At 45.0% G+C, this 144,179-nt stretch overlaps 1 protein-coding gene across 1 annotated transcript; it reads left to right on the forward strand.

The window, feature by feature from the left end:
• The first annotated feature begins 6,377 nt into the window (after window positions 1-6,377).
• Window positions 6,378-73,520, forward strand: LOC136573458 (vomeronasal type-2 receptor 26-like). The gene is made up of 5 exons (XM_066574748.1): window positions 6,378-6,759; window positions 7,151-7,431; window positions 43,830-44,849; window positions 44,982-45,105; window positions 72,616-73,520. Exons 1-5 carry the CDS (start codon window positions 6,378-6,380, stop codon window positions 73,518-73,520), a joined length of 2,712 nt encoding a protein of 903 aa, XP_066430845.1.
• Window positions 73,521-144,179: the final 70,659 nt, after the last annotated feature.

Below are 144,179 nucleotides of genomic sequence, written 5' to 3' on the forward strand. Positions count from 1 at the left end.
TGGCAATCCACAGCTTTTGCGCATGCGTCCGCCATTTTGGCGACGGGCGTGTGCGCAGAAGCTGGGGTAAGGTCCGCGGATAAATCCGGGGGCCTTATGTATGTACTTTCATTCACCCTGATGGATATGATCCGTGAGGGGAGATGAAACGTAAGCTTTTTAAACTTTTTTTAAACCTTTTAAAACTTTTTTAAACTTTTTTTTTAATGACTTTTTCACACTTTTTTTAAACTTTACATGATCACTGTCATCCATTGGATAACCGTGATCATGTCCCCGGTGACATCCCTCTGCTCCTGGCTACACATGGCAGCCAGGAGCAGAGGGATTTTGAATTTCCTGGGGCTCAAGCTCCTCTGTGCACGCGCCCGATGTTGACATCGGGCGCGAATGCGCAGACGGGGACTTCGGGTCCCGGAACACAGGGGACATCGGTGGACCTGAGGTGAGTATTTTCACCTCCCCTCATGGATCGGATTCTTGAGGGGAGGTGAAACTTGTACTTTTTTTTTACTTTTTCAAACTTTTTCATGATCGCCGCTATCCATTGGATAGCGCCGATCGCAATACCGGGGGGGGGGGGGGGCGCAGCCTGGGATGACAGCTCCATGCTGTCGGCTACCTCTGCGCACCGACAGCATGGAGCTGTCACATCCAGTGCCCACGTGGCTTTATTCTCTGGAGGACACATGTTTTTACGTCCTCAGAGAATAAAGCCCACTTGGGCAGGAAGTAAAAAGGCAATGGGCTGGTCACTAAGGGGTTAATGTTCAGCTTGCTTCTATAAATGAACAAATAATTTACAATAACTTGGTTATATCAGCTTCAAACTTCTGGTCACATGATGTGTGATCTGGCTGCTGGTGCTCCATATGTTCATCATTGCCTCTACTGGAGCATGAGTGTTCTGCACTCTAGCAGGCCACACGATTCACTCTATGATATCACTTATTACTTTGGGAATGAATATACCTAAGATTGTATATAATGCCAGCTTTACTCATCTGTACATTTATACGATTACAGATACGGGTTTCAGAAATTCCTACAACCATACGTTTTTGTCTATGCCATTTATAATATTAACCAGAATCCTGACATATTACCCAATATTACACTGGGATACCATCTTTATGACACATGCTCAGATGCACAATTGGCAATACGCTATGTTTTACATCTTCTGTCCGGCCCTGATAAGATGATACCTAATTACTCGTATACAGGCCGTGGCCAGCTGGCCGGTGTAGTCGGAGATCAGTACTCATCTACCACTATTCCAGCAGCACAAGTCCTTGGCCTATATGGATATCCTCAGGTATTACATACCCTTCACGGGTTTGAGAAAATAGACATTTAGAGATCTTTGAACACATTGTAAGATATTTCTTTATTAACCCCTTAGTGACTGGCCTATTTTGCACCTTAAAGGGGTTCTGTCACTAAAAAAGAAAAATGCTATACTTATCTATTTCTTCCCATTAGTTTACTTAGCAGATCTTCACCTTACCTATCTTCTCCTGTCTCCGGCAGTCCTGGGGGTCACTTCACCTCCAGCTGCCTGATTCTTCTCCTTTCTGTGAGGTTACGTCCATTTGGTTGGCAGTCTTCCAATGTACTTGACGTCACAGCTCACAGGCCAGCAGGAGGACTGCCTATCTTTTTCAGAGATTGTTCATGCGAGCTGTCTCTGAAATAGATTACAATTCCTTCCTAGGCAGTGAAGCTACAGGGATGTGACCTTCACTGACCCAACCGGAAGGTATTTGTGATAACCAGCGCTCATAACAAGCTGATCCCAGCCTGCAGTGAGCTGACCTATGGCACTGAAGAAGCGCAACCAGGAGAAGATGTGATAAGGAGACTGACAGGGAAGGAGTAGGTAAGTTTATATAAAATATTTTTTTTAATGACAAGACCCCTTTAATGACCAAGCTACTTTCCTAGTTTTTTTCATCATTGTATAGATAGATCCATAACTCTATTTTTTTCGTTGACACTGCGAGTTGACAGCCTGCTCTTTGATGAGCAAGTTGTTCTTTTAATGGCACTTCTTTGGAATACATATAATGTTTTGTAAAGCATTTAATAATTTTTGCGGTGGAATGTAAAAATGTTTTTGTGTTGTTGGCATTCATCATTCATTGAAAAACCCCAAACAACATATTATTCTCTGCATCAGCACAATTATGATGATATCGATCTATGTTGCTTTTTATGTCATAACTAGAGATGAGCGAGCACACTCATCTGAGCTTGATGCTCGTTCGAGCATTAGCGTACTCGAGATGCTCGTTACTCCAGACGAACACCAAGCGGTACTCAAGTCAATGGTATTTCCTTCCCTGCATGTTTAGCGCCATTTTCTAGCCAATAGACATGCGGGGAAGGCATTACCACTTCCTGCTGGGACCTGCCAGCCCTATCCCACCCCACAGCAGTGAGTGGCTGGTGAGACCAGGTGACCGAGTACTTAAAGCGGTCCCGCCCACGGCTCGCCTCAGACACACGCTGGCAGAGGTAAGGGAAAGTGCTGCTGCTGATTCAGGGATAGTGTTAGCATAGGTCCTGTGTTCAAGTACCCCAACGGACCTTCTTAGGGCTACATCTGACTGTGTGCATTACTGTTGTGGCTGGCTTAGAACAGTAGTGCACCATTTTTTTTTTTTCATCTCGGGCTGTGCAGGCCATTTCATCTATAGCGTTTTCAGTCTGCAGTCTATTATGCAGCGTATAGGGAAAGAGCTGCTGCTTATATAGGGAAAGTGTTAGAGTAGGATACTGTCTTCAAAAACACCAAAGCTCCTTCATTGGGCTACATCTGACCGTGTGCATTTTAGTTGTGCCTGCGGGGAGTAGTAGTGTATCAATTTTTGTCTTGCGCATCTAGGCCTGTTCCCAGCCTTTCAGTAATAGTTTTCTCAGGCTGCAGTGCCGTACAACCAGCTCTCAACGTAAAACTGCACTCAAATAATTCCTAGCCTGCTGTGAAAGACTTCATTTACAACATTCTCTGTCTGCAGTGCATTATACAGAGGTCTCACCGCTAAACAGTACTGTAATATTACCTGGACCACTGCAAAGTATTTCAGCTCTGCCACTGTGCAGAGCGTCTCACAATACCCTTTCCTTGGTGGCGTTGAAATAGCTGCAGAGACCAGCACGATCCACTGGCTTTATAGTCTTCTCCCACTCTACACAGCCTCATTATCTATAAGTCTATGCGAGCGGTAAATTACCCCTAGTGATCAGCGCAAGACAGCGGGTTAATTTTTTCCAGTCACAGCATAGAGACTCCGCTATCTACAAGTCTCTGTGTGCAGGGAATTAAGCCACAGTTGTCAGTGCTGTACAGTGGGGTAATTTATTTGGGCCCTTCTCTATTCTTAATCCGCCATGTTGAGGAGTAGGGGTAAGGGTCGAGGACGTGGTGTCCAAGTGAAGGTGTGGGCACAGGCTGAGTTCCTGGTCATGGTGAATCGCAGCCGACTGCTGCGGGATTAGGAGAGAGGCAAGTTTCTGGGCTCCCCAGCTTCATATCACAATTTATGGGTCCGTATGGTAGACCTTTATTACAAACAGAGCAGTGCGAGCAGGTCCTGTCGTGGATGGCAGAAAACGTGTCCAGCAATGTATCGACCACCCAGTCTTCTACTCAGTCCACTACTAGGGACTGCAACTCTGAATCCTCTGGCTGCTGCTCCTCCTTCCACCCAGCCTCCTCACTCCATGAAAATGACATATTCCGATGAGCAGGCAGACTCCCAGGAACTGTTCTCGGGTCCCTTCCATAAGTGGGAAAAAACTGGTTCCTCTCTCACCTGAGGAGTTTGTCGTGACCGATGCCGGAGTCCGGTCCATGAGGCTAGGACTTCCAGCAACTGTCTCAAGAGCTTTTTGTGGATGAGCATGATGGGACACAGTTGTCTGTCAGTGAGGTAGTAGTAAGATAGTAAGTCCGAGGGAGGAGCACACTGAGGATTCAAAGGAAGAGCAGCTGGACAATGAGGTGACTGACCCCACCTTGTTTGCTAAGCCTACTGAGGAGAGGTCTTCAGAGGGGGAGGCAAGTGCAGTAGCAGGACAGGTAGGATGAGGCAGTGTAGTGGCCAGGGGTAGAGGCAGGGCCAGAGCGAAGAATCCCCCAACTGTTTCCCAAAGCACCCCCTCACGGCAAGCCTCTGTGCAGAGGGCTAGGTGTTCAAAGGTGTGGATGTTCTTTAGTGAGAGCACGGGCGACCGCCGAACAGTGGTGTGCAACCTGTGTCGCACCAAGATCAGCCGGGGAGCCACTACTACCAGCCTCCCCACCACCATCATGCGCAGGGATATGATTGACAAGCACACCACAAGGTGGGACGAAGGACATTCACCGCCTCCGTGTCACACCAATGCCTCTTTCCCTGTGCCCCAACCTGCCACACAGATCCAATCCCCCTCCCAGGACACAGGCTTGAGCGTCTCCTGGCCTGCACCTACACCCTCACCTCCACCGTCCTCCACTCCATCCAGCAATGTCTCTCAGCACAGCGTTCAGCTGTTGCTACCACAAGCGTTGGAGCAAAAGCGAAAAAATACGCTGCCACCAACCCACATGCACAAGTTTTAAACGTACACATTGCCAAATTAATCAGCCTCGAGATGGTGCCATACAGGCTAGTGAAAACAAAGGCTTTCAAAAACATGATGGCGTCGGCGGTCCCGCTCTACTCGGTCCCCAGTCGCTACTATTTTCCCGGTGTGCCGTCCCAGCCCTACATCAGCACGTCTCCCGCAACATAAATCGTGCCCTCACCAACTCGGTTACTGGGAATGTCCACTTAACCATGGACACATGGACAAGTACTTGCGGCAGGGCCACTATATCTCCCTGACGGCTCATTGGGTGAACTTGGTGGAGGCTGGGACCGAGTCAGAGCCTGGGACCGCTCACGTCTTACCCACACCCAGAATAGCGGGTCCTACCTCGGTGCTGGTATCTGTGGAGTTTTATGCAACCTTCTCCAAACCCTCCTCCTCTTCTGCCACCTTTACCTTTCAATTAAGAAGTGTAAGCACGTCGCCAGCAGTCGTTAGCTCGCGGTTCGGCAGCACATCGGAGGGCAAGCGTCAGCAAGCCGTGCTGAAACTAATCAGCTTAGGTGACAAGAGGCACACAGCCCCCGAGCTGCTGCAGGATCAGACAGAGCAGACCGACCTCTGGTTTTCGCTGCTGTGCCTCCAACCGGGCATGGTTGTTGCGTGTGACAACGGCCATAACCTGGTGGCGGCTCTGCAGTTCAGCAGCCTCACACGCGTGCCATGCGTGCCCACGGTTTCAATTTGGCGGTTCAGCAGTTTCTGAAAAATTACCCACTTGTCTACCTGCTCGGCAAGGTGAGCCACGTCTGTGCACATTTTCGCAAGTCCACAGCGGACGCTGCCACCCTGAGGACCTTGCAACGTTGGTTTCAGCTGCCAGAGCACCGACTGCTGTGCGGCATGCCCACATGCTGGAATTCTACGCTGCACATGTTGACCAGGCTGTACGAGCAGGGTAGAGCAATAGTGAACTACCAGATGCAACATGGGCGGCGGAGTGGTAGTCATCCTGCGCAAGGAGTGGTCATGGATGCTAAGCATAAAGGCGCACTCTTTGCGGTTGGAACAGGAAACGGGGGATGACAGTATGTCGCTTGATAGTCAGACAAGCCTCATGTCTATATCTCAGCACGTTTTGGAGGAGAGGGAGGAGCAGGAGGAGGAGGGGGAAGAAACAACTGGCCACACTGCAGAGGGTACCCATGCTGCTTGCCTCTCATCTGTTCAGCGTGTATGGGCTGTAGAGGAGGATCTTGAAAGTCATCTTCCTAGTGAGGACAGTGACGTGTTGCGTACTGGTACCCTGGCACACATGGCTGACTTCATGTTAGGCTGCCTTTCTCGTGACCCTCACGTTTGACGCATTCTGGCCAACACGGATTACTGGGTGTACACCCTTCTCGACCCACGGTATCAGGAGATAGCCAAGCTGGAACAAGCATCCAAACTCTCACAAACCAAATTAAATCTCGAGAACCTAACGGCTCTTAGGACAGATTTAAGACACTGTCTGGATTCCATATTTAATAAAAAACAGCTTCACCTAAAATACACAATCTTTGCACAAGGAAACAGAGGGAGCAAATACATGTCCTCTATCATTAAAAAAGTTAGAACAAAAAACTTAATCAAGTCGATAAAAACTGAAAACGGTCTTTCGGTATTCTTATCATCTGATATAGCAAAGGAGCTCCAGATCTTTTACTCCAACCTTTACAATCTAAAAGCCAACCCCCTCCCTTCTTGGGCACGGAGATCCCACTTCGACGATAGTCCAGTTTTTGCATCAGATAAACATGCCCAAACTAAATTCCTCTGAAACATTCTCTCTGACCGCCCCGGTCACCCAGCCCGTAATTCAGAATTTGATAGCCTCATGCCCTCCAAATAAAAGACCGGGCAGAGATGGCCTAACCATACACTATTACAAGACCTTCCAAACCACCCTGATACCCAGACTCACCGATCTCTTTAACGATCTGTTGAAGGGAGCATCCCTCCCAAAACAGTCCCAAGAAGCCCACATTACCTTGATCCATAAAGAGAACAAAGATCCAGAAATGTGTGGCAGCTATCGCCCGATATCCCTGATTAATTTGGACATGAAACTCTGGGCCAAACTCCTCGCGGAGAGGTTAGGTGTTTTCATGCCATACCTGATTGGAGAAGAACAGGCAGGTTTCTCCAGGGGAAGGGAGGGGGGAGATAACTGCCTCAGACTCTTACACGCCACCCGATATGCCCAATCATACAAAATACCCTTGGCCCTAGTAGGCACTGATGCCGAAAAGGCCTTCGACAGGGTAGATTGGAGCTATATGGAGGGAGTGCTGCGCCATTTTAACTTCCCAAGAGAGTTTATTGCAGCTATCTTCTCTCTCTATACATATCCTTAGGCACGACTTAAAATAAATGAGGTGCTCTCCCTTCGACATAAGAAATGGTACGCGCCAGGGCTGCCCCCTTTCACCAGCACTCTTCATATTGGCCCTAGAGCCTCTTCTACTAAAAGTTAAACAGAACCCAGCCATAAGCGGCTTAAACTTCGGAGACAATTCCATCTCCACAGCAGCATTTGCTGATGATATAGTGTTCCTAATCACTAATCCAGAGGAAAGCCTACCGAGACTCACGGAACATCTTGAAGAGTTCGGCTTGGTCTCCAACTTCAAGATTAACTTCTCAAAATCTATAATACTAAATATCTCCATTCCCTCGGCCCGCTACGAATCTCTTAGTGTAAATTCACCCTTTACATGTTCAAACACATCACTGGACTATTTAGGTATTAAGCTAACAAAGAAAGCGGAGGACCTCTACAGTGCTAACTTCGTCCCCCAAATTGGTCAAGTAAAGAACTTATTAAGGTCTTATGACGTTCCCTTTGCCTCTTGGTTCGGCAGAAAAAACATCATTAAATCATATATCTTACCAATCATACTTTACAAGATATGTATGCTCCCCATCTATTTACCAAAAAGCTTTTTCAAGTGTCTACGCATTGCCTTCTCGGGTTTCGTGTGGAAACGGAGGAGACCGAGACTGGCCTATAGCTTGTTGATAAGGAGAGGTACCGAGGGGGGCATCAACCTCCCTAATCTATACGATTTCTACCAAGCCTCATAATTAGGTTACTGGATAAGTCTTGTTCAACCTTCTAGAGACAAACTCCCCTGAATCCTTGCAGAGGGAAGCGACGGAGATTCCTTGATTGATGACTTGTGGCTCCCCTCAAGTAACCGCCTCAAAAACCAGAATTTTAATCCTCTGCTCAGAGGCCCATGTGAGATGTGGGACGAACTTAGGCCCAACCTCGCTCCGGACCCCTCACCCATTCTCCTATTGCGCTCTATATGTAGATTACTTGGCCAACCATTTGACCCATGCTCTACCTCGGTCGGGAGGAAGTTCGGATCTATGACAATATGAAACTTACAGTCCCTAGCCCACCTCCCCCCAGAATCTATTGTTCAGACGATGGGTTTCGCTGAAAATCTCTCCTTCCTACATAAAGCACAAATTAAAAACACCTTCGGGCATTTTCTCAATTTACACAAATCCACCAGACCTTCCTCGTCCTTTAAACAAGCCCTACTAGAGAACAAACACAGTCTGAGAAAAATTTCATTCCTCCGCAAAAATTTCATCACCCCGTCTACAAATACAAACCGGCATTCCTTACCTCATGGGAGAAAGAGCTGGGCATTACACTCTCCTCAAACGAGTCCAACCTGATACTGAAAACTTCTTTTGGCCTGTCGCCCTGCATCTTAGCTCAAGAATCTCATTACAAATTATTAGCCATATGGTACAGGACACCATAATGGCTATTTGACCACAAACTGGCCCCACAGAACATCTGCTGGAGATGCAAGGGCGATACTGGCTCTTACTTACATATTTGGTGGACATGCCCGGCCCTGACCCCCTTCTGGAGGGATGTAGAGAGGATCCTACAAAAAATCTCCCCCACCTTTGCTCTTACCCCAGAGGTAGTCCTTCTATGGAGGCCCTCTAAGTCCTTCCACCCGCTGAAGAACAAATTACTAGCATCCCTAATAGATACAGTCAAAGCATGAATCCCCCTCGTCTGGCAACAAACCACACCACCTACCTTGAAGCAATGGAAGGAAAGGGTCGACCTCCTCTATAACCTAGAAGAGTTAGACAGCTGTTCCAAAAATACCTACAACAAATTTCTGCAGATTTGGTTCCCATGGAAAACCATAAGTGCCTCTGACGTGTGGAATCAGTGAGTGGAAGTCTCCCCCCCCCCTTGCCCCAGGACAATGAGCCCCTCCCCCCCCCTTTTTTTGGCATCCATCCAGGTGCATAAGGACACCCCCCTATTCTTGTCCCCTACTTCCCCCCCACTCCCCCCCCCCCTATCCTTCTGACTTTCTCCCCTTATTATGTCTACTGCTGTACGGATTGTTGTTTCTTAACGTTTGATGTATGTTATTACAGGGTCTCTTTCCAATGTAATACATAAAATGTAAGGTTCCACGAGTCCCATTTTTAATGTAATTCCAGTTAACAACTATGTGATTTTGTGACCTACACCTAAGAGCGTTTACTGTATCCAAAACTAATCTGTTTATGTGCATGCTCTTTTGATGTGGGATTGTGAACAACTTTGTATTGCAAAACCTTGAATAAAACTGATTTAAAAAAAAAAAAAAATTAAATAAAAGCTCCTTCTTACAGCTACCTCTGACCGTCTGAAATTTACTGGGTGTCTGGTGGGAGTTGTAGTGCATCACTATTGCACGGCTAGACCTGTTTGCAGCCTTCCGTATTCTTTGTTTCTGCCTGGAGTTAGCGTTACAATACCGCTGTCAGCCTCCAACTGTACGCCAATAATTCCATAATTATTTACACCGCTCTGTGTCTGCCGTCAACTTCACGCACAGCGTACGGCCACAGCCACTGATAGGGGGAAAGTCATGTTATATAGCCAGTATTCTTTTTCAAATAATTTTAAATAAAAGCTCCTTCGTTGGGCTACCTCTGACCGTCTGAAATTTACTGGGTGTCTGGTGGGAGTTGCAGTGCATCAGTATTGCACAGCTAGGACTGTTTGCAGCCTTCCGTATGCTTTGTTTCTGCCCGGAGTTAACGTTACAATACCGCTGTCAGCCTCCAACTGTACGCAAATAATTCCACAATTATTTACACCACTCTGTGTCTGCTCTATTCGTAATCCACCATGCTAGGGGTAGGGCTAGAGGACGTGGACGTGGACGCGGGCGAGGACACGGAGGTCCAAGTGAGGGTGTGGGCACAGGCTGAGTTCTGGGTCCAGGTGAATCGCAGCCGGCTGCTGCGGGATTAGGAGAGAGGCAAGTTTCTGGGGTCCCCAGCTTCATATCACAATTTATGGGTCCACGTGGTAGACCTTTATTACAAAGAGAGCAGTGTGAGCAGGTCCTGTCGTGAATGGCAGAAAATACATCCAGCAATGTATCGACCACCCAGTCTTCTACGCCGTCCACTGCTGCAACTCTGAATCCTCTGGCTGCTGCTCCTCCTTCCTCCCAGCCACCTTACTCCATAAAAATGACACATTCTGATGAGCAGACAGACTCCCAGGAACTGTTCTCGGGCCCCTGCCTTGATTGGGAAAAAATGGTTCCTCTGTCACCTGAGGAGTTTGTCGTGACCAATGCCCAACCTTTGGAAAGTTCCCGGGGTCCGGGGGATGAGGCTGGGGACTTCCGGCAACTGTCTCAAGAGCTTTCAGTGGGTGAGGAGGACGATGATGATGAGACACAGTTGTCTATCAGTGAGGTAGTAGTAAGGGCAGTAAGTCCGAGGGAGGAGCGCACAGAGGATTCGGAGGAAGAGCCGCTGGACGATCAGGTGACTGACCCCACCTGGTTCGCTAAGCCAACTGAGGACAGGTCTTCAGAGGGGGAGGCAAGTGCAGCAGCAGGACAGGTTGAAAGAGGCAGTGGGGTGGCCAGGGGTAGAGGCAGGGCCAGAGCGAAGAATCCCCCAACTGTTTCCCAAAGCACCCCCTTGCGCCAAGTCACCGTGCAGAGGGCTAGGTGTTCAAAGGTGCAGATGTTTTTCAGTGAGAGCGCGGACGACCGACGAACAGTGGTGTGCAACCTGTGTCGCGCCAAGATCAGCCGGGAAACCACCACTACCAGCCTCACCACCACCAGCATGCGCAGGCATTTGATGGCCAAGCACCCCACAAGGTGGGACGAAGGCCGTTCACTGCCTCCGGGTCGCACCACTGCCTCTCCCCCTGTGTCCCACCCTGCCACTCAGATCCAACCCCCCTCTCAAGACACAGGCACGAGCGCCTCCCGGCCTGCACCAACACTCTCACCTCTGCTGTCCTCGACCCCATCCAGCAATGTCTCTCAGTGCAGCGTCCAGCTATCGCTGGCACAAGCCTTGGAACGCAAGCGCAAATACGCCACCACACACCCGCACGCTCAAGCTTTAAACGTGCACATTGCCAAATTGATCAGCCAGGAGATGCTGCTGTTCAGGCTTGAAGAAACGGAGGCTTTCAAAAACATGATGGTGGAGGCGGTCCCACGCTACTCGGTCCACAGTTGCCACTATTTTTCCCAGTGTGCCGTCCCAGCCCTACAGCAGCACGTCTGCCGCAACATCAATCGTGCCCTCACCAACGCGGTTACTGGGAAGGTTCACTTAACCACAGACACGTGGATAAGTACTGGTGAGCAGGGCCACTATATCTCCCTGACGGCACATTGGGTGAATTTAGTGGAGGCTGGGACCGAGTCAGAGCCTGGGACAGCACACGTCCTACCCACACCCAGAATAGCGGGTCCTTCCTCGGTTCGGGTATCTGCGGCGGTCTATGCCACCTCCTCTAAACCCTCCCCCTCCTCCTACGCAACCTCTACCTCTCAATTAAGAAATCTGAGCAGCACGTCGCCAGCAGGAGGAGTCGCGCGGCAGCACAGAGGTGGGCAACCGTCAGCAGGCCGTGCTGAAACTCCTCAGCCTAGTTGACAGGAGGCACACGGCCCCCAAACTGTTGCAGGATCTCACAGAGCAGACCGACCTCTGGCTTTCGCCGCTAAGCCTCGAACCGGGCATGGTCGTGTGTGACAATGGCCGTAACCTGGTGGCGGCTCTGCAGCTCGCCAGCCTCACACACGTGCCATGCCTGGCCCACGCCTTCAATTTGGTGGTTCAGCAGTTTCTGAAAAACTACCCACACCTGTCAGACCTCCTCGGCAAGGTGCGCCAGGTCTGCACACATTTCCGCAAGTCCACCACGGATGCTGCCACCCTGCGGACCCTGCAGCATCGGTTTAATCTGCCAGATTACCGACTGCTGTGCGACGTGCCCAGACGGTGGAATTCTATGCTGCACATGTTGGCCAGGCTGTATGAGCAGCATAGAGCAATAGTGGAATACGAACTCCAACATGGGCGGCATACTGGGAGTCAGCCTCCTCAATTCTTTACCGAGGAGTGGGTCTGGATGGCAGACATCTGCCAGGTCCTTGGAAACTTTGAGAAGTCTACCCAGATGGTGAGCAGCGATGCTGCAATCATTATCGTCACCATTCCTCTGCTATGCCTGCTGAGAGGTTCGCTGCAAAGCATAAAGGCTGACACATTGCGGTCGGAACAGGAGACGGGGGAAGAGAGTATGTCGCTTGGTAGTCAGAGCACCCTCATGTCTATATCTCAGCGTGTTTTTGAGGGGGAGGAGGGGGAGGAGGAGGAGGAGGGGGAGAGACAGCTGGGCCCTCTGCAGAGGGTACCCATGCTGCTTGCCTCTCATCTGTTCAGCGTGTATGGCATGTGGAGGAGGATCCTGAAAGTCATCTTCCTAGTAAGGAAAGCGATGTGTTGCGTACTGGTACCCTCGCACACATGGCTGACTTCATGTTAGGCTGCCTTTCTCGTGACCCTCGCGTTAGACGCATTTTGGCCACTACGGATTACTGGGTGTACACCCTTCTCAACCCACGGTATAAGGAGAACCTTTCCACTCTCATTCCTAAAGAGGAAAGGGGTTTGAGAGTGATGCAATACCACAGGGCCCTGGTGGACAAAATGATGGTAAACTTCCCATCTGACAGCGGTAGTGACAGAATGCGCAGTTCCGAGGGCCAAGTAGCAGGGTAGGCGCGGAGATCAGGCAGCATGTTCAGTACAGGCAGGGGAACACTCTCCAAGGCCTTTGCCAGCTTTATGGCTCCCCAGCAAGACTGTGTCACCACTCGCCAGTAAAGGCTGAGTCGGTGGGAGCACTGTAAAAAGATGGTGAGGGAGCATGTAGCCGATCGTACCACCGTCCTGCGTGATGCCTCTGCTCCATACAACTACTGGGTTTCAAAGCTGGACACGTGGCACGAACTTGCGCTGTATGCCCTGGAGGTGCTTGCTTGCCCTGCCGCTAGCGTCTTGTCAGAGAGCGTGTTTAGTGCAGCTGGGGGAATCATCACGGATAAGCGTACCCCCCTGTCAACTGACAGTGCCGACATGCTTACACTCATAAAGATGAACAAAGCCTGCATTTCCCCAGACTTCTCTTCTCCACCAGCGGAGAGCAGCGGAACCTAAAGATTATTTTTGCTGCAACTGCGGATGCAAGCATTCTTCTCTATCACTGGAAAAAAAAAGGGACATTTACCTTTGTCAATCTGTGTATGATATTAGTCCTCATCCTCCTGCTCCTCCTCCTGAAACATGTCATCACGCTGAACTGCCAATTTTTCTACTGCCCAAAAGGCTGTGCTTACAATTTTTTTACAATTTTTCATAGTTTCAAAAGCATTGATACTTTAACATGAACCAATTTTTTTAACAGGCCTGCCTCCAGGCTCTGTTGCAAATTAAGCAACAGCGAGCTGTATTTTTCAATAAATATTTATGGGTTTCACCTGCCCTCTCGGTTGAGCAATGTTTCAGGGGTACATATGTACTCTTGCAACACTAATTTTTCAGGCCCTCATCTATACTCTTATCTAACTAATTTTTCCGGCCTTCGCCTACACTCATTGTACCCCAATGTTTCAGGGGTTCGCCTATACTCTTTTGACAGAAATCTTACTGGGGTCTGCCTATACTGCTGCTACATACATGTTACAGGGGTCTGCGTATACTTCTGCTACAAAAATGTTACTGGGCTCTGCCTATACTTTTCCCACGTTAATATTACAGGGGTCTGCCTATACTTCAGCTACAGAAATGTTACAGGGGTCTGTCTATACTGCTGCTACACAAATGTTACCGGGGTCTGCCTATACTGCTGCTACAGAAATGTTACTGGGCTCTGTCTATACTGTTACTACAGAATTATTACTGGGGTCTGTCTATACTGTTACTATTGAAATGTTACTAATACTGGGCTCTGCCTATACTGCTGCTACTGAAATGTTACAGGGGTCTGCCTATACTCTTGCTACTGAAATGTTACAGGGGTCTGCCTATACTGCTGCAACACAAATGTTACAGGGGTCTGCCTATACTGTTACTACAGAAATTTCACTGCGGTCTGTCTATACTGTTACCACTGAAATGTTACAAATACTGGGCTCTGCCTATAGTTCTGCTACTGAAATGTTACAGTGATCTGTCTATACTGTTACTACATAAATGTTACTGGGGTCTTCCGATACTGTTACTACAGAAATGTTACTAATACTGGGGTCTGTGTATACTGCTGCTACTGAAATGTTACAGGGGTCGGCCTATCCTGCTGCTACATAAATGTTACAGGGGTCTGCCTATACTGCTCCTACATAAATGTTACTGGGGTCTGTCTATACTGTTACTACAGAAATGTTACTTGGGGTCTGTCTATACTGTTACTACAGAAATGTTACTGGGGTCTGCTTATACTGCTGCTACAGAAATGTTACTGGGGTCTGCGTATACTTCTGCTACTAAAATGTTACTGGGGTCTGCCCATACTTCTGCCACGTAAATGTTACAGGGTTCTGCCTATACTTCTGCTAATGAAATGTTACTGGGGTCTGTCTATGCTGTTACTACAGAAATTTTACAGGGGTCTCCCTAGACTTCTGCAACATAACTGTTACTGGGGTCAGCTTATACCTTTGCTACAGGAATATTACAGGGGTCTGTGTATACTATGGGTGCACTAAGTCTTCCCATCACGGTGTTCTACCTATCTGGCCCCAAAAAAACCACTGACTGACTAGGGCATTGATTGTGGGCCGAGGCCAACATGTATTTTCTCTCACGTTACCACAGCTATCCGGGGCACTGCAGTGGGATTTCTTTATGTACCTTCTCTGGGTTCCTGGGACCCACCCATGCTGTGGCTGCACACAGACTTCCCATAGCGGAGTTGTACCTGCCTGGCACTTTAAGAAAAACCCAGACTGACTAGGACATGGAGTGTGGCCCGAAGCCAACATGTATTTTCTCTCACATTACCACAGCTATTTGGGGCACTGCATTGGGACAAACAAGAGGAGCGATTCAGTGCTAATGAGACGTTCACAGCTACGCTAGCATCGGAGTCCACTCTATGCCCGCGATTGCTGAGGGTTTGTGCAGAGGCCCATGTCCTCGTCGCAGTGAAAGTCTGCCATGCTTGGGCACTCTGAATTTCTTTATGTGTACTGTCTTTAAGTTCCTTGGACCCACCCATGCTGTGAGTGCACACAGACTTTCCCTAGAGGTGTTTTACCTGTCTGTCCCCAAAACACTGACAGACTTGGGTAGGGTGCAGAGTGCAGATGGTTTACCCCTTGCGTTGTCGATGAAGTATCCGACACCCAAACAGAATGAGTAGTGTGTGGACACATAAATTCCCCATTGCTATGTCACTCGCAGCACCTTGGGCCACACAAGGTGTTTGCTGGGACCGAGCCAGACCCTGGCCCCGCTCACATACTTCCCACACACAGTATTGCTGCATTGTGGAGATGTGTAGAAGTGCTGGGCTGGCACCTGAGTCACCTTTATGACCACGTTTGCGGCTCCTGACGGTAATGGCACAGGATTGGAATGAAGATCGAACGTCAATTTTTCATCGATTCTCAACAGCATTGTGGTCTATCGCCCCCCTTTTAAAGAGGGTCGCTACCTGGCCCTGCCAACCCTCTGCAGTGTGTGCCTCCGGTTCCTCCTCATCGCAGACGCACTTATAAATAGACATGAGGGCGGTGTGGCTATGAAGCGAGCATGTGGCATGAGGGCAGCTGAGGGCTGCGCAGGGACACTTTTGTGTGCGCTGCGGACGCAGGGTCATGCCGTGGGTTAGGCAGCATGTAACCCAGGAGAAGAGGCAGTGATTGTGCTTGGTTGGAGGTAGTTTGGTGCTTAGCTAAGGTGTGCCTTGCTAATGAGGGTTTGTCCGAAGTAAAAATTGTTAGGGGGGGCACACTCTTGCTGCTATTGTGGCTTAATAGTGAGACCTGGGAGCTTGAGATGCAGCCCTACATGATGCCCCTGGCCTGCCCTATCCGTTTCTGTGGCGCTTCCATCACTTTCGTAGGTTTTCCAGATTTTCACAAGTGAAAACCTAAGCGGAGCATCGGTCATATACAAAAATGCTCGAGTCGCCCATTGACATCAATGGAGTTCTTTACTCAAAACGAACTCTCGAGCATCGCGGAAAGTTCGACTCGAGCAACGAGCACCCGACCATTTTGGTGCTCGCTCATCTCTAATCACTAGTTATTATTAGGAAATTATAGTACCAGTGTTTCTGGGGGCACAATGCTACATGGTAAATGCATTATGATTAGAGATGAGCGAACGTACTCGGATAAGCACTACTCGTCCGAGTAATGTGCTTTATCCGAGTATCTCGCCGCTCATCCTGAAAGATTCGGGGCGCTCCGCTGCTGACAGGTGAGTCGCAGCGGGGAACGGGGCAGAGCGGGCGGGAGAGAAGGAGAGAAAGATCTCCCCCTCCGTTCCGCCCCGCTCTCCCCTGCAGCTCCCCGCTCCACAGCGCGTCCCGAATCTTTCAGGACGAGCGGGGAGGTACTCGGATAAAGCACATTACTCGGACGAGTAGTGCTTATCCGAGTACGTTCGGTCATCTCTAATTATGATCCCCACACATCACACACACATCATCTTGATTACCACAAAAGGCAAACATAGCTTGGCTCCTCCCACAGCAGTGACATCACCACAGGTCATTCAACCCACCGGATATCTGTGGTGGTGGTAGGTCAGTGTGTTCTGTCAGGATTGCTGAGTTGTGTCTGAGATTATAATGGCTTAGTTGTATTGTCATTTTGTTATTTTTGCCTTCCACTTTTCAAGAGCCCTAACTGTGTTGTTCTTCTGTCGGTCAGGCTCTGTGTTTTATATATGCTGTAGGACCTTCGATGATGACACCACTGGGTGGAGCGATGACGTTACCAGTGGTGGAGCATAATAATCACTCACACACATACATACAGACAAGTGCTCATTAGTAGTTACATTATGATAATTCTTGACCTAGAACTGCCGAGCTTGGGCCCCCCTGTAGAACCACCAAGGGCAAACATTTGATCCAATGTTATTTTTTGCAGTATGTTATTGTTACATTACTGCAGTTTTACCAGAACTTTTTTGTGTTTTATGTTTTTACTAGAGATGAGCGAACGTACTCGTCCGAGCTTGATGCTCGGGCGAATATTAGGGTGTTCGGGATGTTCGTTATTCGTAACGAACACCACACGATGTTCGGATGTTCGGGTTACTTTAACTTTCTTCCCTGAGAAATCATTTCTATATGCGCTCAATGGGGCCGGCGGCAGCAGCGCCAACCCCATTGAGAACATATAGAAGACAAATCCTTCTTCTCTGCCACAGCTGTAACAGCTGTGACAGAGAAGAACGATGTTTGCCCATTGAATTCAATGGAACCGGCAATACAGCCGGCTCCACTGAATGCAATGGGCTGCCGGCGATCGCGGGATGAATTGTCGGAAAGGGGTTAAATATATAAGCCCTTTCCTGCAATTCATCCAGAAATGTGTAAAAATAAAAAATATATATATACTCACCTGGTGCCGACAGACGGAGTTCAGCGCGGCAGGCTGCAGTTCTCCTGAACTGCTCTGAACAGCTGTGAGTAGTATTCAGCAGCCGGGGATTTAAAATCCCCGCCTGCTGAATAAGAAGCTCTCCTGCCCCTGAGCCAATCAGAGGCAGCCCTCACTCACCCATTCATGAATTCATGAATGGGTGTGAGTGAGGGCTGGCCTCTGATTGGTCAGGCTGTGACCATTCAGAGGCATCTTATTCAGCAGGCGGGGATTTTAAATCCCCGGCTGCTGAATACTATGCACAGCTGTTCAGAGCAGTTCAGGAGAACTGCAGCCTGCCGCGCTGAACTCCGTCTGTCGGCACCAGGTGAGTATATATATATTTTTTATTTTTACACATTTCTGGATGAATTGCAGGAAAGGGCTTATATATTTAACCCCTTTCCGACAATTCATCCCGCGATCGCCGGCAGCCCATTGCATTCAGTGGAGTCGGCTGTATTGACGGCTCCATTGAATTCAATGGGCTAACATCGTTCTTCTCTGCCACAGCTGTTACAGCTGTGGCAGAGGAGAACTTGCTGTGTCGTTCCCATCATTTTCTTGAATTGCCAAGATTTTCACACATGAAAACCTTAGCGAGCATCGGCGAAATACAAAAATGTTCCGGTCGCCCATTGACTTCAATGGGGTTCGTTATTCGAAACGAACACCCGAACATCGCGGGAAGTTCGTTTCGAATAACGCGAACCCGAACATTTTGGTGTTCGCTCATCTTTAGTTTTTACATCATATTTACTGCTGTTATAATGACTGTCAGTGTCAGGTTTTATTTTCACCCGCATCAATTCGGATGTATGGGTGCATGGTACTTAGGAGTAAGACATTCTTGTTTTGTTTACTTTGGTATACAGTGAGTGATATATCATCTTTTTTAGCAGTACTATACAATACAATGCTTCCTTTACCTTATTTATGACTACAGGTACTTTACTACGAGCTCTATTCATAATGATAACTATACTTACATAGTAACATAGTATGTAAGGCTGAATGAAGACCATGTCCATCTAGCTCAGTCTGTTTAACCTCCTTGTTGATCCAGAGGAAGTCAAAAAAGCTCAAGAGGCAGAAGCCAATTAGCCCTTCAGGGGAAAATCTCCTTCCCAACTCCCTCATGGCAGTCAGAATAATCCCTGGATCAATCTCTAATAGCTCCTACCAGTCTGTATACCCATATGAACAACCCGCTGGTCCAGTTTGTTAGTTAATACTAAGTCCAGAGTGGCCCTACCTCTAGTTGGCTCCCGCATAAGTTAAATAAAGTAGTTATCCCTATCAGGATTTTGTTATTTTTTTTCTCCCTGTATTTCTACCTGTATTCCACATGTTCATCTCCTGCCAAATCCAAGACTATTCTTCATATGTTCCAGGTTCTGTGTCAGTTTATTTTGTATGTCCCTTGCCTTATTCTTTAGATTGTCTGTGTCTGCCCATTTCTGTCCAGTCTGTGCATCATTCCTGTTTCTGTAGTAGTTAGTTCTGTTCTGTGTTTTGTGTACACTGTCCCTGTTTCCTGTCAGGGATTTTTGATTGAAACAAGACTTTATTATAGTCAGTCGTAACACAGAAGCATACATTATATTGTGCTGCAGTAGAGTTTGCATTCAGTCAAATCAATATCCACTTGTACATACATGCACACTATGTAGTGTTTGTGTGACCGACAGGGAACACTCTCATCCTCCACTGTAGGTCACACAAAGCACCACTACTCTATTACAAATTTGGCAGGAGCATTCTTTTGGTGTCATACAAACAAGAAATTTGGTAAGGACATTCTTTAGGTCCTAAATAGGATAAGTAAAGGGGTCATAACTCAAAAATTCAATGCTAAGAGCAAAAGTTTTGGCGTTCCTATGTAATGTGCCTAATCTAATTCTCTAATTTCCGGATGTTGTACAAACATGAAATTTGGCAGGAGCATTCTTTAGGTCCTAAATAAGAAAAGTAAACGGGTCACAACTCGATTATTCAATGCTAATTGCAAAAGTAAGTGCACCCCTATGTAATGTAACTTCCCGATGTCGTAGAGGTGTGAAATTTGGTACAAGCATTCTTTAGGCCCTATATACAAAAAGTAAAGGGATCACAACTTGATTATTGAATGCTAATTGCAGAAATAAGTGCAACCCTATGTAATATGACTTCCTGGCATCCAACTAGTGTGAAATTTGGCATGAGCATTCTTTAGGTCCTAAATAGGAAACGTAAAGGAGTCACAACTTGATTATTCAATGCTAAGTGCAAAAGTATTGGCACCCCTGTGTAATGTACCTAATCTAATTCTCTAACTTCCCAGTGTTGTACAAACATACAATTTGGCACAACCATTCTTTAGGTCCTGAATAGCAAAAATAAACAGGTCACAGCTCAATTATTCAATGTTAATAGCAAAAGTAAGTGCACCCCTATGTAATGTAACTTCCAGGTGTAGACAAGTGGGAAGTTTTGCACAAGCAAACTTTAGGTCCTAAATAAGAAAAGTAACAGGGTCATAGCTCATTAATTCAATGCTAATTGCAAAAGTATGTGCACCCCTATGTAACTTCCCAGTGTTGTAGAAGCATAACATTTGGTTGAACCAATCCTTAGGCCCTATATACGAAATGTAAAGGGGTCGCAACTCGATTATTCAATGCTAATTGCAAAAGTAAGTGCACCCCTATGTAATGTAAGTTCTGGTTGCCGTACAAGCGTAGAATTTGGCACAAGCATTCTTGAGGTTCTAGATGGGATAAGTAAGGTCCTAAATAGTAAAAGGAAAGGGGACCCAACTTGATTATTCAATGCTAAGTGCAAAAGCATTGGCACCACTGTGTAATGTTATTTCCTGCTATTGTACAAACATGAAATCTGGCCTGACCTTTCTCTATACCAAATATATCTATATCTACCAAAAATCCACAAAGATCAAAAGAATCCTCTGGGCAGGCCTACAATTTTATATATAAATTAAATTACTAGCAATCTGTCACAATACATTGATGTTCTTTTACAAAAATATGTTATCAGTTAAGATTCATATCTCAAGGATACCCCCAGCCTTACTAATCTACTGAAAGCAGTTCCATGGCAGTCATCATACTATTGGGCCACATTAGACATTAAATCTTTATATTCGAACATCCCACATGAAAAAGGCCTCCCTGTTATCCACTCTATTCTGCAGCAAGATCCCACTATACCTACAAACAGAGACACTTCATTCTGAATAGTATTGAATTTATCTTAAAAAAACAATTTTTTCATTTCACTCAAATTCTTACGTAAAAAAATGTACCACAATGGGGACTAAATTCACACCAAGTTCCGCTAAACTGTATATTGGATTTTATGAGAATGAACACATCACTTATAATCACAAATGGCCAGAAAATATAAAGTTTTACAAGAGATACAGAGATGACTTAAGCTTCATATGGAATGGTACTGAAGAGGATTTTAACCTCTTTACTACTCATCTCAATACAAATGTTTTTAATCTTTTTTTTTTTTTTATCCGGGGAAAAACTTTATTAACCTTAGCTTCATAACCACATAGAACATTGGCCCATCCATCAGCAAGCCCCCTATGTTGCAAAAATCATTCCGTCCAAATCTTTGATCAGATTCAGACAGGCATGGACCCTTAAGAACATTTTGGCACCTAGTAACCTAGAGAACAACCCAAAAACCTCAAACGTTTGCAATCATTTTTTTATCCAAAAATCTGGAAAGTTTCAGGCGTAAGAATTCAAAATGTAAATGCTATTTGAACATGGAGAATAAGAAAATGGACTTTGTAAGCTCTGTCTCAAAAGAAACCTTTAAAATTTGCTCACACATTGATTGTAGAAGGAATGTAACGAAGGTCTAGAAACAATCTACTCAACTGTTTTTTTTGTTGTTTTTTTTAAATAAAGCAACACTTTCTTCTAAATATCCAAGCATGTGCACAATTTTCTAAAGAGGTTGTGGCACTCAATCAGCATCTTTTTCTTCTCTACCCATATGATGTGCATGCAAGTGTGATATGATGCTTACCACTGAGATCAATGGGAAACACTTGCAATCCTTAGACGCCCGTGAAACATCTGCTTGAGAATCGCAATTTCCAAGAAGTGATGCAAGACATTTTTTAATCAAAGTTTCTCAACTTGATATTTTGCTCGTTCGTGTTAATGTAGCCTCAGTTGAATAACTTGAGACAAATAAGGTTTCCTGTTGTCCTTCAATTCTATGTCCATGTCCTTGTTGTGTGTATTACACAGCCCCAGCGCCCACCAACGGCCCCCTAACACCTGCTCAAGCACATTATATAGTAAGCAGTAGGTGGGTCCTTTACATGAGATCTATATATATAAAGACGAAAACCCTCACTGACTGACTGACTCGCCAAAAGTTCTCCAACTTTCCGATGGCGTAGAAACATGAATTTTGGCACAAGCATAGATTATCTCCAAAATAGGAAAAGTAATTGGGTCACAACTCGATTATTCAATTCTAGCGCAAAAGAATTGGCGTTGAAATTTAACGTACATAATCTAAATCACTCACTTCCCAATGTCATAGAAACTTAAAATTTGGTACGCACATTGAATATGTCATAAGTAGGAAAAGCTAATGGGTCCCAATTTGATTATTCAATTCTATACGCAAAAGAATTAGCATCCAAATTTTACGTACGGAATCTAATTCTCTCACTTCCCGGTGTCATAGAAACTGGAAATTTGGCACGAGCATTGATTATGTCATAAATAGGAAAAGTTAATGAGTCCCAACTCGATTATTCAATTCTATGCGCAAAATAATTAGCGTCCAAATTTTACGTGCGGAATGTAATTTCTTCACTTTCCGGTGTCATAGAAACGTGAAATTTGGCACGAGCATTGATTATGTCATAAATAGGAAAAGCTAATGGGTCCCAACTCGATTATTCAATTCTATGCGCAAAAGATTTAGCGGCCAAATTTTACTTACGGAATGTAATTTTCTCACTTTCCGGTGTCATAGAAACGTGAAATTTGGCACGAGCGTTGTTTATGTCATAAATAAGAAAAGGTAATGGGTCCCAACTCCATTATTCAATTCTTTGCGCAAAGAATTAACGTCCAAATTTTAAATGCGGAATGTAATTATCTCACTTTCCAGTGTCATAGAAACGGGAAATTTGGCACGAGCATTGATTATGTCATAAATAGGAAAAGTTTATAGGTTCCAACTTGATTATTCAATTCTAGCACAAAAGAATTGGCGTTGAAATTTTACGTGCAGAATGTTATTTTTTTCACTTTCCGGTGTCATAGAAACGGGAAATTTGGCATGAGCATTGATTATGTCATAAATAGGAAACACTAATGGGTCCCAACTCGATTATTCAATTCTATGCGCAAAATAATTAGCGTCCAAATTTTACGTGCGGAATGTAATTTCTTCACTTTCCGGTGTCATAGAAACTTAAAATTTGGCACGCGCATTGATTATGTCATAAATAAAAAAAGCTAATAGGTCCCAACTTGATTATTCAATTGTATGCGCAAAAGAATTAGCGTCCAAATTTTACGTACGGAATCTAATTCTCTCACTTCCCAGTGTCATAGAAACTCGAAATTTGGCACGAGCATTGATTATGTCATAAATAGGAAAAGCTACTGGGTCCCAACTCAATTATTATTTAATTCTATGCGCAAAAGAAATAGTGTCCAAATTTTACGTACGGAATCTAATTTTCTCACTTTCCGGTGTCATAGAAACGTGAAATTTGGCACGAGCATTTATTATGTCATAAATAAAAAAAAAGCTAATGGGTGCCAACTCCATTATTCAATTCTATGCGCAAAAGAATTAGCGTCCAAATTTTACGTATGGAATGCAATTTTCTCACTTTCCGGTGTCATAGAAACGTGAAATTTGGCACGAGCATTGATTATGTCATAAATAGGAAGCTAATGGGTCCCAACTCCATTATTCAATTCTATGCGCAAAAGAATTAGCGTCCAAATTTTACGTGCGGAATGTAATTTTCTCACTTTCTGGTGTCATAGAAACGGGAAATTTGGCATGAGCATTGATTATGTCATTAATAGGAAAAGCTAATGGGTCCCAACTCCATTATTCAATTCTATGCGCAAAATAATTAGCGTCCAAATTTTACGTGCGGAATGTAATTTTCTCACTTTCCGGTGTCATAGAAACGGGAAATTTGGCACGAGCATTGATTATGTCACAAATAGGAAAATCTAATGGGTCCCAACTCCATTATTCAATTGTATGCGCAAAAGAATTAGTGTCCAAATTTTACGTACATAATCTAAATCTCTCACTTCCCAATGTCATAGAAACATGAAATTTGGCACGAGCATTGATTATGTCATAAATAGGAAAAGTTAATGAGTCCCAACTCGATTATTCAATTCTATGCGCAAAAGAATTAGCGTCCAAATTTTACGTGCGGAATGTATTTTCTTCACTTTCCGGTGTCATAGAAACGTGAAATTTGGCACGAGCATTGATTATGTCATAAATAGGAAAAGGTAATGGGTCCCAACTAGAGATGAGCGAACGCGTTCGTCCGAGCTTGATATTCGTGCGAATATTAGGGTGTTCGGGATGTTCGTTATTCGTAACGAACACCATGCGGTGTTCTGGTTACTTTCACTTCCTTCCCTGAGACGTTAGCGCGCTTTTCTGGCCAATTGAAAGACAGGGAAGGCATTACAACTTCCCCCTGCAACGTTTAAGCCCTATACCACCCCCCTGCTGTGAGTGGCTGGCGAGATCAGGTGTTCGCCTAATATAAAAGTCGGCCCCTCCCGCGGCTCGCCTCAGATGCGGTGTGAGTTAGATGAGGGACAGTGCTGTTTATACCGGAGCTGCTGTAGGGAAAGAATTGGTAGTTAGTGTAGGCTTCAAGACCCCCCAAAGGTCCTTATTAGGGCCACTGATAGCTGTGTGTTGGCTGCTGTTAGCAGTGGGATTTTTTTTTTCTCAAAATCGCCTCTGCAGACCGTTGCACCTGGCATTAGGGACAGAAGTGCTGCATAGGCAGGGAGAGTGTTAGGAGTGAGTGTAGCCTTCAAGAACCTCAACGGTCCTTTCTAGGGCCATATTTATCCGTGTGCAGTACTGTCCAGGCTGCTGTTAGCTGTGCTGCATTTTTTTTGGGCTTCTCAAAATCGCCTCTGCAGAGCATTCCACCCTCCATTGATACTGCAGGGAAAGAATTGTATAGGCAGGGCCACAACACAGTTATTATTCATAGAATATACGCAGTGCTGCCTTTTGGTGGGAAAAAACTGAAAACAAATCTATTTGTCCAGCCTCTGTCCGTCCTTACGGGCGGTGGAGACGTGTGAGCTGCGTGAAGAACAGTGCTAAATCATACGCACCCAGCTACGCTTTACTGCTGGCTTCGCCATTTGCTTTCCTTAATTGGGAAAAAAAATACCTGCTCTGCCAGAGTTATAATAACTCTGCTACCCTCACGTTCTGTGACACATAAGCAGGGACACAGCACAGTTATTAAACTTCTCATGTTCATAGAATATACGCAGTGCTGCCTTTTGGTGGGAAAAAACTGAAAACAAATCTATTTGTCCAGCCTCTGTCCGTCCTTACGGGCGGTGGAGACGTGTGAGCTGCGTGAAGAACAGTGCTAAATCATACGCACCCAGCTACGCTTTACTGCTGGCTTCGCCATTTGCTTTCCTTAATTGGGAAAAAAAATACCTGCTCTGCCAGAGTTATAATAACTCTGCTACCCTCACGTTCTGTGACACATAAGCAGGGACACAGCACAGTTATTAAACTTCTCATGTTCATAGAATATACGCAGTGCTGCCTTTTGGTGGGAAAAAACTGAAAACAAATCTATTTGTCCAGCCTCTGTCCGTCCTTACGGGCGGTGGAGACGTGTGAGCTGCGTGAAGAACAGTGCTAAATCATACGCACCCAGCTACGCTTTACTGCTGGCTTCGCCATTTGCTTTCCTTAATTGGGAAAAAAAATACCTGCTCTGCCAGAGTTATAATAACTCTGCTACCCTCACGTTCTGTGACACATAAGCAGGGACACAGCACAGTTATTAAACTTCTCATGTTCATAGAATATACGCAGTGCTGCCTTTTGGTGGGAAAAAACTGAAAACAAATCTATTTGTCCAGCCTCTGTCCGTCCTTACGGGCGGTGGAGACGTGTGAGCTGCGTGAAGAACAGTGCTAAATCATACGCACCCAGCTACGCTTTACTGTTGGCTTCGCCATTTGCTTTCCTTAATTGGGAAAAAAAATACCTGCTCTGCCAGAGTTATAATAACTCTGCTACCCTCACGTTCTGTGACACATAAGCAGGGACACAGCACAGTTATTAAACTTCTCATGTTCATAGAATATACGCAGTGCTGCCTTTTGGTGGGAAAAAACTGAAAACAAATCTATTTGTCCAGCCTCTGTCCGTCCTTACGGGTGGTGGAGACGTGTGAGCTGCGTGAAGAACAGTGCTAAATCATACGCACCCAGCTACGCTTTACTGCTGGCTTCGCCATTTGCTTTCCTTAATTGGGAAAAAAAATACCTGCTCTGCCAGAGTTATAATAACTCTGCTACCCTCACGTTCTGTGACACATAAGCAGGGACACAGCACAGTTATTAAACTTCTCATGTTCATAGAATATACGCAGTGCTGCCTTTTGGTGGGAAAAAACTGAAAACAAATCTATTTGTCCAGCCTCTGTCCGTCCTTACGGGCGGTGGAGACGTGTGAGCTGCGTGAAGAACAGTGCTAAATCATACGCACCCAGCTACGCTTTACTGCTGGCTTCGCCATTTGCTTTCCTTAATTGGGAAAAAAAATACCTGCTCTGCCAGAGTTATAATAACTCTGCTACCCTCACGTTCTGTGACACATAAGCAGGGACACAGCACAGTTATTAAACTTCTCATGTTCATAGAATATACGCAGTGCTGCCTTTTGGTGGGAAAAAACTGAAAACAAATCTATTTGTCCAGCCTCTGTCCGTCCTTACGGGCGGTGGAGACGTGTGAGCTGCGTGAAGAACAGTGCTAAATCATACGCACCCAGCTACGCTTTACTGCTGGCTTCGCCATTTGCTTTCCTTAATTGGGAAAAAAAATACCTGCTCTGCCAGAGTTATAATAACTCTGCTACCCTCACGTTCTGTGACACATAAGCAGGGACACAGCACAGTTATTAAACTTCTCATGTTCATAGAATATACGCAGTGCTGCCTTTTGGTGGGAAAAAACTGAAAACAAATCTATTTGTCCAGCCTCTGTCCGTCCTTACGGGCGGTGGAGACGTGTGAGCTGCGTGAAGAACAGTGCTAAATCATACGCACCCAGCTACGCTTTACTGTTGGCTTCGCCATTTGCTTTCCTTAATTGGGAAAAAAAATACCTGCTCTGCCAGAGTTATAATAACTCTGCTACCCTCACGTTCTGTGACACATAAGCAGGGACACAGCACAGTTATTAAACTTCTCATGTTCATAGAATATACGCAGTGCTGCCTTTTGGTGGGAAAAAACTGAAAACAAATCTATTTGTCCAGCCTCTGTCCGTCCTTACGGGCGGTGGAGACGTGTGAGCTGCGTGAAGAACAGTGCTAAATCATACGCACCCAGCTACGCTTTACTGCTGGCTTCGCCATTTGCTTTCCTTAATTGGGAAAAAAAATACCTGCTCTGCCAGAGTTATAATAACTCTGCTACCCTCACGTTCTGTGACACATAAGCAGGGACACAGCACAGTTATTAAACTTCTCATGTTCATAGAATATACGCAGTGCTGCCTTTTGGTGGGAAAAAACTGAAAACAAATCTATTTGTCCAGCCTCTGTCCGTCCTTACGGGCGGTGGAGACGTGTGAGCTGCGTGAAGAACAGTGCTAAATCATACGCACCCAGCTACGCTTTACTGCTGGCTTCGCCATTTGCTTTCCTTAATTGGGAAAAAAAATACCTGCTCTGCCAGAGTTATAATAACTCTGCTACCCTCACGTTCTGTGACACATAAGCAGGGACACAGCACAGTTATTAAACTTCTCATGTTCATAGAATATACGCAGTGCTGCCTTTTGGTGGGAAAAAACTGAAAACAAATCTATTTGTCCAGCCTCTGTCCGTCCTTACGGGCGGTGGAGACGTGTGAGCTGCGTGAAGAACAGTGCTAAATCATACGCACCCAGCTACGCTTTACTGCTGGCTTCGCCATTTGCTTTCCTTAATTGGGAAAAAAAATACCTGCTCTGCCAGAGTTATAATAACTCTGCTACCCTCACGTTCTGTGACACATAAGCAGGGACACAGCACAGTTATTAAACTTCTCATGTTCATAGAATATACGCAGTGCTGCCTTTTGGTGGGAAAAAACTGAAAACAAATCTATTTGTCCAGCCTCTGTCCGTCCTTACGGGCGGTGGAGACGTGTGAGCTGCGTGAAGAACAGTGCTAAATCATACGCACCCAGCTACGCTTTACTGCTGGCTTCGCTATTTGCTTTCCTTAATTGGGAAAAAAAATACCTGCTCTGCCAGAGTTATAATAACTCTGCTACCCTCACGTTCTGTGACACATAAGCAGGGACACAGCACAGTTATTAAACTTCTCATGTTCATAGAATATACGCAGTGCTGCCTTTTGGTGGGAAAAAATTGAAAACAAATCTATTTGTCCAGCCTCTGTCCGTCCTTACGGGCGGTGGAGACGTGTGAGCTGCGTGAAGAACAGTGCTAAATCATACGCACCCAGCTACGCTTTACTGCTGGCTTCGCCATTTGCTTTCCTTAATTGGGAAAAAAAATACCTGCTCTGCCAGAGTTATAATAACTCTGCTACCCTCACGTTCTGTGACACATAAGCAGGGACACAGCACAGTTATTAAACTTCTCATGTTCATAGAATATACGCAGTGCTGCCTTTTGGTGGGAAAAAACTGAAAACAAATCTATTTGTCCAGCCTCTGTCCGTCCTTACGGGCGGTGGAGACGTGTGAGCTGCGTGAAGAACAGTGCTAAATCATACGCACCCAGCTACGCTTTACTGCTGGCTTCGCCATTTGCTTTCCTTAATTGGGAAAAAAAATACCTGCTCTGCCAGAGTTATAATAACTCTGCTACCCTCACGTTCTGTGACACATAAGCAGGGACACAGCACAGTTATTAAACTTCTCATGTTCATAGAATATACGCAGTGCTGCCTTTTGGTGGGAAAAAACTGAAAACAAATCTATTTGTCCAGCCTCTGTCCGTCCTTACGGGCGGTGGAGACGTGTGAGCTGCGTGAAGAACAGTGCTAAATCATACGCACCCAGCTACGCTTTACTGCTGGCTTCGCCATTTGCTTTCCTTAATTGGGAAAAAAAATACCTGCTCTGCCAGAGTTATAATAACTCTGCTACCCTCACGTTCTGTGACACATAAGCAGGGACACAGCACAGTTATTAAACTTCTCATGTTCATAGAATATACGCAGTGCTGCCTTTTGGTGGGAAAAAACTGAAAACAAATCTATTTGTCCAGCCTCTGTCCGTCCTTACGGGCGGTGGAGACGTGTGAGCTGCGTGAAGAACAGTGCTAAATCATACGCACCCAGCTACGCTTTACTGCTGGCTTCGCCATTTGCTTTCCTTAATTGGGAAAAAAAATACCTGCTCTGCCAGAGTTATAATAACTCTGCTACCCTCACGTTCTGTGACACATAAGCAGGGACACAGCACAGTTATTAAACTTCTCATGTTCATAGAATATACGCAGTGCTGCCTTTTGGTGGGAAAAAACTGAAAACAAATCTATTTGTCCAGCCTCTGTCCGTCCTTACGGGCGGTGGAGACGTGTGAGCTGCGTGAAGAACAGTGCTAAATCATACGCACCCAGCTACGCTTTACTGCTGGCTTCGCCATTTGCTTTCCTTAATTGGGAAAAAAAATACCTGCTCTGCCAGAGTTATAATAACTCTGCTACCCTCACGTTCTGTGACACATAAGCAGGGACACAGCACAGTTATTAAACTTCTCATGTTCATAGAATATACGCAGTGCTGCCTTTTGGTGGGAAAAAACTGAAAACAAATCTATTTGTCCAGCCTCTGTCCGTCCTTACGGGCGGTGGAGACGTGTGAGCTGCGTGAAGAACAGTGCTAAATCATACGCACCCAGCTACGCTTTACTGCTGGCTTCGCCATTTGCTTTCCTTAATTGGGAAAAAAAATACCTGCTCTGCCAGAGTTATAATAACTCTGCTACCCTCACGTTCTGTGACACATAAGCAGGGACACAGCACAGTTATTAAACTTCTCATGTTCATAGAATATACGCAGTGCTGCCTTTTGGTGGGAAAAAACTGAAAACAAATCTATTTGTCCAGCCTCTGTCCGTCCTTACGGGCGGTGGAGACGTGTGAGCTGCGTGAAGAACAGTGCTAAATCATACGCACCCAGCTACGCTTTACTGCTGGCTTCGCCATTTGCTTTCCTTAATTGGGAAAAAAAATACCTGCTCTGCCAGAGTTATAATAACTCTGCTACCCTCACGTTCTGTGACACATAAGCAGGGACACAGCACAGTTATTAAACTTCTCATGTTCATAGAATATACGCAGTGCTGCCTTTTGGTGGGAAAAAACTGAAAACAAATCTATTTGTCCAGCCTCTGTCCGTCCTTACGGGCGGTGGAGACGTGTGAGCTGCGTGAAGAACAGTGCTAAATCATACGCACCCAGCTACGCTTTACTGCTGGCTTCGCTATTTGCTTTCCTTAATTGGGAAAAAAAATACCTGCTCTGCCAGAGTTATAATAACTCTGCTACCCTCACGTTCTGTGACACATAAGCAGGGACACAGCACAGTTATTAAACTTCTCATGTTCATAGAATATACGCAGTGCTGCCTTTTGGTGGGAAAAAATTGAAAACAAATCTATTTGTCCAGCCTCTGTCCGTCCTTACGGGCGGTGGAGACGTGTGAGCTGCGTGAAGAACAGTGCTAAATCATACGCACCCAGCTACGCTTTACTGCTGGCTTCGCCATTTGCTTTCCTTAATTGGGAAAAAAAATACCTGCTCTGCCAGAGTTATAATAACTCTGCTACCCTCACGTTCTGTGACACATAAGCAGGGACACAGCACAGTTATTAAACTTCTCATGTTCATAGAATATACGCAGTGCTGCCTTTTGGTGGGAAAAAACTGAAAACAAATCTATTTGTCCAGCCTCTGTCCGTCCTTACGGGCGGTGGAGACGTGTGAGCTGCGTGAAGAACAGTGCTAAATCATACGCACCCAGCTACGCTTTACTGCTGGCTTCGCCATTTGCTTTCCTTAATTGGGAAAAAAAATACCTGCTCTGCCAGAGTTATAATAACTCTGCTACCCTCACGTTCTGTGACACATAAGCAGGGACACAGCACAGTTATTAAACTTCTCATGTTCATAGAATATACGCAGTGCTGCCTTTTGGTGGGAAAAAACTGAAAACAAATCTATTTGTCCAGCCTCTGTCCGTCCTTACGGGCGGTGGAGACGTGTGAGCTGCGTGAAGAACAGTGCTAAATCATACGCACCCAGCTACGCTTTACTGCTGGCTTCGCCATTTGCTTTCCTTAATTGGGAAAAAAAATACCTGCTCTGCCAGAGTTATAATAACTCTGCTACCCTCACGTTCTGTGACACATAAGCAGGGACACAGCACAGTTATTAAACTTCTCATGTTCATAGAATATACGCAGTGCTGCCTTTTGGTGGGAAAAAACTGAAAACAAATCTATTTGTCCAGCCTCTGTCCGTCCTTACGGGCGGTGGAGACGTGTGAGCTGCGTGAAGAACAGTGCTAAATCATACGCACCCAGCTACGCTTTACTGCTGGCTTCGCTATTTGCTTTCCTTAATTGGGAAAAAAAATACCTGCTCTGCCAGAGTTATAATAACTCTGCTACCCTCACGTTCTGTGACACATAAGCAGGGACACAGCACAGTTATTAAACTTCTCATGTTCATAGAATATACGCAGTGCTGCCTTTTGGTGGGAAAAAATTGAAAACAAATCTATTTGTCCAGCCTCTGTCCGTCCTTACGGGCGGTGGAGACGTGTGAGCTGCGTGAAGAACAGTGCTAAATCATACGCACCCAGCTACGCTTTACTGCTGGCTTCGCCATTTGCTTTCCTTAATTGGGAAAAAAAATACCTGCTCTGCCAGAGTTATAATAACTCTGCTACCCTCACGTTCTGTGACACATAAGCAGGGACACAGCACAGTTATTAAACTTCTCATGTTCATAGAATATACGCAGTGCTGCCTTTTGGTGGGAAAAAACTGAAAACAAATCTATTTGTCCAGCCTCTGTCCGTCCTTACGGGCGGTGGAGACGTGTGAGCTGCGTGAAGAACAGTGCTAAATCATACGCACCCAGCTACGCTTTACTGCTGGCTTCGCCATTTGCTTTCCTTAATTGGGAAAAAAAATACCTGCTCTGCCAGAGTTATAATAACTCTGCTACCCTCACGTTCTGTGACACATAAGCAGGGACACAGCACAGTTATTAAACTTAGATAATTCATTCACTAGAGGCAGTGGGGCCTTTCGTTTTCCAAAAAGGGCAAAAATTATATTTGGCCTGCAGTCTTGCGCCAATTTATTTCCTGCCTGTGAAATCAAATCACTGGTAATACAGCATGCTGAGGGGTAGGGGTAGGCCTAGAGGACGTGGACGCGGCCGAGGACGCGGAGGGCCAAGTCAGGGTGTGGGCACAGGCCAAGCTCCTGATCCAGGTGTGTCGCAGCCGACTGCTGCGCGATTAGGAGAGAGGCACGTTTCTGGCGTCCCCACATTCATCGCCCAATTAATGGGTCCACGCGGGAGACGGTTATTAGAAAATGAGCAGTGTGAGCAGGTCCTGTCCTGGATGGCAGAAAGTGCTTCGAGCAACCTATCGTCTACCCGCAGTTCTGCGCCGTCCACTGCTGCCAATCCGAATCCTCTGTCTGCTGCTCCTCCTTCCTCCCAGCCTCCTCACTCCACTACAATAACACCTGCTCAGGAGCGGGAGCACTCCCAGGAACTGTTCTCGGGCCCCTGCTTAGATTGGGCAGCAGCGGTTCCTCTCCCACCAGAGGAGTTTATCGTCACTGATGCCCAACCATTCGAAAGTTCCCGGGGTCCGGGGGAAGAGGCTGGGGACTTCCGCCAACTGTCTCAACAACTTTCTGTGGGTGAGGAGGACGATGACGATCAGACACAGTTGTCTTGCAGTGAGGTAGTAGTAAGGGCAGTAAGTCCCAGGGAGCAGCGCACAGAGGATTCGGAGGAAGAGCAGCAGGACGATGAGGTGACTGACCCCACCTGGTGTGCAACGCTTACTCAGGAGGACAGGTCTTCAGAGGGGGAGTCAAGGGCATCAGCAGGGCAGGTTGCAAGAGGCAGTGCAGTGGCCAGGGGTAGAGGCAGGGCCAGACCGAATAATCCACCAAGTGTTTCCCAAAGCGCCCCCTCGCGCCATGCCACCCTGCGGAGGCCGAGGTGCTCTAAGGTCTGGCAGTTTTTCACAGAGACGCCTGACGACCGACGAACAGTGGTGTGCAACCTTTGTCGCGCAAAGCTCAGCCGGGGAGCCAACACCAACAGCCTCACCACCACCACCATGCGCAGACATATGATGGCCAAGCACCCCGCAAGGTGGGACAAAGGCCGTTCACCGCCTCCGGTTTGCACCCCTGCCTCTCCCCCTGTGCCCCAACCTGCCACTGAGATGCAACCCCCCTCTCAGGACACAGGCACTACCGCCTCATGGCCTGCACCCACACCCTCATCTCCGCTGTCCTCGGCCCCATCCAGCAGTGTAGTTCAGCGCACCGTTCAGCCGTCGCTTGCGCAAGTGTTCGAGCGCAAGCGCAAGTACGCCGCCACGCACCCGCACGCTCAAACGTTAACCGTCCGCATCGCAAAATTCATCAGCCTTGAGATGCTGCCGTATAGGGTTGTGGAAACGGAGTCCTTCAAAAGTATCATGGAGGCGGCGGCCCCGCGCTACTCAGTTCCCAGTCGCCACTACTTTTCCCGATGTGCCGTCCCAGCCCTGCACGACCACGTCTCCCGCAACATTGTGCGCGCCCTCACCAACGCGGTTACTGCCACGGTCCACTTAACTACGGACACGTGGACAAGCACAGGCGGGCAGGGCCACTACATCTCCCTGACGGCACATTGGGTGAATTTAGTGGAGGCTGGGACAGAGTCAGAGCCTGGGACCGCTCACGTCCTACCCACCCCCAGAATTGCGGGCCCCAGCTCGGTGCTGGTATCTGCGGAGGTGTATGCTTCCTCCACTAAAGCACCCTCCTCCTCCTCCTCCTCCTCTGTCTCACAATCAAGATGTGTTAGCAGCAGCATGTCGCCAGCAGTCGGTGTCGCGCGGTGTGGCAGCACAGCGGTGGGCAAGCGTCAGCAGGCCGTGCTGAAACTACTCAGCTTAGGCGATAAGAGGCACACGGCCCACGAACTGCTGCAGGGTCTGACACAGCAGACCGACCGCTGGCTTGCGCCGCTGAGCCTCCAACCGGGCATGGTCGTGTGTGACAACGGCCGTAACCTGGTGGCGGCTCTGCAGCTCGGCAGCCTCACGCACGTGCCATGCCTGGCCCACGTCTTTAATTTGGTGGTTCAGCGCTTTCTGAAAAGCTACCCACGCTTGTCAGACCTGCTCGTAAAGGCGCGCCGGCTCTGCGCACATTTCCGCAAGTCCCACACGGACGCTGCCACCCTGCGCACCCTGCAACATCACTTTAAGCTGCCAGTGCACCGACTGCTGTGCGACGTGCCCACACGGTGGAACTCTACGCTCCACATGTTGGCCAGGCTCTATGAACAACGGAGAGCTATAGTCGAATACCAACTCCAACATGGGCGGCGCAGTGGGAGTCAGCCTCCTCAATTCCTTTCAGAAGAGTGGGCCTGGTTGGCAGACATCTGCCATGTCCTTGGTAATTTTGAGGAGTCTACCCAGGTGGTGAGCGGCGATGCTACAATCATTAGCGTCACCATTCCTCTGCTATGCATCTTGAGAAATTCCCTGCAAACCATAAAGGCAGCTGCTTTGCGCTCGGAAACGGGGGCGGGGGAAGACAGTATGCCGCTGGATAGTCAGGGCACCCTCCTGTCTATTTCTCAGCGCGTACAGGAGGAGGAGGAGGAGCATGAGGAGGATGAGGAGGAGGGGGAAGAGACAGCTTGGGCCGCTGCTGACGGTACACCGGCTGATTGCCTGTCATCCTTTCAGCGTGTATGGCCTGAGGAGGAGGAGGATCCTGAAAGTGATCTTCCTAGTGAGGACAGCCATGTGTTGCGTACTGGTACCCTGGCACACATGGCTGACTTCATGTTAGGATGCCTTTCTCGTGACCCTCGCGTTGCACGCATTCTGGCCACGACGGATTACTGGGTGTACACACTGCTCGATCCACGGTATAAGGAGAACCTGCCCACTCTGATTCCCGAAGAGGAAAGGGGTTCGAGAGTGTTGCTATACCACAGGACCCTTGCGGACAAGCTGATGGTAAAATTCCCAGCCGACAGCGCTAGTGGCAGAAGGCGCAGTACCGAGGGCAAGGTAGCAGGGGATGTGCGTAGATCGAGCAGCATGTACATCCCAGGCAGTGCAACAGTCTTTAAGGGCCTGGCCAGCTTTATGGCTCCCCAGCAAGACTGTGTCACCGGTCCCCAGTCAAGGCTGAGTTGGCGGGAGCACTGTAAAAGGATGGTGAGGGAGTACGTAGCCGATCGCACGACCATCCTCGGTGACACCTCTGCCCCCTACAACTACTGGGTGTCGAAGCTGGACACGTGGCCTGAACTCGCGCTGTATGCCCTGGAGGTGCTTGCTTGTCCTGCGGCTAGCGTCTTGTCAGAGAGTGTGTTTAGTGTGGCTGGGGGAATCATCAAGGATAAGCGTACCCACCTGTCAACCGACGGTGCCGACAGGCTTACACTCATCAGGATGAACAAAGCCTGGATTTCCCCAGACTTCTCTTCTCCACCAGCGGACAGCAGCGATACCTAAACAATACGTAGGCTGCACCCGCGGATGGAAGCATCGTTCTCTATCACCATCCAAAATGGGGACCTTTTTGCTTCATCTATCTGTGTATAATATTCCTCCTCCTCCGCCTGCTCCTCCTCCTGAAACCTCACATAATCACGCCGAACGGGCAATTTTTCTTAGGCCCACAAGGCTCAGTCATATAATTTTTCTAAACAATTTTTATACGTTTCAATGCTCATTAAAGCGTTGAAACTTTCACCTCAACCAATTTTTATTTTTACTGGGCTGCCTCCAGGCCTAGTTAACAATTAAGCCACATTAACCAAAGCGATTAATGGGTTTCACCTGCCCTCTTGGTTGGGCATGGGCAATTTTTCTCAGGTACATTAGTACTGTTGGTACACCAATTTTTGGGGGCCCTCGCCTATAGTGTAATCCAATTAATTTTTTGCCCACCTGCATTACAGCTGACGTTACATCAGCTGTGTTGGGCACTGCAATGGGATATATTTATGTACCGCCGGTGGGTTCCAGGGAACCACCCATGCTGTGGGTCCACAGGGAGTTGTAACTGCATGTGTCCACTTCTAAAGAACCCCAGTCTGACTGGGGCATGCAGTGTGGGCCGAAGCCCACCTGCATTAAACATGACATTATTACCTCAGCTGTGATGGGCAATGCAATGGGATATATTTATGTACCGCCCGTTGGTTCCAGGGAGCCACCCATGCTGTGGGTCCACAGGGAGTTGTAACTGCATGTGTCCACTTCTAAAGAACCCCAGTATGACTGGGGCATGCAGTGTGGGCCGAAGCCCACCTGCATTAAACATGACATTATTACCTCAGCTGTGATGGGCAATGCAATGGGATATATTTATGTACAGCCAGTGGGTTCCAGGGAGCCACCCATGCTGTGGGTGCACACGGAATTCCCATTGCGGAGTTGTACCTGCCTGTGACTATTTATAAAAAACCGCGGTCTGACTGGGGCATGCAGACACCTTGACAGAATGAATAGTGTGTGGCACATAGGTTCCCCATTGCTATACCCATGTGTGCAGCTCCAGATGGAGGTGGCACAGGATTGGATTTCTCATTGCTTCTGTACAGCATTGTGGACTATCGCCCCGCCCCTTTTAAAGAGGGTCGCTGCCTAGCCGTGCCAACCCTCTGCAGTGTGTGCCTGCTTTTCCTGTGGCAGACGCACTTATAAATAGACATGAGGGTGGCGTGGCATGAGGGCAGCTGAAGGCTGGGCAGGGACAATTTGGTGTGCGCTGTGGACACTGGGTCGTGGGGGGGTGGTTGGGCAGCATGTAACCCAGGAGAAGTGGCAGCGGAGTGTCATGCAGGCAGTGATTGTGCTTTGTTGGAGGTAGTGTGGTGCTTAGCTAAGGTATGCATTGCTAATGAGGGCTTTCCAGAAGTAAAAGTTGTTGGGGGGGGGGCACTCTTGCCGCTATTGTGGCTTAATAGTGGGACCTGTGAACTTGAGATGCAGCCCAACATGTAGTCCCTCGCCTGCCCTATCCGTTGCTGTGTCGTTCCCATCACTTTCTTGAATTGCCCAGATTTTCACAAATGGAAACCTTGGCGAGCATCGGCGATATACAAAAATGCTCGGGTCGCCCATTGACTTCAATGGGGTTCGTTATTCGAAACGAACCCTCGAGCATTGCGAAAAGTTCGTCTCGAGTAACGAGCACCTGAGCATTTTGGTGCTCGCTCATCTCTAATAAGGAAACAACGTTTCGGCTGGTGCAAACAGCCTTTTTCAAGTTATTAAATACACACAGACTAACCACATATATACATAAAATCACCAATCACTTGTAACTACTGTTACAAATGTCGCCTCTTGTAATAGTTGTGTCCATGGGAATCGGATTGTCAGCTGGGGTGCCAGGCATCTGTGCAGTGTTCTAACGGCCGGCGCCACCATGGATTTAGTAATTCAGTACTGAGCATGTATAAAAAGCATCATGTGATCTGCAATGCATGCTGGAACCGAAGACCAACTTTATAGCCTGGTGCCGCCATTTTGGAGCGGAACATCTGTAACTGCACATGTGCTTACCCCAATATTGGTGTTAAACGCTGGCAGCTCTCTATACATCACTCACAGTATTGCGTACAATTGTATTACTAAATCAGCTTGGTAGCACCATTATTCCAATTGAACAGCTGCAGCACCACAATATGCCCTCATGCAATCCATAATTGGATACGACTATGTTTGTGACCCACCTACAGTATTCATTAATATCGCTGCCATAAACCTGTCATTGATAGAAAGACGCGCTAGCCACAAAATATCAACTGCATATAAAAATAGTTTTTATTCTCATGATCTCATAAACATTTTGTCCATCATCTAGGAATATGCAAACACCATCGTATGGCTTCACAATTGTGACAATGGGGTCCAACTACGAATTTACCCACAGAGCATGGCACCACCAGCACTGAAAATTCAGTATTCTACATGCCGTGGTGCCATGCACTGTGGGTAAATTCGTGGTTGCACTCCATTGTCACAATTGTTATATATGGACCCCATGTTAATTACTGTGAGCAGCTGTTATATATGGACCCCACATGTATTACTGTGTGCAGCTGTTATATATGGACCCCACATGTATTACTGTGTGCAGCTGTTATATATGGACCCCACATGTATTACTGTGTGCAGCTGTTATATATGGACCCCACGTGTATTACTGTGTGCAGCTGTTATATATGGACCCCACATGTATTACTGTGTGCAGCTGTTATATATGGACCCCACGTGTATTACTGTGTGCAGCTGTTATATATGGACCCCACGTGTATTACTGTGTGCAGCTGTTATATATGGACCCCACATGTATTACTGTGCGCAGCTGTTATATATGGACCCCATGTATATTACTGTGTGCAGCTGTTATATATGGACCCCACATGTATTACTGTTCGCAGCTGTTATATATGGATCCCATGTGTATTACTTTGTGCAGCTGTTATATATGGACCCCATGTGTATTACTGTGTGCAGCTGTTATATATGCACCCCACATGTATTACTGTGCGCAGCTGTTATATATGGACCCCATGTATATTACTGTGTGCAGCTGTTATATATGGACCCCACATGTATTACTGTGTGCAGCTGTTATATATGGACCCCACGTGTATTACTGTGTGCAGCTGTTATATATGGATCCCACATGTATTACTGTGTGCAGCGGCTTCATCAGCTTCACATGACAGCTTTGATACAGAAATTCATCTCCATTCATCTAAATGTGACTCGCTCATGTAGAAACAATTCCATTCCGCTCAATGGGAGAGATATTCATCTGCATGCTGTTCTACGAGTCTCCAGCATGTGAGCGCACCCTTAGGTTGGCTTATTTCTTGCATATTTGTTTGCGTAATAACAAACAAAAAATTTGCACGGGCAATACGCAGTGACTAGATCCCATTAATTTCAATGGGTTCATTCACATGCACATTTTTGGTGGCACAAATAAAAAACTAAAATGTAACATTCTCTATATTCCTGAGCATTTGCACACTAAAAGTTCCCATAGAAGTCAAAGGGGATGCGCAAATGCATGTACAATACGCTGGGAGATGCGTGAAACACTGTGGAATTGCGCAGGGAAAAAAAAACACATCTTGAACTTATTAGAATAACTAGCTGATATACCTGGCTTCGCCTGAGTTAATTTGGTACTGGTGTTTATCTGGTGTTCACACGGAAAATCTTATGAAGTCGTGGTTACTTTAGAGGTACCGAGGAAAAAAATATGTTCACCATTTTGCATGGTTCTTTGCATTACCCAGGAAACACCATGTGGAGGTAACCATGCGACGTTTCCTTTATATAAAATGACATCAGGAAGTGAGAGAATTAGATTCCGTACGTAAAATTTGGACGCTAATTCTTTTGTGCTTAGAATTGAATAATCAAGTTGGGACCCATTAACATTTCCTATTTATGAGATAATCAATGCCCGTGCCAAATTCCAAGTTTCTATGACATCAGGAAGTGAGAGAATTAGATTCCGTACCTAAAATTTGGACGCTAATTATTTTGCTCTCAGAATTGAATAATCGAGTTGGGGCCCATTAGCTTTTCCTATTTATGACATAATCAAGGCTCATGCCAAATTTCATGTTTCTATGACATCCGGAAGTGAGAGAATTAGATTCTGTACGTAAAATTTGGACGCTAATTATTTTGCGCATAGAATTGAATAATCAAGTTGGGACCTATTATTTTTTTTATTTATGACATAATCAATGCGCGTGCCAAATTTTAAGTTTCTATGACACCGGAAAGTGAGAAAATTACATTCCGCACGTAAAATTTCGAGGCCAATTCTTTTGCGCATAGAATTGAATAATCGAGTTGGGACCCATTAGCTTTTCCTATTTATGACATAATCAAGGCTCATGCCAAATTTCATGTTTCTATGACATCCGGAAGTGAGAGAATTAGATTCCATACATAAAATTTGGACGCTAATTCTTTTGTGCTAGAATTGAATAATCAAGTTGGGATCCTTTAACTTTTCCTATTTATGACGTAATCAATGCCCGTGCCAAATTTCAAGTGAGAGAATTAGTATACGTACGTAAAATTTGGACACATTCTTTAGTGCTTAGAATTGAATAATCGAGTTGGGACCAATTAGGTTTTCCTATTTATGACATAATCAATGCTCCTGCCAAATTTCAAGTTTTTATGACACTGGGAAGTGAGAGAATTAGATTCTGTACGTAAAATTTGGACGCTAATTCTTTTGAGCTAGAATTGAATAATCGAGTTGGGACCCAATAACTTTTCCCATTTTGGACATTATCTATGCTCCTGCCAAATTTCATGTTTCTACTTTCGTCTTTATATATATAGATTAGCCATTCCAATTACCAATTAGCCATTGGTGATTTTTTTTTTGCCTGCACAAATGCACATGCCTGCAGAATATACACTAATGCACGTGCAAAAAAGCATTATTAATTCCACAAATACGCGGCACTCATGCACTCACAAATAGGCTTACGTCCATGTAAAGCTGGGCTTAAGCCGCCTTCACATGGGTTGTAAATGCTGCAGACTTACCAGAGTGGCTTTAACTGCAGATTTTCTGCATCATTTAGGTGAGTTTCAAACAGGACAGATTTGCAGTGGGATTTCTCTGCTGATCCTCCGCACGGAAATTCTGTGGCATTTACAGTAGCAGCAAAGTAGATAACATTCTGAAAATGTCATCCACAAGTTATCCACAAATAACCCGCACAAAACCAATTCTGCAGCATGTCTGTTTTATTGCCGTTTCCACTGTGGAATTCACCTCTCCTCAGGGCTCAGTCAGACGGGTGTTTGTTTGCTGCACATCTCTTTGGGCAAAACGCAAAAGCACAAAAAATTGCATGACCGAAGCGGGCATCACACTGAAAAAAACATACTTAGCTGTGTTTATGCACATATAAAGTGCGCTGCCCGCAATCCCCTGCTATGGCTGTGACAGCTACAGCAGGGGAGTCCTTGGATGTGAAACCCCTGGGTGCTGTCACATCCAGGCTTTCACCTTGTGGTCAATGGGGCCAGCAGCAGCAGCGGCGGCCACATTAACATAGATAAAAGAAAGCGATCCTCTGCCACAGCTGTGGCAGAGGACCATAATGCTATCCCATTGAATTCAATGAAGCCGCAGTGATTTTCGGGGAAGGACATTAAATATAAGCTCTTTCCTGAAAATCATCCCTAAAATGTGTAAAAAATAAAAAAAATATATACTCACTTCTCTGCAGCTGCCATGGCTCAGGTGTGTCCAGATGCTTCTTTTCTTGAACTGCTCTGAAGTACTTTCAGCAGTCAGGGATTTAAAATCCCTGCCTGCTGAAAGCGCTGCCTCTGATTGGCTGTGCACTATGACCAATCAGAGGCAGCACTCAGCTATAGAATGACAGCTAAGCGCTGCCTGTGATTTGCCCCTGCCCTCAGCCAATCAGAGGCAGCACTCAGCCATTCATTGAATTCAATGAATGGCTGAGTGTGTGACTGTACATGTGAGTGTATGACTATGTGACTGTGTGTGACTGTACGACTATGTGACTGTGTGTGACTGTAGATGTGAGTGTATGTCTGACTGTGTGTGGATGCATGGCGCTCTATAGTTATATGTTTATGGTTGCTTTTACAGAGCTCTTCCTATGTTGGGGTCACTCAGTCACTTCTATATTATTTCTCCTATTTTGCATCGCAGTCTATATCTAGTCAGTAAGAATACACTCACACACACACATATGCATATATATATATATATATATATATATATATATATACACACACACATACACACTAGTAATTATTAGGACATTTTAGCACCAGTGTTTCCGGGGGCACAATGCACAGCTTACTGATATGATATAGTGAAAGGGATTGAAGTTGGTCACCGGTCCTCAGCAGCTGTGTGCTTACAAGACCTGTGATAATGTCACCGTCATGTAAAATCAGCAGTCACATACTGACACGTGACAATTTGCGGCTAATGGAAATGTTTTGTGGTGATGATTGCTGCCATATGCGGATATACAGTTTATAAAATTCTAGGGTTCACTTATTTGTTCTGCCTGTACTGTGAATGTTTCCTTAGTAAAATACATGAGTAGTACAGCTGTGTTATTAGTTACATTTTGTTGGTCTAGATGTGTCACCGCCTTGTATTAGTAACCAGTGCAAAGAATTCCAAAGGGTTCACTTACTTTTTTTGCAATTGTATAATATAACGATGATCCTATAATTGTCCTTACACATAATTATACCCTTATAGTGATAGACTGCCAGTGATAATCAACAACTGCCTCATAAGCATGCCTGCAGATTCAGCAAGGGTGGGAGGTAATTTCTGATGCTACTTAAAGGGGTTGTGCAGTTTTAAAACTATCTCTGAACAAGACCAAGGGGAGGAGCTTACAGGCTAGTTTAGGGATGCATTTGACAGTTTCAGTTGGAAACGCTCATTCTGACAAGCGATCATCAGATAGTAAAAAACTGATAAATGTTGTCTGACCCTCTAATGGATATTCATGATGAACCATTTGAATTAAAGGAGATTTCCAGCTGTATTTGATAGTCAGACGCTGACTGGTGGTGGCCCACCAACCGTAGTTGTATCAAATAAAGTGGATTTTTAGTACTTTTCAGGGTCTCTGGATGTAGTGCCATAGGAGGGGGGAGGGGGGGTTGCAGATGCTATGCTACTGTAGTGGCACCTCTCATATGTTTCAATCGTCTCTTCTTTCCTCTGTTATCCTGAATAAGGGCTACTGCATATCAGCATACACACAAAAACGCTCGCTCCTGTGCAATGTGTTTGCGCAGTGAAGGAGTCTTCTTGCATCCTGTTGAAGACCTGTGGGTATTTGCACTGGCATTACTCCTTCACATGGGTAGAGGAACCACTCTTGTCCTGATTTAAAAGGCTAATTAGCCGGTGCCGGTGTTTGCGGGTATGCACAGTGTTTTGTGCATACCTGAGAGTAAATATGTGGATATTTTCCCACTTCCAGTCTTCTATGGGGACCTTTGGGGCAGAAGTGTGCACCAAAATAGAGCATGTCATGTTTTTTTTTTTGCTCGCAAAATGCATTCACAGAAAAGAACCGTGAGAATGAGCCCATTGCTATCAATCAGTTCTATTAACTGCATATTGCATGAAAAAAAAAAAATTCCTATGTGAATACACCCTTGTGGGGCCGCCCAAAGGCCATATTTATGCTGGTGATATTCTCATACAAATTCTGCCCATGACCGACATGGACAGATCTCACACGGAAAATGAACCCATTCCTTTGACTGAGCTCATTCACAGGAGCAATTTTTTTTTGTTTGTTCAGACCAAGAGTCTCAGTTAGAAAATCGCTGCATGTCCTATCTTTGTGTGAATATCGCTAGACAATGGGAGGTGTAATGTGAGGTTTCTGGCACCTCGCACAGCACACAGATGGGGGTTTCATGTGCCGTGTGATGTGTTTTGCATCCGAGACTCTCGGGCACAACCTTCTGTAGCACATCTAAATACAGCCTAACAGAATGGGTTTTGTATGTGGAGATTTGGATTACTGAGTACGTCCTACTAGCTAACTGACCGAGAACAGTCTGTATAAAATGATCTTAGTTTTCTTCTGTGTTTTGCAGATCAGCTATGGAGCCTCCGACCCCTCATTATCTCATAGACTCCTCTATCCTCATGTTTTCCGAATGGTTCAAAATTACCACATCCACAATATGGCGATCAGCGAACTGTTGGAGCACTTTGGCTGGACCTGGGTTGGGATTTTAGTATCGGATGATGAAACTGGCGAGGATGAGCTGCAGATACTAACAAAGTACATGAGAGAGCGTGGGATCTGTGCTGCCTTCATCATAACACTTAGAAATAAAAATTATAATAGGATTTTACAAGCTATAAACAATCCACAAGTCAACATCATTATAATGTGCGGGACCTTCTTTCCTCATATACTTGTTTTAATACAAAGTTATGAATTTATATTTTCAGACAACACCTTCATACTTTCACCATCCTGGACCTCTACTGCTCCTAAAGGGATTATTGAAGACCTATTGGTATATAATGGAAGTCTAACAGTGATGTTTTCATCATTTTTTCCAGGTCTGGAGGATTTTAAAAAAATATACAGAAAACATGATGATATGAACCAAATACAGTCTTACTGGAGATTGCTACATGATTTAGCTAAGAGTAATGATCTAGATTACTTCATATCAGACTATGTCATCAATAAAGAGCACAACTACACTCAGAACTATACTGTACCAAATCTGAGGGATAGCCTTACATCAGGGGTCATCCCAAGACTCTATTCTGCAGTAGAAGTTCTGGCAAAAGCTCTACATGAAATGTTCTTATTTATAAAGGACGAATATGAAGAAAACTCAATAACTGGATTTTTACACTACAGACGGAAGTTACAGCGCTACATACAAATGATGAAGTCCTCACCGGATCCAATGAGGCCTTCATATTACTTTAATGAGCAGGGGGAAGCCGTACACCCATATAAGATAATAAACCGGTTAAATATAGGAGATGCCATACAGGAGGTTGAAGTAGGAAATTATACTCCGTGGGCCTTCAGTGGTGAAAAGCTTCACATAAATCGGCAGTCTATAACATGGAAACACACAAAGGAGGTGAGAAGAGTTATATTATGTAGGTGATTATGTAAATCTTGTCCGCCCTTTAACATCATTATATGGTTTACATCCTCTTATCACACATGTGTGTTTTATCCTTGTAGTAGAGGTTCTTGTCTTTTCCTACAGATCCCAGTATCCCGCTGCTCCGACCAATGTTCACCTGGAAGCAGGAAAAAGACAGGAGAAACAATCCATGCCTGCTGCTATGACTGCGTCCCGTGTGCAGAAGGGGAGATCTCCAATATAACCGGTATATGGTAGTATGAGCAGTAGGTAATAATGACAATTATGTACCAAAAGGATGTACATATGAAAGAAAAAATAAGTGAACCCTTTGGAATTATCAGTATTTCTACAATCATTACTAATAAAATGTGTCAGGGTCCATCACAATTATAGACAAAGAGCCAAACATGGTCAAACTAAACTAAAGACAAAGACGTTCTGCCATTCATATATTTTATTGTACACATTAAATAATCATCCAAAATGCATGAAGAAAAAGTATGTGAACCTATAAATTTAAAACAAACCTGTCCCCTCCCTACAACACCATAAAGTAAGTCCTGGTCCTGTTAGGGAGATGACAGGGAGTCGGGTGATATATGCTTTATACTCGCCTGCTCCGGGGTTCCTGGATTGTTTGCCACTAACGTCGCACAGTGAACTGAAATATCTTTTCTGACTGCCGTGTGTGCGCTCTACTCTAGATGTCTATGGGAAATCACAGAGGCGGGTATATAGGCTGTGGAGTAGACTAGACAATTCACAGAACAGGCTAGTAAAATGAAAACTAAATTTTATTATTAATAGTTAAAATATAGAGTGGACGGACAAACATATACTAGACACCATACATAATTTGGAGACCCTTATGAGAGGACGTGTGTACAAATCATGAAATCACATAAACTCAGTCTAAATTACGAATTAGGGTACTCCCAAAGTGAGACGGTTCAAAGACCACAATGTGCAGTTGTCTGTCGAAATTTAGTTGAGAAGAATCAAACTCCACTAAACCTCAAAGGTTCCAATAATGGACCTAAGAGTAATACACTACAGCATACGATTGGCTGTTTGGATTTATCAGCAATGGCTGTACTTTACTGATTCTAAAAAGTTATGAATACCAGTCATTTGGTCTATCAGGAGAGATATAACAGTTGGTGATGATAACCTCATCTATAATGAATTAGCTGAAAAAGCACTGTTCAAGTTAAGTCTAAAATGACTTAGATTGAGTTCAAAGTCAATTCATCTGAGATGACGTAGTTTACAATGGCATAATTCAGGTTCAAAGTTGGTTCAACGCGTTTCTCTGACAAATTTTGGGCAGTTCATCAGGAATCTTATTTCAATATATAAAAAGTCACATACATAAAGGGTAGTTAGCCCAACAACAGGATCTTTTAGGTCTAAACCAATATTTATTAGAATAATATCTCAATGATGGTACTAATTAGGATAGGTGTGTTAGAGCACTAGGGAAGGTAGTAGTTATATCCGAGGATATCTAGGACATAGCATATCATACAGCTGGACTAATATAAATCAGTTTGCCTCTAAGAGAGGGACTCTAGTGTATAAAACCCCTTAATATACGATAATATTTAGGGAAATATGATATAACTCCACGGTCCTAGTGGGTCTCTCTGACTTTTCAATTAATATATGGAGCTGCATAGATATGTTCATGCAGTAATCCAAGAGTTTACGCGAGATACCCTCTAAGCTGGAAAATAGTTGAGGAGACAAAGAGCAGATTCAAACAGGCAGGGGAAATTGCCAGGACAGCCAATGCAGACTCGGGAATGTGTTGCCCCATGTACTGCCAATTTCTTGGAGTATAGATTCCCGCTGATTCGGTCTGCTGTATGCGTTGCTTAAGGTGCACTGCTTAGGATGAAGTAAGCACCAGAGCTATCTCCTGTTGCTTGAAAATCTAACAAAGAACCTGTGATACCAAATAATTAAAAATAACTGATTGTTTTCTGCTTGCTGATTTTGGGGCCTTTGGAAGTGCTAGGGATGCTCGCATTTTCCGGGCTTCCAGAATGGGTCGGTGGCGGAAGGCCGATGAGCTCTCTGTTCCAGGGCCCCGGAACCTTCCTGGATTGTCTAAACCAGAAGCACCATCTGTATTTGTGTCGGATGAGGCTTTTGGGCTAGAAACACATGTTGTGTGTCCCTTTGCTTACAGACACATAGACACTGAGTCGCAGGTGTTTAATTACCGCCTCACATGTGCCCAGTGTTATGTGGAGTACGCATTTGGGATACTAGCCAATTGCTGGAGAGTTCTGCTTCGTCCTATTCAGCTGGCTCCGGAGAATATGTGTGTGGTAATTGGCGCCTGTGTGGTTCTCCGTAATTTTTACCGGCAGCAAAATATAGTTTGGAATCGAGAGCCTGCACCTAACAACTTTTGCGGAGGAAGTTGTTGAGGACCCGCATCTGTATGGTAGGCCTACAAATTCTGCTGTCCATTGTCGGGACATCTTTGTGGATTACTTCCTGAGACATCAAGCAGCATTACCATAGCAGGTAGACCATGTGCAAGGAGGCAGATACTAGCTGGTCTCTCCAGATAGTATTTTTTTAATGCTGGCTTAGGCCTTTTTTTCCTTATTTGGATACTTATTAGCACATGTTTATAGTTACAGAGTTGAAAAAACGGTGACCCTTGACATGGGTTCGCAAGCTTGCACTAAAGTGGTCCCCTCCCACTCTAAGGGCTAATTGTCCTACAGTATTTGTACTTTGCTCACGCTTATTCAAACAGGAGTAGAAGGCGGCCAACATAGTAAACCAATACCGCTTTGAGCCCCTCTAAGGGTGAATACCTACTTGTGTTTTTCTTGCACTTTTTTTTACGTAATATCACTGCGTTTTTTTAACGCAAGTGTCAATGGATCTTTCTAATGTCAAAAAAGCATCGCACAACAATTGCGAAGCACCAACTTGCGATGCGTTTTTAACATTAGTCTCATTGACAATCGCGTAAAAAGAAACACAGCAATATTGCATGAAAAAATGCACAAGAAAAACGCAAGTGGTTATTCACCCTTACAGGAGCAAATTCTCCCAGGATAGTCTGCTTGTCAAGTTTATTTTTCAGGGATGTGTACTAAAATTGCCATTATTATACCTGGCTGCAAGCCTGGAAATGACATTTGGGCCACACACCAAGTTAGCCGCCATTGGCCTGGATTGTGCTTTTCAAAGGATGTTTAAAACCTGCCCTTGCCCCTCCTTTGAAATGTAAATCACGAAAACCTTTGTTGAATTTCAACTTCTCCCTCATAATCTTTGTCAGCTAAAACCTGTTTTGCCTGCCCTTATATTTTACAGTTCACTTTTGGCTGCAGGGATTGTCAGGTGTTAAAGCAGCATTTGCTCTCTGTTAGGACATGGTCAAACAAGTGGCTTTGACACACTGCAGCTGCAGAAGCTAAAGCGCATTTTGATAGCTACCAATCTTTGTCTTTGCCAACACTCACATGGACACATTTTAGATGGGGAGAACTAGGTTTGTAAAACGTTCAAAAGACGGTTACATACTCACCACTCAGCTGCATGTTGCACGCTGTCCAGGATGCTTTTCCATAGGCTCCTAGAAGAGCTGGGGAAGCAGCCTGGCTGCACCACAGGAGTGTAAATGACCTGCAATGCAGAGCTATGGGCAATCCCTTTGGACCAAGCTTGTTCCTGATTGGCAGCAGCGTTGTTTAGCCTGAACTTTGCAGAGTGTAAAGGCCGCTAGTCAACCAATGTACTAAATGGCAGAGACCATGAGCTGGCAAGGCAGTCATCCTGCACACACTAGTTAGCCTCTGGCCTTAATGGATATGAGGGAAGTCCAAATGCTGATGACTTTCATATTCACATCTGGATGCATAAGTGTGCTGCCTGGCCCCACTTCTGTTACCATGTTAGCTGTACAGTTAGTTATGGCTCCCTATAGTTATGGGCCCAAGTGTGTGGTCTTGCTTTTGACGAGGCCATCAGAAGTGTGATGGCTGACAGTATGTATTATCTGCTGCACCCGACCCTGATAGTTTTGTTTATTGGTTTGTCTAACAGATGTTGCAAACATTAGTCCATCAGCTGGTTTCTGAATGGAAGTCCATCCCCAATTTTTGGCTGGGAACTTCAATTGCCACCCTTTGTCCCACAATTTATTGGCAGAATTTAGCAAAAGCTGCACTACAGACCTTTGATTGCCCACAGACATGCTGTGTTCCTCATGAAGGGTCTGGTGCCTAGTATCATTCCATCTTCTGTGTGTGCGTTATGTTATTTCACTTCTATTACCTGTGTATGTATATTTTCCCTTTTGTTCAAAATCCAATCTTTATGGACAGCTTTGGGACAGACCCAACCTGGGCTTGTAGAAAATTTGTTTTGTGGACAAGCTTTGTTAATTGGGAAACAAAAAGGAAAACTATTTAAGACTGCTTTAGACGCTGTGGAAGAAACCCCTTATGTTTTGTGCCTCAAAGTATTGTCAGCAGCACAGCAACTTCCCACTTTTAAGCAGACTACCCCTCAGAAAACTCTAAAAGCTGCCTATCTGTCCTTGCGCACACATGTGAACTGCTTTCAAATTGTTCCAGAATGTTCTTTGTGTGGGGGCTGCTGTTGTCTGCTGTTAAAATGGGTCTAAAATACAGTCAAACTGCATGATCCTTCAAGCTGTATTGGCGTTTTTTTCTTCTTTTTTGGTAACCTTTAAATATTGATATTAAGACATTTGCCTATTCCAAAACCAGCTGCCCCCCCCCCCCCTTACCAGCCCAGGAGTTTTTGACACTCAACCAGTTCCCCTGAAAGCTTTTAGCCTTCCCGTGTGGCTAATTATTGTGTGAGGTGTAAATTTTGTTTTGTCAAAAAATAAACAAATGACTACCGTTTTGAATGATTATATTAAAACACATTTGTAAAAGATAAAGATAAATATGATGAACTTGCAAAAGAGCCATAAAAACACGTCTTTTGGGTCGAGAGATGCTTGACCAGCAGAAGATAACAGCAAAGCATGGCCTCCTCTGCATCTTAAAAGCCATGATTCATTGTGGCATGGATAGATCAATGGGTGATGGCGTGGGCTGTGCATAGCTGGGAGCTGGGTGGAGCGACCTTGGATCCATTGTCAGGAAGTAGTTCTCTCCCCACTGGATCAGGGTGGCCAGGCACCTGCAGATATCATCCAGCCCACTCTCTTTGTGGAGCGCATCTCCACAAAGAACCAGGCCATCCTTTCACCAGGGGAACATCTCGCCACTCTGTGGGGGGAAAGAGAGTAAGTGTTAAAAGCATTTTCTCAATGTGCACACTTCCACAAATTAATTCTAAACAAATAGAGCCCGAGGAAAAGGCATCCTGCATTGTGTAATTGGTCACGATTTTCTAGAGTCTAAAGTACGCTACCAACATTCTGTACACATTGGGCAGCCTGATGCTACAAGCAATAATAAGTAGTGTGACCTTGACAACACAACCCTGCTTCAGCCATGCTTGCTGCAGGTGGCTCAGCAGTTTCAGTGCACGCGGCTGGTCTGACTACACAATGTGAAGTCTAACATAACTTTTAAGGAAGCTAACCCAAAAAGCGGCAGGACATTATGCAACTATCCATCATCATGGCAGTTAGACCTGCCGTGCAAGTGGTGTGCTGGTCTGGTTGTTTGGCCTATCTGGAGCTGCAGCCTAATATTACAAGCCTCCAAAAGGGGGATGACGATTGCTCAGGGCCTTACTTTTCCTAAGCAAATTTTTTGAAGAAGTTAGGATGGCCAGCAAGACGCCACATCTCTCAGATGAGTCAAAATCAACAGAAACGGCTGGTAGCCATATTGGCCTCGCCTGCAGTTTGGCCCACTACATTACTGTAATGGCTATAAAGGAGTGAATGCAGACAAATGTGGGCAATTAAAAAAATTGACTTTTTTTTTATCCCATTTTACTCCTTAGTTTTTTGGGGGGAGGGGGATTTTGCTTGCTTTATATCTTGCTTAAGTTAACCGGTTTATGAAGCATGCAACAGGCCAACACATATACCTGGCATTTACCTGTGACAGGGCAGGACCCCTTCAGCTGTGGGCCTGACACCTTCACCACTAGCTGGGGTGACCTCTGAAGAGTAGCCCCGACAGGGGAACCCTCCAGCTCAAGGAAGAAATCGTCCAGGGGCTCTTCTCTTGCAAAAGACATAATGCCATAGTTGTTGTTATCTTTCATATAAATTTTAATTCCTGCCATTTAGGGGGGTAGGGGTGGATCATCAGATACATACCAGATGGCTCCAAGAGGCTTGTGGTGTAGTGGGTGGATGTGGGGCCATCCTCTGCCGGGATGTGGCAGCCAGTCCTGCCTCAGCCCTGTTACAGTGTTGCTTGTCTGCTTGGAGAGAAAGAACCAAGGGTTACATTGTCAACTTCTACTCACTGCATGCTTCTTTCTATTAATTCGGTTAGGAAATTTCAGGTCCAAATATAAGCATTCCTATGTGACCGGAGCTGAGCTAAACGTTGCCCAGCCACATTAATTAAGTGCCTTTCATCGCACACACAAACGGGTAAATGGCCGCCGTTAGACACACCACAAAAAACATGCAAATCAAACTTTGCGCTTCTCCACACACACTATCGCCTTACGTCTTTCCTGATAATGGCTCTTGGGCCTAATGTGCCTCGGGCGACCATGGTCCTTGGCCTTATGGTTGCTCCACCATTTCTGGAGCTGCTGCTGGCTACGCACAGTCCCATATTTCTTCGCCATCGCACAATATTGCAAAGAATGGCTTTTTTATGGCTGCTGGAATGCAGGTAAGGGCCATGCTTCCTATCATACCCTGCTCGTCCATCATCTGGACCACCAGGCATGTTTTGCACTGTCCAAGTGGTGATGAGCGGACAGTCATATCTGCTTTTTGCACTTCTAAATGACAACTTGTTTTGCCAAATGTGCCTAACAGGCATGCAGGGGACATGTGCCAGTTCGTGGGGTTGGCCATGCACAGCTGACACGACATGCACAGTGGACTCCTTCTCTGGTCTTTGACACAAACAGACTCTGTGCAACCATGGCAATTTGGAAAATATTTTCATTCGCCAGTGCCCCAGCGCTATTGTAGGCGTCCATTCAGAGAATTTTCAAGCCAACAAGTAAACGAACTGCCTTGGCACACAATATGATGGCATCGTTATATGGGAGGAACCTAGGTACTCACTAAGGGCAATACTCGCTCGAGTAATTGCCCTTAGCGAGTGCGCTCGCTCATCTCTATTCACAACCCAAAAAAGGAAAGCTACATAGGACTGTTGGTATAGCTGTGGAGAATGGCGGGCCACAGGGGCCATAGCCAGTGATGTCTTTTTGGGGTGGCCCCATGGCCTCCTTGCTGATGGCCTTGCCGACAGAAAGAGGTCCTGTGGTTCACCCAAAGGGCCCTCCCCTTTCGGCCTCTCCAATGCTCCATATCCTTGACTTCGCCCCAGTGCGAAGGCAGACCACAGAGATGGCTCTGCCGGCCACAGATGGTCTTCATGATGAACTTCTTGAGGTGCCATGGTTGCTGTTAGGGGAGTTGTGATTCCAAGGGAGTTAGCATTGTCTCTTCAAACTGTATGGCAGTAGAGGGCTCAGGGGGATCCTTTCTTGGCTGAAGACAGGGCCGAGGCTGACCTTGGAAGGATGGACCTGGCAGCACATTGGTGCGGAAATACATGGCCACTAGTGCAGTCAGAGGCTGCACTAATCGGGATGGTCCTGGAAGGACTGGAGAGGGCATGGTGGAGACACAGGATGGGAGGAGTGAGAGTTAGTTTATTGCACCATTTCAAAATATATAACTAAGCATTGAAGGGCATTTTTAAAGCTAAAAAGGGGAAAAACCTTTAGAGACTGTAGGATACATGCTTTAGCAATTGCAAACTCATGAGTGCTAAGAAGTGCTTCTTTAAACCACCCTCCCCGCAACACTTTCACACAAATGCCCAAGTAATGCCTATACTTACAGGTTTAGCTCCAGTACAGGTCGCAGGAAGCCAAGCACATGTGCAAATTTGTAATGCAAAAGCTCCATGGAGGGCATGCAAGAACAGCCTTGACAGGCCAGCACCCTCCGGAAATGGTCTCAGATTGACCACCACAATGTTCGAACTTTGTTCACTATAGGGTGGGAGATTTGGGTCATAACACCCAAGAAGACAATTACTTAAAAGAAACATCACGGATTATAAAAAACAGTGTGTCCAATAAACATGAGCTAAATAATAAAGAAACTAAAAGGGGGGAGGGGAGTAATATTCCAATGGCATGCAAGTGTTCTAGGGCAGTAGTCTACAAAACAAACAAGGTACAGGAGCAAGCCCCACATACAGGGGCCACAAATGGCACATAAAAAGGGGGCCAAAAGCAGCCACACAAATAGCATTTAGAACAAAAGGTGCTGCAGCCCAGCTCATTAGCAGATATACGTATTGAGCATTAGCACAAAGGCAGTGTGATAAAGTCCATTTAATGAGTCCAAAATAAACTCACCGTTAGCCCACTTGTTTCTTGGGCTTAATGCTTGCAACCACAGCTGCCTGAAGGACAATTGGGCAACCTCTACCCACAACTGGTCCTTCTATCCTCTATTCTTGTAGCCGCTGCAGCGGATGCCCATAATGTGGGCCTATTCTCAACAGCTGAAATAACTGCAAGCTTATTTATCTTTCTTCTTGGACATTTTTCAACAAATGCCAATATACATGTCAACCGCACCTACACCGCATGCCAATGAGGCTTATAAAGTGGCCGGAAAATAGGAAAAGCTGGGCGCATAATTAATTTGACATGATTGCTAAATGGAAGCATGAGAGCACGTTTGGCGTGGAGAAGGGCTAAATTTGAAATATGCAAAATGACAGAATGAAATTGCCTGCTTCTGAAAGACAAGTAGGAGAGCGCAGAGAGACTGCTTGCATATTGGCCAAAGAGAGGTCAAGCAAGTGCACTGGATTTGAATTGCAAACAGTAAGTATACAGTATAACCCTCATGACTAATTCCCAAAGTCTTTCCTGAAAAGCTGGCAGCATTTGCAAAATAAATAAAACTGCCTTTCAGCCGCCCAAAAACGGCGCTCAAACGCCAGCATATAAGAACTCACAGCATAACTAGTGCAGCCAACGCAATGGTTAAATTAAGGACTCTAGGCACACTGGCCCATATGGAGACCATTCCTGCCAGAAAAAGGGCATCACAAACATTTTTTGTTTTGGGGCAATAGCTGATCTAAACATTCGCTTTCATATCACTTGTATTTCAAGCAAGCCAAATGTTTACCCCAGAATAATTGCTACCATGACTACCCGACAGAACAAAGCCTTTAGTGCACATGCAAATGTTTCTAGAGGATATTTGCAAGCGCACCAAAATACCCCTTCTCTGTAAAAATTGAGAACACATTGTAGACTATGGGCTCGTTCACATGGCCGGAGGTGCATGCTACTTGTCCCATAGGAGTCAATGGAAACTTATGCCCTGCTCACTGGTTAACCGAGCTTGGCTCTATCATTACGCACAGCACGGCCTCACAAGCGCACCTTATATGCATGGATGTCCTATTTTTTGCCGGTGTGAGTGTTTTTATGCCCTAAAAAACAGATATCTGACCAGTCCAATAGGGAACCAATGGTTCTAATAGATGCGTTTTTTTGCGCACATAGGCGCACACAAAAAATTGCTCGTCTAACTGAGCCCTGAAAAAGAACGAGAGAAAAAAAAGGGGGAAAAAGAAGGAGCTTTCCTAAGGCAATGAAATCTTTATATAAGCCATGTACATGAACGTAACATTATTAGATCGCTTGTAGCATCTTTGAAGAGAGAATATGATTGGGACAAAGGACAGAAACTCTCAGTATATGGACATCAGACCTCTTTTAGAATTTAACCCCTTAGGGAACCTTGTGTCCAATTTCAGAATCCATGAGTCTATTTTCAATACCACATTTTTATTAACAGTTTATCTTTTGGTGACCCGAATCTGTTCAATACCAAAAAATAAGCAAATGTTTAAGTTACCATTAAGTCCCTCCAGGAAATGTATGGCTGCTCCGGAGCTCTTCATACTCACATTATTCATGTTCCTTATATGTTCCATAATACACATGTTTAATCTTCTGGTGGTGCATCCCATGTACATTAGTTTACAATGTGTACAGGATATCACATAAATTACATTGTTGGAATTACAAGTGATGAAATCTTTAATAACATATTTGGTTTTATTGTCGCTGGTGTCAAAACTACTATTTTTCATCGCATATTGGCATTTATTATCCCCACATCTGTAAAACCCTTTTTGGGACAACCAGTGTCCCTTTCCTCTACTGCTAGAAAAATAACTTGAAGCTAATTTACCCCCAAGTCAATTTTCTTTAGCAGCACATTGTATTCCACTGTCCAAAATCTTTCTTCCTGTTATAAAATCAGCAGATTTTTCAAAAAGATTTTTTTGAGAAAATAAAAATCTTTACTATACGCATATTAGATAATGTGCAGGCCTGGAGAGCCTTTCAAAGACCACGTGTCTACATCATTTGTCCCAAAAGAGTCCGTCTTTATTACGGCGCTAAAAGTTTAAATAAAGTTTCAACACAGGAAGTTAGGTAATTTAGGATACAGTTACATTATTTAGCGTGCTGATAGGTCATTCTCAGGGGGAGGTATATTTGTGAGGTAGCTTGTGATGTCGTCCATCTGGGAGGAACTTCGGTGAGCACGCTCAGTTCATTCTTGAATTTGGTCTCATGAGAAGAACATCCTGTTTCTCCTCTCTGCTTGTCCAAGACAAAGACATTCCTAGATAGGTTTTTGCCAGTTAGAACCAGTTTGACCAGTTTATGGACACAAAACACTGCTCCTTCAGTTCTTGTGGAGGTGGGGGGCGATGTTTCCTTCCCCCAGAGGATTAGATTAGAGACACAGTATAGCATCTTCATAGCTGACAACAGAAAATACATACAAAATGGTGAACATATCAATCTCAGCATTTGCGTAGTCTCTTGGATCTGAGCTGGCATGCTTTGCTCTGATAAATTCACATTTTGGAATAGCTTGTATTGTATGTTTAGGATGATAACTTCTGGCCTGTAGGATTGTGTTCCCTGCACTGGGTTTTGTATATAGAGATGCATCTATTCTTTTTGTAGCCATGTTACCTTAGCTTTAGATCCAAAAAAGATAATTCTGTTTTATTTTGCATACTTGTAAATTACTGTGTGAAAAAATGAATAGTTCCTTCCACCATGCTATACTAAGATTGGCTACGGTGGGGGAGAATTTGGAGCCCATAGGGGCTCCGGTGACCTGCAAAAAAAAGTCATTGTCAAATTTTAAAAAAATGTGTTTCAACAAAAAACCCCATGCTCAATACAATAAATTCATTCAGATCAGCAGAATAGTTTCTATATTTGCCAAGATGGAATGTAACGGCTTGCATGGCTACATGGTGTGGTATACATGAATACAAATTGACAACATCACAAGTTAACCATTCAAAACCATCTGCCCACCTGAATACATCTAATTGTTGTATCACAGCTCTGCTATCCAAAAGATAACCTGGTTTCCTATGCACTAATAGCTGCAAGCTATGATCCACCTTGCTGATATAACCTGGATATCCCTTTATTTAATATGTACAGCTGGTATAGGTTAACAATCTCCCTGTATATAGTTATATATATATATATATATATATATATATATATATATATATATATATATATATATATATATATATATATATATATATATATATATATATATATGTGTGTGTGTGTGTAGATGTGCAGCATGCTGGTATAACCTCGGTATCTCCTGTATATCATCATCATAGGCTATCACTCGTGGCCAAGAGCATGATTGTCTTCAAAGTATTGGGGGTTTACAGTGGGTCTGTAGATGACTGTTGAGACCTATTCTTGATTTGCAGGTTCTTTTACATGGGAACATCAGTTTCCAATTGGAAGACGGCCCTGACAAGGGTTTACTTGACGTGCTTTGCTCTTGCTACATTTCTGCTTTTTACCCTCTATTCGTGCATCTTCGAAATTCACAGTGCTGTTGGTAACGGCTGACGGCAAATTGGACGCTCGTCTGCCAGGACTTGCCAGTTATCGATGTCCATGCCACAGTTTTTAAGGTTAGCTTCAAGTCCATCTATCTTTAATCAATCAATCTATCATTGGGAAACTACGTCCTCAGCAAGTGGGCTTTAATCCTAGAGGACGTAGTTTTATGCATCCTCTTTGGATTAACGCCCACTTGCCTGAGGACGTGACAGCTCCATGCTGTCGGTGCCCGCAGGTAGCCGACAGCATGGAGCTGTCATCCCAGGATGCAGGCAGTCAACCCCGGCATTGGGATCGGCGCTATCCAATGGATAGCGCCGATCGCAAAAAAGTAAAGAAAAGTGCCTAAAAAGTTAGATATTCAGCTGCCCTGATGGATCGGATCCATCAGGGCAGCTGAAAATACTCAACCGGCTTGTCCACGGTGTCCCCCGGAGATCGGGTCCTCCCGGACCCACCACCGGCCTTCTGCGCATGCGCGCCAGACAATGACGTCAGGTGCATGCGCAGAAGCCCGGGAGCCCCCGGCAAATTTAAAATCTCTTGCCCGGGTCCGCGATCGCCGCTAACCATTGAATAGCGGCGATCGCGAAAAAAGTTTTTAAAAGTTTTTAAAAATTGTCAGTTTCACCTCCCCTCATGGATCCGATCCATGAGGGGAGGTGAAAATACTCACCTAAGTCCTCCCCGATGTCCCGGGACCCGAAGTCCCCGTCTACGCATGCGCGCCCGATGTCAATCATCGGGTGCATGCACAGAGGGGCTCGAGCCCCGGGAAATTTAAAATCACTCTGCTCCTGGCTGCCATGTGTAGCCAGGAGCAAAGAGATTATACCGGGGACATAATCATGTAAAGTAAAATAAAGTGTAAAAAGTGAAAAAAAAAGTTTAAAAAAGTTAAAAAAGCTTGCATTTCATCTCCCCCCACAGATCATATCCGTAAGGGAGGATGAAATGACATACCTAAGGCCCGCGGATTTATCTGCGGACCTTATCCCAGCTTCTGTGCACGCGCCCGTCGCCAAAGTGGCGGTCGCATGCGCAAAAGCTGTGGATTGCCAGCGTAATTTAAAATCTCCCTGCTCCTGGCTAAAAAAATTAGCCGAGAGCCTGGAGATTTCACGGAGAGTCGCGGTGAGCGGTTCCTCGTCACATGTTCGCCGTTATCCAATGGATAATGGAGATCATGTAAAAGTTAAAAAAAGGTGAAGGTTCATCTCCTCTCACTGATGCTATCGGTGAGAGGAGATGAAACTTTTTACCGGAGGCCTCCGTATTTGCACCCCGACGTGATCTTCTTCCGTGAACTTTCCCGGATTCTGCGCATGCGACCGCCGGCAAAACACCGGACACATGCGCAGGAGTAGGGGAGGCCAGGAAATGTAAAATCTCCTTGCTCCCAGTGACCAATGGTCGCCAAGAGTCTGGAGCAGTGACGGGTGGCCTCGTTGAGCGGTCCCCGGTCACGTGATAAAAAGGTAGCGATCTACCTTTGGCCGGTTTCACATGACCGGATAGGAATTACGGATTCCGCATACGTCTGATCCGCGGTAATACGCAGATCAATCACATTGGATTACACAATTCCGCTCACATTAGTGGGTTGGAATTGCGTAATCCACTCGCAGAAAAGAGAACGCAGCAAGTTCTATTTTACCGCGGATATCCGCAACATAGAGCCCATTGTGCTCTATGGTCGTGGATATACCCGCAGCCCATACGCAACTACCTTGTATACGGGCTGCGGGTACGCGTGTCATCACTAAGCGACGGTGCGGTAAATACAAACAAAAAAAAGGTACTGCGCATGACCGCCTGTGTGAGTACGCAGTTATGAGCAGTACATTACGCGGCCGTACGCATAGCCACGGGCGGGCTCACAGCTGGGATCCGCTGCAGACCTCCGCAAGTGGATTCCACATCCAGCCGTGTGAGCCAGGCATTATTCAGACTGCTACCTGTAATACGTAATTTACAAGAAGTGTCCGGGAATGCTTGCCTTCCTGCAGTTCCAGGAGCAGCTTGTTGAGCGTCTTCTGTGTGAGACCGCCGCACCTCATCAAGCTTACGGAGACTCACAGAGTGCCACTTTTTACACCCCATACCCGCCACTGAGGTCACGAAATACCCCCAAAAAGCATGAGAAGAGGGGGGATACTGGTTTTATTGCCCCATGTACCCATTCCAACCAGCCTCCGTAATTACCCCTGATTTCGGAAATACCACACAGTTCACATTATTACTTTTATCTAAGATTTGGGGAACGCCGAAAAGGGCATGGAGTGTGTGTGTGTGTGTGTGGGGGGGGGGGGGGGGGGAGGTTTTTTTTAAGGTGTCAATTTTTATTCTGTACAAGTGGGCAATGGGGCCTGGAATTTATTCAGTTGTGCCCTGCAATCCAACGGGTGTTCCCTCCATTATAGGCCTTGCCATGTGTCCTATAATTAGATTAGGGCCACAACGGGAATGTTTCTGAACACGGGACAAACGGGGTGATCCATTTTGGGGTGAAAGTCTTCATTCCTATGTACACTGTACAAAACAACAGTTTTTAAATTGACAAAATTGCCAAAAAAATGAAAATTGTATGTTTTCCCTTCTGCTTTGCTTAGATCAAATACTGTGGGGTCAAAATACGCAGTACACCCCTAGATGAATTCATTAAGGGGTCTAGTTTTTAAAATGGGGTCATATGAGGGGGTTCTTTATCGTTTTATATGCTCAATGGCTCTATAAGTGGGCGATGGGGCCTGGGATTTATTCCGTTGTACCCTGAAATCCAATGGATGCTCCTTCCATTATAGGCCTAGCCATGTGTCCTTTAAGTAGATTAGGGCCACAAGGGGTATGGTTATGAACACGGGACAAACAGGGGTATCCATTTTGGGGTAAAAGTCTTCATTCCTATGTGTGCTGTGCAACAAAAACCAGTTTTTAAATTGATACAACTGCCAAAAAAATGAAAATTGTAATTTTTTCCTACTGCTTTGCTTAGATTTATTCAAACATTGTAGGGTAAAAATACACAGTACACCCCTAGATAAATTCGTTAAGGGGTCTAGTTTTCAAAATGGGATCATTTGTTGGGGTTCTCTGTCGTTTTGGCCGCTGAAGAGCTCTACAAGTGGGCAATGGGGCCTAAAACGCCTTCATGCTAAATTTCAGTTCTGAAAGCCACCGACTACTCCTTACATTTTGGGCCCCGTTATGCTTCCAGACAAAAGATTAGGGCCACAATGGGTATGTCTCTGAACACGGGAGAAACATGGGTATCCATTTTGGGGTGCAAGTCTTCATTCATGTGTGCTGTTCAAAAAAGCAGTTTTTAAAATGATTGAATTGCCAAAAAAATGAAAATCACATTTTTTTTCCTGTGCTTTGCTTGAATTCATTCAAAAACTGTGGGGTCAAAATGGGTAGTACACCCCTAGATAAATTCGTTAAGGGGTCTAGTTTTCAAAATGGGGTCAATTATTGGGGTTCTCTTTGGTTTTGGCAGCTCAAGAGCTCTACAAAAGTGCTATAGGGCCTAAAACGCCTTCAAGGAAAATTTATGTTCTGAAAACCACCGACTACTCCTTTCATTTTGGGCCCCGTTGTGCATCCAGACATAAGATTAGGGCCACAATGGGTATGTCTCTGAACACGGTAGAAACAGGGGTATCCATTTTGGGGTGCAAGGCTTCATTCATATGTGTGTTGTACAAAAAAAGCAGTTTTTAAAATGATTGAATTGCCAAAAAAACAAAAAACACATTTTTTCCCCTTTGCTTTGCTTGAATTCATTCAAAAATTGTGGGGTCAAAATGGGCAGTACACCCCTAGATAAATTCCTTAAGGGGTCTAGTTTTCAAAATTGGGTCAATTGTGGGGGTTCTCTTTGGTTTTGGCCGCTCAAGAGCTCTACAAAAGTGCTATGGTGCCTAAAACGCCTTCAAGGAAAATTTATGTTCTGAAAACCACCGACTACTCCTTTCATTTTGGGCCCATTGTGCATCCAGACATAAGATTAGGGCCACAATGGGTATGTTTCTGAACACGGGAGAAACGGGGGTATCCATTTTGGGGTGTAAATCCTCATGGGCACTATAGGAAAAAATATGTCTTTAAAATGACATATTTGCAAAAATATGACATTTTATTTTTTAACCTCTAAATTTAATTAATTCCTGAAAAAAAATGGTGGGGTCAAAATACTCCTGACCCCCCTCAGTGAATACATTAAGTGGTTTACTTTTTAAAATGGGGTCATTTGGGGGGGGGGGGTATCTATTATTCTGACACTCATGAGCCTTTGCAAACCTGGCTTGGTGCAGGAAAACAAAGTGTTCCTCAAAATGCTGAAAAGTAATGTTAAATTTGTACGTCCTCTAAATGGTTAAAAAAACACAAAAGTTTTTCAAGTGTGCATTCAGAATCAAGTAAACAGATGGAAATATATATCTTATCAAAAATGTGTACAGTATGTTTAGACATATTTGAGATATTACAGTTGAAAATGCAAAAAAATGACAATTTTATCAAAATTTTCCCAATTTTGGCACTTTTAATAAATATACACAAAGTATATCGGTCTCTTTTTAGAACCAAAATGAAGTACAACATGTGGCGAAAAAACAGTGACAGAATCACTTGGATATGTAAAGCCTTTACGCAGTTATGCTACGTTGAACAACGCATGTCAGATTTCCAAAATTTGGCTCCATCACTAAGGCGCAAACAGGCTTCGTCACTAAGGGGTTAATGTTTCTTAGCTTGGTATCCAATGATTTCTCCACAGGCTGTAATAATGGCGATCTTCAGTTTATTCTAATGTTTGTCAACATTTTCAGGGTATTTCATGGATAGATGATCTTTGAGTATTGTTTGGAGAATGGTTCATTTAGAGGGCTCTTGAAATGCTTGGAAATTCGGAGTCTACATTTGAGGACAATCTTGATGGCCATCATAGATAGAATTAACCTGTGGTCTGTCCAGCAGTCATCAGCCCCTGTCATGGCTCTTGTTAGAAGTACATTGCAGCGGTCTCTAGCATGTATAGTTAGATAGTCTAAGAGATGCCAATGATTTGACCGGGGGTGCTTCCATAATGTCTTAAATGTATTTTTCTGGTGGAGCAGCATGTTAGTGATAACAAGGTTATGTTCTGCACATTTGGTAAGTAGTAGGATTCCATTCATGTTGATGTTTTCAACTCCATTTTTCCTGTAGTCCCTGGCCACAGTTTGAAGTTTCATCCAGTTCTTGCATTAAAATCACTGAAGAGGATAATTTTGTACTCCTTGAGTATCTCTGATAGGATGGTGTCCACCTAACAGTGAAATTTTTACTTGATGTCTTCGTCAGCATCTAAAGTTGATGCACAGGCACTAGAGATGAGCGAGCACCAAAATGCTCGGGTGCTCGTTACTCGAGACGAACTTTTCGCAGTGCTCGAGGGTTCGTTTCGAATAACGAACCCCATTGAAGTCAATGGGTGACCCGAGCATTTTTGTATATCGCCGATGCTCGCTAAGGTTTTCGTTTGTGAAAATCAGGGCAATTCAAGAAAGTGATGGGAACGACACAGCAACGGATAGGGCAGGCGAGGGGCTACATGTTGGGCTGCATCTCAAGTTCCCAGGTCCCACTATTAAGCCACAATAGCGGCAAGAGTGCCCCCCCCCTCCCAACAACTTTTACTTCCAAAAAGCCCTCATTAGCAATGCGTAACATTGCTAAGCACCACACTACCTCCAACAAAGCACAATCACTGCCTGCATGACACTCCGCTGCCACTTCTCCTGGGTTACATGCTGACCAACCCCCCCCCCCCCCCCCGCACTACCCAGTGTCCACAGCGCACACCAAACTGTTCCTGCCCAGCCTTCAGCTGCCCTCATGCCACGCCACACTCATGTCTATTTATAAGTGCGTCTGCCATGAGGAGGAACCGCAGGCACACACTGCAGAGGGTTGGCACGGCTAGGCAGCGACCCTCTTTAAATGGGGCGGGGCGATAGTCCACAATGCTGTACATAAGCAATGAGAAATCCAATCCTGTGCCACCTCCTTCTGGAGCTGCACACGTGGGCATAGCAATGGGGAACCTATGTGCCACACACTATTCATTCTGTCAAGGTGTCTGCATGCCCCAGTCAGACCGCGTTTTTTTATAAATAGTCACAGGCAGGTACAACTCCGCAATGGGAATTCCGTGTGCACCCACGGCATGGGTGGCTCCCTGGAACCCACCGGCTGTACATAAATGTATCCCATTGCAGTGTCCTGGACAGCAGAGCTAACGTCAGATTAAATGCAGGTGGGCTTCAGCCCACACTGCATGCCCCAACCGGAGCAGGGTTTTTAATTCATAGACACAGGCAGGTACAACTCACTATTGTGAAGTCCCTGTGGACCGACAGCATGGGTGGGTGCCAGGAAGCCACCGGCGGTACATAAATATATCCCATTGCATTGCCCATCACAGCTGAGGTAATAAATTCATGTTTGATGCAGGTGGGCTTCGGCCCACACTGCATGCCGCAGTCAGACTGGGGTTCTTTAGAAGTGGACACATGTAGTTACAACTCCCTGTGGACCCACAGCATGGGTGGCTCCCTGGAACCCACCGGCGGTACATAGATATATCCCATTGCATATCACCGCTGAGGTAATAAATTCATGTTTAATGCAGGTGGGCTTCGGCCCACACTGCATGCCCCAGTCAGACTGGGGTTCTTTAGAAATGGACACATGCAGTTACAACTCCCTGTGGACCCACAGCATGGGTGGGTGCCAGGAAACCACTGGCGGTACATAAATACATCCCATTGCAGTGCCCAACACAGCTGATGTAACGTCAGCTGTAATGCAGGTGGGCTAAAAATTAATTGGATTACACTGTAGGCGAGGGCCCCCAAAAATTGGTGTATCAACAGTACTAATGTACCTCAGAAAAATTGCCCATGCCAGAGGTTCTCATGAGAAATATCTAGAGACCTGGAGCCCTTGGCATGCTATCAGGGTAACCCTGTGACTAAATTATAGGCCCCCCTGGGCGCCTTGGGAAGGATACCCGGTCACCCATACCTCTGCAGAACCTTGACTCAGGATCTACCCTCCTATTATATTATATGGCGACCCCCCGAGTTAGCCCTCACGATCTGTGGGCTGCTCCCCTAGCCGTTCCAATCCTCTTAGAGCGGGCTCTCACTATACACAAAGACAAACGAAACACGAGACACCACCCCTCCCCCCCCTACTCCCACCCCCCCAACTTTCCCACTTTGTTCTGTTACCTAATGTACCCGTACCCCAGGTTCGTAGTTAATTGATAGTTTCTGGAGGCATCTCGTACGGGGCAGCCCCCTGTATGGCGATCTCCCTCCCCAAGTGGCTTTTGCTACTTTATTGCTGCTTTCGTCTCTAATCTAAAACGGAATGATTTGCATTTCATGTGATCATTTTACGTTTATGTAATCCTTCTTTACATGCTTCTGGAGACGTTGATCTATATTCTGTCTGTTGATTGTTAAAAACTCAAAATGTCAATAAAAATTTGATTTAAAAAAAAAAAGAAAAATTGCCCATGCCCAACCAAGAGGGCAGGTGAAATCCATTAATCGCTTTGGTTAATGTGGCTTAATTGGTAACTAGGCCTGGAGGCAGCCCAGTTAAAATAAAAATTGGTTCAGGTGAAAGTTTCAACGCTTTAATGAGCATTGAAACGTATAAAAATTGTTTAGAAAAATTATATGACTGAGCCTTGTGGGCCTAAGAAAAATTGCCCGTTCGGCGTGATTATGTGAGGTTTCAGGAGGAGGAGCAGGAGGAGGAGGAGGAATATTATACACAGATTGATGAAGCGAAAAGGTCCCCGTTTTTGATGGGGATAGAGAACGATGCTTCCATCCGCGGGTGCAGCCTACGTATTGCTTAGGTATCGCTGCTGTCCGCTGGTGGAGAAGAGAAGTCTGGGGAAATCCAGGCTTTGTTCATCTTGATGAGTGTTAGCCTGTCGGTACTGTCGGTTGACAGGCGGGTACGCTTATCTGTGATGATTCCCCCAGCCGCACTAAACACCCTCTCTGATAAGACGCTAGCCGCAGGACAAGCAAGCACCTCTAGGGCATACAGCGCGAGTTCAGGCCACGTGTCCAGCTTCGACATCCAGTAGTTGTAGGGGGCAGAGGCGTCACGGAGGACGGTCGTGCGATCGGCTACGTACTCCCTCACCATCCTTTTACAGTCTGGGGAAATCCAGGCTTTGTTCATCTTGATGAGTGTTAGCCTGTCGGTACTGTCGGTTGACAGGCGGGTACGCTTATCTGTGATGATTCCCCCAGCCGCACTAAACACCCTCTCTGATAAGACGCTAGCCGCAGGACAAGCAAGCACCTTTAGGGCATACAGCGCGAGTTCAGGCCACGTGTCCAGCTTCGACACCCAGTAGTTGTAGGGGGCAGAGGCGTCACGGAGGACGGTCGTGCGATCGGCTACGTACTCCCTCACCATCCTTTTACAGGCTCCCGTCGACTCAGCCGTGACTGGGGAGCGGTGACACAGTCTTGCTGAGGAGCCGTAAAGCTGTCAAGGGCCTTAAAGAGTGTTGCCCTGCTTGTGCTGTACATGCTGCCTGATCTCCGCGCCTCCCCTGCTACCTGGCCCTCGGAACTGCGCCTTCGGCCACTAGCGCTGTCGTATGGGAATTTTACCATCAGTTTGTCCGCCAGGGTCCTGTGGTATAGCAACACTCTTGAACTCCTTTCCTCTTTGGGTATGAGAGTGGAAAGGTTCTCCTTATACCGTGGGTCAAGCAGTGTGTACACCCAGTAATCCGTAGTGGCCAGAATGCGTGTAACGCGAGGGTCATGAGAAAGGCATCCTAACATGAAGTCAGCCATGTGTGCCAGGGTATCTGTACGCAACACATGGCTGTCCTCACTAGGAAGATCACTTTCAGGATCCTCCTCCTCCTCCTCAGGCCATACACGCTGAAAGGATGACAGGCCAGCAGCATGTGTACCCTCACCAGTGGGCCATGCTGTCTCTTCCCCCTCCTCCTCATCTTCCTCCTCCTCCTCCTTACCGCGCTGAGATATAGACAGGAGGGTGCTCTGACTATCCAGCGACATACTGTCTTCCCCCGGCTCTGTTTCCGAGCGCAAAGCGTCTGCCTTTATGCTTTGCAGGGAACTTCTCAAGAGGCATAGCAGAGGAATGGTGACGCTAATGATTGCAGCATCGCCGCTCACCACCTGTGTAGACTCCTCAAACTTTCCAAGGACCTGGCAGATGTCTGCCAATCAGGCCCACTTTTCTGAAAAGCATTGAGGAGGCTGACTCCCACTGCGCCGCCCATGTTGGAGTTGGTATTCCACTATAGCTCTACGCTGCTCATAGAGCCTGGCCAACATGTGGAGCGTAGAGTTCCACCGTGTGGGCACGTCGCACAGCAGTCGGTGCACTGGCAGATTAAATCGATGTTGCAGGGTGGCAGCGTCCGTGTGGGACTTGCGGAAATGTGCGCAGAGCCGGCGCACCTTTCCGAGCAGGTCTGACAAGCGTGGGTAGCTTTTCAGAAAGCGCTGAACCACCAAATTAAAGACGTGGGCCAGGCATGGTACGTGCGTGAGGCTGCCGAGCTGCAGAGCCGCCACCAGGTTACGGCCGTTGTCACACACGACCATGCCCGGTTGGAGGCTCAGCGGCGCAAGCCAGCGGTCGGTCTGCTCTGTCAGACCTTGCAGCAGTTCGTGGGCCGTGTGCCTCTTATCTCCTAAGCTGAGTAGTTTCAGCACGCCCTGCTGACGCTTGCCCACCGCTGTGCTGCCACGCCGCGCGACACCGACTGCTGGCGACGTGCTGCTGCTGCTGACACATCTTGATTGCGAGACACAGGTTGCGTTGGAGGAGGAGGAGGAGGAGGGTGCTTTAGTGGAGGAAGCATACACTGCCGCAGATACCACCAGCGAGCTGTGGCCCGCAATTCTGGGGGTGGGTAGGACGTGAGCGGTCCCAGGCTCTGACTCTGTCCCAGCCTCCACTAAATTCACCCAATGTGCCGTCAGGGAGATATAGTGGCCCTGCCCACCTGTGCTTGTCCACGTGTCCGTTGTTAAGTGGACCTTGGCAGTAACCGCGTTGGTGAGGGCGCGTACAATGTTGCGGGAGACGTGGTCGTGCAGGGCTGGGACGGCACATCGGGAAAAATAGTGGCGACTGGGAACTGAGTAGCGCGGGGCCGCCGCCGCCATCATACTTTTGAAGGGCTCCGTTTCCACAACCCTATACGGCAGCATCTCCAGGCTGATAAATTTGGCTACTTGCACGTTTAACACTTGAGCGTGCGGGTGCGTGGCGGCGTACTTGCGCTTGCGCTCAAACAGTTGCGCTAGCGACGGCTGGACGCTGCGCTGACAGACATTGCTGGATGGGGCCGAGGACAGCGGAGGTGAGGATGTGGGTGCAGGCCAGGAGACAGTAGTGCCTGTGTCCTCAGAGCGGGGTTGGATCTCAGTGGCAGGTTGGGGCACAGGGGGAGAGGCAGCGGTGCAAACCGGAGGCGGTGAACGGCCTTCGTCCCACCTTGTGGGGTGCTTGGCCATCATATGTCTGCGCATGCTGGTGGTGGTGAGGCTGGTGGTGGTGGCTCCCCGGCTGATCTTGGCGCGACAGAGGTTGCACACCACTGTTCGTCGGTCGTCTGCACTCTCAGTGAAAAATTGCCAGACCTTTGAGAACCTCGGCCTCTGCAGGGTGGCATGGCGCGAGGGGGCGCTTTGGGAAACAGTTGGTGGATTATTCGGTCTGGCCCTGCCTCTACCCCTGGACACCGCACTGCCTTTTGCAACCTGCCCTGCTGCTGCCCTTGCCTCCCCCTCTGAAGACCTGTCCTCAGTAGGCGTAGCAGACCAGGTGGGGTCAGTCACCTCATTGTCCTGCTGCTCTTCCTCTGAATCCTCTGTGCGCTCCTCCCTCGGACTTACTGCCCTTACTACTACCTCACTGATAGACAACTGTGTCTCATCGTCATCGGCCTCCTCACCCACTGAAAGCTCTTGAGACAGTTGCCGGAAGTCCCCAGCCTCATCCCCCGGATCCCGGGAACTTTCCAATGGTTGGGCATCAGTCACGATAAACTCCTCTGGTGGGAGAGGAACCACTGCTGCCCAATCTGAGCAGGGGCCCGAGAACAGTTCCTGGGAGTCTGCCCGCTCCTCAGAATGTCTCATTTTCATGGAGTGAGGAGGCTGGGAGGAAGGAGGAGCAGCAGCCAGAGGATTCTGAGTTGCAGCAGTGGACGGCGCAGAACTGTGGGTGGATGATAGGTTGCTGGAAGCACTTTCTGCCATCCACGACAGGACCTGCTCACACTGCTCATTTTCTAATAAAGGTCTACCACGTAGACCCATTAAATATGCGATGAATGTGGGGACGCCAGAAACGTGCCTCTCTCCTAATCCCGCAGCAGTCGGCTGCGATACACCTGGATCAGGAGCTCGGCCTGTGCCCACACCCGGACTAGGGCCTCCGCGTCCTCGGCCGCGCCCACGTCCTCTAGGCCTACCCCTATCCCTCAGCATGCTGTATTACCAGTAATGCGGAAACAGAACGCTGAAATTAAATGTGCCGCTTATTGGCCTGTGGTTGGAGGCTGACTTCGCTTACGGAACGCCAGGAAATAATTTGGCGCAAGCCTGCTGTAACACTTAGCTGGCTGCGTATGATTTTGTAGAACTACTACACCCAGCACACACAGACCCAGAACACTGAGCACAGTGACAGGCAGGCCAAATAGATTTTTTGCCCAATATTTTTTAGAAAAGGCCCACTGCCTATATTCAATCAATAATATGTCTTCTGTCCCTTCCTCCACACTTCTGTCCCTGGACTATGTCACAGAACTGCAGAGTGTTGCACTGTTAACTGCAACACAGCGGTGATTTCAGAGCCCAGACAGAGCCAGGAAATAATTTGGCACAAGCCTGCTGTAACACTTAGCTGGCTGCGTATGATTTTGTAGAACTACTACACCCAGCACACACAGACCCAGACACTGAGCACAGTGACAGGCAGGCCAAATAGATTTTTTGCCCAATATTTTTTAGAAAAGGCCCACTGCCTATATTCAATCAATAATATGTCTTCTGTCCCTGGAGTATTACTGCCGGGCGCAATGCTCTGCACGGCCGATATACCAAAAAAAAAAAAAAGTGCAACACTGCAAAAAGCAGCCTCCACAGTACTGCACACGGTTAGATGTGGCCCTAAGAAGGACCGTTGGGGTTCTTGAAGCCTACAATAACTCCTAACACTCTCCCTATAGCAGCTCCAACACGATAGCACTTTCCCTCAGCTATGTCAGAACGCATCTGTGGCGAGCCGCGGGAGGGGCCGATTTTTATACTCTGGTGACACCTGATCTCGCCAGCCACTCACTGCAGGGGGGTGGTATAGGGCTTGAATGTCGCAGGGGGAAGTTGTAATGCCTTCCCTGTCTTTCAATTGGCCAGAAAAGCGCGCTAACGTCTCAGAGATGAAAGTGAAAGTAACCCGAACATCGCGTGGTACTCGTTACGAGTAACGAGCATCTCGAACACGCTAATACTCGAACGAGTATCAAGCTCGGACGAGTACATTCGCTCATCTCTAATAGGCACTTATGATAGTTGCCTGTTGGGTTTTGGCAAGATTAATTCGGAGAGTCAAGAGTCGTTCATTGATGCTGATAGGTGTTTCAGATAGATACTTCCCCAGGTTATTTTTTATTCCAAAGCCAACCCTGTGAATTCTACGTTCTTGTTCAGGCATGCCGTCCCAAAAAGAGGTGTAGCATCCTTTTTCTTCCTTCAGCTGTCCCTCTCCTGCTCTCTGGGTTTCTTGAAGTGCTGCTATATCGATGTTAAAGCACCTCAGCAGGTATGAAAGTTTTATCTCTACATATGAAATTCCAGATTGAAGTCTTTTGGTAGCTAGGATCATCTCTCTTAGGAAACATGCAGCCTTAGCTAAGCAGTTGATATCCGATATTGGTTCTCTTTCTTTTGCTATATCCCATGCTGCACCATCCACCTCACTGTGGAGGCTGTCTGTATAATTATTTTCTTCCTATGGAGAGCTGCTTCCTCTCTTTCTTGTTGTGCAGTGGGCACCCTTTCATCTATCCGGGCCTGGGAGACTGTAGTATCATCTCTGCCTCTCCCCATGTTCTTGCTCTCACTGTTGCTAGTTTCCTCTTGCCCTCTTTGTGGTGTTCTTGGTGTAATATCCTCTGAGGGGCTTTGTGTGTGAGCGGCTACACCTGTCTCTATCTTGCTCTTTATTCACCTATCTTTCCTCCTATTTCTTCTATCTGTATGTTATACACACCTTCATGTGAGGGACTCTGCATTGCTGCTGTTCCTTTATTTCCCCTCTCTCCTTTCCCCTCTTTGTGGCAGCCAACTATCGTCCAACCTCTTGCAGTGCTGCAGGTGCCATTTTCTTTATCAGGGTCTAGGCTTAAGACTCGCTCTCTCTCTCTCTCTTCTTTTCTTCACTTCCCCAGCTTTTTCCTTGTGCAGTAGGTGAGATTGGGAAGCTTGCTTACCTTGCTCTCACTGTGGGGTATCCCTTGAGCCCACTGCCTCCACGATCTCCAGTTGCTCTGTGCCTGCAGTCGGCACATCCATCTTTCCTCCTGCATCTTGCACTGGGAAAAACTCTGTTAGTCTCCGCGGCTGCTTCTTTAGCAATTATTTCCTCTCCATCTTTTCCTCTTCTTCTTCTTTCTCGTAAGTCCAAATTCTTCTTTTCTCCCTGCTTGTTTCTGCCTTGTAAAGGTTTTTTTCAGTGGAGCTCAGTCTTCTGCATTATTCTCACCTCCCTCCAGGCCGCGCCCCCTATTCATGTTTCCTCTTTGACAACAAGGTGGTGACGCTTCTGGATACAGTAGTCCAGTCAGAGAAGAGAGAGGCAGAATATATTTAGGGCACGTTTTCTAGCTCCCTCCCCATGTGGGGTGAGCAGAGTGGGTCCTAAATAGGGCTTCTCAGTCATGAATATAGATGCAGAACTGCTCAGCTGCCTTGTACCCTGAGATAGTGCAGCATCCGAGGAGCGGGCCCACAGCCAAGGAAACAGCAGGGTAGATAAATGCCTTGTCACAGGGCTCAACCATCTCTGTCCCTGGGGTTAGCTCTGAACCAGACGAAGGCACTGCTGAGGGAGATCACATGGTTAGTAACCAGAGGTTACATGTAGACCATTTGTCACTCTTGATGCAACCATTCTGTCCTCTGTGGCGGATCTTCCAGATGTAGTAAGGTATCACCCTATTATTTGTAGTATGTAAGTTCGTTGGAGTTATTGTTTCCATCAACTGATTACTATGTAAACGTGGCTCTGTAATTTTTGTATTTTTTGTCTTTCTGTATTCTCCCCGTCTATGTAAGCGCTGCAGAATATGTTGGCGCTATACAAATAAAGTTTATTATTATTATTATGTAATCCCACACAGGGTAACTTCTGAACAAGATAGGTCGATACTGTCCGATTCTGTCTGTTTACTGAATCTCTCAAACTTAGTTCCAAATAAACAGTCTTTATACAGAAAACAAGTCATAGTGGTGTACCCGGGAGGATTATTGGGGCATTTGCAAAATCTAAAGGCTGTTATCGATAAGATTTATCTCCTAGCAAATTATCTCTCTACCGGCAAACATGCTCTCTCTCTCTCCTTCTAGCTATGAAGTGGCTTATCTATTTCTCAGCGTTCAGCAGAAGCATCGAGGACTCCTGGGTTGAATGGGCCCATGCTAGGCATAAAGAGGTTGCTTAGCTTCCTTCATGACTCCACACACAGACCAACTTGTCTCTTCCTCTCATGTATCTGAGTTCCAGAACATCCAGAATCTCCTCTCTCTCTTGAATCTCCAGCAAACACATATATCTATCCATATCACGTGCACACAAATAATATATACATAACGATTCATTTTCCAGACAGGACAGAACATTCCCAACATTAACCCTTTTAGTCCTGCAGACATTCAATACACATAAATCTAATGCATTCTGTAAACAAGACACTGACAAGACAATGACACAAGACAGACATAGAATATTATGGAGAGGCCCAACTAACTCTGTGCCACTACAATAGATCAACTGAATCTATAGCTAGCACCCATGTGCCAGTCTGTGGCTAGGGGCTTCCAGATTTCACAGTCCTGCCGTCGTCGTCACTCGCTGATCACCATGTTATAACCTGGGTATCTCCTGCATATAATTATATATTCACAGCTGGTATAAGTTAGGCAACTTCCTCTATATTGTGATATGTACTGTGCTAGTATAACCTGGGTATCTCCTGTATATGATGTCACACTTTATATACAATTAAAAAACGCACAAATACCTGCATGCGGTATTATTTAAATCCACATGCCATTTTCAATAGAGTATGCCGTTTCTTGAAAATACATGCAGTATTTTGACATATTTTTTAAATTGTGGTTCAAAAATGCAACAAAAACATGAAAACAGCCTAAAGGACTACAAATAACTTTTCACGTTGTCCGGGAAATGAGTCATCTTGGGAAAGCTTATGCCAAAGGATAGATGGATAGATAGATAGATGTAACATTTAATGTGTTATGAAATATTCCTACAGATGCTGAGAACTGTATTAAATGCCAAAGTGATGAATGGCCAAATGAGAAGAGAGACCGATGTCTGCCCAAAGTTGTGGAATTCATCTCTTACCAGAATGACACAATGGCTTCTGTATTTTCCGGCATCTCGGTCTTCGGATGTCTTGTGACCAGCTTCACATTTGGAATATTTATTTTCTACCAGGACACTCCTATTGTTAAAGCTAATAACCGGAACCTGAGTTATCTCCTTCTGGTCTCCATCATCCTCAGCTTCCTCTCGGTCTTCTTGTTTCTTGGTCGTCCCAGTGATGTAACTTGTAGATTACGGGAAACTAGTTTTGGGATTTTTTTCTCAATAGCCGTCTCTTCACTTCTCGCCAAGACTACTATGGTTTGTGTTGCTTTTAAGTCCACCAAGCCTGGAAGCCCTTGGAGAAAATGGTTGAATGTGAAGCTGCCCTATACCATAGTGCTGTTGTGCTCATCTATTCAAGTTGTCATCTGTGTTATCTGGTTGTCTATTTTCCCCCCATTCCAGGACCTGGACACTCAGTCTTATCCTGGGAAGATCATTATTCAGTGTAATGAAGGATCAAATATCTGCTTCTACTCCATGTTGGGTTATATGGGGCTCCTGGCAGCGGTGAGCTTTGTTCTGGCTTTCATGGTGAGGACATTACCGGACAGTTTTAATGAGGCCAAGTACATCACCTTCAGCATGCTGCTGTTCTGCAGTGTCTGGATCTCCATGATCCCGGCTTATCTGAGTACCAGAGGGAAATATATGGTGGTGGTGGAGATATTTGCAGTAATGGCATCTAGTGCTGGACTTTTAGGTTGTGTATTTCTCCCAAAATGTTTTGTCATTTTGTTCAAATCTGAAATGAATATAAAAATTGATCTGCGGGGGAAAAGGAAGTAATGTTAGCAAAATATTACAACCTAATAATATAAAGTAGTATAGTATGTACATATCTCGTCAAACCACCCATTCCCAGGACATGTACCTACCCACTTATCATATCTCGTCAAAGTATTTCCTCGCTCCATGTAATAGTGCAGGGGGCCCCACCCTTAAGTACAGCTGATCAGTCCACCCCCATTCCTGGAGTAGTGAGGGCCCAACCTATCACTCAATGAGTTTCTCCTGACACAGGAGTTATTCATTTTTCCACACTTGAGCCTTCCTTATTCTTTACGCCACTATCAATTGTTATTATATTAGCAGCCAACTAAAAGTTTACACAGAACGCTATTAAAGTGTTTAAAGTCTTTGTTGAACAATCACAAGTATACAACAGAGCTCTTCTATCTCAAATCTATGCCAGACTAATCCACTCCTCTTATCATACTCCATGATCATATATCTCCTACTGGGACACAGATATTGGAAGTTTCCTTTACTGAAGATGGTTGGTCTTAGATCTGGGCATCAACTAAACAAGCTCCTGCAATATACTCATGTTAGAAACCTCCTTTATAGTACTATTCTCTTGGTGTCTAGTGCCAACCCGAATGCCCCCACTGTGCCAGGATACCCTTCAAATTGCTTTTGTGGTTTTCAACCTCCAGGTGACATGATACACATTTGGTCGTCCTGTCCCCGAGTCAAACAACTATGGATAAGAGTCTACTTATTAATTTATTTGGTTACATATTGCAATATGCGAAAGGCTCCATATTACATAAAAACATCACAAATATCTCTCCAGAATAAAGAAAATTGATTTCTTTTTCCTAACAACAAAACAGACAATTGTCCAGTCTTGGACTTTTCAGAAATAAAAAAGATGATTAAACTGCTATTTAATAAACAAAGACTGACTTCAATAATTCTTGATTGCCACTAGGCGTTTCTGAGAGTCTGGACACCATGGCTATATGTTCCCTTCAAAAAACATCGAATTAATTTTCCTATAAATTGCTGCACTAGTAAAACTGACAATACTTTGTGTATTTTGTTTAGAATTGTGAATTTGCAGAAGATAAAACCTCATCCTCCCTTTTACTTCCCTTTATTCCCCATCCCTTTAATAATTGTAGGCTAGGAGTTAGGCCCTGACCTGGCCATTTTTAGATGGGTGACCCCATAATGGGGGCAGAGATATAAAATAAAAAGAAACACATCTATTAGAAGCCCTAAAATCACCTATTACTGTTTATATTTTCTTGTTATATTATATTTGCATTGGTATATAATATACCATCCATGTTCAGTTATTACTGCACTCTGTACAATGTAAAATAAATAAATACTAATGTAAAAAATTGGCAAACAAACAGGCTATTCAGCGGTAACCAACAATAAGGTAATTGGAAACCACTCCCTCTGCGAATTTTGCTCAGTAGGCCAAACCGATTTGATTCCACACCCTTGCGGGGCAATTGAATCTTGTTGGATCTTCTGGTAAACCAATCCGGAATGTAGAAGCATTGTCCCTGTGGTACAAAGCTTTAGCTCTTCTCAAACAGGTAGCTGTCCTCAAATTCCAGGCTCACACCAAGGAAGTGACTCTAGAGGCCATAGGAAAGCGAAAGGTGAATGCAGAAGCCCTACTTCCACTGGATACAGCATACATCAATCTGGTTGCAACTGATTTAGGTTTAGATATCACTTTGTTGTCCCTTTTGCAGGATACAGCCCCTAAAGGTGAAAAGGGACATGGAACTGGATGAGAAGGGAGGATGGAGGAACTGTAAACACCTATGCCTTCCTGGAATGCTCTATCCAATGATATATTTGAGTCACGGACCAACTTAAAAGTCAAAGGAGTTGATGTGTAATGTAGTGTCTTTTGCTTGAATTACCCCAGGGCTCAACAGTGTTGTGACTAGGTTTGTGCAGGGATGCATGGTTTGCACCAGACAAACTCCTCGCTGTTATTCCACAGTCATTCAATGCATGCCAGCGACTGCAGATTGGCTATATACAGCTACCTAAGATAGGTGCTTTGGAGTTTGTGTTGGTTTACATAGACCTCTTCTAAGGTTAGCTAAAGGAGTGGCTTGTAAAATAAAAATGAAAACAAAAAGGCCAAAGCTAAGACTATGGTTAGGCAATTGTTGAAATAATTTGTATACATAGTACGCCAGAAGTCATAGAAAGCCGCAGAGGTACACATTTTATTGATTCCATAAAACGTTTTCTTTGATAGGGCGCCTATAACACGCCTATACATTCTCCATGTCCAGCATGAGGACCTCGCCTCCCACGTGAATGCCTCACATCAGCAATTAACTGTCACTCATAAATGTGTATTTTCCTGGATTCCAGATCCCTACTCAAAAAAGAGGTGGCATAGTTTGCTTCTAGAGGACTGGGTTGTCCTCAAAAGATGTGTCAGAAAAGGTTTGAAAACAAGATTTGATGGTCCACACCAGATCTAGTTGACAACTGCCACTTCTGTCAAGTTGGAAGGAAAAGAGACCAGGTTACATGTAGCCATTGGAAAAAAGGTTTTGTCTCCAGAGCCTGATGAATGCTTGGAAGGTTGTTTCTGCTGTTATGGACAATCCTCGGTATAAAGGGACTGTATGATGTGCTAAATGAACATTGCAACAATATGTTATTAAGAATTGTGAGATTATTGTGAAGACTTGATAGATCAGAGAAACATAAAAACTGTTGGAAATGTTGGAAATGCAAATAGCAGTCCCCTTAATTCCCCATAATTCCATCAGAACTCCAACATATAGTCTGTAACAATGTTAAATTCACGCAGGTGAAAAGAAAAAGCCAGGTCAACGAGTGCCCACTCCAAGTTGGTGTTTGGTGCCAGGACCCTTGGCTTATTCTCAATCGGTCCATGCCCAATGGGGAAGGCAGAATCAGTCACATACCTTTTACCTTATGTGTGTGCTCTCTCTCCTTCCACAACTGTTCATGTGTTTAGGTCAAATAAGAGATAACCGTAGTGAGGGCAGTGACCAAAGCCAATATACCTATGAAATGGGGATTTAATACTAATGATCACACATATATGAGTATACTCAAACACATCCTTTTTAGAAGAGCAGCAGACAATAATCTGACACTGAATGGTAAACCTCATGTTAGCACACTGTTCACTTACCCAATGATTATGCAGATATGGGAGACAATAGTAGTGGGAAGAGATTATTTAGATGATCATATATTTGCACTGTTTTATAGCCCTTTTACAATGGGCGACAGTCGGCTAAATGACTGTGCAAGCGCTGACAATAAAAGGATAAAATAGGTCAGCACTTCCCAATAGAAATCCATAGATGCACATTAAACCGTGGCTGCAACATACAATAGAAGCAGAAATCAAAGAGTGGCAACAGCATGCAAAATACATGTACTATCAGAGGTATACATACCTATAATCAATACTCTAGCCACATTAAATACTGCAAGGTTCTTGGTAAATAGTTTGATCAAATCATATTGGCCCATCTACCAACATACAGCTGACAAAGTTGCCAGATGGGTCCTAATGCTAATACTAGGGGGTTTAATCTTAACATTGGAAATATGGCTACCTACCTCTAATGGCCTTTTCACATTCCACAGTAAAGGCCTATTTAGTCACAACTATTATTGCTCAAAAGTCTCTCAAAAGACATCTATTGAGCATTAATCATTGTGTACATTGTGAGGAACTGAGGGGTGTGATAGTGGATGGTCGTTACATCGCCCCTAGGTTCCGTTATTATGCCTAGTGGAGCTGGAGGAAGTCCATGTCCTGCTGTTTGAGACATGAAAATCCAGGAGTGCAATGTAATCTCCAGCAAGTAGTTGCTGGAGGTCTTTTCTTTAAAAGTCTTTGGGCCTGGATTTTTGGAATGGATGTCAGGTTGGTAGTGGGGCCATCCATTTCACTTCCTCCACTCCAGGTTATGTGCAAGGTCAATCAGCACAGGTGCTGAGGCTGGGCCAGGAAGAGGTGTATATAAATAGCAGTGTGCACTGACACAGGGGGGGGAATAAGATGGCTGCTGGACCCTGGCAGCCTGTGATACCTGCTAGAGGTAAAAGCCCTGCTGTGTGGTGCACCTGTTGAACATGACATGTACAGGCAGGGACTGCCTGTTTTCCTAATGCTGGACTGTTATTTTCTCGCCTGAAGCTAAGGCTGGATTTGTTATGATTTTCTGGACTGAAATAAACGCAGGTCACTCCTGCACTTGGACTTTACATACTTGTCTCTATCTCTGACTGCCGCAAACCCGAACTCTAGCTAGCTGTCCTCCCACAGCATTTACACGGCAAGATGATTGCTCAAAATTCGCTCAAACGGCAGTTTGAGTGACAGTTTTGAACGTTCACTTTGCATAAGTGTGTAAATGAAGGCTAACGTTGTATGCAGAACACATGTGGGACCGCTATCTTCTGCACACAGCTGTTGTCTTCTCGGAGCACTCAGCTGGTATCCAGCGCTGTCTTCTTCATACTCTGGCTGTGTTCTCTGAGTGGGAAGCGGGACACCAGCTGAAACAATAGTATCAACAGTATCCTGCTGAGTACTCAGCGTGCGGCACTGATAAGGCTCATTGTTCTATTTCAGCTTGTGGAAAGACAATGATGAACAACTCATTGACGAAAACTGCACGATGGCTTTGAGCTATAATCATTGGATCTAAATGGGCCTTAAGAATGCTCCTCTCTTGGGACTAAGCCTACAAATAAAACCAGGGAAGGTAGCACTGGCGTACGGTGAGGGGAAGCAGGGGTTGCAACGGCAACCCGGCCCTTGTGCTGAGGGGGCCCCAGGGCCCCGCCATAATCACCATGCACAGTGCGGCGCTGTCAGCCGCATGATGGCTGAGAAGGGGGAGCATAGGAAAGACAGGAGGCAGCACCGCAGGTCGGTAAGAGCAGAGGGGAGGGCTGTTACACGTGGAGTCAGCAGCCAATTACAGGCTGCAGACTCCCATAGCGTGGCCCTCCCACTGATAGGCTGCAGCTTTGAGTGGTCACAGCTGCAGTCTATCAGTCTCTGCCAGCCAGCGATTACCAGGCGGAGGGGCTGGTGCGGCTCTACTCACCTCAGGAGCGATCCATGCAGAGCCGGGACAAGAGACTGCAGTAGGACCTTTGGCTGCAGATCACATGACCAGGCTCTGGTCATGTGATCAAAAGTCAGGACTTTCCTTTACAGGCTGCCCAGAGACTGCTGCAGAGGTGAGTAGAGGAGGAATTTTAATTATATATGTGTAGCTGGTATAAGTTATACTAGCTGTACATATATAATTATATACAGGACATACACAGGTTACACCAGCATGGGACATACCACTATATACAGGGGGATATACATCCTGTATATAGTGGTATGTACCATGCTGGTGTAACCTGTGTATGTCCTGTATATAATTATGTATGTACAGCTAGTATAACTTATACATCCTGTATAAAGTGATATGTACCATGCTGTAGTAACCTGTGTATCTCCTGTATATAATTCTATATATACAGCTGATACAAGCTCTAGAGCCTGTATGTAGTGATATTACTATATACAGAATGTATAACTTATATCAGCTGTACATGTATAAATATATACAAAAGATATCCAATTTTGGGAGGTTTCACACCTGCACTGGGGAATTCCGCTTTCCTGCTCCGTTTGGGGAGCAGGAAAGGGGAATCCCTGCGGAAGAACGATCCGTCTGTGGACAGAACCGAATAGCACCGGAAGGACTCCATATTTGGTGCCGGATCTGTGATGGAATCTCCGGCCAGAGGTCCCGACGCAGATGTGAGACCGGCCTTACACCAGCATGGCCGATATCACTGTATACAGAAGATGTATGTACCATGCTGGTGTAACCTGGAGATCTCCTGTATATAATTATATATGTACAGCTGGTATAAGTTATACCTCTCCTGTATATAATTATATATGTATAGCTGGCATAACCTGGGTATATACTGAATATAATTATATATGTACAGCTGGTATAAGTTATACCTCTCCTGTATGGAATTATATATGTACAGCTGGTATAACCTGGGTATATACTGTATATAATTATATATGTACAGCTGGTATAAGTTTATACGTCTCCTGTATATAATTATGTATCTACAGCTGGTATAACCTGGGTATATACTGTATATAATTATATATGTACAGCTGGTATAGCTTTGGTATATACTGTATATTTGAACACTTTACACACAACTGAAAAACACATCAGAAACCTGCATGCCATTTGAAAACCGCATGTACTGGTTGAATCCATGTGCGGTTTATAATACTGCATGCAGTTTTTGGATGTGATTTTAATTGTGGTTCAAAAATGCAACAAAATCCATGAACAGTGTTAGGCCGGCGGCACACAGCTGGGTCGGATTCTGCATGCGTGAGCGCGCAGCAGAATCCAACCCTGTGCCCCGCTGGCATCCGCATGTACCTGCAATTTCTTTCTTTTTTCTGTACTGCGGATGGTCCAGAAGGCGAGCCGTCGGACCCGCGCAGTACAGTTTTTTTTTTTTTTTAATCACTGACTTTCCAGCGCCGTTGCTGAGCGATGACGCGGGTGCCTGCGACTTTTCCGCAATGTCAGGGCAGCGGGTCGCACAGCTTGCATTGAGTTCAATGGAGGCCATCCGTGCAGAATCTGCACTAAAATACAGCATGCCGTGATTTTTCCTCCGTGAGCGGAAAACCACAATTGATTTCCGCTCATGTAGAGGAAAAACGCTTTTCCATAGCATGCTATGGGAGGTACATGCTGCGGAATCCATAGGCGGATGCCCGCTCCATATTCCACAATGCAGATCCAGCCGTGTGCAGCCAGCCTTAGGCTAATTTCACATGAGTGAGTCTGATATTGGGCCGTGAAACTATGCCCCATATAACACTCACCAACGTATGCTGTGCACATGGATGTGAGGGGTTGTTGTGTTAAAACCAGCTCGCATCACATCATCATATTCTCGTGTGATGCAGAGAAAAAACAAACACAAAAAACATCGCTCCTGTGTATGATCGTATTCAAAATAATGGGGTTCATATTCCTGTGCGATTTGTACATCTTGCAACGCACAAATCTCGCACAATTTTTGCGGCCGTGTGAAAGCAGCCTAAGACATTACCAACAGGTTTTTACAGGAAAGGAGTCCTCATGAGAAGGCTTACGCCAAGGGGCTACATCATGTTTGTAAACTAGCACGGTTTAGGCATAGGTACGGGTACAGATGGGGGGGGGCAGCTGAACTTTTGCACCCGGGCCCCTGAGCCTTTAGGTACGCCCCTGGAAGGTAGGATACCATTTATATAGTCTAATAGGAGGGACAGAAGGTAAATGGGCAGTGGGCGTTCACGACTAGGTGGAGGCAGCCACAACTCCTCCTTGGTCACCTGGACATTGGTAGATGGGCCAATATGATTTGATTAAATTATATACCAAAAACCTTGCATTATTTAATGTGGTCAGAGTACTGATTATAGGTATGTACACCTCTGATAGTAAATGCATTTTGCATGCTGTTGCCACTCTTTGGTTCCTGCTTCTTGTGCAAGCACTGATGTCACCGCTAAGGTCATTAGGCTGGTGCAGAGGGTTTAGACTGACAGAATTCTCGCTGGCATATCGCTCAGTGCTTCACCTTCTATAGGAAGCTGTGAGCATTTACATGGAATGAGAAACCAGTGATCCAGCGATAGTTTTTATGCTGTCTGAAGTTCAGCAATATCGACTTGCAAACAAAGACTGGGCAATATTGTTTTTATTTACACTGCGTGATTATCCCTCAACTCTGTTCATTTGAAAGAATTTTGAGCGATAATTGTTACGTGTAAATGGGCCATTAGGACTGGGAAATCAGATAAATATAATACAGTCCCAGATAATTGTAGTCGCTAACCAACATGCAAAAGTACTTGATTACCTTACAGCTGCCCAGGGTGGAAAGTGTCAAATGATGGATCATGGGAATCATACAAGCTATATTTCAAACACTGCTGTTGCGTGTAGCTGCTTATAAAATATTTAGGTTGCTAATGTATTGCATACCTTATATGCTCAAAGCTTGCAAAATAGGAATTAAGACAGTTATCAGAGTAGTGAGCCCTAGAGAATGCTCATATGATAATGCTTATCTAATGTCTAGCAATCACATGCACCCACACTTGCTAAAGTTTTCTGCAATCTTAAGGCTCCTTCACACGGGCGCTGCGATTTCCGGCTTTCCGTGTCACATCCGCAGTGTGGCCGAAAATTGCATGGACAAGAGGCCGCCATGACCAAGTCACGGCTGCATCTCCCATTTGAGCGCCCATTCATATGACTATATATGCGCCACACGATCGGGCATGGGGAAGACAGTCTAGCTCTACACCTACCCCTTTCTACCCTGTTTCCGCTTCAGCCTATGGAAGCTGCTGGCAAGGGGGGTGTGCAGGAGCTTGTGTGCTAAAGTCCCGCTACTCCCATTGCCAGCAGCCAGCAAGGGGCAGAAAAGGGGCAGGAAGGTGGAGGGTGTTCAGCATATTGGTAAACTCCCTCGCACCTCAGTCTTCCAGTAAGTATCATAGGCTCCCATAGGAGTCTATGTGACCGGCTGCCATATATACAGTTCAAGACCTATCTTTTCAAGCTGGCTTGAAATTGGCCGTCCGGAATGTGCACCGTATGCACTATCTTGGCCGGACAGCCGTTTTATGCATTGGCAATATGCCCATCTGAACTCTTGCATTGGAAACCAATACATCAGACAGGTAGTGAATATCGTCCAGCCGTGAAAATGCGGCCGATATACGCTTGTGTAAATCCATCCTAAGAGCTACTTCACACGAGCGTATATACACAGCTATTTACCAGCGTAAATACGCTCAGTATGCGCTATCTTTTCCAGCCAGCTGCCTTTATGCAGTGGAAAATCAAACATCTGAACAGATGCATTGGAATCCAACGCATCAGATGGTCGTGATATTCGTCCAGTAATTTATCGCAAAATTGCTGCGATAAACCGCTCCAATGAAGCCAGCCTTGAGCATCACTGGACTGGGGAATGGGTGAAGAAAAGTCCTTTAAGATGGACAAAAGTTCCCTTAATAGGAATAAGCAATAGAGAAATACGATTCATTCTAAACTATATTCATTCTAAACCGCCAGCCAGCTGCTTTCTGTAGGAGGCGCTGCTCTCTCTGCTGTGTCTTCTGTGCTGTCGGACCAGGTATAACAGGGAGGGAATAGAGGCTGCAGAAGCTGTGGCAAGAATGGCAGAGACAAGAGCAGGACGCTGAGTCCCGTCCTGAGTGTTCTGGCTTCTCTGCTGGGATTCTTGTATGATGTTCACACTCCAGCTGCAGAGAGGGTAAGTGTATATGTAATGTGTGTATATGTATGTATATATGCTTGTAATATAGGTATAATGTCCTTGTATATATGTCTATAATATGGATGAAAGCTGACTGGCAGTTGCCCATGGCAGGCTCCCTGTTTTCCGATCTCGCCCTCGTCGGGCCCTGCGCTCAGTGTGGCAAGTGCACTGCAACGGAGCCCGAGGACCTGTCTTACCTAAATCACAGGCCCGCCTCATTAACCTATGACGCACCTACTGAGTTCTCTGCCCCCTTCACCTGTTGGCATACAATGTAATGCTGCAGGCATCTTCATGCCACGCTGGCTGGAGGAGCTGCATGAAGCAGTGTTCGATGCTGGGCCCAGCAGTGGGACTTGGCTGAGGCAGACAGTGCTGCTCCGCTCTGCTGTCCGAGGAGTTTTCTCGGAGGGCCCACCAGGCAGCATGCTGACGCTGCAAGTGAACTAAGCCGAACTGAAAAACATTGACATTATTATAAATTACACTTCATTCACACGACCGCATGCATAACACTCTGTGGCCCCCTGCAGTGTTGTACCGGTGTGAGAGCTGGCAGAGACCACGTATGGCAGCAAGTGCACTGCACATAATCACGTATCTCATGCAAACCATCATGCACAGTGGGACTTTTTTTTTATTTTGCGCTGTTTCATAGCGGTTTGCATGTGTATCGCCCCCACACACAATGTATTGCGCTTGGACAGCGTTGCATACGCTGCCTATAGAAGAAAAAAACATGGTACGTGAAGGAATAGGCCATGCTGCAATCTCTTTCTCACGCTTATCCGCACGCAGTGTTTACAGGCTAATGTGAATTCATCAATAAAAATCCATTTACTTTCCTTGACTCCATTCACTGTGTATCATGTGGCCGTGTTTCTGGTGCGTAATACACGCTGAAAACACGGTCGCTTAAGTGAACCCTTATGCTAGGTTCACACGGGGCGGAATTGCCGTATAATTTCCATGCAAGATGTCCGCACAGCAATTCCGCCCACGGCTCATAATCCCGGGGTTAGCCAGCAAAGTGGACACGGTTTTGCAGAAAACTCATACACACACTTAGGCCAATCACTTTCTGCAAAGCCACACGAAAACTGACATGCAGTGCAGTATTCAGTTCTGCAGCTTGTCAATTCTTTTCTCTTTTCCACAGCAGCCTCACTCCTCTCTACGGGGAGAGAAAGCCACAGCGGAATGCCAACGGTGAAACCGCTACAAAACCCACGGCTAAAGGCTGCAGGTTTTGATGCTGCGCTTTTTCAGTGGAATTCTCGTGGTTTTTCAGTGCAACTATACTGCAAGAATTCGGCTGAAAATCCATCTGGTGTGACCGCAGCCTTAGGGGGCCTTCATATGTAGCAGAGTATGCATGCAGTTTCCACAGTGGAATGATCTGCATCAGAATCTGCACCCCTGCTGAGGGGCCTGAGGAGCGCTTTGGCTCACAAAATGCCGATGATAAATACGGTCGTCTGAATGAGCGCTCAGGATGTGTTCACACCGAGCAGAAATGGGGGGATGCTTCACAGCAAAATCCACATCAAAAGGTGAAATCTGCTGCAGATCCGCATTAAAATCTGCACCATTACCTCTCAGTGTGAACAACCTTTAGAGAGCATCACATTCTGTGTAAAAGCTGCCCAAACTCCCCCGTCTAACGGGTATTTACTACAGATTTGCTGCTAAATTGCATCGCTGACATCATTATTGAAAATTCCCAGCGATAGGGGGCGGAGCCTGACCTCCGAGCTTAATGGCTGCCTGAGCTTTGAGCTCCGTCTGTGAGGCACCCTTCTAAAGCTCATACAGCTGCAATCAGAAGCGGACATGCAGAGGAAGGCAAAGGAGAGAAACAGCGAACAGCTGAGCACACCCCGGTCTCATAATAATCAAACGGATATGCAGAAGTACCTCAAGGACCACGGCACCCGCACCCAGCGGTCAAGATGGCGCCGGCCCACGAGGCTACAACAGCTCACAGTAAGGAGGGGGAAGGGGAGCTCACCTCCGATAAGGAGGACAGTGAAGCAATCTCTAAGGGCTTCATGAAGCAGCTCATCACAAGCGCCCTGCGTCCTGTTATGACTGAGCTGGCCGACATTAAGGAGGACATTAAGCATATGGGGAGGAGAGTGGAGGAGTTGGAGGGGTCCTCAGCTAACATCCCCTCTCATGCACTGGCTATAGCACAAGCCCTCAAAGATCAGCATGAGCATATTAATAGAGTTCTGATTTCCCAAGAAGATCTGGAAAACCGCAACAGACGGTCTAACATCAGGATAAAGGGGATCCCTGAAACCTTTGCCACAGAGTCCCTCTTTAAGGTTGGGGCAGAGATCTTCGGTCTGTTGCTGGGAGGAGAAGCTTCAGCTCCTATTAATATAGAGCGTATTCATAGAGCGCTCAGACCCCCCTCCCTCAGCTGCTGATCCCCCAAGGGACATTATTTGTAAGCTTCTGAGCTTTCAAGATGCGCTGGCTATACTTAAAGCTGCCAGATCTCGCAGAGACCTGAGATACAACGATCACCCTATACAGATCTTCCAGGATCTTGCTCCCTCTACCCTATACAAGCGACGTCTCCTCCGCCCCCTCCTGGAGGCGCTCCGGGCTAGAGATATTAAGTACTCTTGGTTATTCCCCTTTGGCCTGGGGATATCAGTGAATGGTCGCAGGCTTACTATCCGCTCCCCGGATGACCTCGAGAATGCCTGGACCCTTCTCGATATGGAGCCGATCGAACTGCCTTGCTGGATCCCCCTACCGGAGTTCCCCAAACTCCCAAATCTACCATCATCAGAAGCCTGGCAACAGGCGGGAAATCCGAAATCACCAAGGGGGGAGAGGAAGAAGGCGAAGGAGGCCAATAACCACCCAGACACTTAATGCAAGAGACTGGTTCTTTTGTGATCTCTTCTCGTTCCACCTTGGTTATGGTGCTACTTCCCGGGAAAAATGGGCATTTAAGTATCCCGCTCAAATGATTTATTTGAGATGCCCCCCCTGAGTAGCGCAATTCATATGCGCAGTTTCGAGTGCATGTTGCTAAAAGTTCAGGCAGTGTTTGTGAACCAAATTGTGTACCACGTTATCTTTATTGTATATTTGTTTAATAATATTCCTATATTTAGTAGGCTCTTCGCCAGCCGAGAGCCCCTCTGTAGTATTCCTCTCTGTTTTTCTCTGTGTCCCACCTTTGTTGGGGCGAGGGAGGGCGCCTTGCAGCACAGGCTGTACTAAGTTGACTGGCCTATTTGTTTATTAGACCAGGCAACCTGCCCTACACCCTTAGTGACATAACCGCAATCCGCATTTCGCCAATATGACGGAGTCTCTTCGGATTACTACTTTCAATGTAAGAGGCCTCAATTCCCCGGAGAAGAGGCACCACATCTCTCGGTATTAAATAGCTTTGTTACAGGAGACCCATTTCAGGGGAAATAGGTGCACATCCCTTCCCGGTAAGCAATTCCCGCAGGGATATTATAGTTCTCACCCGACGTCGGCGTCCAAGGGTGTCTCAATTTTAGTACACAGGTCCGTAATTTTTTCCTGCGAGGCCCAGTACTCGGATGAGGAGGGAAGGGTTTTATTCCTAAGAGGGACTTTGCAGGGCAACAAGGTGACACTAGCGAACCTATATGCCCCCAATAAGGGACAGGTGCCGTGGCTGATTAAACAGCTCGAAATACTAAAACAGTTCGCCACTGGACCGATCCTTATGGGAGGTGATTTAAATCTCACTCTGCCCCCTTCTGGATTCCTCGACGGGAAAATCACAAATACCACAGTCCGGATTAAAGAGACTGAGTAGAGAACTGTCTGACATGGGTCTGGTGGACGCCTGGCGATACACATACCCGTCCGTAAAAGACTTTACATATTTCTCAACAGTTCACTCCTCCTTCCAACGTCTAGACTGTGTATTTATTTCCGCATCGTTTTTAGAGTCGATAGAGAGCGCTGCCATAGATCCGATCACAATATCTGATCATGCCCCTCTTCATACTAATATAAAACTGGCTACCGCCTCTCCACGTGAGTGGCAGTGGAAACTGAACCCTTCACTTCTTGACAAAGAAAAAGATAGGTTACAACTAAAAATAGCCATTGAGGAATATTTCGTACTCAACAAAAACACCGAGACGCCCACGCCAATAATCTGGGAAGCCCATAAGGCGTTTGCAAGAGGCCTTCTGATTGCCCTGGGTTCAAGGGTTAAGCGGGCCCAACAGAAAGTGATTGACGAGATGCTAAAACAAATCGCCAGACTAGAGCAAGCAACGAAGCATTCCCAGAGTAAGTCCACACTAGACAAATTAACTTCCCTTAGGAAGGAGCTAAAACTCTATTTGGAGAGCAGATACAATAAAAAACACTTATACCTCAAACATACGCTTTATGCCCAGGGAAATAGAGGTAGCAAATACACCACTGCGCTTATTAAAAAAGCCCGTTCTAGAAATCTCATCAAGTCTATTAATACCAACTCCGGCCATTCGGTTACCTCCTCCAGGGAGATTGCCAACGAGTTCCAGGCATTTTATTCACGCCTTTATAACATACAGGAACCCCTCTCTCCTAAAGATGTTCTAGAAGCTCGGACTCGTACTGAGGCCTTTTTGGAGGACTTAGACTTGCCTAAGCTGGAAGAAAAAGAGGCAGCAGCCCTAATTTCCCCAGTTACCGCACAGGAAGTAGACGATCTCATTGCCTCGTTCCCACCTGGAAAGAGCCCTGGCCCAGATGGCCTCCCACTAATATATTTCAAAACATTAAAATCCCTTCTGATCCCACAGTTAGTAGACCTATTTAATTCTTTATTACTTGGAACTCCCCTCCCAAAGCAGGCCCAAGAAGCCCATATTACCCTAATTCATAAGGACAAGAAGGACCCGGAAAACAGCGGAAGCTATAGGCCTATTTCGCTGATCAACTTTGATATGAAGTTGTGGGCTAAACTCTTAGCAAAACGGCTTGAAAAATTAGTCCCCCCTTTGATAGATCCCGAGCAAACAGGGTTCGTCAAGGGTAGAGAGGGGAAAGATAATTGTATTGTCGTGGAATTACTTTGTGTCCAACAACTTATTCAATTAGGAATGTTTACACCCTTCCATATTAATTCTGAATTGATAATGCGCATAAGAAGTTTTCACACTGACACAGGTTCAGCATGTATAAGCTTCCTCAATTCTGCTTTAATGTTGGGCGTGCAGCCTCTTTTAAAAGAGTTTAACATATCTGCCCATCTGGGCAGGTCAAAGATTACATATATACAACGTATTGTTCAATTATTGGATAAGTATCTTGCAATTCTTCCATCCTCCGGTCATCTGTGATTGGCCATCAGGTGGTGGGCGAGATGAGTGGGTTGTCTTTGGACCCACGTGTGGTTCCTTCGATATGATTGGATGTTACATCATGAATTAGTAATTGCACAAAGCTCCCATGTTATTTGCATACGTTTCCAGTAAAATTGCTTGGGTAATTATTGCGGTATCTAAAATCGGTACTTGTCTCAAGTGCGGTTATCTATGTCTGATCCTACTTCTAAATTTACAAAACAGATGGAAAATGTAACGTGTTTACACTAAATATTATCCTGTCAGCGTTTTGAGAACAGAAGTTTCATTAAAGGAAGTATTGCATATTGCGTAAATGTAAGAACAGAAGGCAAACATGACATTTGGTTATACCGAGTGTTAACTCATGAATATAGGTCCAATGTCCACTACAAAAGGCCCAAAACCCAATATAGCTATATTGGGTTTCCACCACAGACCCCCCTTGAAACTATCTGTTTCACTAAACTCGCCCTGCTCCGTCCCACCCCCACCGCTGACCCTAGACTTGCATTGTGTTGTAGGCTGGAGCTACTGCTGTCATGGGGGTATAGGATGGTTCGACATCATCGTATTCTGGATCCGTGATGACGACGTTTGCACTGACAGTGGGTTTTTTGTTGGACATCATAGTAAGACAGGTGGACCAGGCAGTCATCAGGGTCGGAATACACTGTATGCACCTATCACAGTGTTCTAAATACACAATGTTTTAAAACTTATTTTTTCTATTCTGCTGTTAGGTATGTACCTAACTGAGGAAACAGACTAAGGTTAGCTCTTTTTAGTTAGTGCGGTCAGCTTCTTAATGGCAACTGCGTCTTTACCTGTGGGTCACGTGTTGTCTGGAATGTAGGTACAAGTCTCCCCTACCATCTTACAGACACTCCCCTTTTTGGCTAAAATCGTACCTAGTGCCATTGCTATTTTGAAAAGTCATAGTCGAGGTAGGTCCTATTGGTCAACTAGTCCCTATAAGGCATCTCTAGTATAATTTATAAACCGCTGCTAATTATAATAAACATAATTAATCCAGTCAACATTTTATTTACCATAATGATCAGGAAAATGAACTCGAATCTAGCTTTAACGTGGTCTCTAAGTTTTAAAAACTCGTCAGGTACCCCCCTTGGCTGTCCTATGACGTCAATGTACACGTGTAGGTCAAAACTACCACCAGGAGCCTCTCTTCTCACTCTAGTGTACTGTTACAATACTAGTAGTGTGCACAGGTACGCACGGCGTGGGACTCCCTGATCTTCACCCACACCAATGTCCCTCCTGGAGATAGCCCGGATGGTGGACACGTCCAGGCCGCCTACACTGACCCTACACTACCTAGTGACAAGACTGGAAGGAACCGCTGTACCTATGCAGACTATAATGATAGACCAACATGACAGGATAACTACAGAACACAGCAGAGTTGGATCGAGATAAAGTAACTATTGGGGGTAACCTCATTATCCTCAATGCTGTCTGACAGGATGTGGAGGAGCATAAGAGCTTTACTAAGACACACTCCCCTGTCCAATTACTTTCCAGACATGATGTCACATTATTTTACCTATGAAATGTGTACCTTCGTTTACCTTATTCACTTCCGGTACCCTGTATCTGTAGATTACCTCATTCATGAGCTTCTGTGTGGTTACCTGCTCATTTACCTTAGTATCAGGGTGGGCCTCCAACCTGAAAAAGACTCGAGCAACAACAAGCACATATTCATACTCCCCAACAGGTGTAAGCTGAGTGTGGTCAAATTGGCAATCTCTGAAATGGGTAGAGTGGTCCAGACAAGTGTTATATGGCCACCTTACTTCTGTCCGGACTCGCATATGGCAAAGATCATGCTAACTGGACAAATGATGCAGCAGCTACAGAGAACCCAGCTGTCACCCATTCTCATTCAGTGTCGACATCATTGCTGCTTTTGATTCTGTGTACCAGTTGGGCCATCATGGAGGACAGGGACCTCTGTAGGCAAGTTCTGTTGATTGTTCGCCATACGCCGTCCTGTTCTGTTGCTCCCGTCTTTTAGCCCATTTTACTTTCCTTCCTCGTTGGCTTGTAACTGTAAAGTCCTTGACATATCAATGTCCAAAGTTTTGTCAATGTCCAAAGTTTTATCAATGTCCAAAGTTTTTACCACTGACTCATGCTGTCAGTATCTTTTCTTCTTTCTTTCACGGCTTGAGGGCCGCTGCCTTTGCTGTGCTGTCGGCGATGGTGTCGTCTCTCGCTTCTCCATTGTAGAAATCGGTGTGAGCTCTCCATTGCCAGGTAGTAGTAGTAGGGTTTCCATGAGACTCTGAACTGCTGCACCATTCTTAATTGGCTGTCCTACTGAGATAACAAGCTGTTTGGCCTTCCATATTGGGCCATAATCATGAGCTATGCCAAATGCATACCAGGAGTCAGTGTAAAGAGTTGCCGTCTTACCTTCTACCAATCTACACGCCTCAGTGAGGGCCTTCGGTTCCGCTTCTTGCCCTGAGACATGCGGAGGCAGAGCTTCTGCGTTTAGGATATCTTGTTGTGTGACCTCTGCATATCTGGTTCGGAGTCAACAATCCTTACCCTGGTACCATCTACAAAAGAAAACTCAAAATATGCATCATTAACAGTGGATTCTAATAACAGTTTTTGTCAGAATCTTGTTGCAAAGAATTTAAAAAAAATTAAAAAATAGCTGATCTGCCATACTCAGATCACCTATGCCTCCCTTCCCCCGTTTGAACCGGAATACTTGATTGAAAGAAGAGTAGCCGGGTTCAAGGTAGTACAACATCGGAAAGAAATATTGGGGGAGGCATGGAAAGAGCACATTGTAGCCCAATCTAATAGGCCAGAGATAAGTGCTTGGGTTGCACTTGCATGAGTATGTTCTGGATGTCATTTGGGGTGTGGACCACTAGGGGGTAGTCCAATACCAACTTAGAAGATTTGTCAACCATTGCCTGTACTGCTGCCACCGCACAAACACATGAGGGAGCTCCTCGAGTCACTGGATCTAACCTCATGGAGTACTATCCCAGTGGCCGTGGTTTTCCTCCGTGCTTTTGTGTCAATACTGTCGTATGGGCGGCAGTATGAAACAAGGCCCAGAAAGGTGCGGAATTTGGCAACGGATGTAGGTACAGGTATGGCCTGGCCAGGAGAACAACCTTTCTTGCAGAACTTGGTTAGTCTTGGAGGCCTCCAGGCCTTACAGCTTCTGCAAGGGAAATTAACAGTGAAATTGTGGCCGGTCGGCAGTTTTTCCAAAGCATCAGCACACAGCACCTAACATGCGTGGCTGACCCTTCACCCCCTTTTTTTAATTTATTTTTTTTAACCTAGGGGGATACTGTTTGACCCAGGGATGTGTATCTGGGTCTCGTATATATTATCATGGTGGGTACATTCAATTTCCCTACGTCTGTCTTGTAGGTGGCCCATAATTTGTCAGGAACCGTGGAAAGCTGAGTTTGGGACAGGAGAAAAAAACAAAACTTTTTCTTCTGGCTATCTATGATTCTTACCCCCTCCTTGGATAAGAGACGTATTCTTGCATCATCTAGCTCCACCCCTCTGAATTTGGCTGATCACTTACTTCCTCATTTTCTCATTCAACATTTGCAGTCCTCGGATACACATCACAACCAAATAAAGTCTTATGCATCACACAATTTACATTTTACAAATTACGGGTCAACCTGCCCCGTTCCTCCTGTGGATACCTGGCCTTATCGTTACCTGCTTGCTTCCCATTCTTCGGCTTCTCTGCAGCAACCTACTTCCTTTACACCTTACTCCCTGTAATTTGTATATTTATTTATTTTTTGTCTGCGAATGTACCTTTACTGGTGCTGGGACTACAGCACAAGTAACTTCCTCTTTTTACAATCTCTCCCTCCCCTAACACAGAATGGAAGGAGACAGATAAACAGGATTATAAGGTAGAATGTGGCTAATTTACTTTTTCAACAGTTTTTGTCCCAGACTCGTTCCTGGTCGTCCTTCCGGCGACCGGGCAGATGCAGTCTTAGATGCCGGGCATCTCCATCTGATTGGTAATGTACTGCAATTCTCCCTATTTACTGAACTGTTATACAACTTAACTGTTATATTGAACGCTGGCGTCCTTGGCATGTGTTGGTACTGACGCCATTTCAGCCCGCCTTCTCTTCCTCTGACATACTATGTTGTAACTTTACGGTCACAACTGTTTGTAACTTTGTATTCTTAAGAGCCCCCTCAGGATGTGAGTGGCATATAACTTTTTACATTTGTATGACGGACGTATAACACAGATTAGATTACATAACAAGACATACGAACAGTAGTTATTTGTCACAGCACATGAATTTGCTTCGCTTCTATTCAGTGTTACAGCACTTCCTCTTTTTAAATGAAGTAAGCAGCCTTTTTTTTTTCCCCCACTAAACAAATTCAGTTAACCCTTTTTATACATTCACTTACGGGCACAAGCCTATACTTTCAACGCTCAACAACTCACAGTTTAGCAGTCCGCCTTTATTAGAAGGGATCCCATCATGAACATCTAACCTATAAAGTCCAAACCCACAGCGCGCCGCTGTGTACGGTGCATCAATCTTGGCTATAACCCAGCCAATGCGTTCTCACTGCCGACCATCCCTTCTTACATTTAAGCAGGACTGATACTAATTCTATATGACAAACAGACTATTTCTATATAAACAACTTAGCAGGATTAGCTCTACACAACAGACAAGCACACTAACTTTATATAAAGGACAGGTAGACGTTTTGAGCACACAGAAAGATTGCTTGATTAATCAATGATAACCAAGGGTGTAAGAATTGGCCTTGGTACAATGTTTGTTTCCTTTCAATTTCAATCATGGCTGCCAGATTCATGATTATAGAAGTCTCCTCAGACGCCGGACACAGTATGTCCCACTCTAGAGTCTCTAGCATTTGTGTCGTTTAGTAATCTACCCTCAGACAGAGGGATCTACTCATGAACGTTCAAACGATAAACAAATATTTGTGGACTGCTACCCTCAAGCAGTGGACCATAACCACACCGGTGGGTGGGGTAGGGATTATTCTGACTACAGATCTCCCATCCGAGGGTACTTCTCGTCAATAACAATCCTTTTTTGGAATTTGGGCAAGACATGGGTGGTGTACCCACACAACTAGACAGACAAATAGACAGAGCACCAGTATGGCTGGTTTAGTCTAAACTGCCCCTCGGGATGCTGTCTGGCAGTTCCCTCTCTCCTAGGTCTCCTACCAGACTTTACCGAAGCAGCGGTACCTGTCCAGACGTTTGACAGTTCCCTGACTCTTAGGTTTTGTCACCAAACCCAGACCCGAGCAGGAACACCTAGTCAAACTACCGCGACAGGTGCCTTACTCTAAGGTTTTCGTCACCAAACCTGACCCGAGCAGGGACGCCTGTACAGGGTCTTCCTTTCCCTTAGGGCAACTCACTGACCTCCCCAATCGACCAGTACTCTCAAGACAACAGGCATGTGAACATTCCTTTTATATCTTATGACAGGTTTTTATCACGTGATCGAGACTTAAAAAATACCTGTCGTGCGGTTCCAAATTGATCGGCCTTGACACGGCACATAGGCAAGCCTGGAGTTAGCCACACAGGTATAGATAATTAATTTATCTTACCGTGTTCTGATGATTTGGTGGGCCCGCCAAGTCCAAGGTTTCCTATGTCCGTGCCTTGTGTCCGAGCTCTTTGGAGCCTATCGATCACGTCCCATCTGGGGTGCCACTTGTCGTGGAATTACTTTGTGTCCAACAACTTATTCAATTAGGAATGTTTACACCCTTCCATATTAATTCTGAATTGATAATGCGCATAAGAAGTTTTCACACTGACACAGGTTCAGCATGTATAAGCTTCCTCAATTCTGCTTTAATGTTGGGCGTGCAGCCTCTTTTAAAAGAGTTTAACATATCTGCCCATCTGGGCAGGTCAAAGATTACATATATACAACGTATTGTTCAATTATTGGATAAGCATCTTGCAATTCTTCCATCCTCCGGTCATCTGTGATTGGCCATCAGGTGGTGGGCGAGATGAGTGGGTTGTCTTTGGACCCACGTGTGGTTCCTTCGATATGATTGGATGTTACATCATGAATTAGTAATTGCACAAAGCTCCCATGTTATTTGCATACGTTTCCAGTAAAATTGCTTGGGTAATTATTGCGGTATCTAAAATCGGTACTTGTCTCAGGTGCGGTTATCTATGTCTGATCCTACTTCTAAATTTACAAAACAGATGGAAAATGTAACGTGTTTACACTAAATATTATCCTGTCAGCGTTTTGAGAACAGAAGTTTCATTAAAGGAAGTATTGCATATTGCGTAAATGTAAGAACAGAAGGCAAACATGACATTTGGTTATAACTCATGAATATAGGTCCAATGTCCACTACAAAAGGCCCAAAACCCAATATAGCTATATTGGGTTTCCACCACAGACCCCCCTTGAAACTATCTGTTTCACTAAACTCGCCCTGCTCCGTCCCACCCCCACCGCTGACCCTAGACTTGCATTGTGTTGTAGACTGGAGCTACTGCTGTCATGGGGGTATAGGATGGTTCGACATCATCGTATTCTGGATCCGTGATGACGACGTTTGCACTGACAGTGGGTTTTTTGTTGGACATCATAGTAAGACAGGTGGACCAGGCAGTCATCAGGGTCGGAATACACTGTATGCAACAACAAACAGGAATTATAATGGCAACAAATATAATTAATAACTTCTTTATCAGAGTAAACTCTTGTGTAGAACGTTTTGAAAACTCAGTAGAGTGGCAGTCTTTCACAACTGTCGCTTAGGCTGTAAATGCCCCTCCGATGCCTAGCTGTGGGTTCATGGCAATCGGGTCTTTGGTACATGTGGAGGTCTAGGCTATCACCTGGGATCTCGAGGCATTAGGTTAGGAGAGGTGCGGCTTTTACTATTTCAGGTAAACACTGCATAACTTGTGTAGAACCCGCCTTCTTGACGCTACCTCGATTCATCCACAAAGAGTGCAAAATTAGGCTAATGCCTGATCAACATGACTGAACCTCTGTCTCATTAGTGCATGATCATATCTATCAGTCTGGAAGGAAAGAGCTACAAGGTGATTATTCCCACTTCCCTTTTCCAGAGGCGGCAAGGTAACAGGACCAGGGGCATTGTAACGCCGGCATGTTGCGTGGCATGAGCGGAGTGCACTGCAGATAAAATAAAGCAAAATCTTAGCGAAAACCTATCACAGTGTTCTAAATACACAATGTTTTAAAACTTATTTTTTCTATTCTGCTGTTAGGTATGTACCTAACTGAGGAAACAGACTAAGGTTAGCTCTTTTTAGTTAGTGCGGTCAGCTTCTTAATGGCAACTGCGTCTTTACCTGTGGGTCACGTGTTGTCTGGAATGTAGGTACAAGTCTCCCCTACCATCTTACAGACACTCCCCTTTTTGGCTAAAATCGTACCTAGTGCCATTGCTATTTTGAAAAGTCATAGTCGAGGTAGGTCCTATTGGTCAACTAGTCCCTATAAGGCATCTCTAGTATAATTTATAAACCGCTGCTAATTATAATAAACATAATTAATCCAGTCAACATTTTATTTACCATAATGATCAGGAAAATGGACTCGAATCTAGCTTTAACGTGGTCTCTAAGTTTTAAAAACTCGTCAGGTACCCCCCTTGGCTGTCCTATGACGTCAATGTACACGTGTAGGTCAAAACTACCACCAGGAGCCTCTCTTCTCACTCTAGTGTACTGTTACAATACTAGTAGTGTGCACAGGTACGCACGGCGTGGGACTCCCTGATCTTCACCCACACCAATGTACCTCCTGGAGATAGCCCGGATGGTGGACATGTCCAGGCCGCCTACACTGACCCTACACTACCTAGTGACAAGACTGGAAGGAACCGCTGTACCTATGTAGACTATAATGATAGACCAACATGACAGGATAACTACAGAACACAGCAGAGTTGGATCGAGATAAAGTAACTATTGGGGGTAACCTCATTATCCTCAATGCTGTCTGACAGGATGTGGAGGAGCATAAGAGCTTTACTAAGACACACTCCCCTGTCCAATTACTTTCCAGACATGATGTCACATTATTTCACCTATGAAATGTGTACCTTTGTTTACCTTATTCACTTCCGGTACCCTGTATCTGTAGATTACCTCATTCATGAGCTTCTGTGTGGTTACCTGCTCATTTACCTTAGTATCAGGGTGGGCCTCCAACCTGAAAAAGACTCGAGCAACAACAAGCACATATTCATACTCCCCAACAGGTGTAAGCTGAGTGTGGTCAAATTGGCAATCTCTGAAATGGGTAGAGTGGTCCAGACAAGTGTTATATGGCCACCTTACTTCTGTCCGGACTCGCATATGGCAAAGATCATGCTAACTGGACAAATGATGCAGCAGCTACAGAGAACCCAGGTGTCACCCATTCTCATTCAGTGTCGACATCATTGCTGCTTTTGATTCTGTGTACCAGTTGGGCCATCATGGAGGACAGGGACCTCTGTAGGCAAGTTCTGTTGATTGTTCGCCATACGCCGTCCTGTTCTGTTGCTCCCGTCTTTTAGCCCATTTTGCTTTCCTTCCTCGTTGGCTTGTAACTGTAAAGTCCTTGACATATTAATGTCCAAAGTTTTGTCAATGTCCAAAGTTTTATCAATGTCCAAAGTTTTTACCACTGACTCATGCTGTCAGTATCTTTTCTTCTTTCTTTCACGGCTTGAGGGCCGCTGCCTTTGCTGTGCTGTCGGCGATGGTGTCGTCTCTCGCTTCTCCATTGTAGAAATCGGTGTGAGCTCTCCATTGCCAGGTAGTAGTAGTAGGGTTTCCATGAGACTCTGAACTGCTGCACCATTCTTAATTGGCTGTCCTACTGAGATAACAAGCTGTCTAGCCTTCCATATTGGGCCATAATCATGAGCTATGCCAAATGCATACCAGGAGTCAGTGTAAAGAGTTGCCGTCTTACCTTCTACCAATCTACACGCCTCAGTGAGGGCCTTTGGTTCCGCTTCTTGCCCTGAGACATGCGGAGGCAGAGCTTCTGCGTTTAGGACATCTTGTTGTGTGACCTCTGCATATCTGGTTCGGAGTCATCAATCCTTACCCTGGTACCATCTACAAAAGAAAACTCAAAATATGCATCATTAACAGTGGATTCTTATAACAGTTTTTGTCAGAATCTTGTTGCAAAGAATTAAAAAAAAATTAAAAAATAGCTGATCTGCCATACTCAGATCACCTATGCCTCCGTTCCCCCGTTTGAATCGGAATACTTGATTAAAAGAAGAGTAGCCGGGTTCAAGGTAGTACAACATCGGAAAGAAATATTGGGGGAGGCATGGAAAGAGCACATTGTAGCCCAATCTAATAGGCCAGAGATAAGTGCTTGGGTTGCACTTGCATGAGTATGTTCTGGATGTCATTTGGGGTGTGGACCACTAGGGGGTAGTCCAATACCAACTTAGAAGATTTGTCAACCATTGCCTGTACTGCTGCCATCGCACAAACACATGAGGGAGCTCCTCGAGTCACTGGATCTAACCTCATGGAATACTATCCCAGTGGCCGTGGTTTTCCTCCGTGCTTTTGTGTCAATACTGTCGTATGGGCGGCAGTATGAAACAAGGCCCAGAAAGGTGCGCAATTTGGCAACGGATGTAGGTACAGGTATGGCCTGGCCAGGAGAACCACCTTTCTTGCAGAACTTGGTTAGTCTTGGAGGCCTCCAGGCCTTACAGCTTCTGCAAGGGAAATTAACAGTGAAATTGTGGCCGGTCGGCAGTTTTTCCAAAGCATCAGCACACAGCACCTAACATGCGTGGCTGACCCTTCACCCCCTTTTTTTTATTTATTTTTTTTAACCTAGGGGGATACTGTTTGACCCAGGGATGTGTATCTGGGTCTTGTATATATTATCATGGTGGGTACATTCAATTTCCCTACGTCTGTCTTGTAGGTGGCCCATAATTTGTCAGGAACCGTGGAAAGCTGAGTTTGGGACAGGAGAAAAAAACAAAACTTTTTCTTCTGGCTATCTATGATTCTTACCCCCTCCTTGGATAAGAGACGTATTCTTGCATCATCTAGCTCCACCCCTCTGAATTTGGCTGATCACTTACTTCCTCATTTTCTCATTCAACATTTGCAGTCCTCGGATACACATCACAACCAAATAAAGTCTTATGCATCACACAATTTACATTTTACAAATTACGGGTCAACCTGCCCCGTTCCTCCTGTGGATACCTGGCCTTATCGTTACCTGCTTGCTTCCCATTCTTCGGCTTCTCTGCAGCAACCTACTTCCTTTACACCTTACTCCCTGTAATTTGTATATTTATTTATTTTTTGTCTGCGAATGTACCTTTACTGGTGCTGGGACTACAGCACAAGTAACTTCCTCTTTTTACAATCTCTCCCTCCCCTAACACAGAATGGAAGGAGACAGATAAACAGGATTATAAGGTAGAATGTGGCTAATTTACTTTTTCAACAGTTTTTGTCCCAGACTCGTTCCTGGTCGTCCTTCCGGCGACCGGGCAGATGCAGTCTTAGATGCCGGGCATCTCCATCTGATTGGTAATGTACTGCAATTCTCCCTATTTACTGAACTGTTATACAACTTAACTGTTATATTGAACGCTGGCGTCCTTGGCATGTGTTGGTACTGACGCCATTTCAGCCCGCCTTCTCTTCCTCTGACATACTATGTTGTAACTTTACGGTCACAACTGTTTGTAACTTTGTATTCTTAAGAGCCCCCTCAGGATGTGAGTGGCATATAACTTTTTACATTTGTATGACGGACGTATAACACAGATTAGATTACATAACAAGACATACGAACAGTAGTTATTTGTCACAGCACATGAATTTGCTTCGCTTCTATTCAGTGTTACAGCACTTCCTCTTTTTAAATGAAGTAAGCAGCCTTTTTTTTTTCCCCCACTAAACAAATTCAGTTAACCCTTTTTATACATTCACTTACGGGCACAAGCCTATACTTTCAACGCTCAACAACTCACAGTTTAGCAGTCCGCCTTTATTAGAAGGGATCCCATCATGAACATCTAACCTATAAAGTCCAAACCCACAGCGCGCCGCTGTGTACGGTGCATCAATCTTGGCTATAACCCAGCCAATGCGTTCTCACTGCCGACCATCCCTTCTTACATTTAAGCAGGACTGATACTAATTCTATATGACAAACAGACTATTTCTATATAAACAACTTAGCAGGATTAGCTCTACACAACAGACAAGCACACTAACTTTATATAAAGGACAGGTAGACGTTTTGAGCACACAGAAAGATTGCTTGATTAATCAATGATAACCAAGGGTGTAAGAATTGGCCTTGGTACAATGTTTGTTTCCTTTCAATTTCAATCATGGCTGCCAGATTCATGATTATAGAAGTCTCCTCAGACGCCGGACACAGTATGTCCCACTCTAGAGTCTCTAGCATTTGTGTCGTTTAGTAATCTACCCTCAGACAGAGGGATCTACTCATGAACGTTCAAACGATAAACAAATATTTGTGGACTGCTACCCTCAAGCAGTGGACCATAACCACACCGGTGGGTGGGGTAGGGATTATTCTGACTACAGATCTCCCATCCGAGGGTACTTCTCGTCAATAACAATCCTTTTTTGGAATTTGGGCAAGACATGGGTGGTGTACCCACACAACTAGACAGACAAATAGACAGAGCACCAGTATGGCTGGTTTAGTCTAAACTGCCCCTCGGGATGCTGTCTGGCAGTTCCCTCTCTCCTAGGTCTCCTACCAGACTTTACCGAAGCAGCGGTACCTGTCCAGACGTTTGACAGTTCCCTGACTCTTAGGTTTTGTCACCAAACCCAGACCCGAGCAGGAACACCTAGTCAAACTACCGCGACAGGTGCCTTACTGTAAGGTTTTCGTCACCAAACCTGACCCGAGCAGGGACGCCTGTACAGGGTCTTCCTTTCCCTTAGGGCAACTCACTGACCTCCCCAATCGACCAGTACTCTCAAGACAACAGGCATGTGAACATTCCTTTTATATCTTATGACAGGTTTTTATCACGTGATCGAGACTTAAAAAATACCTGTCGTGCGGTTCCAAATTGATCGGCCTTGACACGGCACATAGGCAAGCCTGGAGTTAGCCACACAGGTATAGATAATTAATTTATCTTACCGTGTTCTGATGATTTGGTGGGCCCGCCAAGTCCAAGGTTTCCTATGTCCGTGCCTTGTGTCCGAGCTCTTTGGAGCCTATCGATCACGTCCCATCTGGGGTGCCACTTGTCGTGGAATTACTTTGTGTCCAACAACTTATTCAATTAGGAATGTTTACACCCTTCCATATTAATTCTGAATTGATAATGCGCATAAGAAGTTTTCACACTGACACAGGTTCAGCATGTATAAGCTTCCTCAATTCTGCTTTAATGTTGGGCGTGCAGCCTCTTTTAAAAGAGTTTAACATATCTGCCCATCTGGGCAGGTCAAAGATTACATATATACAACGTATTGTTCAATTATTGGATAAGCATCTTGCAATTCTTCCATCCTCCGGTCATCTGTGATTGGCCATCAGGTGGTGGGCGAGATGAGTGGGTTGTCTTTGGACCCACGTGTGGTTCCTTCGATATGATTGGATGTTACATCATGAATTAGTAATTGCACAAAGCTCCCATGTTATTTGCATACGTTTCCAGTAAAATTGCTTGGGTAATTATTGCGGTATCTAAAATCGGTACTTGTCTCAGGTGCGGTTATCTATGTCTGATCCTACTTCTAAATTTACAAAACAGATGGAAAATGTAACGTGTTTACACTAAATATTATCCTGTCAGCGTTTTGAGAACAGAAGTTTCATTAAAGGAAGTATTGCATATTGCGTAAATGTAAGAACAGAAGGCAAACATGACATTTGGTTATACCGAGTGTTAACTCATGAATATAGGTCCAATGTCCACTACAAAAGGCCCAAAACCCAATATAGCTATATTGGGTTTCCACCACAGACCCCCCTTGAAACTATCTGTTTCACTAAACTCGCCCTGCTCCGTCCCACCCCCACCGCTGACCCTAGACTTGCATTGTGTTGTAGACTGGAGCTACTGCTGTCATGGGGGTATAGGATGGTTCGACATCATCGTATTCTGGATCCGTGATGACGACGTTTGCACTGACAGTGGGTTTTTTGTTGGACATCATAGTAAGACAGGTGGACCAGGCAGTCATCAGGGTCGGAATACACTGTATGCAACAACAAACAGGAATTATAATGGCAACAAATATAATTAATAACTTCTTTATCAGAGTAAACTCTTGTGTAGAACGTTTTGAAAACTCAGTAGAGTGGCAGTCTTTCACAACTGTCGCTTAGGCTGTAAATGCCCCTCCGATGCCTAGCTGTGGGTTCATGGCAATCGGGTCTTTGGTACATGTGGAGGTCTAGGCTATCACCTGGGATCTCGAGGCATTAGGTTAGCAGAGGTGCGGCTTTTACTATTTCAGGTAAACACTGCATAACTTGTGTAGAACCCGCCTTCTTGACGCTACCTCGATTCATAAAGAGTGCAAAATTAGGCTAATGCCTGATCAACATGACTGAACCTCTGTCTCATTAGTGCATGATCATATCTATCAGTCTGGAAGGAAAGAGCTACAAGGTGATTATTCCCACTTCCCTTTTCCAGAGGCGGCAAGGTAACAGGACCAGGGGCATTGTAACACCGGCATGTTGCGTGGCATGAGCGGAGTGCACTGCAGATAAAATAAAGCAAAATCTTAGCGAAAACCTATCACAGTGTTCTAAATACACAATGTTTTAAAACTTATTTTTTCTATTCTGCTGTTAGGTATGTACCTAACTGAGGAAACAGATTAAGGTTAGCTCTTTTTAGTTAGTGCGGTCAGCTTCTTAATGGCAACTGCGTCTTTACCTGTGGGTCACGTGTTGTCTGGAATGTAGGTACAAGTCTCCCCTACCATCTTACAGACACTCCCCTTTTTGGCTAAAATCGTACCTAGTGCCATTGCTATTTTGAACAGTCATAGTCGAGGTAGGTCCTATTGGTCAACTAGTCCCTATAAGGCATCTCTAGTATAATTTATAAACCGCTGCTAATTATAATAAACATAATTAATCCAGTCAACATTTTATTTACCATAATGATCAGGAAAATGGACTCGAATCTAGCTTTAACGTGGTCTCTAAGTTTTAAAAACTCGTCAGGTACCCCCCTTGGCTGTCCTATGACGTCAATGTACACGTGTAGGTCAAAACTACCACCAGGAGCCTCTCTTCTCACTCTAGTGTACTGTTACAATACTAGTAGTGTGCACAGGTACGCACGGCGTGGGACTCCCTGATCTTCACCCACACCAATGTACCTCCTGGAGATAGCCCGGATGGTGGACACGTCCAGGCCGCCTACACTGACCCTACACTACCTAGTGACAAGACTGGAAGGAACCGCTGTACCTATGTAGACTATAATGATAGACCAACATGACAGGATAACTACAGAACACAGCAGAGTTGGATCGAGATAAAGTAACTATTGGGGGTAACCTCATTATCCTCAATGCTGTCTGACAGGATGTGGAGGAGCATAAGAGCTTTACTAAGACACACTCCCCTGTCCAATTACTTTCCAGACATGATGTCACATTATTTCACCTATGAAATGTGTACCTTTGTTTACCTTATTCACTTCCGGTACCCTGTATCTGTAGATTACCTCATTCATGAGCTTCTGTGTGGTTACCTGCTCATTTACCTTAGTATCAGGGTGGGCCTCCAACCTGAAAAAGACTCGAGCAACAACAAGCACATATTCATACTCCCCAACAGGTGTAAGCTGAGTGTGGTCAAATTGGCAATCTCTGAAATGGGTAGAGTGGTCCAGACAAGTGTTATATGGCCACCTTACTTCTGTCCGGACTCGCATATGGCAAAGATCATGCTAACTGGACAAATGATGCAGCAGCTACAGAGAACCCAGGTGTCACCCATTCTCATTCAGTGTCGACATCATTGCTGCTTTTGATTCTGTGTACCAGTTGGGCCATCATGGAGGACAGGGACCTCTGTAGGCAAGTTCTGTTGATTGTTCGCCATACGCCGTCCTGTTCTGTTGCTCCCGTCTTTTAGCCCATTTTGCTTTCCTTCCTCGTTGGCTTGTAACTCTAAAGTCCTTGACATATTAATGTCCAAAGTTTTGTCAATGTCCAAAGTTTTATCAATGTCCAAAGTTTTTACCACTGACTCATGCTGTCAGTATCTTTTCTTCTTTCTTTCACGGCTTGAGGGCCGCTGCCTTTGCTGTGCTGTCGGCGATGGTGTCGTCTCTCGCTTCTCCATTGTAGAAATCGGTGTGAGCTCTCCATTGCCAGGTAGTAGTAGTAGGGTTTCCATGAGACTCTGAACTGCTGCACCATTCTTAATTGGCTGTCCTACTGAGATAACAAGCTGTCTAGCCTTCCATATTGGGCCATAATCATGAGCTATGCCAAATGCATACCAGGAGTCAGTGTAAAGAGTTGCCGTCTTACCTTCTACCAATCTACACGCCTCAGTGAGGGCCTTTGGTTCCGCTTCTTGCCCTGAGACATGCGGAGGCAGAGCTTCTGCGTTTAGGACATCTTGTTGTGTGACCTCTGCATATCTGGTTCGGAGTCATCAATCCTTACCCTGGTACCATCTACAAAAGAAAACTCAAAATATGCATCATTAACAGTGGATTCTTATAACAGTTTTTGTCAGAATCTTGTTGCAAAGAATTAAAAAAAAATTAAAAAATAGCTGATCTGCCATACTCAGATCACCTATGCCTCCGTTCCCCCGTTTGAATCGGAATACTTGATTAAAAGAAGAGTAGCCGGGTTCAAGGTAGTACAACATCGGAAAGAAATATTGGGGGAGGCATGGAAAGAGCACATTGTAGCCCAATCTAATAGGCCAGAGATAAGTGCTTGGGTTGCACTTGCATGAGTATGTTCTGGATGTCATTTGGGGTGTGGACCACTAGGGGGTAGTCCAATACCAACTTAGAAGATTTGTCAACCATTGCCTGTACTGCTGCCATCGCACAAACACATGAGGGAGCTCCTCGAGTCACTGGATCTAACCTCATGGAGTACTATCCCAGTGGCCGTGGTTTTCCTCCGTGCTTTTGTGTCAATACTGTCGTATGGGCGGCAGTATGAAACAAGGCCCAGAAAGGTGCGCAATTTGGCAACGGATGTAGGTACAGGTATGGCCTGGCCAGGAGAACCACCTTTCTTGCAGAACTTGGTTAGTCTTGGAGGCCTCCAGGCCTTACAGCTTCTGCAAGGGAAATTAACAGTGAAATTGTGGCCGGTCGGCAGTTTTTCCAAAGCATCAGCACACAGCACCTAACATGCGTGGCTGACCCTTCACCCCCTTTTTTTTATTTATTTTTTTTAACCTAGGGGGATACTGTTTGACCCAGGGATGTGTATCTGGGTCTTGTATATATTATCATGGTGGGTACATTCAATTTCCCTACGTCTGTCTTGTAGGTGGCCCATAATTTGTCAGGAACCGTGGAAAGCTGAGTTTGGGACAGGAGAAAAAAACAAAACTTTTTCTTCTGGCTATCTATGATTCTTACCCCCTCCTTGGATAAGAGACGTATTCTTGCATCATCTAGCTCCACCCCTCTGAATTTGGCTGATCACTTACTTCCTCATTTTCTCATTCAACATTTGCAGTCCTCGGATACACATCACAACCAAATAAAGTCTTATGCATCACACAATTTACATTTTACAAATTACGGGTCAACCTGCCCCGTTCCTCCTGTGGATACCTGGCCTTATCGTTACCTGCTTGCTTCCCATTCTTCGGCTTCTCTGCAGCAACCTACTTCCTTTACACCTTACTCCCTGTAATTTGTATATTTATTTATTTTTTGTCTGCGAATGTACCTTTACTGGTGCTGGGACTACAGCACAAGTAACTTCCTCTTTTTACAATCTCTCCCTCCCCTAACACAGAATGGAAGGAGACAGATAAACAGGATTATAAGGTAGAATGTGGCTAATTTACTTTTTCAACAGTTTTTGTCCCAGACTCGTTCCTGGTCGTCCTTCCGGCGACCGGGCAGATGCAGTCTTAGATGCCGGGCATCTCCATCTGATTGGTAATGTACTGCAATTCTCCCTATTTACTGAACTGTTATACAACTTAACTGTTATATTGAACGCTGGCGTCCTTGGCATGTGTTGGTACTGACGCCATTTCAGCCCGCCTTCTCTTCCTCTGACATACTATGTTGTAACTTTACGGTCACAACTGTTTGTAACTTTGTATTCTTAAGAGCCCCCTCAGGATGTGAGTGGCATATAACTTTTTACATTTGTATGACGGACGTATAACACAGATTAGATTACATAACAAGACATACGAACAGTAGTTATTTGTCACAGCACATGAATTTGCTTCGCTTCTATTCAGTGTTACAGCACTTCCTCTTTTTAAATGAAGTAAGCAGCCTTTTTTTTTTCCCCCACTAAACAAATTCAGTTAACCCTTTTTATACATTCACTTACGGGCACAAGCCTATACTTTCAACGCTCAACAACTCACAGTTTAGCAGTCCGCCTTTATTAGAAGGGATCCCATCATGAACATCTAACCTATAAAGTCCAAACCCACAGCGCGCCGCTGTGTACGGTGCATCAATCTTGGCTATAACCCAGCCAATGCGTTCTCACTGCCGACCATCCCTTCTTACATTTAAGCAGGACTGATACTAATTCTATATGACAAACAGACTATTTCTATATAAACAACTTAGCAGGATTAGCTCTACACAACAGACAAGCACACTAACTTTATATAAAGGACAGGTAGACGTTTTGAGCACACAGAAAGATTGCTTGATTAATCAATGATAACCAAGGGTGTAAGAATTGGCCTTGGTACAATGTTTGTTTCCTTTCAATTTCAATCATGGCTGCCAGATTCATGATTATAGAAGTCTCCTCAGACGCCGGACACAGTATGTCCCACTCTAGAGTCTCTAGCATTTGTGTCGTTTAGTAATCTACCCTCAGACAGAGGGATCTACTCATGAACGTTCAAACGATAAACAAATATTTGTGGACTGCTACCCTCAAGCAGTGGACCATAACCACACCGGTGGGTGGGGTAGGGATTATTCTGACTACAGATCTCCCATCCGAGGGTACTTCTCGTCAATAACAATCCTTTTTTGGAATTTGGGCAAGACATGGGTGGTGTACCCACACAACTAGACAGACAAATAGACAGAGCACCAGTATGGCTGGTTTAGTCTAAACTGCCCCTCGGGATGCTGTCTGGCAGTTCCCTCTCTCCTAGGTCTCCTACCAGACTTTACCGAAGCAGCGGTACCTGTCCAGACGTTTGACAGTTCCCTGACTCTTAGGTTTTGTCACCAAACCCAGACCCGAGCAGGAACACCTAGTCAAACTACCGCGACAGGTGCCTTACTCTAAGGTTTTCGTCACCAAACCTGACCCGAGCAGGGACGCCTGTACAGGGTCTTCCTTTCCCTTAGGGCAACTCACTGACCTCCCCAATCGACCAGTACTCTCAAGACAACAGGCATGTGAACATTCCTTTTATATCTTATGACAGGTTTTTATCACGTGATCGAGACTTAAAAAATACCTGTCGTGCGGTTCCAAATTGATCGGCCTTGACACGGCACATAGGCAAGCCTGGAGTTAGCCACACAGGTATAGATAATTAATTTATCTTACCGTGTTCTGATGATTTGGTGGGCCCGCCAAGTCCAAGGTTTCCTATGTCCGTGCCTTGTGTCCGAGCTCTTTGGAGCCTATCGATCACGTCCCATCTGGGGTGCCACTTGTCGTGGAATTACTTTGTGTCCAACAACTTATTCAATTAGGAATGTTTACACCCTTCCATATTAATTCTGAATTGATAATGCGCATAAGAAGTTTTCACACTGACACAGGTTCAGCATGTATAAGCTTCCTCAATTCTGCTTTAATGTTGGGCGTGCAGCCTCTTTTAAAAGAGTTTAACATATCTGCCCATCTGGGCAGGTCAAAGATTACATATATACAACGTATTGTTCAATTATTGGATAAGCATCTTGCAATTCTTCCATCCTCCGGTCATCTGTGATTGGCCATCAGGTGGTGGGCGAGATGAGTGGGTTGTCTTTGGACCCACGTGTGGTTCCTTCGATATGATTGGATGTTACATCATGAATTAGTAATTGCACAAAGCTCCCATGTTATTTGCATACGTTTCCAGTAAAATTGCTTGGGTAATTATTGCGGTATCTAAAATCGGTACTTGTCTCAGGTGCGGTTATCTATGTCTGATCCTACTTCTAAATTTACAAAACAGATGGAAAATGTAACGTGTTTACACTAAATATTATCCTGTCAGCGTTTTGAGAACAGAAGTTTCATTAAAGGAAGTATTGCATATTGCGTAAATGTAAGAACAGAAGGCAAACATGACATTTGGTTATAACTCATGAATATAGGTCCAATGTCCACTACAAAAGGCCCAAAACCCAATATAGCTATATTGGGTTTCCACCACAGACCCCCCTTGAAACTATCTGTTTCACTAAACTCGCCCTGCTCCGTCCCACCCCCACCGCTGACCCTAGACTTGCATTGTGTTGTAGACTGGAGCTACTGCTGTCATGGGGGTATAGGATGGTTCGACATCATCGTATTCTGGATCCGTGATGACGACGTTTGCACTGACAGTGGGTTTTTTGTTGGACATCATAGTAAGACAGGTGGACCAGGCAGTCATCAGGGTCGGAATACACTGTATGCAACAACAAACAGGAATTATAATGGCAACAAATATAATTAATAACTTCTTTATCAGAGTAAACTCTTGTGTAGAACGTTTTGAAAACTCAGTAGAGTGGCAGTCTTTCACAACTGTCGCTTAGGCTGTAAATGCCCCTCCGATGCCTAGCTGTGGGTTCATGGCAATCGGGTCTTTGGTACATGTGGAGGTCTAGGCTATCACCTGGGATCTCGAGGCATTAGGTTAGGAGAGGTGCGGCTTTTACTATTTCAGGTAAACACTGCATAACTTGTGTAGAACCCGCCTTCTTGACGCTACCTCGATTCATAAAGAGTGCAAAATTAGGCTAATGCCTGATCAACATGACTGAACCTCTGTCTCATTAGTGCATGATCATATCTATCAGTCTGGAAGGAAAGAGCTACAAGGTGATTATTCCCACTTCCCTTTTCCAGAGGCGGCAAGGTAACAGGACCAGGGGCATTGTAACACCGGCATGTTGCGTGGCATGAGCGGAGTGCACTGCAGATAAAATAAAGCAAAATCTTAGCGAAAACCTATCACAGTGTTCTAAATACACAATGTTTTAAAACTTATTTTTTCTATTCTGCTGTTAGGTATGTACCTAACTGAGGAAACAGATTAAGGTTAGCTCTTTTTAGTTAGTGCGGTCAGCTTCTTAATGGCAACTGCGTCTTTACCTGTGGGTCACGTGTTGTCTGGAATGTAGGTACAAGTCTCCCCTACCATCTTACAGACACTCCCCTTTTTGGCTAAAATCGTACCTAGTGCCATTGCTATTTTGAACAGTCATAGTCGAGGTAGGTCCTATTGGTCAACTAGTCCCTATAAGGCATCTCTAGTATAATTTATAAACCGCTGCTAATTATAATAAACATAATTAATCCAGTCAACATTTTATTTACCATAATGATCAGGAAAATGGACTCGAATCTAGCTTTAACGTGGTCTCTAAGTTTTAAAAACTCGTCAGGTACCCCCCTTGGCTGTCCTATGACGTCAATGTACACGTGTAGGTCAAAACTACCACCAGGAGCCTCTCTTCTCACTCTAGTGTACTGTTACAATACTAGTAGTGTGCACAGGTACGCACGGCGTGGGACTCCCTGATCTTCACCCACACCAATGTACCTCCTGGAGATAGCCCGGATGGTGGACACGTCCAGGCCGCCTACACTGACCCTACACTACCTAGTGACAAGACTGGAAGGAACCGCTGTACCTATGTAGACTATAATGATAGACCAACATGACAGGATAACTACAGAACACAGCAGAGTTGGATCGAGATAAAGTAACTATTGGGGGTAACCTCATTATCCTCAATGCTGTCTGACAGGATGTGGAGGAGCATAAGAGCTTTACTAAGACACACTCCCCTGTCCAATTACTTTCCAGACATGATGTCACATTATTTCACCTATGAAATGTGTACCTTTGTTTACCTTATTCACTTCCGGTACCCTGTATCTGTAGATTACCTCATTCATGAGCTTCTGTGTGGTTACCTGCTCATTTACCTTAGTATCAGGGTGGGCCTCCAACCTGAAAAAGACTCGAGCAACAACAAGCACATATTCATACTCCCCAACAGGTGTAAGCTGAGTGTGGTCAAATTGGCAATCTCTGAAATGGGTAGAGTGGTCCAGACAAGTGTTATATGGCCACCTTACTTCTGTCCGGACTCGCATATGGCAAAGATCATGCTAACTGGACAAATGATGCAGCAGCTACAGAGAACCCAGGTGTCACCCATTCTCATTCAGTGTCGACATCATTGCTGCTTTTGATTCTGTGTACCAGTTGGGCCATCATGGAGGACAGGGACCTCTGTAGGCAAGTTCTGTTGATTGTTCGCCATACGCCGTCCTGTTCTGTTGCTCCCGTCTTTTAGCCCATTTTGCTTTCCTTCCTCGTTGGCTTGTAACTCTAAAGTCCTTGACATATTAATGTCCAAAGTTTTGTCAATGTCCAAAGTTTTATCAATGTCCAAAGTTTTTACCACTGACTCATGCTGTCAGTATCTTTTCTTCTTTCTTTCACGGCTTGAGGGCCGCTGCCTTTGCTGTGCTGTCGGCGATGGTGTCGTCTCTCGCTTCTCCATTGTAGAAATCGGTGTGAGCTCTCCATTGCCAGGTAGTAGTAGTAGGGTTTCCATGAGACTCTGAACTGCTGCACCATTCTTAATTGGCTGTCCTACTGAGATAACAAGCTGTCTAGCCTTCCATATTGGGCCATAATCATGAGCTATGCCAAATGCATACCAGGAGTCAGTGTAAAGAGTTGCCGTCTTACCTTCTACCAATCTACACGCCTCAGTGAGGGCCTTTGGTTCCGCTTCTTGCCCTGAGACATGCGGAGGCAGAGCTTCTGCGTTTAGGACATCTTGTTGTGTGACCTCTGCATATCTGGTTCGGAGTCATCAATCCTTACCCTGGTACCATCTACAAAAGAAAACTCAAAATATGCATCATTAACAGTGGATTCTTATAACAGTTTTTGTCAGAATCTTGTTGCAAAGAATTAAAAAAAAATTAAAAAATAGCTGATCTGCCATACTCAGATCACCTATGCCTCCGTTCCCCCGTTTGAATCGGAATACTTGATTAAAAGAAGAGTAGCCGGGTTCAAGGTAGTACAACATCGGAAAGAAATATTGGGGGAGGCATGGAAAGAGCACATTGTAGCCCAATCTAATAGGCCAGAGATAAGTGCTTGGGTTGCACTTGCATGAGTATGTTCTGGATGTCATTTGGGGTGTGGACCACTAGGGGGTAGTCCAATACCAACTTAGAAGATTTGTCAACCATTGCCTGTACTGCTGCCATCGCACAAACACATGAGGGAGCTCCTCGAGTCACTGGATCTAACCTCATGGAGTACTATCCCAGTGGCCGTGGTTTTCCTCCGTGCTTTTGTGTCAATACTGTCGTATGGGCGGCAGTATGAAACAAGGCCCAGAAAGGTGCGCAATTTGGCAACGGATGTAGGTACAGGTATGGCCTGGCCAGGAGAACCACCTTTCTTGCAGAACTTGGTTAGTCTTGGAGGCCTCCAGGCCTTACAGCTTCTGCAAGGGAAATTAACAGTGAAATTGTGGCCGGTCGGCAGTTTTTCCAAAGCATCAGCACACAGCACCTAACATGCGTGGCTGACCCTTCACCCCCTTTTTTTTATTTATTTTTTTTAACCTAGGGGGATACTGTTTGACCCAGGGATGTGTATCTGGGTCTTGTATATATTATCATGGTGGGTACATTCAATTTCCCTACGTCTGTCTTGTAGGTGGCCCATAATTTGTCAGGAACCGTGGAAAGCTGAGTTTGGGACAGGAGAAAAAAACAAAACTTTTTCTTCTGGCTATCTATGATTCTTACCCCCTCCTTGGATAAGAGACGTATTCTTGCATCATCTAGCTCCACCCCTCTGAATTTGGCTGATCACTTACTTCCTCATTTTCTCATTCAACATTTGCAGTCCTCGGATACACATCACAACCAAATAAAGTCTTATGCATCACACAATTTACATTTTACAAATTACGGGTCAACCTGCCCCGTTCCTCCTGTGGATACCTGGCCTTATCGTTACCTGCTTGCTTCCCATTCTTCGGCTTCTCTGCAGCAACCTACTTCCTTTACACCTTACTCCCTGTAATTTGTATATTTATTTATTTTTTGTCTGCGAATGTACCTTTACTGGTGCTGGGACTACAGCACAAGTAACTTCCTCTTTTTACAATCTCTCCCTCCCCTAACACAGAATGGAAGGAGACAGATAAACAGGATTATAAGGTAGAATGTGGCTAATTTACTTTTTCAACAGTTTTTGTCCCAGACTCGTTCCTGGTCGTCCTTCCGGCGACCGGGCAGATGCAGTCTTAGATGCCGGGCATCTCCATCTGATTGGTAATGTACTGCAATTCTCCCTATTTACTGAACTGTTATACAACTTAACTGTTATATTGAACGCTGGCGTCCTTGGCATGTGTTGGTACTGACGCCATTTCAGCCCGCCTTCTCTTCCTCTGACATACTATGTTGTAACTTTACGGTCACAACTGTTTGTAACTTTGTATTCTTAAGAGCCCCCTCAGGATGTGAGTGGCATATAACTTTTTACATTTGTATGACGGACGTATAACACAGATTAGATTACATAACAAGACATACGAACAGTAGTTATTTGTCACAGCACATGAATTTGCTTCGCTTCTATTCAGTGTTACAGCACTTCCTCTTTTTAAATGAAGTAAGCAGCCTTTTTTTTTTCCCCCACTAAACAAATTCAGTTAACCCTTTTTATACATTCACTTACGGGCACAAGCCTATACTTTCAACGCTCAACAACTCACAGTTTAGCAGTCCGCCTTTATTAGAAGGGATCCCATCATGAACATCTAACCTATAAAGTCCAAACCCACAGCGCGCCGCTGTGTACGGTGCATCAATCTTGGCTATAACCCAGCCAATGCGTTCTCACTGCCGACCATCCCTTCTTACATTTAAGCAGGACTGATACTAATTCTATATGACAAACAGACTATTTCTATATAAACAACTTAGCAGGATTAGCTCTACACAACAGACAAGCACACTAACTTTATATAAAGGACAGGTAGACGTTTTGAGCACACAGAAAGATTGCTTGATTAATCAATGATAACCAAGGGTGTAAGAATTGGCCTTGGTACAATGTTTGTTTCCTTTCAATTTCAATCATGGCTGCCAGATTCATGATTATAGAAGTCTCCTCAGACGCCGGACACAGTATGTCCCACTCTAGAGTCTCTAGCATTTGTGTCGTTTAGTAATCTACCCTCAGACAGAGGGATCTACTCATGAACGTTCAAACGATAAACAAATATTTGTGGACTGCTACCCTCAAGCAGTGGACCATAACCACACCGGTGGGTGGGGTAGGGATTATTCTGACTACAGATCTCCCATCCGAGGGTACTTCTCGTCAATAACAATCCTTTTTTGGAATTTGGGCAAGACATGGGTGGTGTACCCACACAACTAGACAGACAAATAGACAGAGCACCAGTATGGCTGGTTTAGTCTAAACTGCCCCTCGGGATGCTGTCTGGCAGTTCCCTCTCTCCTAGGTCTCCTACCAGACTTTACCGAAGCAGCGGTACCTGTCCAGACGTTTGACAGTTCCCTGACTCTTAGGTTTTGTCACCAAACCCAGACCCGAGCAGGAACACCTAGTCAAACTACCGCGACAGGTGCCTTACTCTAAGGTTTTCGTCACCAAACCTGACCCGAGCAGGGACGCCTGTACAGGGTCTTCCTTTCCCTTAGGGCAACTCACTGACCTCCCCAATCGACCAGTACTCTCAAGACAACAGGCATGTGAACATTCCTTTTATATCTTATGACAGGTTTTTATCACGTGATCGAGACTTAAAAAATACCTGTCGTGCGGTTCCAAATTGATCGGCCTTGACACGGCACATAGGCAAGCCTGGAGTTAGCCACACAGGTATAGATAATTAATTTATCTTACCGTGTTCTGATGATTTGGTGGGCCCGCCAAGTCCAAGGTTTCCTATGTCCGTGCCTTGTGTCCGAGCTCTTTGGAGCCTATCGATCACGTCCCATCTGGGGTGCCACTTGTCGTGGAATTACTTTGTGTCCAACAACTTATTCAATTAGGAATGTTTACACCCTTCCATATTAATTCTGAATTGATAATGCGCATAAGAAGTTTTCACACTGACACAGGTTCAGCATGTATAAGCTTCCTCAATTCTGCTTTAATGTTGGGCGTGCAGCCTCTTTTAAAAGAGTTTAACATATCTGCCCATCTGGGCAGGTCAAAGATTACATATATACAACGTATTGTTCAATTATTGGATAAGCATCTTGCAATTCTTCCATCCTCCGGTCATCTGTGATTGGCCATCAGGTGGTGGGCGAGATGAGTGGGTTGTCTTTGGACCCACGTGTGGTTCCTTCGATATGATTGGATGTTACATCATGAATTAGTAATTGCACAAAGCTCCCATGTTATTTGCATACGTTTCCAGTAAAATTGCTTGGGTAATTATTGCGGTATCTAAAATCGGTACTTGTCTCAGGTGCGGTTATCTATGTCTGATCCTACTTCTAAATTTACAAAACAGATGGAAAATGTAACGTGTTTACACTAAATATTATCCTGTCAGCGTTTTGAGAACAGAAGTTTCATTAAAGGAAGTATTGCATATTGCGTAAATGTAAGAACAGAAGGCAAACATGACATTTGGTTATAACTCATGAATATAGGTCCAATGTCCACTACAAAAGGCCCAAAACCCAATATAGCTATATTGGGTTTCCACCACAGACCCCCCTTGAAACTATCTGTTTCACTAAACTCGCCCTGCTCCGTCCCACCCCCACCGCTGACCCTAGACTTGCATTGTGTTGTAGACTGGAGCTACTGCTGTCATGGGGGTATAGGATGGTTCGACATCATCGTATTCTGGATCCGTGATGACGACGTTTGCACTGACAGTGGGTTTTTTGTTGGACATCATAGTAAGACAGGTGGACCAGGCAGTCATCAGGGTCGGAATACACTGTATGCAACAACAAACAGGAATTATAATGGCAACAAATATAATTAATAACTTCTTTATCAGAGTAAACTCTTGTGTAGAACGTTTTGAAAACTCAGTAGAGTGGCAGTCTTTCACAACTGTCGCTTAGGCTGTAAATGCCCCTCCGATGCCTAGCTGTGGGTTCATGGCAATCGGGTCTTTGGTACATGTGGAGGTCTAGGCTATCACCTGGGATCTCGAGGCATTAGGTTAGGAGAGGTGCGGCTTTTACTATTTCAGGTAAACACTGCATAACTTGTGTAGAACCCGCCTTCTTGACGCTACCTCGATTCATCCACAAAGAGTGCAAAATTAGGCTAATGCCTGATCAACATGACTGAACCTCTGTCTCATTAGTGCATGATCATATCTATCAGTCTGGAAGGAAAGAGCTACAAGGTGATTATTCCCACTTCCCTTTTCCAGAGGCGGCAAGGTAACAGGACCAGGGGCATTGTAACGCCGGCATGTTGCGTGGCATGAGCGGAGTGCACTGCAGATAAAATAAAGCAAAATCTTAGCGAAAACCTATCACAGTGTTCTAAATACACAATGTTTTAAAACTTATTTTTTCTATTCTGCTGTTAGGTATGTACCTAACTGAGGAAACAGACTAAGGTTAGCTCTTTTTAGTTAGTGCGGTCAGCTTCTTAATGGCAACTGCGTCTTTACCTGTGGGTCACGTGTTGTCTGGAATGTAGGTACAAGTCTCCCCTACCATCTTACAGACACTCCCCTTTTTGGCTAAAATCGTACCTAGTGCCATTGCTATTTTGAAAAGTCATAGTCGAGGTAGGTCCTATTGGTCAACTAGTCCCTATAAGGCATCTCTAGTATAATTTATAAACCGCTGCTAATTATAATAAACATAATTAATCCAGTCAACATTTTATTTACCATAATGATCAGGAAAATGGACTCGAATCTAGCTTTAACGTGGTCTCTAAGTTTTAAAAACTCGTCAGGTACCCCCCTTGGCTGTCCTATGACGTCAATGTACACGTGTAGGTCAAAACTACCACCAGGAGCCTCTCTTCTCACTCTAGTGTACTGTTACAATACTAGTAGTGTGCACAGGTACGCACGGCGTGGGACTCCCTGATCTTCACCCACACCAATGTACCTCCTGGAGATAGCCCGGATGGTGGACATGTCCAGGCCGCCTACACTGACCCTACACTACCTAGTGACAAGACTGGAAGGAACCGCTGTACCTATGTAGACTATAATGATAGACCAACATGACAGGATAACTACAGAACACAGCAGAGTTGGATCGAGATAAAGTAACTATTGGGGGTAACCTCATTATCCTCAATGCTGTCTGACAGGATGTGGAGGAGCATAAGAGCTTTACTAAGACACACTCCCCTGTCCAATTACTTTCCAGACATGATGTCACATTATTTCACCTATGAAATGTGTACCTTTGTTTACCTTATTCACTTCCGGTACCCTGTATCTGTAGATTACCTCATTCATGAGCTTCTGTGTGGTTACCTGCTCATTTACCTTAGTATCAGGGTGGGCCTCCAACCTGAAAAAGACTCGAGCAACAACAAGCACATATTCATACTCCCCAACAGGTGTAAGCTGAGTGTGGTCAAATTGGCAATCTCTGAAATGGGTAGAGTGGTCCAGACAAGTGTTATATGGCCACCTTACTTCTGTCCGGACTCGCATATGGCAAAGATCATGCTAACTGGACAAATGATGCAGCAGCTACAGAGAACCCAGGTGTCACCCATTCTCATTCAGTGTCGACATCATTGCTGCTTTTGATTCTGTGTACCAGTTGGGCCATCATGGAGGACAGGGACCTCTGTAGGCAAGTTCTGTTGATTGTTCGCCATACGCCGTCCTGTTCTGTTGCTCCCGTCTTTTAGCCCATTTTGCTTTCCTTCCTCGTTGGCTTGTAACTGTAAAGTCCTTGACATATTAATGTCCAAAGTTTTGTCAATGTCCAAAGTTTTATCAATGTCCAAAGTTTTTACCACTGACTCATGCTGTCAGTATCTTTTCTTCTTTCTTTCACGGCTTGAGGGCCGCTGCCTTTGCTGTGCTGTCGGCGATGGTGTCGTCTCTCGCTTCTCCATTGTAGAAATCGGTGTGAGCTCTCCATTGCCAGGTAGTAGTAGTAGGGTTTCCATGAGACTCTGAACTGCTGCACCATTCTTAATTGGCTGTCCTACTGAGATAACAAGCTGTCTAGCCTTCCATATTGGGCCATAATCATGAGCTATGCCAAATGCATACCAGGAGTCAGTGTAAAGAGTTGCCGTCTTACCTTCTACCAATCTACACGCCTCAGTGAGGGCCTTTGGTTCCGCTTCTTGCCCTGAGACATGCGGAGGCAGAGCTTCTGCGTTTAGGACATCTTGTTGTGTGACCTCTGCATATCTGGTTCGGAGTCATCAATCCTTACCCTGGTACCATCTACAAAAGAAAACTCAAAATATGCATCATTAACAGTGGATTCTTATAACAGTTTTTGTCAGAATCTTGTTGCAAAGAATTTAAAAAAAATTAAAAAATAGCTAATCTGCCATACTCAGATCACCTATGCCTCCGTTCCCCCGTTTGAATCGGAATACTTGATTAAAAGAAGAGTAGCCGGGTTCAAGGTAGTACAACATCAGAAAGAAATATTGGGGGAGGCATGGAAAGAGCACATTGTAGCCCAATCTAATAGGCCAGAGATAAGTGCTTGGGTTGCACTTGCATGAGTATGTTCTGGATGTCATGTGGGGTGTGGACCACTAGGGGGTAGTCCAATACCAACTTAGAAGATTTGTCAACCATTGCCTGTACTGCTGCCATCGCACAAACACATGAGGGAGCTCCTCGAGTCACTGGATCTAACCTCATGGAGTACTATCCCAGTGGCCGTGGTTTTCCTCCGTGCTTTTGTGTCAATACTGTCGTATGGGCGGCAGTATGAAACAAGGCCCAGAAAGGTGCGCAATTTGGCAACGGATGTAGGTACAGGTATGGCCTGGCCAGGAGAACCACCTTTCTTGCAGAACTTGGTTAGTCTTGGAGGCCTCCAGGCCTTACAGCTTCTGCAAGGGAAATTAACAGTGAAATTGTGGCCGGTCGGCAGTTTTTCCAAAGCATCAGCACACAGCACCTAACATGCGTGGCTGACCCTTCACCCCCTTTTTTTTATTTATTTTTTTTAACCTAGGGGGATACTGTTTGACCCAGGGATGTGTATCTGGGTCTTGTATATATTATCATGGTGGGTACATTCAATTTCCCTACGTCTGTCTTGTAGGTGGCCCATAATTTGTCAGGAACCGTGGAAAGCTGAGTTTGGGACAGGAGAAAAAAACAAAACTTTTTCTTCTGGCTATCTATGATTCTTACCCCCTCCTTGGATAAGAGACGTATTCTTGCATCATCTAGCTCCACCCCTCTGAATTTGGCTGATCACTTACTTCCTCATTTTCTCATTCAACATTTGCAGTCCTCGGATACACATCACAACCAAATAAAGTCTTATGCATCACACAATTTACATTTTACAAATTACGGGTCAACCTGCCCCGTTCCTCCTGTGGATACCTGGCCTTATCGTTACCTGCTTGCTTCCCATTCTTCGGCTTCTCTGCAGCAACCTACTTCCTTTACACCTTACTCCCTGTAATTTGTATATTTATTTATTTTTTGTCTGCGAATGTACCTTTACTGGTGCTGGGACTACAGCACAAGTAACTTCCTCTTTTTACAATCTCTCCCTCCCCTAACACAGAATGGAAGGAGACAGATAAACAGGATTATAAGGTAGAATGTGGCTAATTTACTTTTTCAACAGTTTTTGTCCCAGACTCGTTCCTGGTCGTCCTTCCGGCGACCGGGCAGATGCAGTCTTAGATGCCGGGCATCTCCATCTGATTGGTAATGTACTGCAATTCTCCCTATTTACTGAACTGTTATACAACTTAACTGTTATATTGAACGCTGGCGTCCTTGGCATGTGTTGGTACTGACGCCATTTCAGCCCGCCTTCTCTTCCTCTGACATACTATGTTGTAACTTTACGGTCACAACTGTTTGTAACTTTGTATTCTTAAGAGCCCCCTCAGGATGTGAGTGGCATATAACTTTTTACATTTGTATGACGGACGTATAACACAGATTAGATTACATAACAAGACATACGAACAGTAGTTATTTGTCACAGCACATGAATTTGCTTCGCTTCTATTCAGTGTTACAGCACTTCCTCTTTTTAAATGAAGTAAGCAGCCTTTTTTTTTTCCCCCACTAAACAAATTCAGTTAACCCTTTTTATACATTCACTTACGGGCACAAGCCTATACTTTCAACGCTCAACAACTCACAGTTTAGCAGTCCGCCTTTATTAGAAGGGATCCCATCATGAACATCTAACCTATAAAGTCCAAACCCACAGCGCGCCGCTGTGTACGGTGCATCAATCTTGGCTATAACCCAGCCAATGCGTTCTCACTGCCGACCATCCCTTCTTACATTTAAGCAGGACTGATACTAATTCTATATGACAAACAGACTATTTCTATATAAACAACTTAGCAGGATTAGCTCTACACAACAGACAAGCACACTAACTTTATATAAAGGACAGGTAGACGTTTTGAGCACACAGAAAGATTGCTTGATTAATCAATGATAACCAAGGGTGTAAGAATTGGCCTTGGTACAATGTTTGTTTCCTTTCAATTTCAATCATGGCTGCCAGATTCATGATTATAGAAGTCTCCTCAGACGCCGGACACAGTATGTCCCACTCTAGAGTCTCTAGCATTTGTGTCGTTTAGTAATCTACCCTCAGACAGAGGGATCTACTCATGAACGTTCAAACGATAAACAAATATTTGTGGACTGCTACCCTCAAGCAGTGGACCATAACCACACCGGTGGGTGGGGTAGGGATTATTCTGACTACAGATCTCCCATCCGAGGGTACTTCTCGTCAATAACAATCCTTTTTTGGAATTTGGGCAAGACATGGGTGGTGTACCCACACAACTAGACAGACAAATAGACAGAGCACCAGTATGGCTGGTTTAGTCTAAACTGCCCCTCGGGATGCTGTCTGGCAGTTCCCTCTCTCCTAGGTCTCCTACCAGACTTTACCGAAGCAGCGGTACCTGTCCAGACGTTTGACAGTTCCCTGACTCTTAGGTTTTGTCACCAAACCCAGACCCGAGCAGGAACACCTAGTCAAACTACCGCGACAGGTGCCTTACTGTAAGGTTTTCGTCACCAAACCTGACCCGAGCAGGGACGCCTGTACAGGGTCTTCCTTTCCCTTAGGGCAACTCACTGACCTCCCCAATCGACCAGTACTCTCAAGACAACAGGCATGTGAACATTCCTTTTATATCTTATGACAGGTTTTTATCACGTGATCGAGACTTAAAAAATACCTGTCGTGCGGTTCCAAATTGATCGGCCTTGACACGGCACATAGGCAAGCCTGGAGTTAGCCACACAGGTATAGATAATTAATTTATCTTACCGTGTTCTGATGATTTGGTGGGCCCGCCAAGTCCAAGGTTTCCTATGTCCGTGCCTTGTGTCCGAGCTCTTTGGAGCCTATCGATCACGTCCCATCTGGGGTGCCACTTGTCGTGGAATTACTTTGTGTCCAACAACTTATTCAATTAGGAATGTTTACACCCTTCCATATTAATTCTGAATTGATAATGCGCATAAGAAGTTTTCACACTGACACAGGTTCAGCATGTATAAGCTTCCTCAATTCTGCTTTAATGTTGGGCGTGCAGCCTCTTTTAAAAGAGTTTAACATATCTGCCCATCTGGGCAGGTCAAAGATTACATATATACAACGTATTGTTCAATTATTGGATAAGCATCTTGCAATTCTTCCATCCTCCGGTCATCTGTGATTGGCCATCAGGTGGTGGGCGAGATGAGTGGGTTGTCTTTGGACCCACGTGTGGTTCCTTCGATATGATTGGATGTTACATCATGAATTAGTAATTGCACAAAGCTCCCATGTTATTTGCATACGTTTCCAGTAAAATTGCTTGGGTAATTATTGCGGTATCTAAAATCGGTACTTGTCTCAGGTGCGGTTATCTATGTCTGATCCTACTTCTAAATTTACAAAACAGATGGAAAATGTAACGTGTTTACACTAAATATTATCCTGTCAGCGTTTTGAGAACAGAAGTTTCATTAAAGGAAGTATTGCATATTGCGTAAATGTAAGAACAGAAGGCAAACATGACATTTGGTTATAACTCATGAATATAGGTCCAATGTCCACTACAAAAGGCCCAAAACCCAATATAGCTATATTGGGTTTCCACCACAGACCCCCCTTGAAACTATCTGTTTCACTAAACTCGCCCTGCTCCGTCCCACCCCCACCGCTGACCCTAGACTTGCATTGTGTTGTAGACTGGAGCTACTGCTGTCATGGGGGTATAGGATGGTTCGACATCATCGTATTCTGGATCCGTGATGACGACGTTTGCACTGACAGTGGGTTTTTTGTTGGACATCATAGTAAGACAGGTGGACCAGGCAGTCATCAGGGTCGGAATACACTGTATGCAACAACAAACAGGAATTATAATGGCAACAAATATAATTAATAACTTCTTTATCAGAGTAAACTCTTGTGTAGAACGTTTTGAAAACTCAGTAGAGTGGCAGTCTTTCACAACTGTCGCTTAGGCTGTAAATGCCCCTCCGATGCCTAGCTGTGGGTTCATGGCAATCGGGTCTTTGGTACATGTGGAGGTCTAGGCTATCACCTGGGATCTCGAGGCATTAGGTTAGGAGAGGTGCGGCTTTTACTATTTCAGGTAAACACTGCATAACTTGTGTAGAACCCGCCTTCTTGACGCTACCTCGATTCATCCACAAAGAGTGCAAAATTAGGCTAATGCCTGATCAACATGACTGAACCTCTGTCTCATTAGTGCATGATCATATCTATCAGTCTGGAAGGAAAGAGCTACAAGGTGATTATTCCCACTTCCCTTTTCCAGAGGCGGCAAGGTAACAGGACCAGGGGCATTGTAACGCCGGCATGTTGCGTGGCATGAGCGGAGTGCACTGCAGATAAAATAAAGCAAAATCTTAGCGAAAACCTATCACAGTGTTCTAAATACACAATGTTTTAAAACTTATTTTTTCTATTCTGCTGTTAGGTATGTACCTAACTGAGGAAACAGACTAAGGTTAGCTCTTTTTAGTTAGTGCGGTCAGCTTCTTAATGGCAACTGCGTCTTTACCTGTGGGTCACGTGTTGTCTGGAATGTAGGTACAAGTCTCCCCTACCATCTTACAGACACTCCCCTTTTTGGCTAAAATCGTACCTAGTGCCATTGCTATTTTGAAAAGTCATAGTCGAGGTAGGTCCTATTGGTCAACTAGTCCCTATAAGGCATCTCTAGTATAATTTATAAACCGCTGCTAATTATAATAAACATAATTAATCCAGTCAACATTTTATTTACCATAATGATCAGGAAAATGGACTCGAATCTAGCTTTAACGTGGTCTCTAAGTTTTAAAAACTCGTCAGGTACCCCCCTTGGCTGTCCTATGACGTCAATGTACACGTGTAGGTCAAAACTACCACCAGGAGCCTCTCTTCTCACTCTAGTGTACTGTTACAATACTAGTAGTGTGCACAGGTACGCACGGCGTGGGACTCCCTGATCTTCACCCACACCAATGTACCTCCTGGAGATAGCCCGGATGGTGGACATGTCCAGGCCGCCTACACTGACCCTACACTACCTAGTGACAAGACTGGAAGGAACCGCTGTACCTATGTAGACTATAATGATAGACCAACATGACAGGATAACTACAGAACACAGCAGAGTTGGATCGAGATAAAGTAACTATTGGGGGTAACCTCATTATCCTCAATGCTGTCTGACAGGATGTGGAGGAGCATAAGAGCTTTACTAAGACACACTCCCCTGTCCAATTACTTTCCAGACATGATGTCACATTATTTCACCTATGAAATGTGTACCTTTGTTTACCTTATTCACTTCCGGTACCCTGTATCTGTAGATTACCTCATTCATGAGCTTCTGTGTGGTTACCTGCTCATTTACCTTAGTATCAGGGTGGGCCTCCAACCTGAAAAAGACTCGAGCAACAACAAGCACATATTCATACTCCCCAACAGGTGTAAGCTGAGTGTGGTCAAATTGGCAATCTCTGAAATGGGTAGAGTGGTCCAGACAAGTGTTATATGGCCACCTTACTTCTGTCCGGACTCGCATATGGCAAAGATCATGCTAACTGGACAAATGATGCAGCAGCTACAGAGAACCCAGGTGTCACCCATTCTCATTCAGTGTCGACATCATTGCTGCTTTTGATTCTGTGTACCAGTTGGGCCATCATGGAGGACAGGGACCTCTGTAGGCAAGTTCTGTTGATTGTTCGCCATACGCCGTCCTGTTCTGTTGCTCCCGTCTTTTAGCCCATTTTGCTTTCCTTCCTCGTTGGCTTGTAACTGTAAAGTCCTTGACATATTAATGTCCAAAGTTTTGTCAATGTCCAAAGTTTTATCAATGTCCAAAGTTTTTACCACTGACTCATGCTGTCAGTATCTTTTCTTCTTTCTTTCACGGCTTGAGGGCCGCTGCCTTTGCTGTGCTGTCGGCGATGGTGTCGTCTCTCGCTTCTCCATTGTAGAAATCGGTGTGAGCTCTCCATTGCCAGGTAGTAGTAGTAGGGTTTCCATGAGACTCTGAACTGCTGCACCATTCTTAATTGGCTGTCCTACTGAGATAACAAGCTGTCTAGCCTTCCATATTGGGCCATAATCATGAGCTATGCCAAATGCATACCAGGAGTCAGTGTAAAGAGTTGCCGTCTTACCTTCTACCAATCTACACGCCTCAGTGAGGGCCTTTGGTTCCGCTTCTTGCCCTGAGACATGCGGAGGCAGAGCTTCTGCGTTTAGGACATCTTGTTGTGTGACCTCTGCATATCTGGTTCGGAGTCATCAATCCTTACCCTGGTACCATCTACAAAAGAAAACTCAAAATATGCATCATTAACAGTGGATTCTTATAACAGTTTTTGTCAGAATCTTGTTGCAAAGAATTAAAAAAAAATTAAAAAATAGCTGATCTGCCATACTCAGATCACCTATGCCTCCGTTCCCCCGTTTGAATCGGAATACTTGATTAAAAGAAGAGTAGCCGGGTTCAAGGTAGTACAACATCGGAAAGAAATATTGGGGGAGGCATGGAAAGAGCACATTGTAGCCCAATCTAATAGGCCAGAGATAAGTGCTTGGGTTGCACTTGCATGAGTATGTTCTGGATGTCATTTGGGGTGTGGACCACTAGGGGGTAGTCCAATACCAACTTAGAAGATTTGTCAACCATTGCCTGTACTGCTGCCATCGCACAAACACATGAGGGAGCTCCTCGAGTCACTGGATCTAACCTCATGGAATACTATCCCAGTGGCCGTGGTTTTCCTCCGTGCTTTTGTGTCAATACTGTCGTATGGGCGGCAGTATGAAACAAGGCCCAGAAAGGTGCGCAATTTGGCAACGGATGTAGGTACAGGTATGGCCTGGCCAGGAGAACCACCTTTCTTGCAGAACTTGGTTAGTCTTGGAGGCCTCCAGGCCTTACAGCTTCTGCAAGGGAAATTAACAGTGAAATTGTGGCCGGTCGGCAGTTTTTCCAAAGCATCAGCACACAGCACCTAACATGCGTGGCTGACCCTTCACCCCCTTTTTTTTATTTATTTTTTTTAACCTAGGGGGATACTGTTTGACCCAGGGATGTGTATCTGGGTCTTGTATATATTATCATGGTGGGTACATTCAATTTCCCTACGTCTGTCTTGTAGGTGGCCCATAATTTGTCAGGAACCGTGGAAAGCTGAGTTTGGGACAGGAGAAAAAAACAAAACTTTTTCTTCTGGCTATCTATGATTCTTACCCCCTCCTTGGATAAGAGACGTATTCTTGCATCATCTAGCTCCACCCCTCTGAATTTGGCTGATCACTTACTTCCTCATTTTCTCATTCAACATTTGCAGTCCTCGGATACACATCACAACCAAATAAAGTCTTATGCATCACACAATTTACATTTTACAAATTACGGGTCAACCTGCCCCGTTCCTCCTGTGGATACCTGGCCTTATCGTTACCTGCTTGCTTCCCATTCTTCGGCTTCTCTGCAGCAACCTACTTCCTTTACACCTTACTCCCTGTAATTTGTATATTTATTTATTTTTTGTCTGCGAATGTACCTTTACTGGTGCTGGGACTACAGCACAAGTAACTTCCTCTTTTTACAATCTCTCCCTCCCCTAACACAGAATGGAAGGAGACAGATAAACAGGATTATAAGGTAGAATGTGGCTAATTTACTTTTTCAACAGTTTTTGTCCCAGACTCGTTCCTGGTCGTCCTTCCGGCGACCGGGCAGATGCAGTCTTAGATGCCGGGCATCTCCATCTGATTGGTAATGTACTGCAATTCTCCCTATTTACTGAACTGTTATACAACTTAACTGTTATATTGAACGCTGGCGTCCTTGGCATGTGTTGGTACTGACGCCATTTCAGCCCGCCTTCTCTTCCTCTGACATACTATGTTGTAACTTTACGGTCACAACTGTTTGTAACTTTGTATTCTTAAGAGCCCCCTCAGGATGTGAGTGGCATATAACTTTTTACATTTGTATGACGGACGTATAACACAGATTAGATTACATAACAAGACATACGAACAGTAGTTATTTGTCACAGCACATGAATTTGCTTCGCTTCTATTCAGTGTTACAGCACTTCCTCTTTTTAAATGAAGTAAGCAGCCTTTTTTTTTTCCCCCACTAAACAAATTCAGTTAACCCTTTTTATACATTCACTTACGGGCACAAGCCTATACTTTCAACGCTCAACAACTCACAGTTTAGCAGTCCGCCTTTATTAGAAGGGATCCCATCATGAACATCTAACCTATAAAGTCCAAACCCACAGCGCGCCGCTGTGTACGGTGCATCAATCTTGGCTATAACCCAGCCAATGCGTTCTCACTGCCGACCATCCCTTCTTACATTTAAGCAGGACTGATACTAATTCTATATGACAAACAGACTATTTCTATATAAACAACTTAGCAGGATTAGCTCTACACAACAGACAAGCACACTAACTTTATATAAAGGACAGGTAGACGTTTTGAGCACACAGAAAGATTGCTTGATTAATCAATGATAACCAAGGGTGTAAGAATTGGCCTTGGTACAATGTTTGTTTCCTTTCAATTTCAATCATGGCTGCCAGATTCATGATTATAGAAGTCTCCTCAGACGCCGGACACAGTATGTCCCACTCTAGAGTCTCTAGCATTTGTGTCGTTTAGTAATCTACCCTCAGACAGAGGGATCTACTCATGAACGTTCAAACGATAAACAAATATTTGTGGACTGCTACCCTCAAGCAGTGGACCATAACCACACCGGTGGGTGGGGTAGGGATTATTCTGACTACAGATCTCCCATCCGAGGGTACTTCTCGTCAATAACAATCCTTTTTTGGAATTTGGGCAAGACATGGGTGGTGTACCCACACAACTAGACAGACAAATAGACAGAGCACCAGTATGGCTGGTTTAGTCTAAACTGCCCCTCGGGATGCTGTCTGGCAGTTCCCTCTCTCCTAGGTCTCCTACCAGACTTTACCGAAGCAGCGGTACCTGTCCAGACGTTTGACAGTTCCCTGACTCTTAGGTTTTGTCACCAAACCCAGACCCGAGCAGGAACACCTAGTCAAACTACCGCGACAGGTGCCTTACTGTAAGGTTTTCGTCACCAAACCTGACCCGAGCAGGGACGCCTGTACAGGGTCTTCCTTTCCCTTAGGGCAACTCACTGACCTCCCCAATCGACCAGTACTCTCAAGACAACAGGCATGTGAACATTCCTTTTATATCTTATGACAGGTTTTTATCACGTGATCGAGACTTAAAAAATACCTGTCGTGCGGTTCCAAATTGATCGGCCTTGACACGGCACATAGGCAAGCCTGGAGTTAGCCACACAGGTATAGATAATTAATTTATCTTACCGTGTTCTGATGATTTGGTGGGCCCGCCAAGTCCAAGGTTTCCTATGTCCGTGCCTTGTGTCCGAGCTCTTTGGAGCCTATCGATCACGTCCCATCTGGGGTGCCACTTGTCGTGGAATTACTTTGTGTCCAACAACTTATTCAATTAGGAATGTTTACACCCTTCCATATTAATTCTGAATTGATAATGCGCATAAGAAGTTTTCACACTGACACAGGTTCAGCATGTATAAGCTTCCTCAATTCTGCTTTAATGTTGGGCGTGCAGCCTCTTTTAAAAGAGTTTAACATATCTGCCCATCTGGGCAGGTCAAAGATTACATATATACAACGTATTGTTCAATTATTGGATAAGCATCTTGCAATTCTTCCATCCTCCGGTCATCTGTGATTGGCCATCAGGTGGTGGGCGAGATGAGTGGGTTGTCTTTGGACCCACGTGTGGTTCCTTCGATATGATTGGATGTTACATCATGAATTAGTAATTGCACAAAGCTCCCATGTTATTTGCATACGTTTCCAGTAAAATTGCTTGGGTAATTATTGCGGTATCTAAAATCGGTACTTGTCTCAGGTGTGGTTATCTATGTCTGATCCTACTTCTAAATTTACAAAACAGATGGAAAATGTAACGTGTTTACACTAAATATTATCCTGTCAGCGTTTTGAGAACAGAAGTTTCATTAAAGGAAGTATTGCATATTGCGTAAATGTAAGAACAGAAGGCAAACATGACATTTGGTTATACCGAGTGTTAACTCATGAATATAGGTCCAATGTCCACTACAAAAGGCCCAAAACCCAATATAGCTATATTGGGTTTCCACCACAGACCCCCCTTGAAACTATCTGTTTCACTAAACTCGCCCTGCTCCGTCCCACCCCCACCGCTGACCCTAGACTTGCATTGTGTTGTAGACTGGAGCTACTGCTGTCATGGGGGTATAGGATGGTTCGACATCATCGTATTCTGGATCCGTGATGACGACGTTTGCACTGACAGTGGGTTTTTTGTTGGACATCATAGTAAGACAGGTGGACCAGGCAGTCATCAGGGTCGGAATACACTGTATGCAACAACAAACAGGAATTATAATGGCAACAAATATAATTAATAACTTCTTTATCAGAGTAAACTCTTGTGTAGAACGTTTTGAAAACTCAGTAGAGTGGCAGTCTTTCACAACTGTCGCTTAGGCTGTAAATGCCCCTCCGATGCCTAGCTGTGGGTTCATGGCAATCGGGTCTTTGGTACATGTGGAGGTCTAGGCTATCACCTGGGATCTCGAGGCATTAGGTTAGCAGAGGTGCGGCTTTTACTATTTCAGGTAAACACTGCATAACTTGTGTAGAACCCGCCTTCTTGACGCTACCTCGATTCATAAAGAGTGCAAAATTAGGCTAATGCCTGATCAACATGACTGAACCTCTGTCTCATTAGTGCATGATCATATCTATCAGTCTGGAAGGAAAGAGCTACAAGGTGATTATTCCCACTTCCCTTTTCCAGAGGCGGCAAGGTAACAGGACCAGGGGCATTGTAACACCGGCATGTTGCGTGGCATGAGCGGAGTGCACTGCAGATAAAATAAAGCAAAATCTTAGCGAAAACCTATCACAGTGTTCTAAATACACAATGTTTTAAAACTTATTTTTTCTATTCTGCTGTTAGGTATGTACCTAACTGAGGAAACAGATTAAGGTTAGCTCTTTTTAGTTAGTGCGGTCAGCTTCTTAATGGCAACTGCGTCTTTACCTGTGGGTCACGTGTTGTCTGGAATGTAGGTACAAGTCTCCCCTACCATCTTACAGACACTCCCCTTTTTGGCTAAAATCGTACCTAGTGCCATTGCTATTTTGAACAGTCATAGTCGAGGTAGGTCCTATTGGTCAACTAGTCCCTATAAGGCATCTCTAGTATAATTTATAAACCGCTGCTAATTATAATAAACATAATTAATCCAGTCAACATTTTATTTACCATAATGATCAGGAAAATGGACTCGAATCTAGCTTTAACGTGGTCTCTAAGTTTTAAAAACTCGTCAGGTACCCCCCTTGGCTGTCCTATGACGTCAATGTACACGTGTAGGTCAAAACTACCACCAGGAGCCTCTCTTCTCACTCTAGTGTACTGTTACAATACTAGTAGTGTGCACAGGTACGCACGGCGTGGGACTCCCTGATCTTCACCCACACCAATGTACCTCCTGGAGATAGCCCGGATGGTGGACACGTCCAGGCCGCCTACACTGACCCTACACTACCTAGTGACAAGACTGGAAGGAACCGCTGTACCTATGTAGACTATAATGATAGACCAACATGACAGGATAACTACAGAACACAGCAGAGTTGGATCGAGATAAAGTAACTATTGGGGGTAACCTCATTATCCTCAATGCTGTCTGACAGGATGTGGAGGAGCATAAGAGCTTTACTAAGACACACTCCCCTGTCCAATTACTTTCCAGACATGATGTCACATTATTTCACCTATGAAATGTGTACCTTTGTTTACCTTATTCACTTCCGGTACCCTGTATCTGTAGATTACCTCATTCATGAGCTTCTGTGTGGTTACCTGCTCATTTACCTTAGTATCAGGGTGGGCCTCCAACCTGAAAAAGACTCGAGCAACAACAAGCACATATTCATACTCCCCAACAGGTGTAAGCTGAGTGTGGTCAAATTGGCAATCTCTGAAATGGGTAGAGTGGTCCAGACAAGTGTTATATGGCCACCTTACTTCTGTCCGGACTCGCATATGGCAAAGATCATGCTAACTGGACAAATGATGCAGCAGCTACAGAGAACCCAGGTGTCACCCATTCTCATTCAGTGTCGACATCATTGCTGCTTTTGATTCTGTGTACCAGTTGGGCCATCATGGAGGACAGGGACCTCTGTAGGCAAGTTCTGTTGATTGTTCGCCATACGCCGTCCTGTTCTGTTGCTCCCATCTTTTAGCCCATTTTGCTTTCCTTCCTCGTTGGCTTGTAACTCTAAAGTCCTTGACATATTAATGTCCAAAGTTTTGTCAATGTCCAAAGTTTTATCAATGTCCAAAGTTTTTACCACTGACTCATGCTGTCAGTATCTTTTCTTCTTTCTTTCACGGCTTGAGGGCCGCTGCCTTTGCTGTGCTGTCGGCGATGGTGTCGTCTCTCGCTTCTCCATTGTAGAAATCGGTGTGAGCTCTCCATTGCCAGGTAGTAGTAGTAGGGTTTCCATGAGACTCTGAACTGCTGCACCATTCTTAATTGGCTGTCCTACTGAGATAACAAGCTGTCTGGCCTTCCATATTGGGCCATAATCATGAGCTATGCCAAATGCATACCAGGAGTCAGTGTAAAGAGTTGCCGTCTTACCTTCTACCAATCTACACGCCTCAGTGAGGGCCTTCGGTTCCGCTTCTTGCCCTGAGACATGCGGAGGCAGAGCTTCTGTGCTTAGGACATCTTGTTGTGTGACCTCTGCATATCTGGTTCGGAGTCATCAATCCTTACCCTGGTACCATCTACAAAAGAAAACTCAAAATATGCATCATTAACAGTGGATTCTAATAACAGTTTTTGTCAGAATCTTGTTGCAAAGAATTTTAAAAAAATTAAAAAATAGCTGATCTGTCATACTCAGATCACCTATGCCTCCCTTCCCCCGTTTGAACCGGAATACTTGATTAAAAGAAGAGTAGCCGGGTTCAAGGTAGTACAACATCGGAAAGAAATATTGGGGGAGGCATGGAAAGAGCACATTGTAGCCCAATCTAATAGGCCAGAGATAAGTGCTTGGGTTGCACTTGCATGAGTATGTTCTGGATGTCATTTGGGGTGTGGACCACTAGGGGGTAGTCCAATACCAACTTAGAAGATTTGTCAACCATTGCCTGTACTGCTGCCACCGCACAAACACATGAGGGAGCTCCTCGAGTCACTGGATCTAACCTCATGGAGTACTATCCCAGTGGCCGTGGTTTTCCTCCGTGCTTTTGTGTCAATACTGTCGTATGGGCGGCAGTATGAAACAAGGCCCAGAAAGGTGTGGAATTTGGCAGCGGATGTAGGTACAGGTATGGCCTGGCCAGGAGAACAACCTTTCTTGCAGAACTTGGTTAGTCTTGGAGGCCTCCAGGCCTTACAGCTTCTGCAAGGGAAATTAACAGTGAAATTGTGGCCGGTCGGCAGTTTTTCCAAAGCATCAGCACACAGCACCTAACATGCGTGGCTGACCCTTCACCCCCTTTTTTTTATTTATTTTTTTTAACCTAGGGGGATACTGTTTGACCCAGGGATGTGTATCTGGGTCTCGTATATATTATCATGGTGGGTACATTCAATTTCCCTACGTCTGTCTTGTAGGTGGCCCATAATTTCTCAGGAACCGTGGAAAGCTGAGTTTGGGACAGGAGAAAAAAACAAAACTTTTTCTTCTGGCTATCTATGATTCTTACCCCCTCCTTGGATAAGAGACGTATTCTTGCATCATCTAGCTCCACCCCTCTGAATTTGGCTGATCACTTACTTCCTCATTTTCTCATTCAACATTTGCAGTCCTCGGATACACATCACAACCAAATAAAGTCTTATGCATCACACAATTTACATTTTACAAATTACGGGTCAACCTGCCCCGTTCCTCCTGTGGATACCTGGCCTTATCGTTACCTGCTTGCTTCCCATTCTTCGTCTTCTCTGCAGCAACCTACTTCCTTTACACCTTACTCCCTGTAATTTGTATATTTATTTATTTTTTGTCTGCGAATGTACCTTTACTGGTGCTGGGACTACAGCACAAGTAACTTCCTCTTTTTACAATCTCTCCCTCCCCTAACACAGAATGGAAGGAGACAGATAAACAGGACTATAAGGTAGAATGTGGCTAATTTACTTTTTCAACAGTTTTTGTCCCAGACTCGTTCCTGGTCGTCCTTCCGGCGACCGGCCAGATGCAGTCTTAGATGCCGGGCATCTCCATCTGATTGGTAATGTACTGCAATTCTCCCTATTTACTGAACTGTTATACAACTTAACTGTTATATTGAACGCTGGCGTCCTTGGCATGTGTTGGTACTGACGCCATTTCAGCCCGCCTTCTCTTCCTTTGACATACTATGTTGTAACTTTACAGTCACAACTGTTTGTAACTTTGTATTCTTAAGAGCCCCCTCAGGATGTGAGTGGCATATAACTTTTTACATTTGTATGACGGACGTATAACACAGATTAGATTACATAACAAGACATACGAACAGTAGTTATTTGTCACAGCACATGAATTTGCTTCGCTTCTATTCAGTGTTACAGCACTTCCTCTTTTTAAATGAAGTAAGCAGCCTTTTTTTTTCCCCACTAAACAAATTCAGTTAACCCTTTTTATACATTCACTTACGGGCACAAGCCTATACTTTCAACGCTCAACAACTCACAGTTTAGCAGTCCGCCTTTATTAGAAGGGATCCCATCATGAACATCTAACCTATAAAGTCCAAACCCACAGCGCGCCGCTGTGTACGGTGCATCAATCTTGGCTATAACCCAGCCAATGTGTTCTCACTGCCGACCATCCCTTCTTACATTTAAGCAGGACTGATACTAATTCTATATGACAAACAGACTATTTCTATATAAACAACTTAGCAGGATTAGCTCTACACAACAGACAAGCACACTAACTTTATATAAAGGACAGGTAGACGTTTTGAGCACACAGAAAGATTGCTTGATTAATCAATGATAACCAAGGGTGTAAGAATTGGCCTTGGTACAATGTTTGTTTCCTTTCAATTTCAATCATGGCTGCCAGATTCATGATTATAGAAGTCTCCTCAGACGCCGGACACAGTATGTCCCACTCTAGAGTCTCTAGCATTTGTGTCGTTTAGTAATCTACCCTCAGACAGAGGGATCTACTCATGAACGTTCAAACGATAAACAAATATTTGTGGACTGCTACCCTCAAGCAGTGGACCATAACCACACCGGTGGGTGGGGTAGGGATTATTCTGACCACAGATCTCCCATCCGAGGGTACTTCTCGTCAATAACAATCCTTTTTTGGAATTTGGGCAAGACATGGGTGGTGTACCCACACAACTAGACAGACAAATAGACAGAGCACCAGTATGGCTGGTTTAGTCTAAACTGCCCCTCGGGATGCTGTCTGGCAGTTCCCTCTCTCCTAGGTCTCCTACCAGACTTTACCGAAGCAGCGGTACCTGTCCAGACGTTTGACAGTTCCCTGACTCTTAGGTTTTGTCACCAAACCCAGACCCGAGCAGGAACACCTAGTCAAACTACCCCGACAGGTGCCTTACTGTAAGGTTTTCGTCACCAAACCTGACCCGAGCAGGGACGTCTGTACAGGGTCTTCCTTTCCCTTAGGGCAACTCACTGACCTCCCCAATCGACCAGTACTCTCAAGACAACAGGCATGTGAACATTCCTTTTATATCTTATGACAGGTTCTTATCACGTGATCGAGACTTAAAAAATACCTGTCGTGCGGTTCCAAATTGATCGCCTTGACACGTCACATAGGCAAGCCTGGAGTTAGCCACACAGGTATAGATAATTAATTTATCTTACCGTGTTCTGATGATTTGGTGGGCCCGCCAAGTCCAAGGTTTCCTATGTCCGTGCCTTGTGTCCGAGCTCTTTGGAGCCTATCGATCACGTCCCATCTGGGGTGCCACTTGTCGTGGAATTACTTTGTGTCCAACAACTTATTCAATTAGGAATGTTTACACCCTTCCATATTAATTCTGAATTGATAATGCGCATAAGAAGTTTTCACACTGACACAGGTTCAGCATGTATAAGCTTCCTCAATTCTGTTTTAATGTTGGGCGTGCAGCCTCTTTTAAAAGAGTTTAACATATCTGCCCATCTGGGCAGGTCAAAGATTACATATATACAACGTATTGTTCAATTATTGGATAAGCATCTTGCAATTCTTCCATCCTCCGGTCATCTGTGATTGGCCATCAGGTGGTGGGCGAGATGAGTGGGTTGTCTTTGGACCCACGTGTTGTTCCTTCGATATGATTGGATGTTACATCATGAATTAGTAATTGCACAAAGCTCCCATGTTATTTGCATACGTTTCCAGTAAAATTGCTTGGGTAATTATTGCGGTATCTAAAATCGGTACTTGTCTCAGGTGCGGTTATCTATGTCTGATCCTACTTCTAAATTTACAAAACAGATGGAAAATGTAACGTGTTTACACTAAATATTATCCTGTCAGCGTTTTGAGAACAGAAGTTTCATTAAAGGAAGTATTGCATATTGCGTAAATGTAAGAACAGAAGGCAAACATGACATTTGGTTATACCGAGTGTTAACTCATGAATATAGGTCCAATGTCCACTACAAAAGGCCCAAAACCCAATATAGCTATATTGGGTTTCCACCACAGACCCCCCTTGAAACTATCTGTTTCACTAAACTCGCCCTGCTCCGTCCCACCCCCACCGCTGACCCTAGACTTGCATTGTGTTGTAGACTGGAGCTACTGCTGTCATGGGGGTATAGGATGGTTCGACATCATCGTATTCTGGATCCGTGATGACGACGTTTGCACTGACAGTGGGTTTTTTGTTGGACATCATAGTAAGACAGGTGGACCAGGCAGTCATCAGGGTCGGAATACACTGTATGCAACAACAAACAGGAATTATAATGGCAACAAATATAATTAATAACTTCTTTATCAGAGTAAACTCTTGTGTAGAACGTTTTGAAAACTCAGTAGAGTGGCAGTCTTTCACAACTGTCGCTTAGGCTGTAAATGCCCCTGCGATGCCTAGCTGTGGGTTCATGGCAATCGGGTCTTTGGTACATGTGGAGGTCTAGGCTATCACCTGGGATCTCGAGGCATTAGGTTAGGAGAGGTGCGGCTTTTACTATTTCAGGTAAACACTGCATAACTTGTGTAGAACCCGCCTTCTTGACGCTACCTCGATTCATCCACAAAGAGTGCAAAATTAGGCTAATGCCTGATCAACATGACTGAACCTCTGTCTCATTAGTGCATGATCATATCTATCAGTCTGGAAGGAAAGAGCTACAAGGTGATTATTCCCACTTCCCTTTTCCAGAGGCGGCAAGGTAACAGGACCAGGGGCATTGTAACACCGGCATGTTGCGTGGCATGAGCGGAGTGCACTGCAGATAAAATAAAGCAAAATCTTAGCGAAAACCTATCACAGTGTTCTAAATACACAATGTTTTAAAACTTATTTTTTCTATTCTGCTGTTAGGTATGTACCTAACTGAGGAAACAGACTAAGGTTAGCTCTTTTTAGTTAGTGCGGTCAGCTTCTTAATGGCAACTGCGTCTTTACCTGTGGGTCACGTGTTGTCTGGAATGTAGGTACAAGTCTCCCCTACCATCTTACAGACACTCCCCTTTTTGGCTAAAATCGTACCTAATGCCATTGCTATTTTGAAAAGTCATAGTCGAGGTAGGTCCTATTGGTCAACTAGTCCCTATAAGGCATCTCTAGTATAATTTATAAACCGCTGCTAATTATAATAAACATAAGTAATCCAGTCAACATTTTATTTACCATAATGATCAGGAAAATGGACTCGAATCTAGCTTTAACGTGGTCTCTAAGTTTTAAAAACTCGTCAGGTACCCCCCTTGGCTGTCATATGACGTCAATGTACACGTGTAGGTCAAAACTACCACCAGGAGCCTCTCTTCTCACTCTAGTGTACTGTTACAATACTAGTAGTGTGCACAGGTACGCACGGCGTGGGACTCCCTGATCTTCACCCACACCAATGTACCTCCTGGAGATAGCCCGGATGGTGGACACGTCCAGGCCGCCTACACTGACCCTACACTACCTAGTGACAAGACTGGAAGGAACCGCTGTACCTATGTAGACTATAATGATAGACCAACATGACAGGATAACTACAGAACACAGCAGAGTTGGATCGAGATAAAGTAACTATTGGGGGTAACCTCATTATCCTCAATGCTGTCTGACAGGATGTGGAGGAGCATAAGAGCTTTACTAAGACACACTCCCCTGTCCAATTACTTTCCAGACATGATGTCACATTATTTCACCTATGAAATGTGTACCTTTGTTTACCTTATTCACTTCCGGTACCCTGTATCTGTAGATTACCTCATTCATGAGCTTCTGTGTGGTTACCTGCTCATTTACCTTAGTATCAGGGTGGGCCTCCAACCTGAAAAAGACTCGAGCAACAACAAGCACATATTCATACTCCCCAACAGGTGTAAGCTGAGTGTGGTCAAATTGGCAATCTCTGAAATGGGTAGAGTGGTCCAGACAAGTGTTATATGGCCACCTTACTTCTGTCCGGACTCGCATATGGCAAAGATCATGCTAACTGGACAAATGATGCAGCAGCTACAGAGAACCCAGGTGTCACCCATTCTCATTCAGTGTCGACATCATTGCTGCTTTTGATTCTGTGTACCAGTTGGGCCATCATGGAGGACAGGGACCTCTGTAGGCAAGTTCTGTTGATTGTTCGCCATACGCCGTCCTGTTCTGTTGCTCCCGTCTTTTAGCCCATTTTGCTTTCCTTCCTCGTTGGCTTGTAACTGTAAAGTCCTTGACATATTAATGTCCAAAGTTTTGTCAATGTCCAAAGTTTTATCAATGTCCAAAGTTTTTACCACTGACTCATGCTGTCAGTATCTTTTTTTCTTTCTTTCACGGCTTGAGGGCCGCTGCCTTTGCTGTGCTGTCGGCGATGGTGTCGTCTCTCGCTTCTCCATTGTAGAAATCGGTGTGAGCTCTCCATTGCCAGGTAGTAGTAGTAGGGTTTCCATGAGACTCTGAACTGCTGCACCATTCTTAATTGGCTGTCCTACTGAGATAACAAGCTGTCTGGCCTTCCATATTGGGCCATAATCATGAGCTATGCCAAATGCATACCAGGAGTCAGTGTAAAGAGTTGCCGTCTTACCTTCTACCAATCTACACGCCTCAGTGAGGGCCTTCGGTTCCGCTTCTTGCCCTGAGACATGCGGAGGCAGAGCTTCTGCGCTTAGGACATCTTGTTGTGTGACCTCTGCATATCTGGTTCGGAGTCATCAATCCTTACCCTGGTACCATCTACAAAAGAAAACTCAAAATATGCATCATTAACAGTGGATTCTAATAACAGTTTTTGTCAGAATCTTGTTGCAAAGAATTTTAAAAAAATTAAAAAATAGCTGATCTGTCATACTCAGATCACCTATGCCTCCCTTCCCCCGTTTGAACCGGAATACTTGATTAAAAGAAGAGTAGCCGGGTTCAAGGTAGTACAACATCGGAAAGAAATATTGGGGGAGGCATGGAAAGAGCACATTGTAGCCCAATCTAATAGGCCAGAGATAAGTGCTTGGGTTGCACTTGCATGAGTATGTTCTGGATGTCATTTGGGGTGTGGACCACTAGGGGGTAGTCCAATACCAACTTAGAAGATTTGTCAACCATTGCCTGTACTGCTGCCACCGCACAAACACATGAGGGAGCTCCTCGAGTCACTGGATATAACCTCATGGAGTACTATCCCAGTGGCCGTGGTTTTCCTCCGTGCTTTTGTGTCAATACTGTCGTATGGGCGGCAGTATGAAACAAGGCCCAGAAAGGTGCGCAATTTGGCAACGGATGTAGGTACAGGTATGGCCTGGCCAGGAGAACAACCTTTCTTGCAGAACTTGGTTAGTCTTGGAGGCCTCCAGGCCTTACAGCTTCTGTAAGGGAAATTAACAGTGAAATTGTGGCCGGTCGGCAGTTTTTCCAAAGCATCAGCACACAGCACCTAACATGCGTGGCTGACCCTTCACCCCCTTTTTTTTATTTATTTTTTTTAACCTAGGGGGATACTGTTTGACCCAGGGATGTGTATCTGGGTCTCGTATATATTATCATGGTGGGTACATTCAATTTCCCTACGTCTGTCTTGTAGGTGGCCCATAATTTGTCAGGAACCGTGGAAAGCTGAGTTTGGGACAGGAGAAAAAAACAAAACTTTTTCTTCTGGCTATCTATGATTCTTACCCCCTCCTTGGATAAGAGACGTATTCTTGCATCATCTAGCTCCACCCCTCTGAATTTGGCTGATCACTTACTTCCTCATTTTCTCATTCAACATTTGCAGTCCTCGGATACACATCACAACCAAATAAAGTCTTATGCATCACACAATTTACATTTTACAAATTACGGGTCAACCTGCCCCGTTCCTCCTGTGGATACCTGGCCTTATCGTTACCTGCTTGCTTCCCATTCTTCGGCTTCTCTGCAGCAACCTACTTCCTTTACACCTTACTCCCTGTAATTTGTATATTTATTTATTTTTTGTCTGCGAATGTACCTTTACTGGTGCTGGGACTACAGCACAAGTAACTTCCTCTTTTTACAATCTCTCCCTCCCCTAACACAGAATGGAAGGAGACAGATAATCAGGATTATAAGGTAGAATGTGGCTAATTTACTTTTTCAACAGTTTTTGTCCCAGACTCGTTCCTGGTCGTCCTTCCGGCGACCGGGCAGATGCAGTCTTAGATGCCGGGCATCTCCATCTGATTGGTAATGTACTGCAATTCTCCCTATTTACTGAACTGTTCTACAACTTAACTGTTATATTGAACGCTGGCGTCCTTGGCATGTGTTGGTACTGACGCCATTTCAGCCCGCCTTCTCTTCCTCTGACATACTATGTTGTAACTTTACGGTCACAACTGTTTGTAACTTTGTATTCTTAAGAGCCCCCTCAGGATGTGAGTGGCATATAACTTTTTACATTTGTATGACGGACGTATAACACAGATTAGATTACATAACAAGACATACGAACAGTAGTTATTTGTCACAGCACATGAATTTGCTTCGCTTCTATTCAGTGTTACAGCACTTCCTCTTTTTAAATGAAGTAAGCAGCCTTTTTTTTTTCCCCACTAAACAAATTCAGTTAACCCTTATTATACATTCACTTACGGGCACAAGCCTATACTTTCAACGCTCAACAACTCACAGTTTAGCAGTCCGCCTTTATTAGAAGGGATCCCATCATGAACATCTAACCTATAAAGTCCAAACCCACAGCGCGCCGCTGTGTACGGTGCATCAATCTTGGCTATAACCCAGCCAATGCGTTCTCACTGCCGACCATCCCTTCTTACATTTAAGCAGGACTGATACTAATTCTATATGACAAACAGACTATTTCTATATAAACAACTTAGCAGGATTAGCTCTACACAACAGACAAGCACACTAACTTTATATAAAGGACAGGTAGACGTTTTGAGCACACAGAAAGATTGCTTGATTAATCAATGATAACCAAGGGTGTAAGAATTGGCCTTGGTACAATGTTTGTTTCCTTTCAATTTCAATCATGGCTGCCAGATTCATGATTATAGAAGTCTCCTCAGACGCCGGACACAGTATGTCCCACTCTAGAGTCTCTAGCATTTGTGTCGTTTAGTAATCTACCCTCAGACAGAGGGATCTACTCATGAACGTTCAAACGATAAACAAATATTTGTGGACTGCTACCCTCAAGCAGTGGACCATAACCACACCGGTGGGTGGGGTAGGGATTATTCTGACCACAGATCTCCCATCCGAGGGTACTTCTCGTCAATAACAATCCTTTTTTGGAATTTGGGCAAGACATGGGTGGTGTACCCACACAACTAGACAGACAAATAGACAGAGCACCAGTATGGCTGGTTTAGTCTAAACTGCCCCTCGGGATGCTGTCTGGCAGTTCCCTCTCTCCTAGGTCTCCTACCAGACTTTACCGAAGCAGCGGTACCTGTCCAGACGTTTGACAGTTCCCTGACTCTTAGGTTTTGTCACCAAACCCAGACCCGAGCAGGAACACCTAGTCAAACTACCCCGACAGGTGCCTTACTGTAAGGTTTTCGTCACCAAACCTGACCCGAGCAGGGACGTCTGTACAGGGTCTTCCTTTCCCTTAGGGCAACTCACTGACCTCCCCAATCGACCAGTACTCTCAAGACAACAGGCATGTGAACATTCCTTTTATATCTTATGACAGGTTCTTATCACGTGATCGAGACTTAAAAAATACCTGTCGTGCGGTTCCAAATTGATCGCCTTGACACGTCACATAGGCAAGCCTGGAGTTAGCCACACAGGTATAGATAATTAATTTATCTTACCGTGTTCTGATGATTTGGTGGGCCCGCCAAGTCCAAGGTTTCCTATGTCCGTGCCTTGTGTCCGAGCTCTTTGGAGCCTATCGATCACGTCCCATCTGGGGTGCCACTTGTCGTGGAATTACTTTGTGTCCAACAACTTATTCAATTAGGAATGTTTACACCCTTCCATATTAATTCTGAATTGATAATGCGCATAAGAAGTTTTCACACTGACACAGGTTCAGCATGTATAAGCTTCCTCAATTCTGTTTTAATGTTGGGCGTGCAGCCTCTTTTAAAAGAGTTTAACATATCTGCCCATCTGGGCAGGTCAAAGATTACATATATACAACGTATTGTTCAATTATTGGATAAGCATCTTGCAATTCTTCCATCCTCCGGTCATCTGTGATTGGCCATCAGGTGGTGGGCGAGATGAGTGGGTTGTCTTTGGACCCACGTGTTGTTCCTTCGATATGATTGGATGTTACATCATGAATTAGTAATTGCACAAAGCTCCCATGTTATTTGCATACGTTTCCAGTAAAATTGCTTGGGTAATTATTGCGGTATCTAAAATCGGTACTTGTCTCAGGTGCGGTTATCTATGTCTGATCCTACTTCTAAATTTACAAAACAGATGGAAAATGTAACGTGTTTACACTAAATATTATCCTGTCAGCGTTTTGAGAACAGAAGTTTCATTAAAGGAAGTATTGCATATTGCGTAAATGTAAGAACAGAAGGCAAACATGACATTTGGTTATACCGAGTGTTAACTCATGAATATAGGTCCAATGTCCACTACAAAAGGCCCAAAACCCAATATAGCTATATTGGGTTTCCACCACAGACCCCCCTTGAAACTATCTGTTTCACTAAACTCGCCCTGCTCCGTCCCACCCCCACCGCTGACCCTAGACTTGCATTGTGTTGTAGACTGGAGCTACTGCTGTCATGGGGGTATAGGATGGTTCGACATCATCGTATTCTGGATCCGTGATGACGACGTTTGCACTGACAGTGGGTTTTTTGTTGGACATCATAGTAAGACAGGTGGACCAGGCAGTCATCAGGGTCGGAATACACTGTATGCAACAACAAACAGGAATTATAATGGCAACAAATATAATTAATAACTTCTTTATCAGAGTAAACTCTTGTGTAGAACGTTTTGAAAACTCAGTAGAGTGGCAGTCTTTCACAACTGTCGCTTAGGCTGTAAATGCCCCTGCGATGCCTAGCTGTGGGTTCATGGCAATCGGGTCTTTGGTACATGTGGAGGTCTAGGCTATCACCTGGGATCTCGAGGCATTAGGTTAGGAGAGGTGCGGCTTTTACTATTTCAGGTAAACACTGCATAACTTGTGTAGAACCCGCCTTCTTGACGCTACCTCGATTCATCCACAAAGAGTGCAAAATTAGGCTAATGCCTGATCAACATGACTGAACCTCTGTCTCATTAGTGCATGATCATATCTATCAGTCTGGAAGGAAAGAGCTACAAGGTGATTATTCCCACTTCCCTTTTCCAGAGGCGGCAAGGTAACAGGACCAGGGGCATTGTAACACCGGCATGTTGCGTGGCATGAGCGGAGTGCACTGCAGATAAAATAAAGCAAAATCTTAGCGAAAACCTATCACAGTGTTCTAAATACACAATGTTTTAAAACTTATTTTTTCTATTCTGCTGTTAGGTATGTACCTAACTGAGGAAACAGACTAAGGTTAGCTCTTTTTAGTTAGTGCGGTCAGCTTCTTAATGGCAACTGCGTCTTTACCTGTGGGTCACGTGTTGTCTGGAATGTAGGTACAAGTCTCCCCTACCATCTTACAGACACTCCCCTTTTTGGCTAAAATCGTACCTAATGCCATTGCTATTTTGAAAAGTCATAGTCGAGGTAGGTCCTATTGGTCAACTAGTCCCTATAAGGCATCTCTAGTATAATTTATAAACCGCTGCTAATTATAATAAACATAAGTAATCCAGTCAACATTTTATTTACCATAATGATCAGGAAAATGGACTCGAATCTAGCTTTAACGTGGTCTCTAAGTTTTAAAAACTCGTCAGGTACCCCCCTTGGCTGTCATATGACGTCAATGTACACGTGTAGGTCAAAACTACCACCAGGAGCCTCTCTTCTCACTCTAGTGTACTGTTACAATACTAGTAGTGTGCACAGGTACGCACGGCGTGGGACTCCCTGATCTTCACCCACACCAATGTACCTCCTGGAGATAGCCCGGATGGTGGACACGTCCAGGCCGCCTACACTGACCCTACACTACCTAGTGACAAGACTGGAAGGAACCGCTGTACCTATGTAGACTATAATGATAGACCAACATGACAGGATAACTACAGAACACAGCAGAGTTGGATCGAGATAAAGTAACTATTGGGGGTAACCTCATTATCCTCAATGCTGTCTGACAGGATGTGGAGGAGCATAAGAGCTTTACTAAGACACACTCCCCTGTCCAATTACTTTCCAGACATGATGTCACATTATTTCACCTATGAAATGTGTACCTTTGTTTACCTTATTCACTTCCGGTACCCTGTATCTGTAGATTACCTCATTCATGAGCTTCTGTGTGGTTACCTGCTCATTTACCTTAGTATCAGGGTGGGCCTCCAACCTGAAAAAGACTCGAGCAACAACAAGCACATATTCATACTCCCCAACAGGTGTAAGCTGAGTGTGGTCAAATTGGCAATCTCTGAAATGGGTAGAGTGGTCCAGACAAGTGTTATATGGCCACCTTACTTCTGTCCGGACTCGCATATGGCAAAGATCATGCTAACTGGACAAATGATGCAGCAGCTACAGAGAACCCAGGTGTCACCCATTCTCATTCAGTGTCGACATCATTGCTGCTTTTGATTCTGTGTACCAGTTGGGCCATCATGGAGGACAGGGACCTCTGTAGGCAAGTTCTGTTGATTGTTCGCCATACGCCGTCCTGTTCTGTTGCTCCCGTCTTTTAGCCCATTTTGCTTTCCTTCCTCGTTGGCTTGTAACTGTAAAGTCCTTGACATATTAATGTCCAAAGTTTTGTCAATGTCCAAAGTTTTATCAATGTCCAAAGTTTTTACCACTGACTCATGCTGTCAGTATCTTTTTTTCTTTCTTTCACGGCTTGAGGGCCGCTGCCTTTGCTGTGCTGTCGGCGATGGTGTCGTCTCTCGCTTCTCCATTGTAGAAATCGGTGTGAGCTCTCCATTGCCAGGTAGTAGTAGTAGGGTTTCCATGAGACTCTGAACTGCTGCACCATTCTTAATTGGCTGTCCTACTGAGATAACAAGCTGTCTGGCCTTCCATATTGGGCCATAATCATGAGCTATGCCAAATGCATACCAGGAGTCAGTGTAAAGAGTTGCCGTCTTACCTTCTACCAATCTACACGCCTCAGTGAGGGCCTTCGGTTCCGCTTCTTGCCCTGAGACATGCGGAGGCAGAGCTTCTGCGCTTAGGACATCTTGTTGTGTGACCTCTGCATATCTGGTTCGGAGTCATCAATCCTTACCCTGGTACCATCTACAAAAGAAAACTCAAAATATGCATCATTAACAGTGGATTCTAATAACAGTTTTTGTCAGAATCTTGTTGCAAAGAATTTTAAAAAAATTAAAAAATAGCTGATCTGTCATACTCAGATCACCTATGCCTCCCTTCCCCCGTTTGAACCGGAATACTTGATTAAAAGAAGAGTAGCCGGGTTCAAGGTAGTACAACATCGGAAAGAAATATTGGGGGAGGCATGGAAAGAGCACATTGTAGCCCAATCTAATAGGCCAGAGATAAGTGCTTGGGTTGCACTTGCATGAGTATGTTCTGGATGTCATTTGGGGTGTGGACCACTAGGGGGTAGTCCAATACCAACTTAGAAGATTTGTCAACCATTGCCTGTACTGCTGCCACCGCACAAACACATGAGGGAGCTCCTCGAGTCACTGGATATAACCTCATGGAGTACTATCCCAGTGGCCGTGGTTTTCCTCCGTGCTTTTGTGTCAATACTGTCGTATGGGCGGCAGTATGAAACAAGGCCCAGAAAGGTGCGCAATTTGGCAACGGATGTAGGTACAGGTATGGCCTGGCCAGGAGAACAACCTTTCTTGCAGAACTTGGTTAGTCTTGGAGGCCTCCAGGCCTTACAGCTTCTGTAAGGGAAATTAACAGTGAAA

This window comes from Eleutherodactylus coqui, chromosome 7 (genome assembly GCF_035609145.1).
Source record: "Eleutherodactylus coqui strain aEleCoq1 chromosome 7, aEleCoq1.hap1, whole genome shotgun sequence".
Taxonomy (NCBI): Eukaryota; Metazoa; Chordata; class Amphibia; order Anura; family Eleutherodactylidae; genus Eleutherodactylus; species Eleutherodactylus coqui.

What these genes read in the sequence shown, in the direction of transcription:
- LOC136573458 (XM_066574748.1), top strand. Translation starts at nt 6,378, where the DNA reads ATGCCCAAACTAAATTCCTCTGAAACATTCTCTCTGACCGCCCCGGTC. An exon ending in GATTGGAGAAGAACAGGCAG is followed by an intron (nt 6,760 to 7,150) that starts GTTTCTCCAGGG and finishes CCATCTCCACAG; the next exon opens with CAGCATTTGCTGATGATATA. An exon ending in CATGGAAACACACAAAGGAG is followed by an intron (nt 44,850 to 44,981) that starts GTGAGAAGAGTT and finishes CTTTTCCTACAG; the next exon opens with ATCCCAGTATCCCGCTGCTC.